General features: G+C 44.6%; 2 protein-coding genes and 1 pseudogene across 4 annotated transcripts; 2 read left to right on the top strand and 1 right to left on the bottom strand.

The window, feature by feature from the left end:
• Positions 1 to 10,024: 10,024 nt before the first annotated feature.
• Positions 10,025 to 16,500, top strand: LOC118591214 (annotated as a pseudogene).
• Positions 16,501 to 48,322: 31,822 nt separating this feature from the next.
• On the bottom strand, positions 48,323 to 91,181 carry LOC118591181 (DNA-directed RNA polymerase III subunit RPC1-like). The gene is given in 32 exon segments (XM_036199311.1): positions 48,323 to 48,806; positions 50,302 to 50,434; positions 52,556 to 52,687; positions 52,867 to 53,031; positions 53,560 to 53,724; positions 55,123 to 55,232; positions 55,411 to 55,490; positions 56,636 to 56,806; positions 57,782 to 57,864; positions 57,947 to 58,033; positions 59,282 to 59,395; positions 60,605 to 60,775; positions 62,367 to 62,504; positions 63,069 to 63,211; positions 67,281 to 67,348; positions 67,350 to 67,390; positions 68,929 to 69,101; positions 70,307 to 70,471; positions 71,778 to 71,916; positions 72,064 to 72,191; positions 73,108 to 73,177; positions 75,656 to 75,796; positions 78,054 to 78,195; positions 79,222 to 79,325; positions 81,092 to 81,228; positions 81,349 to 81,511; positions 81,629 to 81,868; positions 85,275 to 85,429; positions 85,867 to 86,038; positions 87,947 to 88,084; positions 88,305 to 88,440; positions 90,996 to 91,181. Coding segments are annotated over 32 exon segments (4,197 nt in total). The 5' UTR covers positions 91,040 to 91,181; the 3' UTR covers positions 48,323 to 48,657.
• Positions 91,182 to 93,592: 2,411 nt separating this feature from the next.
• On the top strand, positions 93,593 to 99,132 carry Rps24 (ribosomal protein S24). 3 transcript variants are annotated; one of them, XM_036200057.1, is made up of 7 exons: positions 93,593 to 93,675; positions 94,784 to 94,849; positions 94,944 to 95,153; positions 96,400 to 96,510; positions 97,075 to 97,092; positions 98,684 to 98,703; positions 99,043 to 99,132. In XM_036200057.1, exons 1-5 carry the CDS (start codon positions 93,673 to 93,675, stop codon positions 97,078 to 97,080), a joined length of 396 nt encoding a protein of 131 aa, XP_036055950.1. In that variant the 5' UTR covers positions 93,593 to 93,672; the 3' UTR covers positions 97,081 to 97,092; positions 98,684 to 98,703; positions 99,043 to 99,132. The 3 variants fall into 3 exon arrangements, with proteins under 3 accessions (XP_036055950.1, XP_036055949.1, XP_036055951.1); XM_036200056.1 differs by having other exon boundaries at positions 97,072 to 97,092; XM_036200058.1 differs by lacking the exon at positions 97,075 to 97,092.
• The last annotated feature ends 45,047 nt before the right edge of the window (positions 99,133 to 144,179 follow it).

Below are 144,179 nucleotides of genomic sequence, written 5' to 3'. Positions count from 1 at the left end.
TCTGAAAACCGTGGTCCCAAAATAGATCCTTCCCCTCTGAGAACAGGGCGCAGCTCATGCCTATGCTTAACTATTCATGGTATTGGGAAAACAACAGCAGGTAGAGGGCAAGCACTCTTAGAAGGAGGGCAGAAGCCCCAACCAGAATCAATTCTGTCTGTGACTGCCATGGAAACCAGCTCTGTGCAGCCCCAACCAGAGCCCCAGAGGCCCTGGGCTGCCAGACATCCCCTTCTTGGTGCAAACCAGTTTTCTGTCTAAGAGCTCCCGGGGCTGGCAGGACAATGATGGAGGGCCTCAGTGTTTTCCCACACTTAGCAAAACTGAGTAAAGAGGCATAAATCCAAGGGTCACAAAGCAGGATACTGGCTAAGAGGCAGACAGGCTAGAACCAGAATCCTCACTTTGGGTCAAGGACAAAGAAGGGCAGAAACAGTCTCTCCCATGCTAAATTGAGCACTTACCTGAAGGATTCAGTCTCCTCAATCAGCCCCTTGCACTTGTCCAAGGCATCACTGATCTCCATTGGCAATTTCTGCAGCTCGGAAATCATCTGATTATGCTGCATTTTGAGCATCTCAAGCTCAAAATTTAGCCTGTGGTAGAACATGGCCCCAAAAGAAAAGAACCTCATGAACACAGGCCACACAGATCACATGAATGAGGCTGTGTCATGGACTTCCCCAGCCCAGGGGATACCATAGCCCGGCAGTTGTACACTAGGAGCTTCTGGTACTTACTAAATTTCCTATCCTGTCCCCAGGCCAGCAGAGGTAGCAGGTCCAAAGGGAAGGAGCCAGGGCTGAATGAGCTCCCTCAGTGGGGCTAGAGCTATAGATTAGCTTTCTAAGATTTTCCCAGGAGTCTGTGCCAGGTGTCCAGATCCAACCAGAAACCTATGATGACGTTTCTCTTGTCTTCAAATAGGGAATCTCATTACTGGGTGCCTATTGCTACACAGAGGACCAGAGCACAATGAGAATTTCTAGGGAGGAGTCCCATCTTCAGGATGGCTTTATAAACTCCACAGGAGATTCCAAAGTTCCCCCAAGATGAGCACAGTGGCTAAGAGTTATGCTGCTCAAAGTAGGTTTCTCTGGCCTCAGCAGTGCCATCTCCTGGAAATTGTGTAAAATCCTCAGGCCATGCCACAGAGCCCAGACTCTCAGGAGCACACAGACCCCCCCCCACACACACACACACCATTCAATCAATAGTCCCAAGAAATGCAAGGAATGGCATTGTCTCAGAGTATAAGGAACAAGATGAAAGAGGAGCAGTGATGAGCTCCAGGCCTTCCAGCCACACACTGAGATGGATGAATGGGACCAGCCCACTTCCTCCCAGCTGCTGCTAGAAGCTTTCAGTACACAATCATCTGCTGGTCAAGTACAAGGACTCACCACAAACTCATAGGACCTACCATCTCCCACAAACCAATATTTGTCAAGGCCTCTTGAAATGCATGTTGAGAGCTCCCACACTACTGTCCCTATCACCAGACCACAGGCTCTGGTGTTCATTTGCAGGAAGCAGAACAACCTGTGTCCCCATCTCACTCCTACCCAGGTTCCAAGTTCTGCATCTTGAATGCACTCAGGAAATTTAGTATAGGCACCAGGACACCATGGAGTTTCAGATTCCTGTTCCTCAGGAAAACTGGGCTTGATACTGTAGAATCAAGATGGCCAGCAAAGAACTGGGCATAATGAATACCTGTTGTTCAAATCCTTGTCGGTATAATTTGCCAGGATTCCACGCAGCTCATTTCTCTCGCATGCCATACTATGTAACCAAATGGTGAGTTTCTCTTATTTTTTTTTCTCATCTGTAGCTCCTGCTCAGTGAAGATGGAGAGTTGGGATTGTGCCACCCCAGTAGTCCCTGCAGGTAGATAAAGTTAAGTGAACTTGTATACTTCAATGACACAGGGCCAGGAGAGTCCATCCAGAGTTCCAAGAAGAAGCTTGAGGAAGAAATGCTAGGGATCCAGTGAAGCTTCTGAACAGCATGGCAGCTGTCCTCTAACTGGGGCCCTTGAGCTCTGTCTCTGTCCTCACCCAGCATGGCCAGGCTTGTGCCTCCCTCCCTAATGCAGTCCCCTGGCCCTGGAAGGCATCAGCTAGCCCAGGCAAGTAGAATTGGAGGACAGTGTCAGCTCATATCTGATGTGATGTAGGTAAGTACTGTTGTCCCTGGAGCTTAGCAGCACCAAGTCCTGATCACATGTGCTCAGAAACAAAGCATCTGAATATGTGTTGTGTGGCCAAAGGGAGTTTCCCTCCATTCTTATTGGCATCAGATTCCCATGGAAACTGAAGGAATCCACTAGGATGAAGTGTAGCAACACCCTCCCAGAGAGGGACAGCTCAGTGGTCAATCTGTGCCTCCTGCCCCTCTTTGCCTCTAAGAATGAAATGACAAATTCCCAGAAAAGCAGCTGCAGCCTGGCTCTCCTAAACTAACCATCAGAAATTCTTAACTCTGGGTCTGCTCTTTAGAAACCTACAGAAATAGGATAAGCCCATTGCTTCCCAGAAACTCCCAGCTGCTGAGCTCTACTACAGAAAGGCCCAGCTCAAGTTCACCTCCTCCAGGAAGCTTCATTTCCCCTGCTCAGAGTTCACTGTGTCTTCCCCAGAACCATCTGTTTCTCCATGTTTTACATGGAGACCAAAATCCAGCTTCCTTCTGCCTGTCTCTTGTCTCTCCATGTTCTCCATTCTGTCTCCCAAGCAGCCAGCTCAGTCTTGCCAACATGTCTTCAGGCACTGAATTAATACTCCACAAGCATTTGGTGTTGCCACAACACTAGTGATATCATAGATACTACCAAGGGTTGTCCAGGATATAATAGAATTTCCAGAGAAGGGACTATTAGGATCACATTCAGCATCCCTCACCTACCTACTAACTAGCTCTTTTGCCATGTTGCCCTTCTGGGGATCCTTCCCGGAAATATAAAGAAAGTCCTTCAGTACCCTCTCCTTACAAAGCCAGGGATCTCTCTCTACTTCTTTAGAACATTTTCACTACTTTATGTATGGGAAGTTGAAGATTCTATTCCCAACACATCCGCAGAAATGGTTCATCCTTTCTTGAGATCTCTAATCAATAATATGGGAAATATTATTGCTAGGGAATTAGGTCAAGATGGTTGGGAGGAAAGATCAGTCCCCTGATGTGAAAAAGCACATTGTGGAGAATTCACATGACTGATAACAGTATGTGGGTTTGTGAAGATTGTGGGTATCCAGTCAGAACAAAGATAAGTCCCATCATTAATGGGGAAATTACCCTGAATCATCAGCAAAATGCATCATGATGTTAGCAATTTGTGATCAACTAGTGACATGTCAGACCAGATGCTAAGGAGCTCTCAGACAAGAGCAAACACTCCCAGAAAGAGTAATGGTTCATCCCTACACTACAGTTTGAGGAAAGATGAATAGCTAGTGAGAGGCCAGACACAGATATGCAAAGGCGTTTACAGAAAATCAAATGTGTCATAGTCATGGGAACAGTATGTAATGTGTCACTGCTGTGGTGCTTCACCTAGAGCTACACAAGAGCCAAATTCTTTGAACTGGAGCCATCTGTGACAATGCACATGCCCTTAGGAAAGGTGACACAGCCAGCTTAAATTACAACATCCAAGCATGAGAGAGGTGGGCAAAGGACACAAGAGGACGGATTATTGGGAGTCCTTTACCATAGACCTTTCCCAGAGCCCCACTTCACACTTGTGAATTTCCTGGCAGTCCTGAAATGAGGAGCTAGCACCAAGTTCAGCCTGGATTACAAATTCTCCAGAAGCCTGGACTGTGACTTCAGAAGTGTACTTGGTGGACCCCCAAACAAATGAGTGACATGAGGCAAACTATGTCTTTTCAGGTGCTAGACAAAGTTAGCTGTCTCAGTATTACCCAGTTCTAGAAGGGACAGTGCCTGCTCTCCACACTACTTCATCTCAGTCAAACCTGACACACTGAAGGATACACAGAAAGTGACTGACAGATGAGACTTTGTCCAGGCAGGTTCTGAAAACACAGACTTGAGTCACCCCTCTGTGGATGTCAGTTCTCTTATCTCTCTATAGGGAGATGGATGTCTCAGAAGTCAGCTAATTTCCTCTGTCTCCTTGAACAAGGGGACCCAGTGGACAGCCTCTTAAAGCTTAATCACAACAGAGCCCTCAGCCATGTGCTTTCAGAGTCTGGAGAAAATTGCTACTATCCACAATCACTCAGGTAGTATAGGGATGTCCAAGTCACTTACTTGATGCTTCAGAGTCTTGTGTAAATAGAGAAGCCATGCAGGGGCAGAACATAGTCACGAGATTCACAAAGTCATCCTCACTGACAGCCCAGGACACCCAGAGCTGCCAGAAAGGGGACAGTCTCAGTCCAGATCCACTGACTGTAACAGCTCTCAGGCTGTACTGGAGACCTGTGTGCCATACACAGCTGGGAACTCAGAAACAACAGGGGTCACTGAAAGACAGCAGCACTTGGTGAATCCTGCCCTGCTAGTGGCTTTGATGTCAAGTATGAGAACCTCAGACCTTGTCAGGTACTCTCTTTTCTATATTATTACTGGCACACAACCTAAAGGACTCCAGTTGGGGTAAAACACAGTTATGGTACAGAAATCTCATTAATTCTTCTGTGTCTCCTTCCTCACTCAGAGTTAAAGCAGAGGGTACCCAGCAAATCAGCTTCAGCCTTGTCAATTCCTGACTTTGCCAAACTAATCATCATTGATCCTTGATCTGGGTCTGCTTTCTAGAAATTCAGAGAAGCAGGATAGGCCTATTGCTTCCCAGAACCTCTCAGTTCCTGAGCCCTAGCCCTGGAGTGCTCAAGCCCAACACATCCAGAAAGCTACCCCGCCCCTTCCTAGAATTCACTGTGTCTTCCTCGGGACCATTTATTTCTCCATTCTTTCCAATGAGACCTAGGGTCTGCTTCCTTCTGCCTCACTCTGGTCTCTCCAGGCTGTCCATTCCTCCTCACAAATAGACCTCTCAATCTTGACAAAGCTTGTGGTCATCGGACAAATGTCCTAAAGGCAGTTGGTGTTGCTACAACACTAGGGATGTCACTGGGGATTCTATGTGCTGTCCAGGATACAATAGAATGCCCATCAAAGGGTCTGCTGATGTCATGGGGCACAGCCTTTGCCTCATTGCTAATTAGTTCTCCCTGAACTGACCAGAAGCTGTGGTTTCCTTTACAGGAGTTTCTCCTGTGACACAGGAGAAGCCATTCAGCAGCACCTCCTTCCAAAGCTGGGAATTTCTCTGCTTCATTAGAGTCTTTTCACTGCTTCACCTATGGGGAGTTCAAGGCTCATTTTATAAGCACTACCCAAGAATGTTCCTTCCCCTCCTTGGCATCCATACCCAGTAATAAATAAAGCATGCCAAGGAATTAGATCAGGATGATGTGGAGGAGGAGGGTTGAATTCACTGAAGTAAGCAAGCACCTGGGGAGGCTACGGTTAAGGGAAGGTGACTATTGGGAATTTGTAATTGAGCTGAGACTCTTATTAGATCCAAACTGCTCTAGAATTTCCTCTCTACATGTCTGGAAGGATGGTCAAAGGTGCTGTCAGCCAACAGTCCCTCCCCATGTCCACCCTGCAGCCTCCAGAAGGGACTTTTGTTTGTTTGTCTGAGACAGGGTTTCTCTGTATAGCTTTGCGCCTTTCCTGGAACTCACTTGATAGACCAGGCTGGTCTCGAACTCACAGAGATCCGCCTGGCTCTGCCTCCCGAGTGCTAGGATTAAAGGCATACACCACTACTGCCCAGCCAGAAGGGACTTTAAGAAGTCAAATTTACCAACTTTTCCTTTCTGGCTTGGGTTTATTATCACTCATTATTTGACTTATTTTTTCATTTCTGACATAAATCCTTTTAAATTATCCTTCCTACAGTGGAAATTTCACTTTGGACATAGAATCCTATTCATGGAGGGTCAATTTTCTTTGCAGTAAGCTGAGGTTTATGTTTTCCCCTTCTGGCTTGCTGTGATGGCTAATCTTGGCTGTCTACTTGACACATAGTTGAGGATTTGACTCCATCAAACTGGCTTGCAGGCATGCTTCTTCGGCATTTTCTTGTTGCTAATTGAAAGCTCAGCCCTCTGTGGGCAGTGCCATCCCTAGTTATGTTTGCCTGGGCCATAGAGGAAAGCAAGCTGAACAGAGCAGTAAACAGCATTCTCTGTGGTTTCAAGCCCTTGTCTTGGGATCTTGCCTTGTCTTCCCTTGATGATGGACTGCAACCTGTGAGGTGAATAAACCCTTCATTTTCCCAGATTGGCTCTTTGGATGTTTTTCACAACAATAGAAAGTTAACTAGGACACTTGCCATATTCTCAGGGCATGCTCTCATAGCCCATTCTTCTCCTCTCAGCCTGTAGCCTCTTTTTCAACAATTACAAAGTTTCTGGACACTGGAATCTATTGCAGTATCTACTCTACCAATCACACCTACTGCTGAAATATCTCTGTTAAAGTATTTTTATATTTTTATTTCATATGTCATGTTTCTCTCTAATATGGCATGCTTCCCTACTTTACCCTTTTAAAATTATCTCTGGATATTCCTGCCTGTTCATCTTTAAAAATTTATCCTTTGTGCAATAATAGAACATTTATGGTCACATTATGAAGTTCCACAGAAATGGGTGATGTATTGTATTCACATTTTCTAATTCAATATCTATTGCATTAGTATTATTAATTTATCAAAACTGACCTTTTCTATTACCTACTTATCCACAAAACTTTTAAAATTTCCTTTCATTTCAGTCTTTAGCATCTTTCAGAACATCAGCTTTGAAGGTCTTGCATGTATTTAGGATTGCTCTTGGGTACCTCATAGCTCTTTTTATTAATAGCATGTTTTTAAAGTGTGCTTATATAAAATGTCTTGTCATACATTTTTAAGCCATTTGTGAGTGGAATTGTTTCCCTGATTTCTTTGTCAGTATGTTTGTGATTGGTATACAGGAAGGCCACTGACTTTTGTATGTTAATTTTGCAATCTTTCACTTTTATGAATCTATTCATCAGGCTTAAGAGACTTCAGATAAATTTTTAGTTTTATTTGTTTAGAATGATATCATCTGCAAAAAGGATATTTTGACTTCTCCCTTTCCCATTTGTATCCTCTTTATCTCCTTTAGTTGTCTTATTGCTTTTTTTAGTCAGTATAATATTTCTATTTTTAAGTTTACAAAAATATTTCACAATATTTCTGATTTAACCTCTGAATGTACAACTGCTATCATATATAACAGAGTAGAAGAAGCTCTGGGAAGCTTTTGCTAAGAGTTCAAGTATTATATTGACTAAGAGTGGAAGAAGTGAATGTCCTTTTCTTGTTCCTGCTTTTTTGGAATTGCTTTGAGTTTTTCTCTATTTAGCATGCTGCTGCTGTGTGCTTATTGCACAATGACTTTATTAGGTTGAAATATATCCTCTGTACCCCTAGAGTCTCCAGAACATCTATCATTGATGAAAGTTGGATTTTTACAAAGGCCTTTTTTTCCCCTCATATACACAGATGTCATGTTGGTTTTTTTCTTTATTCTATTTATTTGGTGGAATAAATCCCTGTCTTGAAAAACCAAACTAGAATCGAGACACTGTTTTCTTTTCTGTTTGGGAACAATTTCATTGAAAAGGCAGTATAGAGTAGGGTACAATGGATCAAGCCTGTAACCCCAGCACATAGGAGGCAGAGACAAGAAGATGACTATAATGTTGAGTCCTAGGCCAGTTAGAGTCACATCGCAGACTGTGTCTTTTTTTTAAAGGGCAGGAACTCTTCTCCACAGTTTAGTAGAAGTTAGATGTTACCTGTGAAGTAGTCAGAGCCTGGAGCTTTCAGTGTGATGGGGTCAATTTCTATACAAGTTCCTTGTTTTGTATGGTTTCACCATGATCCCTGATAGAAACAGTTGGGAGAGGAAGGATTTATTAGGGCTCATTCCATCTCAGCAGAGAAGGCAGGTGCGGAAGCTCAGTCTGTGGAGTGGGAGGCAGAAGCTGTTTCTATGGCAGCAGACCTGGAAGCTTCCCATAGGCTCAAGGAGCTAAATCAGAAGTAGGCCTAGGCTAGGCTTTACTGCTCAGAGACACAGCTGAAGTAAGTGACTTACTTCTCCCAGGGAAGGCCCTCCTGAGAGTCCCCAACCTCCCGAGTTTGCACCTGCAGCTAGAGGACAATTGTTCAAAGTGTGAGCCAACCCTGTGGAGAGGTTTGTGTGACTCTCAGAAGCAGAGCCTAAGTGGAGGAAGTAGCTCTTAGGAAAGAGAGGTCATAACTTTCCTGTCTGGCCCTTTCCTGTCTCTGTGTCTCTGCTTCCTGTCAGCAATGAAGTAAACAGCTCCCACTCACCCTATGTTCCTGCTGTAGTGTTCTGCCCAAGTCAATAGTCTTGAGCAACCATGGATTGAACTCACCGGAAGTGCACAGCAGGATAAACACTTCTCTCCTTAAGCCACTGGTTCCAACCCTTTAACACAGTTCCTCATGTCATGGTGACACCTCAACCATAAAAATATTTTATTATTACTTCATAACTGTAATTTTGGTGTTGTTATGAATCATAATGTAAATATCTGATATGCAGGATACCTGGTATTCGACCCCTGTGAAAGTGTCCTTCCACCCTCCCAAAGGGTATGGGGCCCACAAATTGAAAAACACTGCCTAAGCCATGCTTTCTGGATTTACATTACAGTGTTATAAAATAGCATGAAATATTTTGGATATAACTCAAGTCAGGCAATTTACTATAGTAAACCAGTGTTACTCCTTAAGTCCTTATAGACAAGTTTAAATAATAGTTAATATCAAGTTTACACACAGTGGTAGCAGCTGCTATCTCAAAGCTAAAGCACATTTTGTTACATGGTGTAGTTTATAGGAAAGACAAGGTAGAGTGAAGTATTTGTTATGAGTGCATATTAAAGTCATGTTTTAACTTTATTTGAAAATGCCAGGTCAGTGAGATCAGAGTCAGTCAGGTACCTAGGCAAAATACATCCATGTCAAGAATAGCCTCAGATGGCAAACATAGTTTACAGTTTTCTATAAACAAGTCCAGTTCCCTATAGCACTCATTCCAAAAGTTATTATCAAATATCCATTCTTGAGTAGTTGTGAAACTATTAATAACAATTTCATATATTAGAGGAAACATTTGCTCATCTTAGTAAAGAGACTTGGATGACTTAGGGGCAATAATATGACAAGAGCCAGAATAAAGGATTCAAGTTATATTGTGTGATAAATGGCACTGAAAATATATACTTACAATCTGCCTTACTCATCTAAACAAAGGCTGAATGGCAGTACCACCCTTTCAGTTCACGAAGCATTTGGACTACCAACTTCCTAACATTCCCCTGTAAGTCCTGTTTGAAACAGTGTGGCCTCCTCTTGGACACTGATTCTGATTTTCATCTAGGATGAATCAAAGACGTTGGTGTGTATACTAACTTATTTCCGCATACACAATCTTATATCACTTTACTAACATAATATTAATTTCATTAGATACACAATACAGATTATTTATATTTTGCATTCTCTCTGCTACTATATGTGTATGTTATGTCTAAGGACTAAAAATATTTAAATATTGTGATTCTGTTATCGCTTGTATCCCTGAGCAGCAGGAATTTAAAATTCAACTATCAATATGAACACATGACATATTTTATCTTACTTATATATAGAAAATTCTCAAATGTAAAATCATTATAAACTGTTAATTTTACCAAAGAACAACTGTCACATATCAATTAAAGGTTTAAATATTTGAATGATTTTATTGTTGGTCTTGTGAATTTTGAATACGTTCACCAACTGCAATTATGGGGATGTCTCAGAAAACACAAAGCACCTACCCTATACCCTTGTTGGGGGTATGGGCTTGAGTTATACCAGCAATGTGATCCCTATCCCCCATTCAGCTGCCAGTGCTCAGGACATATGATGGACATGATAGACTTCATCATGAGCATGCAGTCACAAAATCCAAACCATGAAGAACTACACATGAAAGAGTTGGAGTTCTCCCACACCACAGATAAACTGTCAAGGAAAAAGGAGACAAGGTAAATCTGTGGGTTCTGAGGATTATGACAACAAAACAATAACCTGCAAGAGTAAGAAGGTGACTAGGGAAGTATAGTTGGGTGACAAAAAAGACAGACTTGAGGTTACTATAAGGCCAGTGCAGTGGTTGCTACTAGTGGGAGATAGAACATTGCCATTGGATGGAGTACCTGAGGGGCTTCTGAGGACCAGAAGATTCTCTATTCAATCTGCCTGTTGATTATAAGATATCTGTTTATCATGAGTCACCAAATCCTGCATTTGTTTTGGGTGTTTTAGCTATTTGCTTTTAAAACACAGTAAGGGCTGAGATATATGCCTCACACTGTACAAGTCTGATGAGTTCAACTCCCAGAACTCACCTAAAATCCAGACCAGTGGCACACATCTGTGATTCCTTTATACCTAGCAGAGATATGCCGAGATGAGACTGGAAATTGCCTGGAAGCTGCAGGGCCAGCTGGACATCTAGGAAAAAGAGAGACCCACTGCAACATGATAGAAGGGAAGACCCAACTCCTAAACATGCACAGTGTCCTAATTAGGGTTCTATTGCTTCGATGAAACACCATGACAAAAAGCAAGTTGGGGAGGAAAAGGTTTATGTGGTGATAATGTGTTTCCCAAAATATTGTGCACCCTAATAAACTTATCTGGGGTCAGAGAACAGAACAGCTACTAGATATAAAGGCCAGAAAATGGTGGCACACATGCCTTTAATCCTAGCATTCCAGAGGCAGAGATCTGGATCTCTGTGAGTTCAAAGCCACACTGTAAACAGCCAGGCGTGGTAACAAAGCCTTTAATCTCAGGAAGTGATGGCAGAAAGCATAAAGGTATATAAGGTGTGAGGACCAGGAACTAGAGCTGGTTAAGCTTTTAGGCTTTTGAGCAGCAGTTCAGCTGAGACCCATTTGCATGAGGATACAGAGGCTTCCAGTCTGAGGAAACAGGATCAGCTAAGGAATTGGCAAGGTGAGATGGCTGGGGCTTGTTCTGCTTCTCTGATCTTCTAGCATTCACCCCAATACCTGGCTTCAGGTTTGTTTTTATTAATAAGACCTTTTAAGATTTCTGCTACAGGTTTATTTGTCTTACACTTCCATATCACTGTTCATCACTGAAGGAAGTCAGGACCAGAACTCAAACAGGACAGGATCCTGGAGGCAGAAGCTAATGAAGAGACCATGGAGGATGCTGCTTACTGGTTCACTCTGCTAAGCTTGCTCAGCCTGCTTTCTTATAGAGCACAGGACCAACAGTCCAGAGGTGACCCCACTCACAATGGGCTGGGCCCTCCCATATCAACAAATAATTAGAAAAATGCCCTAAGGGCTTGCCTACATCCTGATCTTATGGAGATATTTTTCCAGTTGAGACTCCCTTCTCTCTGATGACTCTAGCTTGTGTCAAGTTGACATAAAATTAGCCAGCACAACAAGTAAGCTGTGGAATGTGTGTCAGTTTAAGGAATATTTTGAACATTTCTTAGAATGTGTCATGTTAGTAACTCATCCAACTTTAAAGAGAGAAAAAGAATGACCACATACTTTGCAGTCAGGCTCAGATGGGGCATGCTTTTCTATTTCCAGCTTTATAAACCAGCAAGAAAAAAAATGGTTGCTGAATTTACCAGTTCTACTGTGACATTGAGTGTAAAGATGTGTAGCAATAAAGGGGAAATTGTTTCAGTGCCATCACAGGGCCTGGATTTGCTTTAAATCTTGCTCAACCAAATTTTCATTAGTGCTTGAGAGAACTGGAATCTCAGATGGGTTTACCTGAATAAAAGGAAAGTATTTTTATCACTTTTTTTGTTGTTTATCCTTTCATATTATGGAGAGGTCATCTCTTAGTGCTGAAATGGTCTGTAGTATATGAGTACCCAAACTACCCAAAACTTGTAACATTTATTTTTCATTGTAAAAAGGGAGGAATGTCTCTAAGGCTTTACTGGATGGTGGGTCAATAAGCAGTTGTTTAGTTTGTACGTGGGTGCAGATGTGTGAACTCTTGGCTATTTTATCAGAAATAGGATTTGAATGTAACAAGATAAGCCAGCTTGAGTTTAACACTTTTTATGAAATCAGTTCACTACAAATTGTGACTGTAATCATTATAAGGTAAATGTTTGGTGGTTTTCCCCCAATAAAGTTTTTAGAAAAAAAAATGTTATCCAAATGATATATCAACACACCAAAATATCACTAATTGAAATGTAGATAGTAGACAACTATGTATGTATATACATTAAACCAAAAGGGCAGTGGTTTACACACTTTGTAAATGTGTATCATGATTCTGAAATAAAAGTTGCCCAAGTTTCTGCAGTTCAATGTGTCTAATATCATATCAATACAAGACTTAAAGTAGAAAGATGATAAAGGCAGTGTGCTAAGTATAAAATCATGACTAAGACAGACACTGTCCGTTCTTCTCCACTGAACTCTAACAAGGCATCAAATTATGTCTTCATTAAGAGTTATAGCCAGACAGGGAAGTTGACAATGACAGAGGAATATGATAAGAATGGTTCCTAACTTTGTAACTAGAAAAATTTCCCTTTTATTGGAGTAGCAAGTGTTCCTGGATTTTCCCCTGTCGATTTTATTCTGCTTACCAAAATCCCCTGGGTTATCTGTTCATGAAATTGTGTTGAAATGTAGATTTCTTTTCTGAGACATCCTTTTGTTATGTGTCCCTACTAGTCTGGAACCACTTGCTGTATAGACTAGGCTGTTATTTAATACACAACGTGTCTCCTGGCTCTGCCTTCCCAATGCTTAGATTAAAGGCATGCACCACCACACACTATGGTATGGATTGTTTTTGTTGTCTAAATAGGAGTTGAAGAAAATGTTTCTCAGTAATCTCCATTGTTTCTGTTTTTTCCTGGTGTATGTCATGGTAGAGGGAGATGCAAAAAGTGTTTTAAATGTAGGGGTTTCCTTTTATTGTCTTTAGATAAACTGTATAATGAGGAAACAATCAATGACAAGAACTATAAAAATGTATCTAAGGTTGACAAATCTCCCATCAAATTCATGTGTCCATAGTGGTTTAAGTTCATCTCTCACTAGAACATTTGATATCATTCAACACAGCTACTTTCAGTATTTTTAACAAGTATATACACTTCCACAGCTTTATTTTTAGGATTAATCTGCCTTAACATTTTTGCTTCATTACCACTCTAGGCTATACTATTTGGGTAGGTTTTAGATTTTTTTTTTTACTCCCTAGGTAGCATACAAAATGAGCAACTTGGTATTTGATGCCAAAATAGAATCCTAAATTCTAAGTTACACTGAGATGTCAAGCCTGACATTTATCTAGAGATATTATGTAAAAGTAAAGTGGACTAGGCTTCTCATCTTCAAAGTAGCATTGAGCACTTTGCAGAACTCTCACTTGATTTTTACTTTTGTGCGTGCTTGTGTATGAATGTTTTCCTTGTATGTACCTCTGTGCACCCTGTGCAAGCTTAGTACTCACTGAGGTTAGAAGAATGCACTGGATCCCCTAGGACTAGAGTTTCAGACAGATATGATACCCCTTGTGGGTGTCAGAAACTGAATGCCAGTATTCTTAACTTCCAAGCAATCTCTCCAAGGCCAGATCTAACACTTCAATTTAGCAGGTAGAATGGGTTTTGGGGTAACCTATGTGAGTCAGCCATGAGGACATTTTATCAACTGTTTTGTGACATAAATGGATGGGTTGCACCGTCTCTGAGCTTTGAATAAATTCTTGAGTCTTTGTTCACAATATTCCTATTCAAAGCAGATGATGTTGCTGGAGCAGGCCATTACTCTACATCTCACAGGTTTAACAGTCATGGGAAAGGATTGAGAAGCCAGATGGCATCTGCAGAATGCATACTTGCAGCTCAGCAGCTGGTGGCACACTTTGTTCATGCAATTTGAGTTCACCTTCACTCTTGCTATCCCAGGATCCCAATGGACAATTGTGAAAGGCTGTAGGGCAAGGATGAATGGAGTGCAGAGGGGAGAGGTTCCTTTCCTTCTAGAAGCATTTATTATCACATGTTTATCAATCTTATTTTTATAACACCAGGTTGTTCAGACTGGAGAGGACATGCTTTGTCCTTTTCTTGATATTTCTTCCAATAATACAGGAAATGAATGTGTTAGGTAACAAAGTGCAGATTTTTTAAAGCCAGGTGGTCATGTCCTTCTTTGAGATTTCTGAAAACCATGGGTCTTTTTCTCAAGCAGAAATGAAGCAGAGGTTACAAAATATCAGTGGTCTATAATGATAAAATAGAAATGAAAACACAGATATTTGTAGACTAAAATCAAGACCATGGCATTTACAAGTAATAAAATGAATGAAAGGATAACATTCCATTTTAATGAAAAATAACACATCTGAAATATTCCTTAAAGGCTCAAGAAGACAGTAAGTACCAACTCCAGGAACCAGAGGTCACACTAGAGAACTCTGATAACAAATATGCTTGAACTGTTGTTTCTGCCTCTGCTTACAATTCCACATCTGTTGCTGTTGCTCCTGCTTCTGCTGTTTCAGCTTCTAAAGTTTCTGCTTCCTCTCCAGAGTCTCCAGCCTCTGCTGCAGCTGTTTCTGCTGCATGGGTTTACAGCTGTTCTTACTACTGCTGTAGCACAAAGTAAATGAACCACTCTACAAAGGACCAGTGGGTGTCCTCACAGCTGGAATTCTGTTCTGTTATTAAGGAGAAAGAAGAAAAGGATAAGTGAGACTGTGTCATATGTTGAAAATAGATAACCATTTTTTACTTACAAAACAACTTCTCATTTTGGCTAACATCCATGATGAACACATGTTATTGTGCTGGGTTTATAGTCAAGGCAATAACCAGGCATTGCACACTGTCAGAAACATATAAATAATTTGATCCCATTTCCACTTATATGGAAAGCAGTGTTATATAAACATAATCATCATAGCTGGCAAATGTGAGGGAAGCACATTGCCTTGTCCTGTGTTGAGAGGAATTTATCCATACAGAAATCAGACTGCTGTTCCTTTCCCAGAACCCACCTGCTTCCAGTTTTACTCAGAATACCTGCCACAGAGTCTCCTGAGACAAATAGATCGGGTTCCTGTTTGATCTCTGACTTGAACTTTATTTTCTGCTGTTGTCACTACACCTCAGCCACACTGATCAATCAAACATATTATTTAAATTGCAGCTTTTCTATCCGGCAGCTACCTGCCATGTTTTTCTATTTCCTTTGCTCTTGCTTACAAGCCATGCTCTCAGCATCACCCATTTGGTCCTACTAATTAAAGTTCCTTCCATCTTATCCATACAGTAGAGAAAAGTTGTTTCTGTCTCTTCTAAAGGGCTGTTTATAGGGATACCAATGGGGTAGAGCAGAAGACGTTCCCCTAGCACAGCCAAGTGCAGACCCTTTCCTATCACCTGGTAACCACACACATGGTCAAGCAATCCTCTAATGCAGCCCACCAAAAAAATCAGTAGCCCTCCTATATATAAATGATAAAAGGGATGAGAAAAAAGTCAGAGAAACATCACCCTTTACAATAGCCATAAATAATATAAAATACCTTGGGGTAACACTAACTAAACAAGTGAAGGACCAGTATGACAAGAACTTTAAGTCTTTAAAGAAAGAAATTGAAGAAGATATTAGAGAATAGAAGGACCTCCCATGCTTATGGATAGATAGGATTAACATAGTAAAAGTGACAATCTTACCAAAAGCAATCTACAGATTCAATGCAATCCCCATTAAAATCCCAACACAATTCTTCACAGACTTGAACAATACTAAACTTCATATGGAAAAACAAAAGACCCAGGATAGATAAAAGAATCCGCTCTTTCCGTTCTGCTGCTGCCACGCTATCCAGACTGAGGAAGACCCGGAAACTCCGGGGCCACGTGAGCCACGGCCACGGCCGCATCGGTAAACACCGCAAGCACCAAGGAGGCCATGGAAATACTGGAGGCATGCATCACCACAGAATCAACTTCAACAAATATCATCCAGGTTACTTTGGGAAAGTTGGTATGAGACATTACCACTTAAAGAGGAACTAGAGCTTCTGTCCAACTGTCAAGCTGGATAAATTGTGGACACTGATCAGTGAGCAGACACGTGTCAATGCTGCAAAGAACAAGACTGGAGCTGCTTCCGTCATTGATGTTGTGCGATCAGGCTACTACAAAGTTCTGGGGAAGGGAAAGCTTCCTGAGCAGCCTGTCATTGTGAAAGCCAGATTTTTCAGCAGAAGAGCTGAAGAGAAGATAAAGGGTGTTGGAGGTGCCTGTGTCCTGGTGGCTTGAAGCCACCCAGGGAGGTTAATTAAATGCTAACATTTTCCAAGTGAAAAAAAAAAAGAATCCTGTATAATAAAGCAACATCTGGAAGCATCACCATCCCTGACATCAAGCTCTACCATAGAGCAATAGTAATAAAAACAGCTTGGGGGGTTGGAGATTTAGCTCAGTGGTAGAGCACTTGCCTAGCAATCGCAAGGCCCTGGGTTCGATCCTCAGCTCCCTCCCCCCCCCCCCCAAAAAAAATAAAAGCAACTTGGTACTAGCATAAAAACCAACATACAGACCAATGGAATTGAATTGAAGACCCTGACATTAATCCGCACACATATGAACACCTGATTTTGACAAAGAAGCCAAAACTATACAATGGAAAAAAGAAAGTATCTTCAACAAATAGTGCTGGCATAACTGGATGCCAATATGTAAAAGATTACAAATAGATACATATCTGTCACCATGTACAAAACTTAAGTCCAAGTGGATCAAAGACCTCAACATAAAACCAGTTACACAGAACCTGATAGAAGAGAAAGTAGGAAGTAGTCTTGAACATATTGGCACAGGAGATCACTTCCTAAATATAACAGCAGTAGCACAGACACTGAGAACAACAATGAATGGGACCTCTTGAAACTGAGAAGCTTTTGTAGGGCAAAAGACGTGGTCAATAAGACAAAACAACAACCTACAGAATGGGAAAAGACCTTCACCAACCCCACATCTGACAGAGGACTGTTCTCCAAAATATATAAAGAGCTCAAGAAATTAGACATCAAAATGCCCAAAAGTCCAATTAAAAAGTGGGCTTCAGAGCTAAACAGAGAATTGTCAACAGCAGGATCTCAAATGGCCAAAAGACATTTAAGGAATTGCTCAACAACCTTAGTCATCAGGGAAATGCAAATCAAAACAACTCTGTCAGAACACCTGTCAGAATGGCTAAGATCAAAAACACTGAAGACAGTTTATGTTGGAGAGGATGTGGAGAAAGGAGAACACTTCTCCACTGTTGGTGGGAGCACAAACTTGTACAGCCACTTTGGAAATCAGTGTGGCAGTTTCTCATAAAACTGGGAATCAATCTTCCTCAGGACCCAGCTATACTACTCTTGGGCATATACCCAAGAAATGTTTAATCATACCACAAGGACACATGCTCAACTATGTTCATAGCAGCATTATTCATAATAGCCAGAACCTGGAAACAACTTAGATGCCCCTCACCTGAAGAATGGATTAAGAAAATGTGGTACATATACACAATGGAGTACTACTCAGCAGAGAAAAACAATGACATCATGAAATTTGCAGGTAAATGGATGAAACTAGAAAATATCATCCTGAGTGAGGTAACCCAGACTCAGAAGGACAAACATGGTACTCACTCATAAGTGGATACTAGATCTAAAACGAAGAATAACCAGACTGCAACCCACAGCTCCAGGGAGGCTAGCTAGCAGAGAGGACCCTAGGAATGATGCATGGATTGCCCATAGAAGGAGAAATAGATGAGATCTACATGAGTAAACTGCGGGTGAGGAGGGCTGGTGGGGGGCCAGGGATGGGGTTGAGAGCATGGGGGTATGGGAGGTTTGAGCTGGAACAGGGACAGAGTGGGAGAGCAGGGAGGGAGATACCATGATCTATGAAGGCATCATGGGAATAGTGAGAAACTGAGTGCTGGGGGCGTTCCCAGGAATCCACAGGGATGACTCCATTAGTCGAGAGGGTGCCTGAACTGGCCTACTCTGGTGATCAGATGGCTGAGTACCCTCACTGTCATCATGGAGCCCACATCCAGTGACTGATGGAAGCAGATGCAGAGATCCACGAGTTCAGTTGAGAGAGAGGAGGGATTCTATGAGCAAGGGATATCAAGAACATTATACGAAAACATACATAGACAGCCAGCTAAACTAGTGGAAACACATGAACTGTGGACCAATGGCTGTGGAGCACCCATGGTGCTGGACTAGGTACTACTCTGAATAGGCAACACGGTCATTTGGTTCGAACTGTCTGAGGGGCCTCCAGACAGTGGGATCGGGATCCATCCTTCGTGCATGAGCCGCTTTTTGGAGCCCAGTGCCTCAGCTGAATGTGCTGGGTTCTACTGGCTCCCCATAGGAGGCCTTGCCTTGGAGGGGGTAGGGGAGGTGAGTTGGGGGGGGACTGGGAGTGAGGGGGAGAGGAGAGAGGGATCTATGGTTTGTATGTAGAATGAATAGAAAATTTATTGAAAAAAAGAGAAAGAGAGTGAGAAAAAGTTCCAATGATGAAGAATGTTATTTTACAAGTTAGTCCTGGTTGCAGCACCCATCTCCATGGTCCATCTCCACCCTCCTTTCTCTAGGTGGAAGAAATTCGCAAACAGAGAGGCTAAAATGGCAGCCACATAACAGAGCATTTCATGAGTGCCCTACTGTCTCCTCCTTGGACTTCTGGCTTTTGCACTCTTTTCCTCAGACCTGCCTTCTGTCCCAGTCGCTGTGGTTATTGCAGTTCCTGGGCCAAGACCTTAGTCTTCTTCTATAGCCCTTTGAAGTTGCTCACACGGGGCAGTCACATGTCCTAGGAGGAGAAGGACAAAATCAAAATGACTTTTCCCTTATAATTAGTTCTATTTATTTCTGAAGGAAGTTTGTCAAAGATCTATTTCCATAAATCTTGCTGAAAAAGCACAGAATTAGAGGGGGCAACCAAGGGGTCTTCACAGGGATGTGTGTGCACCAACCCTAAGGTTAATCTCTGGCCTAAGGTAATTAGTGCACATATTGCCACTCATTTCTAACACCCCCTATTCCTGGCAGTTAAGGTACTTCTCTGGTCTGAACTTTAAGGAGTTTCTCCTGACCTCCAAAGAAGGAAATAGCATAAGGTTGATATTCATCTCTAGGGCTGTGGTTTCAGATCCATTTCCCCACCTCTCCAAATTTTAAGTCAGGAAATCCATGGAAAAATACATTCCAGCCTTGTGGTGGTGGCACACACTTTTAATCCCAGCACTTTAGAGGCAGAGGCAGGCAGATCTCTCTGAGTTCAAGGCCAGCCTTATTGACCAAGAGAGTTCCAGGACAGCCAGGGCTGATACACAGAGAAATTCTCCTCAAAGAAAGAAAGAAAGAGAAAGAAAGAAAGAAAGAAAGAAAGAGAAAGAAAGAAAGAAAGAAAGAAAGAAGGAAGGAAGGAAGGAAGGAAGGAAGGAAGGAAAGAAAGAAAGAAAGAAGGAAGGAAAGAAAGATGTAAAAAAAGAAAGAAAAATACATTCCAATGAGGGGAAGCTTATTTTATTTAAGAAATTAGAAGAAATTAGGGTAGCACTTGATATGACAAGATACTACCTGGAGGCTTTTTTGACTTGGCAACATTGCATGGGAGTTTATGGGGTTTTATGTGTCCTTTTAAATCTGTGACAGGGAAACACAGGTTGGGTGTAGAGGGCTGCAGGATCTCCTGCTCTGGGACAGATAGGCTGCTGTTGAGCGTGTCATGAATTACTTTCATAGCTCACTGACTTGTGCAAACCCCTGTGTCACAGAGTGATTTCTTAGCATCACAAACTCTCTCATCTAGATTCATATTTCACATAGACCTCAAGAGAATCCTATAAAAGACTAGACTGGACAAAAGTATGGGCTCTTCTGCCCAGACCAAAGGAGGGATTGCTCTGGCCAACTCTGCTTCCTCCTTGACTCTTAGGAGGGCTTCCGGGGACAAACACCAATTCTTGTCACTGTGCAAAAGCCTGTGCAAGCTATGGTACTATGATAGCAGTCACCCTCCCTTCCCTAAATCCTTGTGTCCCCAACCGACAGAATAAAACTAGGACATCTGAACAGAGAGAGATCTTCAAATAGTGTGCCCCGCCATACTGGAATCCATGTTGGGTTATAGAAGCCTTAAGAAACTGACAAATCTATCAAGCCTAGCCCAGAAAACACACAATCACAATAATGCTGAGATTCTTATTTTTTAAATATTTTTATTTTATAATTAACTTAATTTCACATATCAGTCACAGATTCCCCCATCCTCCACCCCTCAGCCCTCCCCTCAACCCCCCCCCCCCACCTCCTCCAAGGCAAGGTCTCCCCTACGGAGTCAGCCCAGCCTGGTAGATTCAGCCAAGGCAGGTCCAGTCCCCTCCTCCCTACACCAAGGCTGAATGCTGAGACTATTTCAGCACTTCAGTGACCCTGTTGAACTCACTCATGAAGCCGCAGCTGAGAACCCTGGTCTGATGCTCTTCTCATTCCCTTTCTCCTGAGGAAGAACCAGAGGAGCAAAGGTAGTTGGTTCTCTTCCACCTTGAACATCATCCTGAGGCCCGGGCAACTGATGGGCCAAGCCTGGTACTCTTGTTCTAGTCACTAAACAGTTGGTTTCCCAGGAATAGACTTGTCTTTGGTCAAGGATTTAGGAAATTTAAAACACATCTGCCTTGGGTGGTAGTGCCATAGTAAGAGTTCTTGGCCAGTCTCAGCAAGTGAGTCAGTGGTTTCAATGCAGAAGTTTGCAGTCTTCCCCGGATGCAGATCCACACCAGGAGTGTGGGGCTGCTGAGGGCAATTGCTTTGGATTCAGTCCAGGGTAAGTAGTTATGCACAGAGGGCGGCAGAGAAGGTGGATGTTCACAGGCCTGAAGTCTGATTGAATGTCTTTGAAGTCATTAGGGGAAACAAGGTTAATTGTGTGGTTTTTTTTTTTTACAACTTGGGGAGAACAGAGCACTTTTCTTGCTAGAAAGCTCCAACAGCCCACAGTAAAAAGCTCTTTATCACACATGGCAGCTCCTGCAAACATCCAACTGCCTTTGACTCTGGAGCTCAGATACAGGGAGCATGATGCTATTAACTCTTAAGCAGTTTGAGGATTTTATTGGAAGATTTTGTTTGTGAGAAATTCTTGCAATGGGGTCTGATTCTTGAAAGGTCTTAAACTGGAGATATTTAAGTTTGGGGGTGGGGAGTTTCCATTGTACCTACAGTTTACTTTTGAATTCTCAGGAGACACTAGATTATGGTAAACAGGTGGTGGGGGCGTTTCTTCAAATACCTTGGGGCTGGCCTAACCCCTCTCCCATCACCTGCTCCCTCAACCAGGGAACTGAAGGGCCTGGGTCGGGGGGCTGAGGCTGGAGCAATACCCTTCCCCCTGAGCCTAATGCTTTAGGTTGTCTGACTTAGCCTCCAGCCAGAAAGCAGACCAAAAAACAGGCCTCCAGGGTGTGATAGCTGAGCCATTGAGCACTCAGGGCATTGTGTGGCCTGGTGGTGCAGATAAAGGCAGAAGAGGGTCTTGAGGTGCGCCCTGCTGCCATCTCCACCTCTGCCCACCTCTCCTCTTCCTTGATCTCGTCCTCCTCTTCTAGTCCTTCTGCCCGTGCAGATTCCCCACAGAGCCCCGGAAGCTGAGTGCTGCCCAACTGTTTTCCTCCCTGGAGCAAAGCCTAACGGCCTGGGGGGTGGGAAGGGCGGGGACCGTTTGGCAGGATAGGTCAGGGTGTAGCAGAGCGGCCTGTCAACCACTGCGCCTGGAGCGGCTCGCCCAGTGTCAGCAGAGCCTGGCCCAGGCCGTGACCAAGGTGGAGGCCTTGCTCGGGCAGCTAAAGGCCATGGAAACACTGAGCCTCAGAAAACGGGCGGCAGTTGGATGAGGCGACGGGAGGTGCCAAGAAGGGGCTGCTGCTCCAACAGCTCCTGACCAAGAAGCAGGACCACTTCCAGAACCCGCAAGCCATGCTGGAGAAGATGCAGCCTCACCTGTTGCCCATTCTGTGCTGAACAGCTTCATCGGGCAGCCTCAGTCTGCCTAGCCTGGATGAGAAGCAGTCCCTCCATGCCCTGCTAGCCACCCCTTTTGTATGCAGCTCACCAAAGTGAGCCAGGCTCTGGTCTCTGCCACTGCTCTACCTGTATGGTGCGGGTGAAACCTCTCTTAGCCTACCGGGGGAAGGCAGGGATGCCTGGGCCTGAATTCACACATAACCCCTCACTGAAAGCCTCGTCTTCCCTCTCTTGGTTGCCACTGCTGCAGAGTCCCCCGGAGGCCACCAGGTGTGGTGGCAGGGCTGAGGTCGGAGGACACCAGGAAGGATGTGGGTCAGCCCCTTTTCTAAGCTCCTCACCCTTCGGGAGCCAGAGGTTGCAATTAGCAGTAGGGAATATAGGCCAGGAGCAGGAAGCCTAAGTTTTGATCCCTGGCACCCCATTTTAGAACATCTCATACGTTTTCAGGTTTTGGGTTGAATGCAAAAGTTTTAAATTATTGTCTATTGCTTTATGTAACACATTCAGATACTGGAAGAATAAGTGTGTCTTGTGTAGGCTCTATGTTTATTTTAAGTGAATCAATCCAAACAATAAAGTCAAGAAAGACAATAGTGTAAAAGGAAAGAGAATGAAAATAGCTAGAGGAAAAACACACTCAAAAACGCATTTAGTGCCGGGCCGGTGGTGGCGCATGCCTTTAATCCCAGCACTCGAGAGGCAAAGGTAGGTGGATCTTTGTGAGTTCGAGGCCAGCCTGGACTACAAAGTGAATTCCAGGGAAGGTGCAAAGCTACACAGAGAAACCTTGTCCCAAAAAACAAATAAACAAACAAACAAAAAAAACAAACAAAAAACAACAACAAAAAAAACCAATGCATTTAGTAACTTGTGGGTCATAGGTTGAGGAGACCTGTTCATATGACTGTTAAAAGTCTCATGGGTGGGGATTTAGCTCAGTGGTAGAGCTCTTGCCTAGCAAGCACAAGGCCCTGGGTTCAGTTCTGAGCTTTCTGAGCTCTGGCAAAAAAAAAAAAGAAAGAAAAAGAAAAGGTCTCATTTTATAAGGTGTCCCTGGTAACAACTCTCATCTCCATTGGCCATCTCAACCCTATTATCTCTAGCTAGCAAAACTGACACACACAGACTTGAAACTGTCAGCCACATAACAAAGGATTGCATAGGTGCCCAGTTCCAGGTAATAGTCCATTTGGGGGAAGTCAAGGCAGGAACTCAGCTAGTCACATCCCTTGCACAGTCAAGAGCAGAGAGATACAAATGCAGCCATGCTGCCTGCTTGCTTCTGCATATGCTCCAGCTTCTTCACTGTTACACAGTTGAGGCCCCAGCAATGAAGTGGTTCTGCACACTTTAGGGTGAGACTTCTCATCTCAATTAACAATCTCTAAAATCCCACACAGACATGCTCAAAGCCAACATGATCTAAACAATTCCTCATTGAGGGTCCCTCTATCCAGGTGATTCCAGTATGAGTAAGTCTGATGATAAAAACTTAACAAGCACACTGCCCCAGCATCACTGCCAGGATTTTAGCAGTTTTCTGCCTTGCATCTGTGGTCTCCAGTGGGACCCTAGGCTGGATGCTCCTTAACATGAGAGGGCTTGCAAATAAATTTCCTGACTTTCTTTTGCCCATAAAGAAGCTCATGTTATGCGTGGCAGATTCCAGCTTTCTGACCACCTTAATATGCAGAAAGAGCAGACCACTTCAAACTACTCCATTCAGTAGACATTAGCCTTCTACATATCACATACTGACCACATAAAATTTAGTCATAGTTTGAGGCCCCCAGACCATCTCACTGCCCTATCAGTGCTTGTTCCTTAGGCTGATCAAGTGTCTCCATAGTCTTGGCTGTACTGAGTGGGTGAGGGAGGCATCTGCCTGCTCCAAGAAACCTATGCTGAACTATCAGACTGAACAAGCTTTCAGATCCCCAACTGCTACATCTTTGGGATCCAGGACCTGAGAGCACACAGGGCTAAGTCAAGCCATGTTTCCACAGATTGCTCTGTCAACTCTCTCTCTCTCCACCGTGAAGACAGATTCTTCTTCATTTTCATTTATATTATTGTCTGAGACAGGAGCTCACGTAGCCTCAAACTACTGATCCTTCTGCCACTACTTTCCTGGTGCTGGAATCAGTGGCATGTCAGCACAACCCCATGCATGGTATCTCATCTTATTCAGTGGTAACCCTTCTTGCCTGCTGACACTTTAGGAACCTCCCATAATTGTCAGCTGAATGAACCTGTTAAAGGTAGATGAAGACAATGTTAACAGCAAACAGTAATCCAAACCAAATGCAGGAAGTGCTAAATGGTAGTGGAATGTGCCACAGCCAGCAGGGAATGAAGGGGAAAGACAGTGTCTCCCCTCTACTGTCCCATCATTGTCAATGCTCCCTCCCTTTGGATCTCTGATCATTCAGAAGACATTAGATAGTGTGTATATGCCCATTCCCAGATCCAAGTCTCCTTCCTTCCTCTGTGAGCAAGAAACTTTCCAGAACTATCAAAGCCTTTGTGGTCCCCTCCCTAGCAGCATGCTGGCAGCCTCCCTTCGCTCATCCAACCTCTGTCCTGAATCTGGAGGGAAACTTGCTTCTCCTACACTGATTTGCCATGAATGTTACAGGCCTGCAGTCCTTCAGAGATTCACCAATTTGACCATTAATAAATCTTAACAAATAAGAGGCTTATATCCAGGCCCTGGAGCCAGATCTATACCAGGGACTCTGACAGGATTCCCAAAGAGAGCGTCCAGCCGCACCAGTGAGGGGTTTAGAAAGTCGAAGAGCATAGCATTGTTTATGTGCAGTCAGAAGGTTATCTTGAGCAAAACAAGTTTTGGTTTACAGAAGCAAAAACAGCTGTTAACCTTATGACATATTATCTTGCATAAACAACAGTCTTTATTAATTATACAAGACCATGCAATTACAAAAACCTTTATCAGTCTTTAAGAATTAGAAGTCCAATTATGCTTTATAGTTCTCTTAAGTACAGTAATTTTTCAATTTTAAACATAAAGTTAGCCATTAACATAACATTAGCTATCACATCTACCTCACTGACAACACAGTGTTTAGAGTGTCCTGGTTTTAAAATCTAGTTCCAATTTCTTATTACATTTGTGTGTGTATATACGTGGGTGGGCACACTTGTGCCATAGCATGTGTATGGAGGCCAGAGGACAACTTATAGGAGTTGGTTCTCTCCTCCCACCATGTTCATCCTGGAGTCAAACTCAGGCTGTCAAGCCTGGCAGCAAGTGCCTTTACACACCAAGTCCTCTCATCAGCTCCTGGTTCTGAAATGTCTATGCCTGTGCTTTTTCTTCTGTGATGTGATTTTGTGTGTGTGTAGCATGTTTGCTTTGGAGTTTTACCTGGTGTGGCTGCTTCTGGTGACCTGCTGCATGCTCCTTTCTATTGGACAAACACCTCAATTAACTAAGCAGCTCTGCTGATGGCCATTTGGACAGGACACCACCTTTCATGATGACTAACTGTGTTGCTCTTAGTGAAGGCGGGACACACATCTCTAGGCTGTTTTGAAGAAATCCCTGGGGTGAGGGCATTGCTAAGTTTCACTCTGCCAAATATCGCCTTACTGTTTTCTGAAGGGATCCACCATGCCCGCCTCTGGGCGCTCTCATCTGGAGTTTATCTCACCCTGTGGCACCAAAGCAGTCTGATTTAACAGGGCTGTGACAGCACCTAGACTCCCTTACCTTCATCAGGGTGAGTTTGAACAATGAGGGAGAAAAACTGGAGCAGAGAGGCTACAGTAGGGGTTCTGTTCCAAGTTCAGTAGCTATTGCAAGTGCTAAACCATGTGTTGTTTGAGTGACAGAATTCCAGAACAATGAACGACAAGTCGACGCTTTCCCTCTATGACTGAGGTCTAGAGGTCAGCTCTCCAGCCTGTCCACAGCACAGGTTCCCTTGGTCTTTACCTACTTTCCTCTGTGCACCAGCTGAGCAGCTTCATCTCCAGGCCACAGAGCTCCATTCTTACTCACAAGACGAGGCAACAGGCTGGGCCCGGTGGCACACACCTGTAATCCCAGCACTGAGGACAGTTGAGTAGGAGGATTGAGTCTAGGCTAGCCTAGGCTACAAGGGGAGACCCTGTATCAAAAGGAAGGGGAGAAAGACAAAGAATTTTTTAAAAGCATTTGTTGATGTGTGGGGCTGGAGAGCTTAACAGTTAAGATTATTCTTCCAGAGGATGTGTGTTAAGTCCCCAGCACCCATGTGGGAACTCACAACCCTCTATAACTCCAGTTCCAGTAGATACAACACCCTTTTCAGGCCTCTGTAGGCACCAGGCACACAAGGCATGCACACACATGCATGCACACAAAACACGCTGCACATGAGATAATAAACCTTGAAGTTTTGTCCTTTGTATGCATTTTCAAAAGATTAATGCAGGGTTATTTCTCCTCTGTCTCCTCTTACTCTCATCTCTCTCCTCTCACCCCTCTGCCTTTCTTTCTCCCCTCCTCTCCTCTCCCCTCCTCTCCCTCTCCTCCCTCTCCCTCTCTCTCCCCATCTCTCCTTTCACTTCTTTGTCCTCCTCTTCCTCTTCTTCATTTTCCTATTTGTTTATTGAAATAGTCTACTTATATAGCATAAGCCAATCTCAAACTCAAGATCCCCCTGCCTCAGTCTCCCAAGTACTGTGACTAGAGCTGCATGCCACACCTGGCTATCAAGACTTCTTATATCTTAATAGGCTGAATTTAATCTTACTGACATTGAAAAATAAAAACTACTGGAAAATGTTGTCTTTCCTGGTGGCCAAAACACACAATTAAAAGGTGGAACTTAAAGAGCTAGCCTGGTCTAGGAAATGAAAGCCTGTCAGTATGGAAGAAAAACATACTGTGTAATTGATTATTTTGTTTTGTCTTTATGAGACAAAGACTCATTATGTGCTCTCTTGGCCTGAAACTTGCTATGTAGACCAGGCTGGCATTGATCTCATAGAGATCTGTGTGCCTCTTCTTCCCATAGTATTAAAGGCATGTGTTACCACATCCCACTAGACTATTGTTTCTTGCAGAAATGGAGAGAAATAGGATCACCTGGGCTGTGACAGAAGCAAACCTGGGGTACACAGAACAAGAAAGTGGGATCAGATCCCTGCATCTTGTCATGTTATTATCCAGGACACATGGGGAACTAGAATCATCCATGTGGCCTTGGGGGGAAGGCTTTCAAGAATGTTCTCCAGAGAAAGAGCTGTGGCCATGGCCATTTTTCCTGGCCCTAAGCCAACCCCACTGAGTACATTCAGCACAAACCGGCACAATGTATCAGGAGCAAAACCTCCAAGACAACCACTTTCATTGCTCTCCTGTGCTGCATGGACCCCAGATCCAAAGGCAATAGGCAATCATTTTTTAGAAGCCTGAGGGGGCCATTGAACAATCAGTACTGGTCCTCAGCCAGCCCCTCACAGGCTATTTCCTACTGTCAGGGTGATTTACTCTTCCAAAAGTCGACTGTTGCCAGCTTGGGCAAATGCCTATAACTTCACATCCCTTCCACTTTGCAGCTGATGTCTGCCTGAAACTAGGCATGCTAACACTGTACATCCTTTGGCTCTGGATGGTGGGATAGACTGCTCACATCTTAGAGGAGTGTGGATGAGAGGGTAGGTGACCTGCAGCTGCTGTTCATCATTCAGGCCCTCTCATCCTCTTTATAGAAGGCTCTAAGCTCCATGAAGCATCAGCAGTTCACAGGGACTTGTTCGACTTCCATCACAGGGTTCAGGCTCCTCAAGGCAATCAGAGGTAGACAATAAAAAACAGTTAGCCAGGTATAGAAGACCTCCTTTCAGAGCATTTTGGGCCTCACAGTGGTCTCAGCTTGGTTACAAATTCCCAATGGCCATCTTCCCTTAACCTGTCTTTCAGGTGAGGCTCTGATGCTGGACTTCTTGGTTTCTAGAACATCTTGGCAACAAAAGTCAATTAACAAAAGCCCCAAATCCCTCCAATGAAACACACAGTGATATATTTACATGAGGGCATCAGATGGGGAGATTCTAGCATAAGTGAGGAAGGGCAAACAAGATGTCTGAGCTTTAGTAGGTGAAGACCTGGGCGGGGGGTGCTCTCTCCTTCAACCACGTGAGTCCCAGGGAAGGAACTCAGGTCTTTAGGCTTGGCAGCATAATTTTTACCTGCTGAGCCATCTCACCAGCTGATCACCTCAACCACAAAATTTAATAAGCTCCGTACCTAAACTTATTTTCTCTGTGTCTATCTATCCTTTGTTCACCAAGAGTGGATTCTTCTTGCCCTTGGTTTGACAGAGCCACTTTGGGGACCCACAGAATTACTTCCTCTACACATTAACTCTCTGACTCACTGTCAGTCTCAGGAGTCAGATCTGGTCCAGGGGGGGCTTCATCTGAAAGAAACTCTTCTTCAATACACTCTGAGATCTGCAGTCGTTAACAGCGGCATCAACCATTCTTCTCCCTTCCTAGCCTTGTGCAAACATACTCCCCATCAGAGGCACATGGCTTTTCCTCCCAATCTGCTTAGCTGGAGCATCAAGAGGGACTCCGTGCTCCACCTCTACCCGCAGGGCAGTCTTCTCAATCCTCATCAGATGCGCCTAATCTGTATTGTCATTATAGATAAGAGGTGACTTACCTGCTCCAACCTGACAATAGGAGATACTGGGGCATGATCCTAAATCCATGAACACCCTGCATGGATGCCTGGTAGCCTACAACAATTAGCATGCCTACATCACGTACCTATTATACAAGTAAGTCTCTAGAAACTTCTCTCTGTAGTTGGAGGTGATCCATTCAAACTAACATAGCACACACGGCCTAAAGGACAAAAGTCAAGCACAGGGACTTAGAGATGGCTTATCCATTAAAAGCATTTGTTACCCTCCCAAAAGACCCACAGTGCACATAGCAAGCCTGTGTAATTCCAGTTCCAAGTGGAATCAATGTCCTCTTCTGGCCTCTGCAGGAACTGCATGCATGTGTTGCAGACATACCACAGGCAAAAATCCATATATAAATCATTACCAAAAAGGGCACCAAATGCATAGTCAAAGTCAAAACCACCTTTAAAGAATGTCCCAACATGTCTTAGAGGTCATTATCTCTGCTGTGGGATTATTACTGATGCTATATTTCAAGGAAACCAGAGGCAGAGAGCTCTGGGTTCAAGATATTAGAGCAGCACAGGTATGTTTTTTCATAATTTGGTCCTCATGATCATTTCATAAATATGTGTAGACAGAGTACCATGTTTTAGGGATAGCTACATATATGACATCAGGTGTACAGTATGGATACTTTTTCCATCATGAATGGGTATACACAGAATAAACCCTGTAATCCACATCTAAGACTCTATACCCATGTGTGGTCCTGGCTCGTCAGAAACTCACTATGTAGCCAAAGTCACCTGGAACTTGCAGAAATTCATACCTGTCTATGAATTATGGCATTACAGGAGTATAGCACCACACCTGACTAAAGAAGCCGATTTAGGCCAGGCAGTGGTGGCACATGCCTTTAATCCCAGCACTCCAGAGGCAGAGGCAGGCAGATCTCTGTGGGTTCAAAGCCAGGCTGGTCTACAGAGCAAATTCCGGCATTTTTTTTTATTTCAAATGTTTTTTTATTCATAAAAATGTAGTAACTTTTCTCAAAAAGGGCTTTAAGAGGGAAGTTGCTTTAGGAAAATGTCAAAAACAATAACAAAGACAAAATGACAACAAAAGAATAAAACTAAAAACCCAAACCACAAACCAAGTAAAAGATAATGCTAAGCAGTATCCTCTTGCTGCAGATTTAGCAACATTGACCTGCAGCCTGTGACTAGCATTAGCACTTGACATCCATGGATTGTCAAGAGTGGAATCCCAAACACCTCCATGTGCAAACACACCTTAAAGGTCTACCTGGGCCAAGGCTTTTCCTCAGCTGCAATCTTTCCATGCCAGAGATAAATCTTCTGAAAGTTCATTTTCCTAATGTGCACCAATAATTTTGCAGCATACAAGTTTCTAGCAGCCTTAGTCTCCCTGGTGCTTTGTTCCTGAACACCACAGCTTTTTTTATTTTTCTAAAGCATCCTGCACATAGTCATGCATGTCTGGATATAGTGTTCCTTCCTCAGCTCTGAACTGGAGCCTCATGCATTTAATGCTTTGTCCATTCAGAAGTCTCTACATTTGGTTTATACTAACTCCTGATCCATGTATTGGAAACATACACTTTCAAAGATAGCACCAGGTCCCCTCTTTATGAAACAAGCTTATCTTGCACACTTCCTCATCCTCAAATTATATCATTTCTGGTCACCTTTGGGGTTAAGATAAACCTCCTAATCCATTATAATTCTCTCTGCTGGGAATCAGGGCTGCATGGTGAATAATTTGTAGGTCCTGGGGATCTGTCTTCATCAAATAATTCAAAAAGTGCAAATTGTCCCCAAAACTCAGGCATATGACAAATAAGGTTGAGATATATATAGTTCATCTGGGGTCATGCCTGGATCTCATCAGCTGCAGGCACAACACTGGCAGCACACTCAGGCCGTGCTCCCTGCATGTCATGGTGCTGTACTGTCCTGTTGTTCTACTGTCAGAGGATGCACAGGTGATTTCCATACATCTTTCCTTTATACTCAGAAGTTCTCATCCTAAAGCAGGTGCTGGAAGTCCACCTCCCTGAACTGGATATAGGGTGCCATTCGGTCTTTGGAATGGCACATTCTATACACATGGCAATTCAGCTGATGTTCATGTGATCCATAAACTCCTGACACAGCTCTTGAGCATCAGAACATTATCTGAGCTTTCTCAACCAAATGACTGCTAGGCCCTATCACTGATAAGCCCTTGGCTTATTCATAGAGCACTCTTTGAGACACTAAGGGATGTTTTCTGATAAATTACCGCCATCTGCTGGCATAATATACGCAGACTTGGCTAGCTGACTTGTGAAGATTAAGTCCCACAGCAGGATGACCCTACAATGTATTGGCCACTATGAGATTGTTTCAGTCAACATTTGCCTGTGTGATTATTCAAGACCCACAAATCATAAAGATCATTGAGTGTCTACAAAGGTCAAAGGTGACTCTGACACCTTCTACAGATCCTTTTCAGGTCTGATCCCTTCAGTCCAGATGAGAAACTGAGAATCCCCATTGGTCCTCCTAATGGAAGATCAAATAACTACAAAGAGGGACTGTTGTCACATCTGTGGGGACTATCTTCAGCAGTGCTTCTGCATGTCATGGAGTCGGTCTGATTCAGCACTGCACTGCAGAGAGAATACTATGCTTTTGAGTGTGGTCTGTGTGGATAACAGGATGACATCAATAAAGTCTTCCAAGATGATTTCCTGCCATAAGGGGAAGGCTGGGGACTCAGTCAGCTTGTTAAAGTCCTTGGCCATAAACTGACATAGTAAGTTTTGTATTCCAACATCTCCTCCCTCCATGGTGTTGTATTCCTCATTGGGGCCACTTGCTGGTGGATCTCAGGGTTCCGAGTAATTATTTTGTCAGGTTTTCTGTATCTCAGTCTTATTTTTGGTGCTTTCTTTTCTTCAGGAGTAATGAGCCAACAGACACATAGATCAGATTGGGGCTGGGTCACCTGGAGGTCAGTTGGTACTTGCCTCATGGTAAGTTCAGAGCTGCAGAGGGTGTCTTTTTCTGAGGAGGCCCTGATCCTAGGGTGAAAGTTGTCATGCTTTCAAGGTGTCTGTGGCTTCCTTTGGCTTCCTCAGGTTCTCAAGGGGTGTTGTCAAGAAGGAAAGAGAGTCAAGCCATGAGTTGATGGCTGGGCATAATCAAGGTCTATTCACACATAGGAAATAAAATTTGAGGAAGAAAATGCATCATCGGAATTCAGTATTTGCTGGAGATGGGGCTCAGTAGGTAGCTCCTGGTTTAGCAGCTCCTTCTGAAGCAGGCTCTCATCCTGGGCTGTGGCCTGTTCCAGCTCATATATCAGTTTCTCTGACCTATGAGAGAAAGGCAGTTAGGATACAATCCTGGTGGAGACCTGCCATTGTCAGCTATTAAACTGCTGCCTCCCACCACCTCAACTGTGCTGGAGAGTCAATATGGATCTTTTGACTGAAGTCATGGTTTGTACCCCCAAGGAATAAGAGTCACAGAATAGCTGGGCCTACATATGTCAGAATAAGACTGAGTAGTATATGTTCTCTGTTCTACTAGGAAGCACGGGTCTTTCTCTTTCAGTCTGGGGACACCATTTTCTAAAAGTAACAACATATTAATAATACATCCAACAGCACAGGAGTGATACACTCATTATTCATGATGAGTTACTCACCAATCACATCATTTTATAGATAGACATAATATAGCCTTGCAACCTGGGCATCTGAACAAGGTCATGAAGCTAGCTAGCTCAATCCCCTTGCCCAGGAGGCACCTTGAACATGAGAAACATGCAAGATAGAGCCTGTCATGCTAGAGCAGAATTTGCTGAGATGTGTGCCTGAGAACACTGGCCCTGCATGGGCCTGGGACCAAATGGAAACCTGGGATTTCCTTAAGACTACAGTTTTGAATCTTCATCCTGGCACTTTGGGAGTCTGTGACAGAATACTCCCAAGAAGGTTCTGATCTTCCCTGTAGCTGAAGCAGTTGCCTAGGTTCATCCCTGAAAGTCTTAACCTATTCTATCCAGAGAACACTTGTCCCAGGAAATGGGAAAATGCTGCACAGAGCAGTGTTCAAAGGTAGGAATCTCTTCTCTACAGGGGATGTTCCTAAGTGAAAATGTAATTTCATCAAGGCCTAGTGATTCACAACTTTGAATTCCATCATGGGGAAGCAGAAGCAGGCTTATCTCTGTGAGTATAAGGAAAGCCTGCTCAGGCCATACCAGCACTCAGAAGGGAGAAAGGACACAATTGCTCAGACACATTGAGTATTAAACATATTGATTCCTGGACAGAACTGTTTGTTAACTCAACCTGGACAGTACTCTGAAGTGTTCTTGCCCTGCTTGTAGCTGGGAGCCATGCATTTGAGCAGGAGCCCATAAATAACAGTGATCCCAGGTACAAGGGACCTACTTGGTTCCACCTGCTCCTCCCAGCCTGGGTTCCTAATTTATTTGGGAGATCTCAAAGTGATGCTGCAGCTTTTCTGCCAAGTCCTTTTCCTGGGTGATCTTCTCCTTCTGCTTCAGCAGGACCTGCAGGCTTCCCTCCAATCTTTCAAATTCCTGTTCATTAGAACATTGTGTTCTTAGTGGAGAGTTATATACAGACATGCACACAATGTCACACACATGAAGCACATACAAAGGATCCAAATAGCTTACTGGTAGGTGAAGCAAGCCAAAAGAGCTTATACTACATACATAGATAAAAGAAGTGAACAGAATTCAACATCATGCAAAATGAACAGATGAGTTAGACATTGCACACCAGCTCTTTCAGAAGAGTCTCACAACTCTGCCATCGTTCCTTGAGGATTAATACTGCTGTGGAGAGTGTGCTCTGTTTGGCCAGGCTCTGTTGAGATGGCTAGAGAAAAATTTCCCCTGAAGCTGCAAAGCTCCCACCCCTGGCCCCCATCTTGTCAAAAGCCCCCATCTGTTCAGCCAATCAAATCCAGATTATATTCTCCAGAATGGTAGAGCTCTCAAGGAGAATTCACAGAAAACAGGGCTCATAAGCTGCTAGTCGGCTTATGTCAGTGTGAACCAATACTCCATCAAAGGGAAGAGAATACATCGGGATTCATGAAGAAAGAAGAAGGCCACATGACACCCAAATCTATGACTAGGAGTAGGATTCGTTTGGCATTTACATGGGATACTGTTCCTTGTAGGCTGCTTCCCACCTGTGATCTCACATGACAGCTACACTCAGAAGGCCAAACGAGAGAATAGCTAATTAAAATAAATAAATAAATAAACAAACAAACAAACAAACAAACAAACTACTTCTGAAAATCTTAACACCAATAGGGATCCATGTCCTTTCAAAGGAAAGGAGACCCTCAACTGTCCTTAATTGTCTGTGGTAATGGGGAAACATCTGCAAGTAATGGGCAAACACCCTCTGAGGGAGGACTGGATACCCAAGGGGAGTTTATTCTACAGATTCCACAGAAACCAGATCTGTAAGCCTGGGCCTGAGCTCCAGATGCCCAGGGCTGACTGACACTCCCCTCATGGTGCAAATCACTTCCCCCCCCCCTTCTTTTCTATTCTTTTCTTTTCCTTCCTCTCTTCCTTCTTTCTTTTTGTTTGTTGCTTTTTTTGAGACAGGGTTTCTCTGTGTACCAGTCCTATCTGTCCTAGATCTCACTCTGTAGACCAGGCTGGCCTTGAAACCATAGAGATCTGCTACGCCCACAGCTATGACACCTGTGTAGCTGTAGCAAATATGCCGCAGCGCTGGGGCCCAGCAGCTAAAGGATTGAGGTTGGAGCTTCCCGCAGCGTGGCCTCAGGCGGTTCCCCCACAATCAACAATCGTCATACAGCCTGAGGATCCCAGGAAGCCCTGGCGAACGAAATGGCCTTGACGACAGTCCTTGTTGACACTAATCACGATCTTTCTCTGTATGTCTTATCTGTGTCTTCTCCAGTTAACAGCACAACCAGTACAGGTCGGCACCAACATGACTGACCCAGGTCACCTGTACCCGGAGCACCTCCATTTATCAGACCAATATATAAGGAAGCTCAAAAGACTTCCTCAAATACATCTCTGGGGTCATTCCTGTTTAGAATAGAGCAACGCGAGCTCTTGTCAGAAACAGCCAAAGAGCCCAAAAATAAAAGTAAAAGTAAAAATGTTACGAGAAAATAAACATAACATGCCAGCCCCTTCTAGAGAGAAAGAGTTAGAGAAAATTCCCCAACACACACTTCCTGGGGGATATACACAGTACTTCTTAAGAGGGAGCTGGTGGACAGCCCCTAGGTGGACCCCCGAAGGTGGAAGTTACCTAGAGCCGCTCCCATATACAGAAAGTTATGACGAAGTTGGGAACAGATGGGTAAATTATGAGGGGAAAAAACGGCTTGGAAAGCAAATGGGTATATGATAATAAAATATAACCCAGGCTGACAAGAGTTTGGCTCCCCACAGATATGGTCACTGGCGCGAGACAGATTTCACAAAATTCTGAGATCATGCCCTCAGAAAATAGCCATGGTGAACTCCCGCTGCGGAAGTGATACACAAAAATAGATATGGATGTCTCTTGTTATTATTTCTTGCTGATTCTGAGTAATTGTAAAAAATAATGGCCTGATGTAACCACCTGCCAAGTTCCTTGATTATAAAAATATATAAGCATTGCCTATACAGAAATAAAATTGCAGCAGCACATCAACACATATGTCTGTCTGTCATTCTCCTCGCCGATTCCTGACTTCTCCTTGAGCCTTCTCCCTGGTTCTCCTGCAATGATGGTCTCCCTCTGAATGGTCTGCGGCAGGTGGCGCCCGAACAGGGACTTGAAGGACAGATAATCTTTTCCCCCCTTTTTCTTTCCTCCTCAGAAGTCAGGTACGGTTCTTACCAGGGAGCTGCAGTCCCGCCGGTAAAGGATCACCGGTTAAATGTAAATAATCAAGGAGCCATGGGACACACATTAACTAAAAATGAAAAAATACTGGTAATTATGATACAGCATATGTTAACTAAATCAGGGTTTCAGACATCAGTTGCAGATGTGCAACAATTTATTGCCTTCTTAAAGAAGACCAGCCCTTGGTTCGTTGAGGAGGGATCATTGACTATGGATGAATGGAAGAGAGTGGGGACAGAGGATTACGCCACCCCACAATCACAGACAAAGATACCTAGAGATATCTTACAATTGATAACAACTAACGCTGTACAATCATGGCGAAAAATTCCCCCTCAGGGAACCAAGGGAGGAGCATTGGCTAGTATTAGACAAGATACTAAAAAATCCTACCAGGATTTTATAGCTCGGCTTGAGGAAACTGTCTCTAGAATGCTCCCCCCCTCAGAGGGGACGAGTATTCTATTGAAGCAGTTAGCATGGGAAAATGCCAATGCTCTATGTCAAGATCTAATTAGATCAATAAGAAAAACTGGAACCCTCCAGGACTACATAAAAACATGTCAGGATGCCTCACCGGTTATAATACAAGAAATGGCCTACGCCGCAGCCATGAAAGGACAAAAATTTAACGCCTATATTAAACAGACATATGGGAATGGCAGGAAAACTGCCCAATCTCCAACTTGCTTTCAATATGAAAAGAAAGGACATATACAAAAAAAATACAGACAAAAAAACAAGGCCAGACCTAAAATGGGGGCTCCTGGCCTATGCCCTTACTACAAGAGAGGGAAACATTGGAAAATCGAATGTAAATCAAAGTTCCATAAGGATGGAACGCCCCTAGGAAAAGGGGGCTCTGATGATGAGCAGGAAGAGACAAAAAACTAAGTCAGGGATGTTCTCCTAACCCCACACCAAAGGGAGAGGAGAGGAGACAACAAGCACCTCACTCAGGGCTAGACCCTGAAGCTCCAGAGTTCGCTGGCTTGGATCTTACTAGCACTAAGGACATGATACTGTCCAGATGGGATGGAATAGCTTTAATTCCTACCAATGTAAGGGGCACTCTGTTGCCACAAACTGTGGGACTAATCATTGGACGAAGTTCCAATTATCAAAAGAACTTTGAGGTTCTTCCAGATGTAATTGATACAGATACAAAAAATACTATTAAAATTATGATAAGGCCATCAGCAGAGACCATACAGATTCACAAAGGACAAAGGTTGGCTCAACTGATCCTCTTACCTTTTGTTAAATTACCCAATCCTGTCATGAAGGATGCCCGGGGGCAAGGACAATTTGGATCCACTGAAGAAATGTTCATGATACAGAATCTTGGAGAGAGACCCTTTAAATGCATCTTGATTAATGGACGGAAATTTCGGGGTCTAATGGACACAGGTGCAGACAGGACTTGTATAGCTGCTTCAGAATGGCCTAATAATTGGCCCATTCACAAAACAGGGTCCTCCTTGTTGGGACTTGGCTCTGCTTCAGGGGTTATGCAGAGCACTGCATTATTGAAATGGAAAAATAAAGATAAAGAAGGCTTAATACAGCCTTATATGCTCCCGTCTCTCCCATTCACTTTGTGGGGGAGAGACATGCTTGATTCCATGGATATTAAAATAATGACATCAGATCAAATTAGTTATCAAAATTTTTCATAGGGGCCACTACAGAACATCTGTATACAGACAAAATAGAATGGCTTACTCAGGAGCCTGTATGGATGAGTCAATGGCCCCTAACAACAGAAAAGATACAGGCTCTAAAACAACTAATAGAAGACCAATTACAAAAAGGACATATAATAAAATCTAACAGCCCATGGAATACCCCTGTCTTTGTTATCAAAAAAAAATCAGGAAAATAGAGACTGTTACAGGACCTTAGGGCCATCAATGCAGTGATGAAGGATATGGGGCCATTACAACTTGGCCTGCCCTCTCCGATGGCTGTGCCTCAAGGATGACATATAATTGTCATAGACTTACAAGACTATTTTTTTACCATCAAACTTAACCCCTCAGACAATGAATATTTTGCCTTTAATGTTCCCTCAGAGAATTTTAAACAGCCTTTTAAAAGATATCAATAGATAACATTGCCTCAAGAAATAAAAAATTCTCCTACATTATGCCAAAAATTTATAGATCTAGCTTTGCAGAAAATAAGACAAAAATATCCTGATTTATATCTCATTCACTATATGGATGACATACTTCTGGCCCATAAAGATAAAACTCAATTGGAACACATATTAGAAGAGACCATAGAGGCACTAACCCTGTATGGATTAATGATAGCCCCTGACAAGATACAAAAAGACAGGCCTCTAAATTATTTAGGACAAATAATTTAAAAAGATTATATTACCTCTCAAAAGGTCTCCATCAAAAGGGATAAATTAAAGACTTTAAATAATTTTCAGAAATTATTAGATGATATTAACTGGCTTAGACCTTATTTAAAAATTACCACTGATATGTTGAGCCCTCTATATTCAACTTTACATGGTGATTCTAATCCAAAATCCAAACATGAGTTGACAAAAGAAACTATTAAGGCCTTACAATTGGTAAAACAGGCTTTAACTACAGCTAAGGTTAAACAAGTAAATTATACAGAGCCATGGTCTTTGATACTTTTTACAACATCTTATACACCCACTGCTTGCCTATGGCAAGATGGAATGATGAAATGGTTACATTTACCACATACTCAAGTTAAGATGCTGGCCGATTATCCTTATTTATGCTCCATATTAATATGTAAAGGCCACAATCGGTCAAAAAAATTGTTTAAAAAGGAACCACATAAGCTTATTATTCCATATAATAAAACACAATTGAAACATTTATATCAATTCAATGAAGATTGGATTTTGACACTACAGAATTTTACAGGTCAGATATTGTTTCATTACCCTAGACACCCTATAATAGAATTTACAAGACATATAAAATTTATATTTCCTGTCTGATTCTCTCATAGCCCCTTAGATCATGCTGTAAATATTTTTACAGACGGTTCCTCTTCAGGAAGAGCTATGGTTTTTACCCAGACACATGGCCTATAGATAGAAAAAGGAGAAAAGACTTCTACACAACAAACAAAAATTAGAACAACTATTTTGGCCTTTAAAAAGTTCTCTCAAGAATTTAACCTTTTTACAGATTCTAAATATATAGCTAACTTGTTCCCAACGTTGAAAACTGCCCTTTTGTCAAAAAAGTCCCCCATTTTACCATTTTTACAGAGATTACAAAATTTAGTCCAAAAAAGGTCACAAAAATTTTATATAAGACATATTAGAGGACATAACAAATTACCTGGTCCACTGGCTCAAGATAATGCTATGACGGATTTATTGACCCAAAATTCTTTGGGAATGTTTTCTGTACATGAGGCTCAAAAAAGTCATGCCATACATCATCAAAATACATCTGCTCTAAGAAAGATATTCTCTATAACAAGGGAACAGGCCAGACATATAGTAAAAAAATACACTCATTGCCCCCCAATACATCACCCACAAAAGATGGATGTAAACCCTAGAGGTTTAAAGCCTAATGTTATCTGACAAATGGATGTGACTCACATCTCTTCTTTTAGAAGAATGGGTTATGTACATGTCACAGTAGACACGTACTCCCATTTCACTTGTGCCTCAGCTAGGACTGGGGAAACAGTCAAAGATATGGTTCAACATCTTATACAATGTTTTCAAATCATGGGTCTTCCCTCACAAATAAAAACAGATAATGGACCTGCTTACACTTCTAAAGCTTTTAAACAATTTTATGGCCAATGGGGAATCTCCCATATTACAGGGATACCCTACAATCCTCAAAGACAGGCCATTATAAAAAAAACTCATCAAAATTTAAAATTACAAATAGAGAGGCTACAAGCCTCTAATGGGTATTTTACTCCTCATCATGTCTTATCCCATGCCCTGTTTGTGCTTAATCATCTAAATACAAATGACAAGGGACTCACTACAGCCCTGATTCATTGGGATCATAAATTCCATAAGACTCCTTAGCCACTAATATATTGAAAGGATTTGTTGTCCGGTACATGGAAGGGACCGGATGTTCTTATAACCGCGGGGCGAGGGTACGCTTATGTTTTCCCACAGGATGCCGACTCCCCCATCTGGATCCCAGATCACCTTATCCGACCTGCAAAGGGAAAAGAGAAGGCGCAAGCACCGCTAGAAAAAACAACAGAGGAAACTAATAACAGACATAAAAAAAATGAAGCTCAACGGCGAAAAACCAAAAATAACTTGGTCACAGATTCGGCTTCTAACTCAAAACACAAAGAAACTTTTAATTAAACAGGGGAAACCCCTTACAGCTTCTTTTTATTTCCTTGCCTTTCTAGCTTTAATTTCCACCCCACTGCCGGTCACTCAGGGAATTTCCTACTGGGCATATGTTCCTAATCTCCCGATTATTCAGCCTGTAGGATGGTTAGATCGGGAGCCTATCAAGGTGTTAACCAATGACTCAGTCAGATTGGGTGGAGCACAGGATTCTAACGCTCGAAGCAACTCCTCCTCCTTAATAAATTTTGAGGGCAGAGCAGATTCGCTCCCAATCTGCCTGACGCTGCAGGGGAAGGTGCCTTACGGCTGCTTTCCGACATCTTACAGGACCTTCCTGACTAACAGCCCAGACAGGACAAGCGCTGATAAGAGATGGGTATGGGAACTCCAGATACAGACTTTAGGAAATCAATTGTATAAGGATAAATTTTCTCAAGTCAATCTCATTCCTATCACTCCCTGTATTCAAAAGTACCGGGATAAAGATCAATTTTGGGATTCTTCTCTGTCCAAATTCCCAACATGGTTGACTTGCGGTTTTCCAAATGCAGCTACAAGATATAAACCACAGGGGTCGTCAGGATCCCTCAGGATATGGGATTACTCTAATTCTAATGATAAGGAGGACACTTATAAGGGTTATCTAAATACTCATAAAAAAATTTCATAATTATGTTTTTGAAGGACATGGAGAGGCTCTTAGAAGATGGTTCTCTCCAGGCTTTATAAAACCTACATGGTTTACAAAACAGGACAACATTACTAGAAAACATTCTGATTTGTTTAGGCTTGTTACAACTTCCAACATGATGCTAAAAAAAAACCCTAACCATACTCAATCAGAGGCCGTTGGCCTTAGAGCCTGCATGTCTTACCCTAATGCTCTGCTCTTAACACAATCTTCCTTTATTAATATTACCCAGGATGGTAATTCTTTTCAGATAATATATAATTCTTATAAATTGACTAATTATATCACTTTCACAGAGCCAAAAGATCTAGGGACAGTTCTCATAGTCCAGCGACCTCCGTTTGTCATATTGCCTATAGAATTGGGCCCTAAACCTTAATATGACAATTCGGCCTTGCAAGTTTTAAATACTTTAAAAAATTTGATTCGTCCAAAACGGTTTGTTGCTGCTTTGATTCTAGATATTACTGCTCTAATTTCAATTATTACTACCTTTGCTGTTGCAACAACCACATTAGTTCAGAAAATTCATACAACACATTATGTCAATACTCTTAATAAGAATATTACTATGGCTTTACTTGAACAAAAAACTATAGATAAAAAATTAGAGTCTAAGATCAATGTTTTAAAAAAAATGGTTTTGGCCCTAGGACAGGACATTTCCAACCTCAAAACCACAATGTCTGCTCACTGCCATAATAACTTCAAATCCATCTATGTTACCCCGTTGCCTTATAATGCTTCCCAGCCTTGGGAAAAGATTAAGGCTCATTTACAGGGAATCTGGCACAATACAGATATTACCCATGATCTGGCCTCTTTACAGAAAGATATTTCGGCTATGAGTCAGGCTCATTTGCAAATAGGCGGATTACAAGATCTAGCTACAGAAATAAGAAAAGGAATTAAGGATATAAACCCCAGAGATTGGCTACAATATTTCATTTTTATTAAAATGCTCATTTTACTAATAATGCTTATTGTTTTTCTTTTTCCTTATTTTATTAAATATCTCTATACTTCTATAAAGACAATACAACAAGACATGTTTAAGCTTCATTTTAAAAACAAAAAAGGAAAAACTGCTACGCCCACAGCTATGACACCTATATAGCTATAACAAATATGCCGCTGCGCTGGGGCCCAACAGCTAAAAAATTAAAATTAGAGCTTCCCGAAACATGGACTCAGGCGGTTCCCCCACAATCAACAATCATCATACAGCCTGAGGATCCCAAAAAGCCCTAAAAAACAAAATGGCCTTGACAACAGTCCTTGTTGACACTAATCACGATCTTTCTCTATATGTCTTATCTATGTCTTCTCCAATTAACAACACAACCAATACAGGTCGACACCAACATGACTGACCCAGGTCACCTATACCCAGAACACCTCCATTTATCAGACCAATATATAAGAAAGCTCAAAAGACTTCCTCAAATACATCTCTAAAGTCGTTCCTATTTAGAATAGAACAACACAAGCTCTTGTCAAAAACAGCCAAAGAACCCAAAAATAAAAATAAAAATAAAAATATTACAAAAAAATAAACATAACATGCCAAACCCTTCTAAAAAAAAAAAATTAAAAAAAATTCCCCAACACACACTTCCCGGGGGATATACACAATACTTCTTAAAAGGGAGCTGATGGACAGCCCCTAAATAAACCCCCAAAAATAAAAGTTACCTAAAACTACTCCCATATACAAAAAATTATAATAAAATTAAAAACAGATAGATAAATTATGAGGGAAAAAACGGCTTAAAAAACAAATGGATATATGATAATAAAATATAACCCAGACTAACAAAAATTTGGCTCCCCACAGATGTGGTCGCTGGCGTGAGACAGATTTCACAAAATTCTGAGATCATGCCCTCAGACAATAGCCACGGTGAACTCCCGCTGCGGAAATGATACACAAAAATAGATATGGATGTCTCTTGTTATTGTTTCTTGCTGATTCTGAATAATTGTAAAAAATAATGGCCTGATGTAACCCCCTGCCAAGTTCCTTGATTATAAAAATATATAAGCATTGCCTATACAGAAATAAAATTATAGCAGCACATCAACACATGTGTCTGTCTGTCATTCTCCTCGCCGATTCCTGACTTCTCCTTGAGCCTTCTCCCTGGTTCTCCCGCAATGATGGTCTCCCTCTGAATGGTCTGCGGCAGAGATCCACCTACCTCTGCCTCCAGAATGCTGGGATGGCAACACCACTGCCCAGCTTGTTTTTCTCCTGAGGTTCCAGTGTTGGAGCCCACAGAGGTTTCCTAGTGAGATCTGAGCTTGCTTTACCAGCAGGGCTGCATCAGAAGATGATTGGACCACAGGCGTGGGTACCAGGTGTTTGGTAGGGTCTATACTTGGTTGTATCTAGCAAGGGGGAGGTCTTTTGCCTTCCCCTTGGCATTGTTATAAAAAGCCCTTAGGAATAAAGTTCTAGGCTGGTGGTTAGGATCCAGGCTCTCTTAGGCTATCTTGTGTTTCTATCTGTCTCTTTTCCCTCTATATTTCTATCTAAATCTCCTATCCCTCACTCAAGAGTACCCTGGAGGAAAAGGTGGTGGCGCCAGGAACAGGATCATGTCCTGGTTTACCACAAAACAGTGGAGGGCACAATCTGACTACTATGTACTGGGACTTCCTGGCTTGTCATCCTGGCCCCAGGGCAGCAGAAGCCGAGTGTTCAGATGGAAGGTGTCCTTGCTGCATGAGCCCACTCAGTAGGCCTGGAGAGGCAGTCTAGCTCTCTGTTCCCAGGAGTCTATGCTACATATCTTGGCCCACAAGAAACCTGCAATGATGTTTCTCTTGTTTCAGGACAAGGATTCTTGATCCTGGGTCATTACTACTGCACAGATGGACAGAGTACATAATTCTGGAGATGAGACCCAACATCAGGACAGCTATAACGTCTCCCCAAGGGATTCCTATTTGGCATCAAGGTGAACACAAAGGACAAGAGCAGAGCTGCTTAAAGTGAGCTTACAGATCTCATATCAGCACTAGCATCACCTGGAAGTGTGAGACAGGCAAATAATCAGGCCCACCATAGACGCCTGGCTCCCAGAGTCTGGAGGGACACACAAACCTGAAAATGCATATAAGCATGCGCGCACACACACACACACACACACACACACACACACACACACACACACACACAAAGAGAGAGAGAAGGAGAGAGAGAGAGAGAGAGAGAGAGAGAGAGAGAGAGAGAGAGAGAGAGAGGAGCACACAATGGGATGCTGAAGAAATGCATGGAGCAGAGCAGAACTGTCTAAGAGTACAGGGCATAAACTAGAGAGAAACAGTGATGAGTCCCAGTCACTCACGGAAATTGACAAAGTGGGACCAGGATCTTCCAGCACACAATTACCTGCCAGGCAAGTTCAAAGACTCACCACAGACTCACAGCAGCTAGTATCTCATACAAGCCAACATCTGTTAGGAATCCCTGAGTTGTGGGACTCAGACTACAGGCTCTGGTTTTTATTTGGAGAATGCAGAATTGTTAGAGTCCCCATCTCACTCCCTCCAAAGCTTCAGGTCTGCCTCTCCTCTGAGAAGAATTTAAGACATGAGGTCATTCTAGAGGTGTGGCCTTCTAGAACCCAAGACCTTTTTTTAAATCAGAATTAATTTTTTTATTTTATTTAAATAGCACTTTTTCTATTTATTTTACACACTGACCACCGTTTTCCCCTCCCTCCTACCCTCCCAGTCCCTCTCCCATCCTGTCCACCCTCCTCCCCTGCTACTCCTCCTTCTCCATTCAGAAAGGGGCAGGCCTCCCATGGGCTTAAACAAAGCATGGCACATCAAATTGAGGCAGGACCGAGTTCCTCCCCTGCGTCAAGGGTAGGCATGGTAATTCAGCATGGGGAACAGGTTCCCAAAAGCCAGCTAAGCTCCAGGGACAAGTCCTGACCTCACTGCAAGGAGCCTTACAAAGAGACCAAGCTACACAATGCACATTGCAGAGGGCCTAGGTCGGTCCCATGGAGGCTCCCTAACTGATGCTGCAGAGTCCATAAGTTCCCACAAGGAACAGCTGTCTCTGTGGAACCCAAGACCTTAAAATGAAGAAGGTGAGGGTGACAATGCCAACAGTCCTGTGCAGTCTGAAACAATGGATACCTATTGTGCACAGGTCCTTTCCTGATGAAGAACAGGTGATCTCACAGCTCATTTCTGTCCCTTGTCATCAGCTGCAGCTCCATGTTCAGCCTCTGCATCTCCTTCCTCATCCCTTTCTTGGTGAGGAGGGTTTGGTGGGATGATGGCTCCACAGCAGCCTCTGTGGGTAGATGAACACAAGTGAACTTGCACAGTGACAAGGCATAGAAGATGGACAGACCACCCTGAGATCCAAACAGATGTCTGAAACCAGTGACAACCCAAATTTTTGGGTCAGGTTGAGATGCCCCTCTGTGGATCTCAGCTCTCCGATCACTCTGTAGAAATGTAGCTATGTAAGTAGTCAGGGGTTTCCTCTGTCTCCCTACACGTTCGTCAGGTAAACACAGAGACCACCTCTTCAGGCTTATTCACAGCAGCACAGGATGCAACATGGTCCAGAGCCCTGAAGTATGCCTGTGGTTTCAGAAGCCAGTAGAAAAATGACATCATGCCCAAGTACTCAGGTGTTGTGAGGAGTCCAGATCTCACTCCAGTCACTCCAGGCCCATAGCTGGGATTAAAGTTATGCAGAGACACAACATGCTTAATAGACTCACCAAGTCACCCCATTGAGAGTCCAGCACATAGAAACTAGCACAAAGCAGTCAATCTCTGGCCTGGTCCCATGCCTCTGACTACTTTTTTCTCTAGAGTAGTTGTTTGACTACTCTAGAGAACTGCCTGCCATTCTCAACTGCTCATCAGAACCCAGGGGGGGGGGGGGGCGGGAAGGGCGCTGTCAGGGAGAGGTGGTCAGAGGAGTCTCCTGGACAGTCTGAGGACATAATGACTTGACCAGAAGCACTTTTCTCTCCAGGTGACTAGTGTCGACAGCCACTGCACATAAAGGAAACTACTGGGCATGAAACACATTAGTCTCTCTGCCTCCTGCTTGTCTCCTTCTGTCCCCACATTATATTTCAAATCTCAGTAAAGGTAAAAGCTAGGCACTCGCAGCACAATAGCCTTAGCCTTAGCCTTGCCAGCTCCTGATTTAGAGGATGAACAAACTCATGTTCTGGAATCCTTGACTTTTAGGAAAGTAAGGAAGTCCATTTGCTTTCAGAGGCTCCAGCTCCTCTGCCCTATTACCGGAAGATCCAGCTTAAGCACACCTCCTCCAGGAAGCTCCCCATCTCCTGCCCAGCACTCACTGTGCCTTCACCAGAACCACTTATGTTCCCGTTTTCCTGAGCCTGGACGGCAGCTTCCTTCTGCCTCTCTCTGGACTCTGGATGTTCTCCATTCTCTCTCCCAAGGAGACTCCTCAGTCTTGACAACATGTCTATGGAGTACCCTATAGGCACTGAAGGAATGCCCTAAGTGATGTTGGTGTCTCTACAACACTGGTGACATCACAGGGGATGCCAAGAGCTCTCCAGGATACAATAGAATTTCCAGAGAAGGGACTGCTGATGTCATGGAGAACAGCCCTTACCACCCTGCTAATTAGTTTTCCCTTTCCAGAAGCCTATTAGAACTTAGGGGAAATCAGTCAGCACCTCCTCCTTCCAAAGCCAGAGTTCCCTTAGCTTGACTGGAAGGCCCATATTATTTCCCATGTTGAGAACTGAGCTACACTTTCCAAACATTGACTGCCCTGGAATGTCTCATTTCTTACTCAAAATCCCTTTATTCATCAAAATGAATAATTAAATATCGAGGAGCCACGTTAGGGTGAATGTAGACAAGGAAAGATCACCTTCCTCAAGTACAAGTGATTGAAAGCACATTCAGGAAGAACCTGCAGGGCTGGTTACAGTGTGGGGTTTGGGTTAATGATACAGTCATGGAAGCCAAGTGCTGAGCTTTAGGGAATTGCCCCGGGAGTCCTTAGCAGACAGAGAATACAGCCATCAGTGAGCTGATAAAAGTGTGATGATCATAGGGTTGGGGATTTAGCTCAGTGGTAAAGCACTTGCCTAGCAAGCGCAAAGCCCTGTGTTCGTTCCTCAGCTCTGAAAAAAAAAAAGTGTGATGATCAATTGGCAGAGGAAACTGATATAGTGGATCCACCATGAGAAAAAGCCTCAGGCTGAGTGTGGTGTTCTCCACTCTGCACCAGAGACACCAAAGCAGGATCAGTTACAGGTCTCTGAGTTACATGGAGATTCTGCCTCTTGGGGAAAAGGGATAGTGGGAAAATAAGGACAACACCTCAGTTGGGAGAGTGACTGCCTAGCACGCAGCAAGTCCTGGGTCAATGCCTAGTGCTGTCTCCACCAGCTAGGTGGCCCCACCTGTATCTCAGCACTTGTGAAGTGGAAGCAGAATGAGCTAAGCTCAAGGTGAACCTGAAAAGCCAGTGTGAGGACAGCTTGGGGCACATGAAACCCTGACTCAACAAATAATGCAGAAACATTCCCTACTCCAAGGCCTCACCTACCAATCCTTTCTAATGAAAAGAACTTACCATTCTCCCTACCAGTCTTTTATCTTAGGGAGATGGAGGGAAAGGTGAAGTGATGTTTTATATCTGAGGACCTTGCTCTTGCCTTTCCTTGGTCCACATAGAGACCAAATGAAAGTGGGTATGAGCATGTGAACTACTGAGTAATATCCACTGCTGCTATCATAGAACTGTGCCTATGACAAACTCTGCCTTTCCCTGAAGGATGCTGCCCCAGAAGGAAGTGTCAGGGTCTGAGACCAGAACGCACTGATCCCTTCAAGGGACTAGACAGAAGCCATCAGAGACACTCCACTTCCTTCACCAGATTAAATCAACCTGATCCATTCCAAACCTGGTTGTCTATTCAATCACAAAGGATATCTCCATCCAATCATTTACATTCCTCATAAGTGCCTTTGTATACTGCCCAAGGCCCAGATCTGTAGACAAGCAAAGTGGTTCTGTCACTAAGAGGTACCTTTGTCTAGGACCTCTGTCCATAAGAGACTTTAGAGAAGCCACCCCTCTTCTTCCTCAGGTCTGATGATTTTGTAGTTTTCACTTGGGAGCCACAGGCTACAGAGCCCTTCAAAAGTGACGCACATTACTAAGAAAGTAGAAGTTTCCATTTCCTTTGCTTTTAAGGCACTTAAATTCAAATAGTCAGTGCCTAGCCAGGGACTAGCCATCTCATCCTGGACCTCACATCCTAGGTACTTTTCCAGGAATGCTTTGAAGCTGGTTTTCTTGGTTTACAGCTTCTGGTTTCAAAGTAAAATAACAACAAACACTGTATATCTCTCAGCCAGAACAAATAAACAACAGTAATGTATTTACATAAGTACATCAGTGGCAAATCCAGGCTGAAGAGTGGGAAACCAGGACTGTGACCTGGCCTCTGTGGGCCTAGACCTGGCTCACAGGCACGAGTGGGCACACCTTAGGGTCCTCTGCAGGGACACAGCGAGGTGAAATGGGCACTGAGAAGACTGAACAGCCACCCCAAGGCCCCACAAGTTAGGTTACAAGCTGATTCCCAGTTCCCCTTCTAAGGAGTTCCTCTTAAGGCCATGGTCTGTCTAACCCTGTACTCCATTCAAGGTCAACCAGGAATACAAAGTTCTTCCATTCAGCAACAGGACAAGGAGCCAAGATCAGGAATGATGACCTCCTGTCATAAACTATGTGACAAGAGGGATGTGGAATACATTAGTGTGGAAGATCAAGGGCCTCCTGGGTGGTTTTGGGTACTTTTTTGCCTTGTGCAACTGCTTGAAGAGTCCAGTTCCGATATTGATTGGGATTCCCATGATGATGCATTCAGACACACCTGGAATCAATCAGAACCAAGGTCAGAGAGATGGATTCACAGAGTGGAAAGAACATGACTGAATCAGGATTGCAGAGTTGGGATCTGAGGTCCAGCTCTACCACATATCACCTGGCTGAACTTGGTTCACATTTTCCTTCCCATGTGTATACCCTAGGGGGATGGCCAAGAAGCACTGTCTCTGGAATGACAGTGCCTGCCTCAGACCAGTAGGTCACCAGAAGCCAATTCAGCTCAAGCCAGTTCTCTGCAACAGGAGTAAAGAGCAGAGACAGCCTTTGAGAGGCTGCTTAGGCAGCAGGAACCTGCACATAATCAGGAGATGGTGAGTGTGCCACCTACCTTCCTTAGCTTAGTGTCCAGAAGAGAAGACGCCAATGGGGCTGGAAGTGCAGGGCCAAGGGCAGCAGTGTCCTTATCAGAACCCTGGAAGGCAGGCTGCCACTGACTTCCAGAAGGGTAGGGATTACTTCCTCTCCTGGCTCCACTTTTTTTTTTTTTAAATGGTTTTTGGAGACAGGGTTTCTCTATGTAGCCCTGGCTGCCCCAGAACTCCTTCTGTAGACCATGCTTGCTTGGAACTCAGAGATCTGTCTGCCTATACCTCCAGAGTGCTGGGACTAAAGGCATGTGCAACCACTACCCAGGTGCAGATCAAGAGTCTACTAGGACTCTTGATTTTACAGGAAGGAAACAGGGAGTAGATGCATTCTATATTGATGCCAAAGACAACTCCAGAACAGAGAGGCAAAGAGACAAACTAACGCCAACACAGTGAGATCTAACACTGGGCTAGTTTTCCTAGCATAGGACATTTCCTGTATGGGGGGAGGAGGGGAGGCTGTGCCCAGGCTACAAAGGTGTTGGTGGTGGGTGCTGGGTTTCAGTCCTGGTGTCTTGACTCTGGCTTGTGCATGGGCTTCTCCCATTCTAACTCTCCTCACTTTTCTTTCACGTCATCTTGATGTTGTTTTGAAGACAGAGTCTCACTGCATAGACTTGACTGACCTGGAACTTGCTATGAGGAAGACACTGGCCTTGAACTCAACAGACATCTGCTTGCCTCAGCCTCCTGAGTCCTGGGATGAAAGGTGTGCATGCCCATGCAAGGATTTCCCATCACCTTCTCTCTCTCTCCATCTTCAACCTGTGTCTCCCCATTTTCTGGCCTATGTGGCTCTTAAGATGATCAGTGCATCACAAGGAGACAGGACCACAGACTACCCTATTGCTACACCTGGAGGCTCTTCCACTGTCTACCTTCTGTCAATCCTGGATAATGTAGGCTATTAGTCAATGTGGCCAAGTACAGCTTCAAGGACTAAAAGGACTCCTCTGGCTCAGGGTCCATAATTTCTTTTTGCAACTCAAAACCTGTCTGCACTGAAAGGAGCTCCCAGAATGGGGAGAGGGGGGCAGGGTGCCTTAGGTGGGCTCTGGAGACAAATAATACATTCTTTCTGTAAGCAATAGGCCTTTGATACTGCAAACCTACCACATACGGAGTCTTTCTGCCCAAAGTAAGCAGCATCAAAGAGATGGTCAGCTGTCTTCTCAAAGGAGGCCAGCATCAACACACTCTCCTTCATCTTGGCCAGGCCAAACCTGGTAATACCCAGGACTTCACCCTGTGCCAGGGAAGATGGTCAGATGAATCTCAAGCCACTCCAGGAAGTTCAAAACCAAAGCCGAAGACATTATCCCAACACCAGAACCAACAGGAACAGCCAAGCAGCTGTTCATGGCACCACTAAAGGAAGATGGTTTTCAGTGCAGCTTCACAACCACTGGGGCTTGATGATCCCATGGACAAGGAGCCTGTCGCTTGTCAATTGTACCCAGACACTGTGCCACACAGAATTAGGAATCTGAGTTTTAAAAAGGGGGTTGCTTCTCATTTCCTATGATCATTAAGCTGATACTAGAAACAATTTAGCTAATTCCAGTCTAGGAAATGAGTCAAACATACAAGAGATCCACACAGGACCAGCACTGTCAATATCTTCTCATGTGAGGGAGGACTTCATTCATGAAGCCTCCCCCCTTGTTAGGGACCAAGATGTCAGGAACCAAACATGAACCATGGAAAGTAGTAGCTAAGCCAGAGAACAAGTCATAAGCCCACCGCCCTTCCCCAGAGCAATAACACCTATTTACTAACGGGAGGCTCTCCAAGATAAGACATTCCACAGTCAGGTGCCATGACAACTGAATGTAAAGAGCATTCCATGGTCAGGTAGCCTAGCAACAGAACAAATGGCCCCTGACCAGTGACCTTAGCCGACTTCTTGCAGTTGCACGACCTGCACGTCTCCCACGTTCTGCATGCCTTCCACGTCCCTTCCCCTTCCCTCCTTCCTGCCCCTTCCCCTCTTATGCTATATAAGCCATGCGGAGAAAAATAAAGATTGGCGGCTTGATCAGAATTCTGTCTTGCTGTCCATCTCTTGTGTCCTCTGTCTCTCATTCACTCCCACAGGTGGGTCACCCCTGTTGAAAGCCCGCTCGCTGGGGCATCCCCTGAGGATTTATAGCCAGGTAGTGGTTGCTGGGGATGGAGACAGACATATTCTTCAATGGTGTAAACACTGGTGAGGTGCCCATGGTCCAGTAAACAACCTGTCCCTCACCCCGTCCTTGTAAGCAGCCCTTACAATGTCATTAAAAATGGCATGAAAATAGAAGGACTAGGAGGAAGAGGAAGGGGACAAGGGGGCACAAGAGAGGGTAACAGGGGGTGAATATGACTAAAGTATATCAGGATATACATACACAAAAAGGTCATAATGAAATCCATGTTATACATAATTAATATATGCTAATAAAAGCACTTGAGAAAACAAAATCAATGGCTCATGAGAAAGAGTACCTAAAGTTGACCTCTGGCCTCCACATACATGGAGGGGCACCCACATGATTATGCACCCACATGTACATACAATAAATAGATATTACAGACCCAGTGAAATACCATAATCATTAAAAAATCAAAGCAGAAGGCTTGCAGATACCGTCTCTTTCAGGGATATCATGGTTACACTTGGTGTAGTTTATTTTTTAGTGCTGGAGGTGAGCCCAGGGACTCAGGGATATTTACCATGGTAAATACTTACCTTGCTCTACATTTGAGCTACACCTCTGGTTTCATAATGTCCTCTACTGCAAGATAGACTTATCAGGAAAGTTTCATGTAAATACAATGCACTACTGTATGGGGAGGAAGCAAACACCCATAGCAGCTTCCCCCTACACTCCCACCTGAGAACAAGGTAATTTACTCTGTGTGTGTGTGTGTGTGTGTGTGTGTGTGTGTGCATGTGTGTGTGTGTGTGTAGATCAAGCACAGGGCCATGCATGCTAGACAAGCACTCTTCCACTGAGCTACACCCCCAGCCCTACTCTCTGGAAATGGCTACAGAAGCAGCACTGGAATGGGTTAAGGAACCATCACCCCAAGTCCCCTGGGCGTCCTAGTTTTGGTAAGGGCCAATTTGGCTGTAGATTAAGACTAAAGACAGGGACAAAAGCCATGTCTTTCAAGCTTTTCTCCTCCAACGACTGGTTGTGTTGAAATTAACGGAAACACCTGATTCCATCAGCACATATGAGCCTTTTGGTGGTGACACCTACTTCCTGTCCAGGTCAGTTCTCACAGAAGTGTGCTTCCTATGCTGTATACACCCTCTGACTGTTTGCCAGACAGTGGGTTTCACAACCTCTGACAACCTGGAGCCTCCCTTCTCTCACACCTTGTAGGTCATCAGGTCTGAGAGCAGCATCACATGCCTCCTGTCGATGCTCATGCCATGGTTGACCATCGTGTACTGGATCTCGTTGATGATGGTTGTCCGGGCAGCCTCAATGCCCAGAGTTTTCTCCACCTAGGGAGAGCTAGGAGTGAGTGGAGGCAGTCCCTTCTGGGAGCTACCTCACTCCTTCCCATTTGACAAGCACAAAGCAAACACTGCCTTATTTCCCCAAACAGATTGCTGTTTAGTTGCTGGGGAAGAGAGGTCAAGAAACTGTTGGGTACTGGGTGAGGGTCCAGATGAAATGGTACCTCATAGGTGTTATTGGAAGTCGTCCGGGTTCCTTTCACTCCATGGGTGGCCATGACTGCCCGAAGGTTGTCACCTTCTACCAGAAGCTTGAACTTCTCCTTCCCACTCTGCTCGTCGATATGGATGACAGCTCTGGACACCTCTGGGATGCCCTGTACCACCACCTACATTCAACACAGAATGTTCTAGATGCTGCAACCTCTAGGTCCCTACTGAGAGGCTCAGAAACAGGGCTGAAGAATGGGCTGGTAACTAGTACATGCCATTCTCAGCTCCATTATCACCAGCAGTGTGTGTACTCCAGGAGTGCCTAGGTACTGCTTAGGGTTAGGGGAAAAAATGGTTCAGAGGACTGTGCCTCAGCCTACAATCAGCTTGAAGCGAGAGCAGAAAGAAGACAGAGTTGCAGTCTCAGAGCTAAGGATAAAATTTAGCTGAGGGCACAGTGGATAAAAGAGCCAGCCACCTAAACTAACAACCTGAGTTTGATCCTTGGGACCCATGAGGTAGAGAGAAGGATCCAACTCCCACAAGCACACCACCCACTCCCACAACCCCAAATAAATTAAGAGCCAGGCTGAGCCCATGGGTATATGGCCATGAATACTGGGGTACCATCCTGGGTCTCTGTAGTGACCTGGTCCTGAGGCCTACTCTTGGCTGTCTATCCCTGAAAGGACTCTTGGCCTCACCTTGGGTAGATCCTCTTTCAGAAAAGGCAGCACAAAATACATGGAGCTCTTGCTGTTTTCCCTGGGTGTCACACACACCACGGCCTCACCATGAACAGCCACATCACCAGGCTTCACTCGGAGCTTGGATGTGCAGATGGAGTACCGCACTGTCTCAGCATTCACCTGCAAAGTGCCAGGGCCCATTACCAACAGACATCTGCAGACTTCTGTGTCAATGGCTTTCATCCTTGATGTCATGGTGGCTTTTTTTTTTTTTTCTTTCTCTTTTTCAACAAAAGGGTTTCTCTGTGCACCACTGACTATCCTAGAACTCACTGTATAGACCAGAGATTTGCCTGCCTCTGCCTGGCTCATGAGGGCTCTTGAAGAAGTCTTATAGTCATGTTTGTGCTGCCTGGTCTACCACAAATTTTACTTTTATTTTGATTCATGTGTATGTGTGTCTGTCTGTGTGAATGTATGTCACCTGTGTGTAGGTACACACGAAGACAGGAAGACGGGGTCAGATGCCCTGGAGCTGGAGTTATAGGAGGTTGTGATCTACTCTGTGGGTGCTGGAACAGAACTTTTATCTCTTGAAAGAACAGTTAACTCTTAACTGCTCAGTCAACTCTCCAACAAATTTTGATATATTACATATTTTTGATGTCTGTGCTTAATTCACAAATAGCAGATTCTTTTCACTCCAAGTATGAACATTTCCTCATTGAAAATTCATGCCCAACCTATGTCAACAAACAGAACCTATGAAGAAAGTTCTAGACTGTCTGGAGAATGGAGGCCAAAGGACTGTAAAGGTTGCTGTTTGTGTGCTACACTCAACTGTAACTGGATTCTTCATTTTTCCATTTTTTCCAGTTCCTAGATAAAACCCAAGACCTCGTACATGCTAAGCAATTACTCTACTAACAAGATACATCAATGTCTATAAATCAACTGTATTACTAGATTCAAAAGGCCCACAGAAAGAGAGACTTGACTGTCATGTTGGAACCACAGACTGTAGTAGCACTTGAGAATGGCTTCCAGAAGTTCTTCAAGGCTAAGACTGGCTTAACTATTAGAGGGCAAGGGGAATGTGGCAGTTCTCAGTCTGCAAGCCCAACTGACGTCAGTTGCCCCCCAAATACATGGCTATTGGTCAACTGTTCTCCATCTCCACAAACATAAGTATGAGGGGTCAGATTAACGCACCAATTAAAAAATACTACAAACCAGCCAAGTGCTGTGCTGAGTACCCACAGGTGAGTAAGGCAAAGCTGGCCTAGGCTCCTTCCACAGCACATGAAGATGGACACAGAAATCAAATATCCTAACCTGCGGTGATGATAAATGACAAATGTAGAACACACCCATACCAAGTCAAATAGTTTCTAATGATGGCCATGTCTCCTCTGCATTAGGGTCAACTCAGAAGGACATGACAGTTAATGGGGTGCCCAAACAACAAAGACCAACCAGAATCTTTACAGTGATTCTGCTGAACGTTAACCCTGGTTTGGTAGCACCTGTCTCAGGACCATGGGATCACATCCTCCACATTTTACCTCTCTGACTCACCTCCAGTCTCAGAAGTCGGATCCATTCCAGGGAAAGCTTGACAAGAAAAAAGTAGTCATCAGGAAGAAACACTTCTTCAATGTACTCTGAGATCTGCCATGGCAAAAGAGCAAAGCATTAGTCTCCACTCTTATGTCCACTCTGCCACCCTAGGCCTGCACAGACACACTCTCCGCCAAGGCACACGGCCTCTGCTGCAGCCGCATCCACAGTCCATACATTGCTTAAAGGAAGTTTGACAACATTTTCTTGTTATCAAGAGGGATTCCTTACCTATCCTAGGAGGTTTTTTTTCAATTCTGCCTTTCACTGGGCATACGTAATCTGCATCGTCATCCTTGTTTAGCTGTGCTATGATAATTGGAGTGCTGAAAGAAGGAGAAAGGATCAGCATGCAAGGAAGGGACCAAGACTGTGTTCAGTGAGCTGCTACAAAATCTGAGTGCTACTCTTCAACAATGAGTACTTAATTAGAACTCACTTTGGGGAGGGCTGCAAGAAAGGACTCCACAGACCTCTCACTGAGGCTAACTAATTTCAGGAGACCTCAGGTGCCCATTCCATCCAGGAGAAGGTTTAAGAAAATTTCCTGATGGAGGGAATTTCTTAGCTCTTGATTTTCTGCTCCCCAAAGAACCAACTCCTCATGCATTTCACCTTCCTCGGGTCCTCTCCAGCAATACCCCTGCTCCTATGACCACCACTATCATCTTCTGTCTTCACAGGAGACAGTATCCCATCAACACAGGACCTAGGCACAGATTTGACCAGCATGCAGGAGGAAGGCTGACCTCCAATCACCCTGGATAGCCATAGTACCTGGTCTACAACCAGGAACAGCTATTTCCTATTTGATGCTATTCTTCTGCAAAACTTAGAGAATAGGTAAAATTATTTTTATCCGTAAAAATGTGATGTATCTCTAGTTCTTCTAGTCTTGGGTCTCTGACTGAATCACTAGGGGCTTACAGATAATGGCTACAAATTGACTAGGAGAAAAATCAATCAGGGCTATTTAGGTGAAGTAATGGCATCAAAGGTATAAAATGTCCACTGACCTAGTACTCAATACTGCTAGCTCATTTAATATTTTCGCTTTCATACAACTAGTAGCCATTAAAAAAAAAAAAAAATAGGGGGCGGGAGAGTTGGTTCAGCAGTTGAAAGCACTGACTGCTCTTTCAGAGGTCCTGAGTTCAATGCTAAGCAACTACAAGGTGGCTGGCAACCATCTCTAGTGGGATCTGATGCCCTCTTCTGGTATAAATGCCTGCATGTAGACAGAGTACTCATATATACATAACACAAACAAATCTTAAAAACAAAAAACAAAACCACAGATTCCATTTTGACTATATCCAGTTTTGACTTGAGTGACTTTCTAAAAATCCAAACACCCATCAACACAGCAAACCTGCCCTCTGAATACCAGACACTGCCCTATTAATAAATCACAGGCATTCATGAGCACAAGGACCACTGGTCCTCAAGAAACAAGCCAGTGAGCAGCTACCTGATGGCTTTGGAAGCATTGATGATCTCTTTGATCCGTGGCACACCCAGAGTGATGTTCATGGAGGCTACCCCTGCAAAGTGGAAAGTCTTCAGTGTCATCTGGGTGCCTGGCTCACCAATGCTCTGTGCACAGAGCGCACCCACTGCAGAGCCTGGCTCCATCTGTGCCCTACAAGAAGATATGATGCAACAGTGAAAAGGACAGCAAAATTTATGGGCACAGGCTTCTGGTCACTGCTCTTAAAGAAAACATATAGATTCTGTTGGGTTTACGATGGAAACAGCAATTGGCCAGGCAGTGATTATGCCAGGGGAACAGGCTGGCATGGACTAGAAACAAGCAAGGCAAGCAAGATGGTCAGACAACATGACTAGATTCAGTGTCCTCAGTATGTGATATATGGAGCTGATGTGCAGTGTGTGGAGTAGTAGTTTGCAGTGGTCTGCTCTTACTGGGTACTGAGGTGTTCAGAGAGCTGCAATCTGCCACAAAGAATATGAGTTTCCTTATGTGCAAAAGCCATTCAGAAAATTCTTTTGTAAGTCTTTTCATGTTAAGGAGCATCCAGCCAATGGTCCCACTGGAGACCATAGATGCCAGGCACAAATATGCCCAATCCTGGCAGTGATGCTGGGACAGTGGGCTTGTTACTTTTTATTATCAGCCTGACCTGACATAGAGTCACCTGGGAAAAGGGACTCTCAATGAGGAATTATCTAGATCCGTTGACTTTGGGCCTATCTGTGGGCGATTTAGATTGTTAATTATTGAGATGAGAAGACTCCCCCCTAAAATTGGCAGAATCATTTCTCTGGCTGGGGCCTGAACTGTGTACAGTAAAGAAAGCTAGAGCATAAACAGAGGAAAGCAGGAAGCATGGGTATGTTCCTTTCTCTATGGTCTTAAATGTCAATGTGATGTGACTAGATGAGTTCTTGCCTTGACTCCACTAAACAGACTCTAATTTGGAACTGAGAACTAAAAATCAATTCTTTCCTCCCTAAGTCAATTTTGGTCAGAGTATTTTTATCATATCAACAAAGATGAAACCAGGCCAGCCAGGATGCTGAACCCAGTGAGAATATCCCAGGCATGGGAGTCCTGCATGGATGCTTGGCAGTCTAGAATAATTAGCATCCCTACCTCATGTACTTGTCCTTACAGGTCTTCAGAAACTTTTCTATTTGCGTTGGGGTGATACGGTCCAACTGGTACAGCACACGAGGCTGGAAGGACAAAGCCAAGTACACAGTCAAGACTAGCTGCATCTGTGAAACACTGTGTCCCACCAGTCTGGAAAGGCCATACCTCTGCTGTGCCATTATCATTGATGCCATATTTATCTCTGGTTTTCTTGATCTTCTCAGACACCCCTTTAATCAATGTTTTTATTTTCTGAAAAGATTATAGAAAACACATCAACTGTACGATTCTCAATGATTTAGACAGCACAATCATTTTGTAATCCCCAACAATGGACACAGTGTATTATATCTTAGCAACTGCTAAACACACAGCATCAAGGATGCAATGTGGGTCTTGGTTCTCTTACACAGTGCTATAAGGAGCCTTCCACTCAGGGAAACTGACCCTCTAAAGATGTGACTAGGTCTCATTACCCAACCTTTTCCCATGAGTTATGTTGGGCCCTTATCTCAGCCACATGGCTATGGGAAGAAGCTCAGCATAGCTCTGGGGACTTTATGAGGCTTACATTTCCAGGCTCAGAGTATTCATCCCCTGTGAAGGCCTCTTTGGGAGCATTATCAATCACTCTGAACATCACTGTCTCTGACCTATTGTTACAACTTCTCATAGTTGCTTGGACTAGTCAACTCTTTTTCTTTTCTTTTTTTCAAGACAGGGTTTCTCTGTGTTGTCCTGGAACTCACTTTGTAGACCAGGCTGGCCTAGAACACAGAGATTCATCTACCTCTACCTCCCAGTGCTGGGACTTAAGGCATAGGCCACCAAGCCTTACTCATCTCTTTCTTTATATTGAGAAGGTATGAGACATGGAGGGTAACCCTGCAGTTCAGACATCTTTCTAGATAGAAATGATTTTATTAAAGAAAGAGCTTTTTTAGGCGCAAAGCTACACAGAGAAACCCTATCTCAAAAAAACCAAAAAAAGAAAAAATTAAAAAAGAGCTTATTTTAAATTTTAAGAATTAAAGTCTCAGAAAGGGCTGGAGAGATGGCTCAGCAGTTAAGAACACAGGTTACTCTTCCAGAGGATCCAGGTTCAATTCCCAGCACAGTCAAAAATAAAAGGTAAATCAAGAAAACCCTCAAGGCACACCAGGATGAAGACCCTCAAGAGGAATGGGAAGACAACACAATGGGTTTCTGACCAGTGATGGAAAGACTCTGCACACTGAGACACATGGCAGTCACTAGTGACAGATGTTCAGAATGGCTGCAGAAGGAGTAAGAGAGTGGACATGGGGCTGGTGACAGGGCTCACACAGACCAGCTCTCTAGGGTCTTCCTCCCAACAGGAAGACAAGATATTAATTGCTCACGGTGGCTAATGAGATACTGTCCAGGACACAACAAAAACCACACTAAGACCATGGCTTACATAATGCAATGGGAGTCACTTGACAGACCACTTTCTCACCACCACAGGGCAGAGCCTACCTGCAGGAAGCTGTCTTGGCAGCAGAGGAACTCATTCTTCTTCATGATTGCCTCAGTAGTCAAGGTGAGCTCATTCTTACTGAGAGCAGGTTCGCTCTGACATGGAAATACTGCCTGAGTACAGAAAGGATATGGCTTTACATATGCCTGGGGAGGGGGAGGGAGACTATAAGGTAGAGGAATTTACCAGACATAAAACTACTCAGTGAGCTTTTAGCAACCTGTGGTTTTCTTTGCTAACAAACTCTAGCCTCCACTTTTCACGTGAAAATGAAAACCAGTTAAACCAATACTCTGCCTTTTGTTTGTTTGTCTGAGACAGTCTCGTGTGGCTCAGGCTAGCCTCAAGCTCACTATGCAGTGAAGCTGACCCTTAACTCCTGATCCTCTTCCCTCTCAAGCCACAGGATTATAGGCATGCACTATCATCCCAGTCAGCAATCCCCATTTTATTTAAAGAGTTCCACTCTAACTGGTTAGTATGGATCTACTATTCCAAACTCAACTCCAGCCCAGAATTGCATTAAAAAGGTACATTGCTGGATCCAGGCCGCATGGCACACCCTGTAATCTCAGCTATCTGGATGGCCCAGGCACATACAACACAAGTTCAAAGCTTGCCTGCTGCAGAACATATTCAAGGCCAGTTTGGGCAGCTGAGCAAGACCTTGCCTGGAAATAAAAAGTAAAAGTGTAACGAAGGCTCAACAAAGAGGTGTTGGTCACAGCAGAGCCTTTGCCCAGCATACCCTAGGTCCAGGCCTCAACTTCTGCACTACAAAAACCATCCAGCCAACTACACATCTCCAGAGGGGAAGTGTGTCAACACTCCTCAAGCTCATGAAGTTTGCTCAAAGTTTTAGTGGTTTCTGACCCATTCTCAACTGGTAGCTTCCAACTAATAGAAACAACTGAAAAAACACCTCAGTGGAACTACCTTCTATTGCTAGAAGATCTGGGTCAAAAGGCACTAAACTGAAATCCAGATGAATATTGTCCAATTACTATTCAAAAAGAGTGGTTCCAACTCTGACTCCTTGGCTACAGACTATGAAATGAGCCTCTGTCCAACACCCATTCTTTATAATGCTTGTCTCTAGTCCACTCCACTAGAAGAGAGGAGCCAGAGTCTCTTCCATTGGCACCTCATCTGGACTAACACAGGCTCACAAATGAAAACAGAGTAACTAATAGTAACAAGATACTAATCTAGTACTGAGACAGAGAAGATTAAGTGGGAAGTGTGGTACTATAAACAGTATCAATACCGATGTCAAAGCCCCCCAAAAGACTGTACCCCTCAATAGAGTGCTGCCATCTCACTTTGATGTTGTCCAGAACCCTTTTAAACTCTAGAGGCTCATCTTTGCCCTCCATGGCAGCAGGATCTAAGCCATCTCCTCCGTAGATGAACTGGATGATGTCACCAGTGGAGCTCCGCACTGTCAGATCATACTGGGAGCAGAGGTCTTCTAGGGATTTGACCAGCCTTCTCTACAGAAAGAGGAGGCTCAGCTGCTTCATAACACACAATCAGACTTGTCATTCCATTTCAAGGTTATAGGTCATTTTATTAGTTTGTTTTTCGTGGTGCTAGAGATGAATGAACCCAGGGCCTTATGTGCAGTAGGTAAGCACTCTTTTACCAAGCCACATCCCCAGAATGAGGTTACAGGTACTGAAATTACATCAACAGCACTTATTAGAAATTCCTGAAGAGTCCCTCCTTTGCCTGAGAACAGCAGGGCCACAAATGCCTCACTAGCCTGTGCAGGGAGAGGCAGCTTATGCTCCGACCTCCAGTCTTAACCTGTGTCAAGTCTCCCTGCAAGAGAAACCTCACCAGTCCCAAGGACTCTGCCCACTGCTTTCCTTGGCTGCTTAGCCTTCCCACTCAGCTCCCTATGGTGCAAACTGGCTTTTATACACATTCAAGACGGAGCCCATGCAGACTTCAGTACAGAGCAGCAGATGCAAGCTGTCTTTTGGGACAGAGGACAAGGAAACAGGGCTACAGTCTATGAATCAAGGGCAGCAACCACTTCTCAACTATGCTTGGGAAAAACTTCCCCCACCAGCTAGCAGTTTGGCCTATGCAATGAGAGAAATCCTAGAAAACAACCTTGCTCTTCCCAGAACCCACTGCTTCTGGATTATCGTGGTACTCTTAGAAATTCATACTGTACATGTCAACACCCTAAGTCACAGCTCCCCACACCATGAGTGGAAAAGGCATTCATAGTTCCTTCTGAAAAATATATCACACCTCAAAACCAAAGAGCAATTCCCTGCAGATACCTACAACATCAGGTGATAACAAACAAGGTATAGATGGGGCACTGTCTACAACAAGTCTCTCTACAGCCACTATCTTACCCTCTTCACTTTTATCTATCTCACTGGCTCATCAAATCCTGTTTTCCAGTCTACAAGGTCCTCACTTCCACAGGGGGACAAACAGGACAAAAAGAATAAAGCTTATGGCCCAACAATGTGGCCTGTCACCTTTAACTGGGGTCATAAACAGTAAAAAAACATGAACAATCCTCTGCTATGACCTTAAGAGGGTCAAGTTTTACACTCATTTGTAAGTGCAGCAAAGTACCCCTCACACTCAGCATTGTTACCTTGAAGCTATAATTCCTGAGAGCCATGGAAAGGATGAATAATGAGAGCTAACCAGTGGTACAGTGAGAGTCAGACACTTCTCAGCAACTAGCAGGCAGTTATCACCCCCATGCCCCAGTCATGCTAGGAAACAGCTCAGGGAGGCTGAATGGTAAGTCCAGTATACAAGCTCAGCATCCCCCTCTAGGGGACTTAGCCACTTGGGATTCTGACCTCATCTCTACCTGTAGGAGTACACAGGATAATCTGAGCTGGGTAATTATCTTGTTTCTTTAGTTCCAGAGCACCAACATGTCCAAATGTTCCCCTCAATACCAAGAAGGGGGGTAAGTCTCAGCTCTTATACAAAACACATGCACACTCGCGCACACACACAAACAAATATATGCACAGAACAGGCATGGCTTACACTCACACAGGCTGTTGCTCTGCTGCTAATGACACTTCTTCAAGTTACCTGCATGTATACTGTTCCAGAGGTCTTTACAGCAGTGTCTACAAGATCCTCTCCACCAGCCACTGTGTGGAAGAAAAACTCAGTAGGTGTTAAGCCAGAGTTAAAGCTATTGACCACAGAGCCTAGGGCAGCAGGAAGCTAAAGAAAGGTTGGAAAAAGAAAATCAAACAAGGTTCCAGGTAAAAAATTCTAAAATCCATCCACAGAAGAAAATGTATGCTACACACATACCCAGCCAGTGACCCAAGAACTGGCAGGTGCCCTACGCCCTTGCCTTCAGGAGAAATAATTTGGACACACCATTTTTGCTGGGGTGCCAATGCAGGCTAATAGCTCAGAAGAGGAAAATATGAGTTGGAGCTGCTATCCCAGAAGTGTCAAGGACCTCAGAGGGCACCCAAGCCATTCCCTGGGAAGCCACTGTCTTCAAGAAATCCTTATTGTAGCCCAGTTCTGCCCACCTCCAAACCAGACACAACTGGAGCTAGAGCTACTGAAAAGGTAAAACAGACTGTAATGATGCTGGTGCAACTCTGCCATACCAACAGTCACCAAAGTGGCACTTCACAGGGGTGAAGATTGACATGGAGTGCAACTCGATGCCACAGCCACACATTCTATGTAAACACCCAGTGAAAATAGCCAATGGCTTTAGATCCTGGTAAGTCTGTGTTCCTCGGGGGACAATCTAGACAAACAGACCTTCAAGCTTCCACTGCCAGTTATCTTTGAATGCTTCTCAAAGTGAGGCAAAGATCTGTTTTCAAAGCCATCTGGAACCCAGGAGCCACTGATGGCTTGCTGTCCGACACAGGCGATCATCTGTGATATGTTAATGAAGGATCCTGGGAACAGGTCAGAAATGGAAAACTGTCCTGGAAACAATAACAGAAGCCAGGCAGACCCAGGTGGATAAAATAGAATGTGACACAGCACAACCCTTACTCTCACAGCCTAGGAGTCCAAGGGACTGAAGGACAGAGCTACAATAACAGAAATGGATCCAAACGAAGGGCTCCGGGGCATATGCAGTGCAGAGTGCAGGGAAGGGCCACTGGAGTCTTTCCTATGACCGTCAGATTGGCCTCTGGACATGGGGTTTGCAGAGAGAGGAGGATGGGGAGAAGGAATCTGAATGTGTGTGGAAGAGTGCGGGAGAAGCAAAGATGGAAGAGGGGAGACCCCAGGTGTGCACAGGAGCAGGAAGCAGAACAATGGGGGGAAAGTAGCCAACTCAGAGAGATAAAACTTTTTTCATAATGAACAAAATCACAGCAACAGAGGCCCTGAGGCTCTGAGTAAATAAGAAGTTAAAGAAGTTTGCCACATCTAAGCTAGGGCTATAGTGGTAGAGCACTTGCCTGAAATGCATGAGGTCCCGGGTTTGATCCTCACGTGGAGGCCAAAATTACTCAGAGTCAGAGAATGTGAGCTTGCTTTAACCAGCAGGGATGCATAAGGGGATGATGTGACCATGGGCGTGGTTACCAGGTGTTTGAAAGGGTCTACACTTGGCTGTGCAGTGTGCTTTGATCTAGCAAAGGGGAGGTCTTTTGCCCCGCCCCTTGGCATTGTTATAAAAAGCCCTTTTGAATAAACAGAAAAGGCTGTTGGGTATTAACCCAGGTCCTCCCAAAGCTATTCTATGTTTTTGTCTTTCTTCTCATCAGCTAGGCCTACCTAATATTCTACCTAATATTTTCTTATCTCTCTCTCCTCCTCATAGGAACCCTGGAAAAAGTGGGAACTGGCCTCCCACAGATGGTGCCTCAACAGGGACTTGGGTGCAGAAGAAATAAGTGAGAGTAGGGAGCAGCACTGAAGCAGTTGGGCATGTCCAGTTACAAATTAAGGTTAGCTTTGCTTTTGTTTGTTTATTTTTCCAAGACAGGGTTTTTCTGTGTAGCTTTGGTGCCTGTCCTGGATATCACTCTGTAAACCAGACTGGCCTTAAACTCACAGAGATCTGCCTGGCTATGAATTAAGGTTAAGGTGGTGGTATTTTAATCATCGGGAGCAAAACCTGTATATAGAAAAAACAAATAAAGTTAAACTGCAGCAAGTATCTCTGTCTATGTCTATGTTTCTCTGTTTCTCTCTCAAGTTGTAAAAAAAAGTTTGGTGAAGTTTAGTTTGAGAAGAATAGGCATAGGTATATTAGGGTAGACTAAGCTTTAGGTTTAGGAATATGGTGAAGGTTTAATATAAAGTAATTTAGGGTAGAGTAGTTTCTGCCCCAGTACAGATGGGACCTGGGTCAGACAAAGCAGCATCCAGGACCTAGCAGCCACTGCAAACAGTCTGAGTGGCTTCAGAAGGTTCAAGCTCTGCTGAGTGTGAGCCTCTGCTCCAGCCAGACATCAGCAGCTGAGAACCGTGGGGCATCATAGCTTCCCAGGCAGCAGATGCTGAGAAAGCAGAGCGAACAGCAGAGGTCTGCATACTTTCTGCCATGGTGGGGTTGTGGTGAGGACAGCACAGCCAGCCAGAGTGCTTGTGAGAGCGGACTGACAAGCTGACAACCTTGGCAAGCCGAGCAGCAGAGACGAGACGGCAGACCACAAGAGAGAATGGCAGGCTTGCAGAGCAGCATCCCCAAGGGTGAGACTGTGACGGAGGTACTGCTTTAGACCCCGGGAAAACTGCTAGCTGACAGAACACCCAAGTGGGACATACCCAGGGATGTGGAGAAAGCAGTAGAGGTTTTTGAATCCTCCCTGCAATGAAATGTACAGGGTCTGAGCCCCTAGCAGCAGTGTGTAACAGCAGTGCTCCAGGCTGAATGGTGAAGACATTGAAACTCAGGCCAGCCTGAGCTCCCAGCAGCACAGAAAGGTGGAGCTGCCCTAAGGGCAACAATCGGCTCTGCAAGATGGGCAGCCTCCAGAGGCTTCCTGGACCCTGAATGCTGTATCCAAAGACTACTGGCAAAGCAAGTAATGCTGCTGGGGTGCAGTGGCAGCTACTGGCCGAGGCTGGGTTTCCTCTCAAACCAGGTTGCTGAATGAGAGCTGTAGCTCATAGCTGCAGGGAGGAACCTTGAGCCCCTGGGGTAAGAGGCAGTTGAGAGCCCTCAGTCCGGGACTGGAACTGTAAAAAAGTCACACAGCTTCTGTTTGCTAGCTGTGCATATAACTTTTTCCAAAGGACTCTGCAGCTGCTCAGCTATGGTGATGGTGATGCAACCTCCATCCTGAGGCAGAGTTCCTAGGGTAAGACTGCCATAAAATGCTACTGTAACTGAAAGCAAAGTTTCAGAGACTGTTTGAACTGAATTGTTGCATTTAGGGGAACTGAAAAGTTTTTGGTTGTGGGTTTCTTCATATTTGGAACTTTAAGGCTGGTATCAGAAAGCTTTCAGTGGAACATTAAGACTGGAACCAGAACTGTCATTTTGAACTTTTCAGACTTAAGAAATGGAATAGACAGGAGTGATTCAATTACAATGGGACAATTTTGAATTTACTTATGCATATAAACTCTATTAACTGTGATGACTTATAAACGATTTTGTGTATGCATATGTGCTTTACTAACTCTGGTGATTCATGAATTGTTTTGTGTTAAAAATGGAACTGTTTAAATGGAGAAGTCTGGGTTTTTTCTATACAGGCTCAAGATGCAGCTTAAAAATTATAAAGAAAAGGGGAGTTAATATTCCTCAGTCGATTTAATTTTTTAAAAAATATTTTCTTGTCTTGTGAATGGATTAATGTTAACTTGTGTTAATGTACCCTATGTTTTGTTAGCAAGAAATGCAAAATGTTTTAATAGACCATTTTTGAATGTTTGCTAAAGTTTGAAAAGTGTAAATAATCCTATTGGGAGTTTGCTTTTGGATGTAAGCTTGTAAGAATTGTAATTGTGTATAGTAATATTCATGCTAGAATTATGTTAAGTTGACATTAATGAACCATGGTTTGGTGAAGCTAAGGGAGTCTTTAGTTTTGATACAGTTGCATCAGGAGTCTACTGATTTATTTGGGGTGGTTGCATCAAGAGTTTACTGATTTTAAAAAGAGGCTTTGTGTATCTGAGGCTGCTACAGACATCTTAGACCCATTCAAAAAGGTCATTCTATCTTTATCATCCTCTACTCCTTTACTAGGAGGTCTAGCAGTCATAAGGAGCAGGAGTATTGCTATAATTATTCCAGCTATTTGCAAGCTCTTAGTGGAAAAATGATTTAGAGCTGCACAGAGTTAAGCTCTGTACTCCCACTTGAGATTTATATTATTAAGAAGGGGGAATTTATGAAGGCCCAAATTACTCAGAGTCCAAGAATCTGAGCTTGCTTTAACCAGCAGGGCTACATCAAAGGGATGATGTGACCAAGGACATGGTTACCAGGTGTTTGGAAGGGTCTACACTTGGCTGTGCGGTGTGCTTTGATCTAGCAAAGGGGAGGTCTTTTGTCCTGCCCCTTGGCATTGTTATAAAAAGCCCTTTTGAATAAACAGAAAAGGCTGTTAGGTATACCCAGGTCCTCCCAAAATGTTTCTGTCTCTCTTCACTATCTTTCTATCTAGTATTTTCTTATCCCTCTTTCCACCTACCTCATAGAAACCCTTGAAAAGTGGGAAGCTGGCCTCCCAGATCCTCAGCGCCACAAGAAAAGAAAAAGATTGCTACACTGCTAAATCTACTACTAAAAATTCTCAGTTTACTTATTTTTAACACTAAAGTTGGTCAAAGCAACTTCAAACTCAGGAACTCAGCCAAATGACCCACCATTTTCTCCAAAAGATTTAAACTGCCCCACACAAATCAAACCAAAGCTCAGTCTTCCATGATTTAGAGACAGGCACTTAAAAAAATGAAGACCCTCTATAAAGTTATGACCACCAAAGACATTTTCTAGAGTCAAGCCCCTGGCAGGGCACACAGACAGCCAACTGTGAGGGCTTAGCTCACTTGTGGAACCTCACAGGGCCGTGGTGAGGGGGCTGTTTCTCTTGTCCATCTCTCACAGGTAGGCACTGGGGGTGGTCCTGGATCACTGACAGCACCTTCAGGATCAGGGCCTGGGGGAGGGCCAGAGAGGGAAGAAAATATAGTCTGTGAGGAGCCAGGCTCTGGTTCTGCAGATCACAAACCTTTAATCTGACATTTATAGAAAACCTGACAACATTTCACAGGATGTCAGATTTCTAATCAATGAAGTTTCCTGAACTCAGACAACCAAAAAGTGCAAGCTGCACAAAGGCAAGGGTCTGGAAGAGTGTGAATAGCAAATTATAACAAAATCCTACATCCAGTCGTGTGTGCACATGCCCCTGTAAATGCACAATGCTCATGTGAAGGAGAACTGTTCGCTCCGTTTGTACAGTCTATCTCTATCTGTTCTCAAGCATGCTTTCAATCTGCATGAGCAAAGAATATGACAAGATGACTCGAGGACACCCTGACCTGTGAGCACAGTCACAATTCACAATCTGAGGCGCTGAGCCCTCTAGAAGTCGTGGTCCTATTGAGGCCTCAATTAATTTTCTAGGTAGGTACAGTGAGAAGCCTCCTCTCTGTCTAAAACTCAGGAAGACTGAAAAGGAGCAGAGTTCTAGGGGATTGGTATACTCCTGTGAGCCCAGCACTCAGGACTCTGGCAGGATTGTGAATTAGTGGGTATAGGTTACTTAGAGAAAGCCTGTCTCAAAAAACCCTCACAGAAAGAATTCTTCATCTTCTCACCTCTCTTTTAGTCACTGTATTGCTAAACTTGCTTGACCTGGTTTTGAACCCTCTTTAGCAAACTATTTATATGATCTAAACAGAAAACAAAACACTGGCTCTGAACTCTGCATCTTTCTGCTTCATCCTCCAGGTGGTTGAAATTATATGTGTGCCACCACACCCAGATGGGAAGACTTGATGCTTCAAGAGCCTGTCTTCCACACTCAAGTGAGAAAAAAGTGCAAGACACAGGCCATGGAGAAGGCAGAAGATAGCCAGGTATCGTAACATGTACTTGCAAATCCCAGGACTCAAGGCTGAGGTCAGAAGACATTAAATTTGTGGCCATCCTGAGCTACAGAGTGAGACTGTCATGAAACAGAACAAACAAAGCCCAGTTCCCCATCTCCTGGTCCATTTGCTTTTGAACTTCAGGCTCCTAGAGGAAAAGAACAGATTCTGATGTGGCCAGCTCAGCGCTCAGCCAAGTGGCTTCAAACATGAGGAGGCTGTGAGCTGGGTGAGATAATCCAACATGAATATTTCCTATCCTGTATCCAAGTCATGGTAATGATCAACGCACTAAGCTTTGGTGTGGTGTCTGTGAAAGGACGCTGCAAAGAGGGAGGGCTCTGAGGGACAGTCAGAGCAGCCCCAGTGAAGCACAGCCCCATGCTGTCAAATGAACAGATACCCATGTTTATATGCCAGAGTATGAAAGCTAAAAGAGCAAAGGTCCAACATTGCCAAACAAACAAGAACACACTGCAGGAATGGGACAAGAACGCATCCCTTCTTGCTTCTTGGCCACCTTCTCTTCATGGCTTTTGGCCCATCCCAAACACACTGTAAGCAGGACAACTCATCACGCCGATCTGGAGGGCAGTCTCACCTCTAGTGTCTCCTCAGCAGTGCAGCCTGGCTGCTGCTGCAGCTTGCCTGTGTTCAGGGCTTCTATGTATTCATCACATTTCTTGTAGCCAGCATTTAGTAGCTCATACTTGGCTTTCAGCAGTCCCTGGCCAGGTGTGACATCACCAATTCCAATGGAGAACCCACGGTTAGCTGAGGAAGAATTGGTAGGCAGAGCAAAAGAGCCATAACCATTAGTGTCAAGCTGTCAGGAAGAGCTCATCCCTGCTGCCTTCCCTCCTCCTCTCAGAAATCACTCTCAAAGAGAGAAAAGAAGAAGGCTGGGGTGTAACTCAGTGGAGAGTGAGAGCACTATGTGAAACTGTTTTTTTTTTCCAAACAGGAATAAAAAAGGCAAATATAAACGTCATCTCTGGTAGACTTGGACTAAGCTGTGAAGAAGTGGGTGGGTGACTGAGTGTTCAGTCTTAGTTGCACAGGAAAGGAGAGGCTCTTTCAATGTCTTCATGTGGAGAACCAACAAGTCTGGAGAGGCTTAGAAGTGAGACCACTAGTTCCTGCAGACACAGAGATGAATGTATTGGAGACAAGGAGAATGGGTGGAGAGTCTGTGTAAGGAACTGGCTCTGGGCTTTGCTCGGAAGGAAGATGGCAGTTCACGTCCTCAGAAAAGGACCCAAGGCTCTGGATCTGAGAATACCAGTCATAGACGAATAGGATGACAAGAGACTGGAGAACCATCTATGCAATATATGATGGGAACCCTAAGCTCCTACCTTGGCCAGTATCTCACACCCCAAGGATGAGTGGATAACCAATGAACAATATGGATTTTATTAATTTTAGGGCAGTTCTGTTTTTGTTTTTAAAGATTTTATTTATTATATATACAGTGTTCTGCATGTATGCTTGCATGCCAGAAGAGGGCACCAGATCTCATTACAGATGGTTGTGAGCCACCATGTATGTGGTTATGTGGTTGCTGGGAATTGAACTAAGGACTTCTGAGCTCTTAACTTCTTAGCCATCTCTCTAGCCCTTTAGGACAGTTTTTAACATGAAATATGAGACCACAAATACAAAAGGAAAGGACATGGAAAATTCAGGGAGCAAATATAAAAATACTCAGTAAAACTCCTGCAGAGCAGTCAAAGTCAAATCCAGAGATCAGAGGCAGCTCCAGCCTGGTGTGGCAGTGCCATCCCAGTGCATGGGAGGCAGAGACAGGCAGATGCCCATGAGCTTGAGGCCAGCCTGGTCTACATATTATTTTCCAGGGCAGTGGGGGCTACATAGTAGATCTTGTCTTGAAATCAATCATAAACAAATAAAACAAGGCACTAAAACTTTGCCTACTGCAGCATTAACATGAAATAGGAAGCTGCTGAGATACTCACATAGGTAGACAGGAGCCAGCCTGGCAAGCCGAGACATGGCATCGGCAGCCTCATTCTGCCCCCAGTCTCGTAGCAAGATGTAGAAAATGTTGTTCTTGGATCCCGACCCCAGAGTTCCTTTGTCCATGCTGCCACTCATCAGCTCACTGTTCTGGATTGTAACATCTGGAATGGTAATACTGACAATGCATTTAAATGAACAATTATCTGGTTGAGAAAAACAAAAATTCCAAGTACACCCAAAGAATTTCTCCTTAAAACTTTGTTTTCTGTTAAGGCAACAACTATGAGGAAAACCAGTGCCATTCTTAATGCTAGAACTCAGTAGTTCTGACACATTCTGAGAACTCAGTAGCACATCCTGGAGATTCATGGCTAGTCCCAAGGTCCTACTAGCCAGTGATCTGGGGAGACCTATGGAGCTTGTGCTAGACAGTAGCCACTTGATGCTGGCTGTGAACCTCACTGGGGCACTGTTTTAAAGAGATTCAGATGACTCATATAATCCTCATAGTCTACTGAATCTTCATATTAGCAAGACTTCTTCTTTCTGACCAAGTAAAATCAGTTAGAAGAATCAGTCTTGGGGTGAGGTGTAGCTCTGTGACAGGATCACTCAATCCTCACCACCAAAGTAGCATCAAGTAGGACTGTTCACCATTGAAGTCCCAGCACTTCTGAAGGTGAGGCAGAGGAAGCACTGTCAGTTCCAGGCTAGCCTGGGCTACAGTGTGAGACCTTATCTCCATTAAAAAACAACATACCTATTAGTTGTGTTGTTAGACAATGAACAAACTGTCTAAAAGGCATATAATAAAAATAATGATAATAAATTATAAACCTTAAGCTGGGCAGTGGTGGCGCATGCCTTTAATCCCAGCACACGGGAGGAAGAGCCAGGCAGATCTCTGTGAGTTCAAGGTCAGCCTGGTCTACAGAGCGAATTCCAGGACAGGTTCCAAAACTACACAGAGAAACCCTGCCTCGAAAAACCAAAAGTTAAACAACCTTTGATGCCCACCTGCCCCCTCTCCCCTAGAAAAAAGACAAATTGCATTAACTGACAAAAACCGTTAAAAAGGGCCATTCTGAGCACTGCAACTCTGTCCAAATGATCTAGAGACTGACAATGAGACAGCTATACTTTCCTGAATAAAACTTCCTTCCGAGCCCTTGCAGGAGCAGTGAAGTTGCTCTTAGTCCATGAAACTCACTCTAGGCCACCTGCTTGTTCCTCCCACCCTGTCCCATCCCTTCCACTCACAAGAATCCCTCCTTGTCCCATCCCTTCCACTCACAGGAATCCTTCCCTATTCCATCCCTTCCACTCATAGGACTCCCACCCCTTCCCATCCCTTCCACTTACAGGAATCCCTCCCCGTCCCATCCCTTCCACTCACAGGAATCCCTCCCTGTCCCATCCCTTCCACTTACAGGAATCCTCCCACCCCATCCCCTCCCTTCCACTCACAGGAATCATTGACACAGAGGTCTTCCCCCTTGCCACAGTACTGCTTGCCCTTGGTCCGGAGGTTGGCCCTCACTGGATTGTCATCGCTAGGTCTGAGGATGATACTGAAGATCTGCTTTCCGGTCCACAGGGTGACAGGCTGGAGGAAAGGAGGCAGCAAATGAGGGCTGGGCTGGTCTCAGCATGGTCCACTTCAGTAAGGTAAGAGGGTGTGGTGACTACCTGCAAGCCCAGCACTAGCACAGTCCCTCCATTCCACCAGCCACCCACAAGGACCCCAACACACCTTTAGTATTGTAGGGGGTGGAAGGCGCACTTTAATTTTCTCATCCTTGCCAACAAGTATTGAAGCAATGATTTGGCAAGCCTTGGCTCGATCAAAGAAAGTGTCCTTCAGGGTGAGAAGGTAGGCACCTAATGTAAAGAATCAGCACAAAAAATGTGAATTTAACAAGAAGTTGTAGATTTTCAACACTGTACACCAACTCCTTTGCTACAAATAAATATTTATGCTTCTTAAAAAAGAACCAGCACAAAAAAGAAAAGGAACCACATGGGGGTCAAGTCAGACAGTTCCCAGAGAGGAATAAAAACAGAGGTGCTGACTGTGCCCCCAACTTGACAAAATAAGTCATCCACTGCCTCATTTCAGAGCTGTGGCAGAGTCTAGGCCAGATACTAGGCCTAGAAAACCCCCAGTTTCAGGAAGATCAGCCTTGGCTGCATCAAAAGCTCAGGACCAGCCCACTGAATCCCTACTGAATGTCCCCTACATGCTCAGCCTACAGGAAGCCCTACCAAACTGCCCCCCAACTTAGCCTGTATGAAGGCCCACTGAATCCCCTGATTCAGTCTACAAGAAGCCCCCTTGCCCCCACACAGACTACATGAAGCCCCCTGTACCCCCAATCAGACTAACGATGTCCCTTGTACCCCCATACAGACTACATGAAGCCCTACCCTACCACGGTTCCTCCCTCAGCCTCCATCACAAAGGAAACAACAGACAAACACCTGCCAAGTCTGTGAAGCTCAGTGAGCACACACAGAATTAAATGAAGAAACAACCAGTAAAAATACCTCCAGCAAGCTCAAGGGTCAACAACCAACCTAAATACAGGACAGGACATAGTGATGCTCACCTATAACCCTGGCACCTGAGAGTGCGGGCCAGGACTCTGAGTGACAGACCAGACAAATTGAGCCACCCAGGGGCACCTTGTGTCAAATTAAATGTAGGAGGGCTCCTAAGTACAGATAATAGCATTGAGGCCATCCTCTGAATCATTGTGCCTGGGAAGCCAAAGCCTCCTTTCAAGGTAACACTCACCTGTTAGGAAGCCCTGAATGGCAGCAACGAGTGGCTCCCCATTTTTCAGGGTCACAAAGTCTGCTTTAGTCTGAAGGAGAAACAAGCACAAGTCAGCCACTCTGGCTGGAGAGTGCAGCCTGAAGGTCTGCATCACGTGACTGTAGGCATCATGTGACTGTTGAGCTGGGAGGTCTCCACTCCAGCATTCCTACTATCTTGTAGTTGCCTTACTGATCAAGGGAAAAGAAAAGTCCTTAGAAGCGGCTCACTCTGCAGCCCAGGTTGGCCTAGAACTCACTATGTAGTCTATGCTGGCCTGGAACTCAAGGTAATCCTCTTGCCTCAACTTCTTGAGCACTGGTGTTAACAAGTGTGTAGATAAGCCTAGCTAAGATCATTCCCTTCTGTGAGAGCTATATAAGCTCTGAAATCAATGAATTCCATGTTTCTCCACAATGACAGAACTGAGCAACTTCTCTTGTTAAGTCCTAACAGCAATTGAGAGCAAGCAGAAGTTCCTCATCAGAGTGGGAATCTTCTAATGTTCATGAGAGGCTGTGGAGGTGCTCCTGTGAGTCTTTGGGTTTTCTTTGCCTCCTTACCATGTCCAAGGTCCTGTCAGGCAAAGACCTTTTACTTCCCATTTGTGAGCCCTTACAGGATAATGAACCTACATCTGGAGTGGCCACAACACACTCAGTTTAGAGACCCTCGCAGAGGGAAGACGGCGGATGGTCTTATGTTAGTAAGGACATGGGGTAGAGTTTCATGATTTTGTAAATCTTTGTCCGCTGGGCCCACATCCATGCTGGGCCCTACAGACCTTACTGGGAACTGTTGAATCAAAATGTCTTCAGTGACACTCAAAGAGATGTGTTCAGATGGAGCAAGGGACGCTTCCACCCCAAGTGTCCAAGCCTGTAGTTTACGGTTGTTATTTTACTCAATAAGTTCTTATAACAAAATGACAGTGGTATGACTCCTGACAGCCACAGTTTAACTGGTTGAATCCAAGTGGTGGCTGTTATTCCTGATAACATTTTAATATTATTTCTAATTACAAAAACAGCTTGTGCTTTTTGCTTTGAAAAACAAAAAAACAAAAAACCTAACTACAAATATAGACAATCCAAAACCCACAACAAATTCATGGACTAAGGCCTCCATCAATGAAAGGCTAAAGTACCACATCAGTGATGGAGGCCGTGGCTGAGCGTGGTGTCTCATGTCTGTTATCCTAGTGCTAGGAGTAGAAGCAGGAGGATCACAGTGAGTAGTAGGCTAGCCTGGGATATAGACCAAACCCATCTCAACAAGCAACTGTGGAGGTCAGGAATGTGGTTTAGTAGTCAAGAGTAACTGGATTTATTTACTCATTTACTTTCAGTGGGGCTGGGAATGAAGTAAGGATTACAGCCACACTCTGTCCCTACAAGTGGTTTTTGTGGGTAGTAATAGGGGATACTTACAACCATACATGGGTGAGCTTATAATGTAGGAATGTAGGCCATGGGGGAAATACTCAAGCTAGATGTGGTATAACGTGTGTACTCTTGACCACTAGGGAGACTGAGGCAGAAGGATCACTTGAGCTCTGAGTTCAAGGCCAACATGAGCAACACACCCACGTCCCAGTTAAAATCCACAAGTCCAAAGCTGTACTTGTCAATAGTCAGGGATTACTAGAGCCCTACCCAGTAGACCCCAACAGTGCCATGTGCAGCAGGATGTGGGGGCAGTGTGGATAGAACAATAGGTAGAGACCAACTCCTAAGAGCAGGCATGAACCCCCCTATCACAGAACCTCTGCAGCCACAGCAGTCTCAAAAATATTTAGTTTGGTGCCCTTTAAGAGGCCAAAGCGGCATGTAATACACTTTGGGAAGTATCATTTACAACATACTGGGCAATCCACTTAGTAGGCATCTTCCCCCACAACACCCATACTGGCACTGGTGTACAACTTTATTTCTTTTTTGAGACAGGATCATGTGGCCCATGCTGGCTTTGAACTCATAATGTTCTTGTCTCTGCCTCTAGTGGGCTGGGCCTCACTCTGCAACTCAGGTTCTCAAGAGCTAGGATTATAGGCATGCAATACACAACCATTCAGACTATTTGGTTTAGTTTCTTTTTTTGTTGGGTTGTTTGTTTTGAGACAGAGTTTCTCAGTGTAGCTTTGGCTGTACAGGAACTCACTTTGTAGACCAGATTGACCTTAAACACAGAGATCCGCCTACCTCTGCCTCAGAGTGCTGGGATTAAAAGTGTGTACCACCACCTCTCAGCTAGTTCATAGCTGTTACTTATCGACATATATTCTTCCAAGAATCCAGTGTAAAAACCAGAAAATGTCATCCCACCCTAAAAAGCACTTGTGAATAACTCACTTATATGCTATTATTTTCAAGACTGTTCAAAGGCTCAAAGGGAACCAATGAGAAAACAATACAGAACACAAGCCTTATAGCATGTGTGAGAACAAGAAGGCTCAGCTTCTCTGGCATTGGTACCTGCATGGCTCTTCCATGTGGGCCCTTTTCATAGGCAATACCCCAGTACCTACCCCCATGAGAACAAGAGCCTCTGCTTTGGCCTCCTCTGTCTGGGGAAGATGAAGGTTCATTTCATCCCCATCGAAGTCTGCATTGTAGGGGGTGCAGACACATTCATTGAATCTGAAAGTCCGATGGGGCTTGACCCTGGCCTGGAGAACACCAAAACAAAATATGAGGACCCAAAAGCTTCCTTGCTTCAAGTCATGAGGAAAAAACAAACAATGCCTAGAAAACTAGGCACTTTAAGAAAGTAAACTTCTATTTCGTCCATTGTGATTAACACAAATCACTGGTAGTTAAGCAAGCCAAATTTAATATGAGGCAACACAGGAGACAATGTGTATAGTCCATACTCCTCACGTATTAATAAAGTTTCATACTGAGTCTGTAACAGGGGAAGCCACAAAACAGGAAACCTAAGCCTATCAAGTAAGGAACTCGGAAGTCAGTGAATCTCAACACCCCAGACTGATAACGAAGGGAAAAGAACCAGCCGTGTGTGCTGCCTTTCCTTTGTGAACTGTTCTTCAAGGTGAGCCACTGCCCTAACAGCAGAGGAAATTAAAAGAAGTATAGATGGGGCTGGAGAGATGGCTCAGCGGTTAAGAGCACTAACTGCTCTTCCAGAGGACCTGGGTTCAAATCCCAGCACCCACACCACAACTCACACCTGTCTGTAACTCCTGTTTCAGGGGAACCATAGCAAAACACCAATGCACTTAATTTTTAAATAATTTTTTAATTTTTTAAAAAAGGAAGCCTGAATAATGCATGAGAACAGAAAGAAATTAGAGATTGGGGACCCCTGTATACTCCCAAGTACTTCAATCTTCTCAGGATCAGCAAGAGTGGGGTGGCTAGATCATATGACCATCCCCAAACAAGCCAAGAGCAATAACGAGCACCATCTATGCATCAGCCCTGCCAAAAGATGAGCCTGAATCTGGTGAGCCTTTAGACTCATTTCAAGCTCACAAAGATGAAAAGCAGTAGCAGCAGGGAAGCCACATCTGCAGGGGGCCACAGCCCTCAGTGTTCTTCAAAGTCAACACTCTTCAAGAGATCCACTGTGCAAGTCTCTTCAGCATTTTAAGTGTCAAGTTTCTTTTCTGAGTCAGGGTTTCTCTGTTTAACAGTCTTAGCTGTCCTGGAACTTACACCATAGACCAGGCCGGCCTCAAACTCACAGAAATCCACCTGCCTCTGCCTCCTGAGTGCTGGGATTAAAGTCATGTGCCACAGCCACCTGATATTAGTTGCTAAATTAACAGGCAAAAGCAAACCAAATTTTTTGCCTATTTTATAAAAAGCTGTGTACACAACACTGCTATGGGATGTCCTGTATGTTGTGAAAAAAACGCTGATTGGCCAGTAGCCAGGCAGGAAGTATAGGACAGGCAGAACAAAAAGAGAGGAGAAGTCTGGGAAGTGAAACACTGAGGAGAGAAGATGCCAGCCTGCTATCCAGGGAGTAGCATGTAAAGGCAGCAGGTAAAGAAAGCCACAGAACATGTGGCAACATACAGATTAACAGAAATGGGCTAAGTCAAGTGTAAGAGCTAGTCAGTGGTAGGCCTGAGCTAATGGGCCAGCAGTTTAATTAATATAAGCATCTGTGTATTTATTTTATAAGTGGGCTACGGGACTGCTGGGGCTGGGTGGGACCCAGAGAGAAACACTCCAGCTATACAAGATACATATTTTCCTTCGCAAAATGAAACCATTCCAAGGATTTTCACTCTACTCTCAATTAGATCTGTGCCACAGTATGTTGTGTCTGAACCTTATACCTCACATCTTAAAAACACTGAAGGGAGGGGCTGGAGATGGTTCTGAGGTTAGAAGCACTTGCTACTCCACAGCACTTCCAGTTTGCTTCTCAGCACCCATTTTAGACCTCTCACAACTGCTTACAATTCCAGTCCAGGGGATCCCATGCCCTCTTCAGGTCTCTACACTTTCTTGCACACATGTGGCATACATCGGACACACCCACCCACCCATATGTATATATTAAGTGAAGATGAAATCAAGTCAAAATCCAAGTTTTACTCCTGACAACCTGACTTTGATCTCTGGGAGGCACTTGGGAGAAGAAGAGAATCAATTTCTGCAACTTGTTCTCTAACTGCACATGCGCATCATGGCATGAATGCAAACACACACTGAACTGAAAGGTTATGTTTTGGTTGTGAGCCTAGCCTTTAATGGCTGAGCCATCTCTCCAGCCCATAAACTGAAAGGTTAAAACAAGTTTTATCTAAACAGAAAGAGAAATAGAAAGTTCAAAATTACAAAGCTTTGAGAGTTCCAGCAATTTTAACTTTACTCCTTCGGAATTCAACTCTGAGTAGACCCTGTAAGTTCCCACTCAGCAGGAACTAAGAGTAGCAAACTCACACTCACCAGATGGGCCATGATGCTCAGTTTGTGCAGCGACGGTTGCCGGTTGAACAACACCACATCTCCATCTATCAGGTGTCTCTCTACGATGTCGCCGAACTTGAGCTCCTGAGCCATCTTTTCCCGGTTTCCATACTTCAGAAACCTCAGTGTGCAGGATACAAACATATGGTCTCTGAACCAAGTTCTCTTGACACATTTCTCCCACTCAGATCAGAAACCGAAGTCTATGACACTTAAACTAATCTAAGACACTACAAACTTACTGACTTATTTGAGACAAGATCTTCCCATGTAGTCCAGGCTGACCTGGAGCCTCCTGCATTAGCCTTCCAAATGCTGGTACAACAGACATGTGCCTCCATACATGGCTCCATTTTCTTTTCTTTCTTTCTTTCTTTCTTCCTTTCTTTCTTCCTTTCTTTCTTCCTTCCTTCCTTCCTTCCTTCCTTTCTTTCTTTTTTCTTTTCTTTCTTTCTTTCTTTTTTCTTTTTTTTTTTTTTTTTTTGAGACAGGGTTTCTTTGTGTAGTCCTGGCTGTCCTGGAACTCACTCTGTAGACCAGGCTGGCCTTAAGCTCACAGAGATCCACCTGCCTCTGCCTCCTGAGGGCTGGGATTAAAGGTGTGGGCTACCACCACCCGGTGAGACCCTATTTTTAATAAGAAGGTGCTGAGAACTGGAGGTACAGTTCAGCAGTACACAAGTGTTTGATCAGCATCCTCAAAGCCCTGAATTCAGTCTCCAGATCCAAGAGAGATGGATGTTAAAATATGAAAGTATTTCGTTTTAGAATCATAGAAATATAGTAATATTCCTTCTTCTATAGGATCCTTAAAGCCTTCATTATAAGCCACTGGTAGTCACCTCACCTGGCTATGCAAGCCAAACTTGGTGAAATGGGCACCAATGATCCTCAAGAGCCCAGTGACATAGAAAACAAGCTGTTTATATCAAGGGAGTCTGTATCTAGGTCTAATAATGTCACATGTAAAAGAACAACACTTCATGCATATGCAGTGATCAGAGACAATGACAGACCAGGACTACTTAATTTAAACATCTACATTCTACACGCCAAAATACCCATCAGTGTATCTAGAATGCATTCCACGGTTCTGGTGAACAGTACCATCAGGCAGGTTAATCCCACACAACTGGGAAAGCATTACCTTTTCATCTGCATGTGTCTCTGCTGGATGAAATTGGCTCCTGGGTGAACATCAGGACCATTTCGAACCAGTTTCCTCAAAAAATTGATGTTTGCTTTGTTCACCTACAGGACCGTGATAAAAACACAGTAAGATAGTTTCTTGTCTATAAGCAAGCCAACAGTACTCAGATGTTCACTACATAGGTTCTAATGAAAGAGAGCGACCATAGGGCAGCTATGACCGCCAAACATGACTGAAGTTGCAAGAACAGCAAACTGGCAGGCAGAAGCCTAGATCTAAAGAGGCTTGGCTAAGTCTTTCTCAGTCTTTGGTCTCCCCATGTGTACTGTACTGCACAGTAATATGAATGCATTCTGTGGCAACTTCACCTGCCAATTTTCACCAGACTCTAAGGCTTAAAAGATATGGCAGCAGTACCATGGGCTGTTGTCTGCTCCAGCCATACTCCGTAACTTCTTGGTCAATGGTTTAATGGGAAAGAATTAGATCATTCTTCATTCATATGAGGACACTTGGAACAGGTTTATGACAAGTATTAATCATCCAGATTGTCTATAAACCTCAAGCATGCAGCTTGTTAACAAGCTTTAATTACCAGGCCCTATAGTGGTCTAAGTCTCTATATGGAGCTTAGGGTTTGGGGGCACTGTATCCACCATCTATACTCAGAGTATGAACTGAATGCAGACTGCTGCAGGCTTTCTCACTGTACCCACCATATTATACTCAGTATGAACTGAATGCAGACTGGTGCAGGCTTTCTGGGTGAACAGGAACTCAAATGATCAGACTCTGACTCACTCATTTTACAGTTTAAAAACTAACAACCATACAGAGAAAACTAACTAGGAAGAACTGATTATTTTTATTATTTTGACAATGTTGTGACCAGAAGTTTTTGGATGGCTAGACTACAAAATGTACAAACAAATCAGAGCACTGCCTTTTTTTAAAAAATAGCACTGGTTAGGAAAATTATTTCAGTGAAATACTTTAGAATGTGAGAATTAAACTAACAAAGATGTTGAAAGTGTTGTCAGTAGGAAAAAAAGCTGCAGCAAAGAATGTGGAATGGATGCATTCATAAACACCAAGCATGATACAAAAGTCACTTCAAAGACAACACCCCAAAAACTGTCACTCATCTCAAATGCTCCCATCACCAAACTGTGAAAACCAGAATGGCTAGGTGACACTGGCTGAACCGATAAAGGACTGAGTGGGTTTTGGTGTTTGGGGAAAGCCTGAGGTAGATAGATGGGCGTGCCCTTCTGTTTTAAAACACTGCTGAATGGGCTTAGGATGAGGTCAGTTGGCCTCCCAGCTATGAGGCCCCAGTTTCATCTCTAGCACTGGGGAAAATAGAAAATTAAAGTGCATAAAAACAAACAGCAAATTCTTTTGCAGATATAAAAATGCTTTCTTTTTTCTTTTGCACACGTGGTCCCAGGCTGAATCTCTACCTCTGCAATAAACAAAGAAAATCCAACAACCACCAGCTACAGCTATGATTGTACCAGTGTAGATGTTACAGAGGTTGTGTGTGTTTAACAAAGTGGAATGAATTGGAAAAATTGCTCAGCAGTTGCTGGCTGATCTTCCTGAGTTCAATTCCCAGGAACCACAGTAAGGCTCACAACTGTCTATAATAGGATCTGATGCCCTCTTCTGGCATGCAGATGTATATGCAGACAGAGCACTATTTTTAAATGAATAAATAAATAAATAAACAAACAAACAAAATGGAATGAGATATTTTCACAAAGCTGTGTGGGTTTCTAGGGACTTGCTTCTATATGTAGCATGAACTATCAAAATGGAAACGCTGGACTGGAAACAAAGAACTGGGAAGCTGAATGGTATTTACCTTCTCAGGAAAAGTAAGAATTTTGGCCACATGAACTGGCACAGCTACTTCATCAATCCGGAGGTTGGGGTCAGGGGAGATGACTGTTCGGCCAGAAAAATCCACCCTCTTCCCTGACAGATTACCTCTAAATCGACCTAAATAAATCAAAAACACCACAGGTCCCATTACATGCCTCGGGCTATTTCTGAGGATCTGAACAGACATATACTCCCTCAGTGGGTAACAATGGTAGATCTTGTCAGGAACCTACTTACCCTGCTTCCCCTTCAGGCGCTGGACAAAGCCTCGAGTCCACTTCTTGGGGGCCATGTTGAGGGGGATGCCAGAGAGCTCACTGTTGATGTAGAGGGCACACTGCAGCTGCAGGAAATCCCAGTCCTCCATGATCATCTGCGTCTTGGCTCCTGAGATCCGGTGCTACCAATACAGAAAGATCAGAAACAAACCTGCTCTCTGAGTTTTCTTGCATTCTAGTGAGCTACCATCTCTAGATGCATGTGGTGCAGAATGCACAAGTTAACGGGAAACACTGACCTTTTTAATAACATCATTTAGGAAAATGATCTCTGTCAGTTTCATTGTCAGGTCATCTTCGTTGGTTCCAGACTTCAAATCACTCACGACAGAGGGTCTGATACACAAGGGAGGCACCAAAAGTCGGGTGAGAATCAAATCAGAGGGCTTTCCAGCTTCTGGGTTCATCAGAAGTAAAGGGACATCTTCAGCGGGGATGCGCTTAAACAAATTCAGAACAACTAAGGGATTTAAGTTCTCCTATAGGAAGTAGGAAGGAAGGAAGGGAGATAGGTTAGTTTCCTATAGGTTAGTAATATTATACTTCCCTATGTTTGCTTTTCTTGAAGACAGGATCCTATGCAGCCTCAAACTTGCTATGTGGTGGAGACTTGCCTAGGGCTAGCTAGCCAGCAAGCCCTATAGTTCTTCCCATCTCCACTTCCCCAGAGCTGGGATTATAAGCATACACCACCACACTGACTCCCCCACTTCATGTGGGTTCTGGATAGTCAACTGAAATCCTTTTGCATGAACCTAAATACTGGTTTTGTTTTCTTTTTATTATAATCAATTTTTTTCTTTAATAAGATTATATTACCTTTGAATTAAGTTAATTAGTGTAAGTGTTATGTTTTGGAGGAGGAGAAGGGTTCTCAACACTATACCCTAGCTAAGGAGCCATTGCTAGTTTATGGCTTTTAGGAAAGAGAGAGACAGTTCTCTTTAAGGGTGTGGCTCCAGGTGGGTTAACCATATTCCAGCTGAAGAAACCATACCATTGAGATATGGGGCAGCATAAATTTGACTTGGTGTTTTATTTCAAAGAGAGAGAGATCATGAAGTTGGGAAAGGATAGGCAGTGGATCTGAGGAGATTTAGAGAGGAAGAGTAGGGTGTGAATGTAATGAAAATATATTGTGTCTATATATGAAATTCTTAAAGAATTGACAAATATATTTAAAATGTTGAGCTCTGAATTACTAACTTACTAAGAATTCTGCAAATTACTAGAGACCTAAAAATGGAGCTGGGCATGGTGTCACACACCTTTAATCCCTGCTTTTCAAGGCAGAGGCAGGCCGGCCTGGTCTACATAGTAAGCTCCAGGACAGGCAGGACTACATAGTTCTCAATATTCTTGATGCTGAGACCCTTTAATACAGTTCCTCATGTTGTGGTGGCCCCTAACCATTCAATTATTTTTGTTGTGACTTCATAACTGCAATTATGCTATTGTTATGAATTGTAATGTAAATATCTGTGTTTTTCCCATGGTCTCAGGTTACCCTTGTGAAAGGGTTGTTCGACCCCTGGGGGTCAAGACCCACAATTTGGGAACCACAGACATAGAAAGACCCTCCCTCAAAATCAAATGCACAAAAAATGGTCATTAGCCGGGTGGTGGTGGCGCACGCCTGTAATCCCAGCACTCAGGAGGCAGAGGCAGATGGATCTCTGTGAGTTCGAGGCCAGCCTCCAGGACAGGCTCCAAAGCTACAGAGAAACCCTGTCTTGGAAAACCAAAAAAAAAAAAAAAAAAAAAAAAAGGTCATTATGCGTCTTGTTTTCTACTTACTAAATTTTTCTGGGGATTTTATTAACTGAATCTTACATTTCAATAATGAAATGTTATAAACACCTCCCTACCATTGAAGAAAATAGGGTAGGAAATCTTGAAGTGCACTGAGAAATGGTAGGAAGAAAACAGAGGCCAGACCGCAGCTGAGGATGTCAGAGCTGGACAGGACACTGGCATTTCAGGAAACTGAAAGACCAGAGGACTGCAAAGTCTAGAAACCACTTACTAGCAAGGGCAGTTCTCCAAGAGTGACACAACAGCCTGCCAAGGGGCACTGGGAAGAGGAGGCTAGCAACTGCGCTCTACAGAAGGATGTAGACCAGAGACCGCAGATGAGAGAACACAGTGAGCAGGGCACAAAGATGCATAGGCATGACTGCTGACTGCCACCCAGGGACTCTTCCCTAACCTCAGGACTTGTGCTCACTAGTCTTCTGGGGACAGACTATAATTTCTGCCCAATTCCTGAAGGACCTGTACTTCAGTGTTGCCCACAAAGGCACGGACTGGCATAGACTGGGCTGGACTAAGCAGCTCCACCCATGACCTGGGTATGGCAGCAGAAGCCTGTAATTCCAGGACTCAGGAGACTGAGGAGTTTTGGGAATGGAAGATCCTGGGCTACACACTGGGACCCTGTCTATTCCCCCACGCCCACAAGGAAAGAAAACCACTAAAGGGAAGCAAACAAATGGACTTACACCCAGACTCAGAAGGACAAACATGGTATGTTCTCACTCATAAGTAGATATTAGATATAAAGCAAAGGACAATCAGACTGCAACCCACAGATCCAGGGAGGTTACCTAGCAGGGGGTCCCTAGGGTGACTGTGGTTTATAATAAGTTTTGGTCTTATCCAATCACTAGGCAAGCTTTAATGAAACATTTCACTATTAGGATAAGAATCTGTACTGTATCAAGCTGATGAACGAAAATTCTGGCTGTACTTTCAGGAGAGGAGGCTAAAATCGTTTTAGAATATGGACTAGCCTATAGAAAAATGTCTACCATAAATCAAACAGTGAAGAGGAAGATGAATAGGAATCTCACTTACACAACTTAAGTAAAACACAGCTCTCAGAATAGATGAATATAGGTTTCTTCTGAATCCCAGAATCTAATGAATATTTATATGTATAATTCAGCTATCATTTGGCTTAAAGGGGCTTACTGGAAAATGTTATCATTTATATACTATTTTCTAAAGAGAAAATATTTTACTGTTTAAAATAACCTGGACTTTTACATTATAACCTGTTTTTATGTTCAGGCTATCTGTGTATTATTTCTCCTGCAGTTGTACATAATTGTTTTTACATTCAAAAAAAGGGGACAAATACTATAGAACTGTATTACATGAAATATATAGAATACATAAATTCATAAAGACAGAAAGATTAGACATTATCTCAAGATGGAGAAGAAAGGAATATAGAGCAATGATTTACAGTACAGAATCTCTGTTTTGTGTGATGGAAAAAACCCACAAATGGACAGTAGTATCAGGACATAATATCATGAATGTACTAAATCAATACAATTAATGTAATTAATGAATATCATAAATATAATTATTGAATGAATACTGCGAATATAACCAATGAATACCACAAATGTAATTAATATCATGAGTGTAATTAAAAAATTAATTTGCCGGGCAGTGTTGGCACATGCCTTTAATCCAGCATTTGGGATGCAGAGAGCCAGGTGGATTGCTGTGAGTTTGAGGCCAGCCTGGGCTACCAAATGAGTTCCAGGAAAGGCTCAAAGCTACACAGGGAAACCCTGTCTCGAAAAAAAATTAAAAAAATAAAAAAATAATAATAATAATTAAAATTTTAATTAAATAAATAAATCGAGGGGTGGGAGGAAGGATGGAGTTACAAAGCCAATCCCAATAAACTTACTGCCAGACGCACACCTACCACAGTTCCATGAAGTACTATGGGGAGCTGACAACATAACTGAGGATGGAGCATGGAGGAGAGAAAGAATGTGTACAAATGTATGTGTATGCACATGTGTGTCCCTGCATGATATCTGAGAGGTGCAGGCAAAGGGAAGGCATGTGTTTTCAGCTCACCTGAGCCCTTCCCAGCAGTGGCTCAACCTCTTTGTTATGCTCAATGGCTGTCTCAAAGGACTGCAGGAAATTTGATACAATGGGATCCACGACTTTTTTGTTGGTCTTGTATTTTTCATGAATTATCTTCAGCAAACCACATTTCTTTACAGTACCTACAAGATTGAATTCATTTACCAAGGATTAAAAAAGTCAGGTCTCAGCTATGCTGACTAAAGATACAGTCTAATGAAACTGCTACAGCAATCAACGGAGAGAAAATATTTTCTAGGAACACACCAGCTGCTGGGCCCATAAGCCTAATTCACAGGGAAAAGGCTGATTCTAAAACATCCTACATGGGCTGGAGAGATGGCTCAGAGGATAAGATGACTGGCTGTTCTTCCAGAGGTCCTGAGTTCAATTCCCAGCAAACACATGGTGGCTCACAACCATCTACAATGAGATCTGGCACCTTCTTCTGGCCTGTAGGCATACATGCAGGCAGAACACTGTACACATAATAAATATTTAAAAAAAAACCTACAGAAACCATTCATGAAACAAGGAGTGGGCAGAAGGGCTGTCGCTGAGCCTCTGGGCATCCCCTCACCGTTAAAGGCGCCACAGTAGTGACAAGTGCTCTTCTTCCGGCACTTATCTGAGATTCTTTTCTTCAGGCCCCGCTTCTGCAGGTAGGTCAGGCCAGGCCTCTTCAGGAAATCTAAAAACTGCTGCTTTTCCTCCTGAGACAGCAGAATGTGGCAGCAGGTTTTGCAGATCATCTTTTAAAGGTTAAGCAGAAAGGAGACCATGGTAAGAGACAAAAAAAATTCCGCCCTTTTAAAACTGCCACCTCAACTGGGCCGGTGGTGGTGCACGCCTTTAATCCCAGCACTCGGGAGGCAGAGCCAGGCGGATCTCTGTGAGTTCGAGGCCAGCCTGGGCTACCAAGTAAGTTCCAGGAAAAAGGTGCAAAGCTACACAGAGAAACCCTGTCTCGAAACCCCCACCACCACCACCAAAAAAAAACCTGCCACCTCTGGGCAGTGGTGGTGCACGCCTTTAATCCCAGCACTCATGAGGCAGAGGCAAGCGGATCTGCCTGTTCTACAGAGTGAGTTCCAGGACAGCTGCACAGAGAAACCCTGTCATGAAAAAAATCATACAAACAAACAAAACAAAAAGCCACTCTGGAGCTACTAAAATGCATTACTGGGAAAGGTGCCTTGCTGCTAAACTGGATCATCTGAGCCCAATCCCTGGGAACCACAAGTTAGGAGAAAACTGACCCCCACTGAGTACACACACACACACACACACACACACACACACGAAATAAATAAATGTAATAATACTGCTAACTGTCACCTCTTTGTTGTGTACACAGTGAATTATCATGAATTAGAACCTGCACATAGAGCCAACCTGTGTTTTCAGAATGCTGGCGGTACTCAAGGCCAGTTTGGCAAGATTTTGTTGCTATCTTTTTCTTTCTGCTTTCTGTATTGTCTCAACTAATTATTTTGGAGCAGTGCTGGGTAATTGAACGTAGGGCCTTATGCATGCTAAGCAAGTGTTTATTAATGAACTATATCCACAGCCCTTCGTTTTAGAGACAGTCTTGTTATTTAGTTCAGGCTGACCTTGAACTTACCTGGTCTCTCAGGCTAGCTTCAAATTTTCAATTTTCCTGCTTCTGCCTCTCTAGCTCTGTGATTATAGGTGCACATCACCAGTACAGAGTTTTTAACAATTGGAATCTGAATTTTTGAGCCCTTAAGACAAGGTCTCATTATACAGCCCCAGCTGGCCTTGGATCTGGGAATTCTCCTTTTCTGCTTGAGTGCTAAGATTACAGTGCATTTTAAACCTAGCTTAACATTATTTGCAATGAATAAACTACTACTTTCATTTGTTTGTTTTTAACATTTACTTATTCTAGTGTGATAGTGTGTGTATCTGCACACATGCTATAGCTTACATGTGGAGTACAGAGGGCAGAAGGAGTCAGTTCTCTTCTAGACACCATGGGACCTGGCCATTGAACTCAGGTAGTCAGACTTGGCATCAAGTATACCCACTAAGCCATCTCCTCTGTCAGCTATTACTTCTCAAGGGAAATAAAACATTACAGAATCTGTAAGGAATTTAACATAATGCAAGAGTATGATTGTGGTAGTTTGAATGTAATTGGCACCCATAATTTCATAAGGAGTGGCACTATTAGGAGGTGTGGCTTTGTTGGAGTGGGTGTGGCCTTGCTGGAGGAACTGTGTCACTGTGGGGATGGGCTTTGAGGTTACGCTCAGGATTCCACCCAGTGTCTCAGTCAACTTCCTGTTGTCTGCAAGCTAAGATGTAGTCAACATCAAGTCTGCCTGCACACTACCATGCTCCCTACCATGATGATAATGTACTGAACCTCTAAAACTCTAAGAGAGTCTCCACAATTAAATATTTTCTTTATAAGAGTTGCAGTGGCCATGGTCTCTTCAAAGCAATAGAAACCCTAAGACAATGATACCATGTATTTAGTATAAAAACTTCCCCCAGCTACACAGAGAAACTGTCTCAGAAAAATAAAAATAAAAAAACAAAAAACTTCCCCCGACACACCCCTCCTCACTCACAGTGCCTGGGTTTACTCCAGTGGCCCTAACTAAGCATTGCTGAATTTCTCCCCTGCTCACCTGTAAGATGCCAATGACAGCTCTGAAGTACCCCACATGGAAGCACGGCAGCTCTAGATCGATGTACCCATAGTGGCCCAGACAGTCTGCCAAGTTTTTCCCACAGGTTTCACAAGGGCGGTCCTTTTCACTTGTGCCCTTTGGAGGAATGTATACCCAACCATTAGTGGAAAGCATGAGAAAGGAGCCCAAACCTCACACCTCACAAACAGAGGGGCTGACAGACAAAGGCTAGAGTTCCTAATTCAGACTCAGACATGCAGGGGAGGGGAGGGAGAGAAACTCTGGCTCCTTCCCATATGGCAAGCCACCTGATTCAGTGGTCAACTGTCAGACACTGAGTAGGACAGGGCCTTACCATCCTATGGTCAAGTACTCCATACAACAAAGGGGCATGGTTGTTGTCTTGACTGTACAGGTTCTTACTGACAACCTGGATATGTGCCTGCTGGCGCATCTCCTCAGGGGACTTCATTCCAAAACAGATATGGCTTCTGCAATGGAAACAGGGAGAAAAGGTACATCAAAGCCCATGGGTCCAGACACATACATGGAATGCTGCCCTTCTGACTCTCTGGACAGGCTAGTTCTACCAGACCCCAATATAATTTAACTTCTCTAGGTCTTCCTTCAAAACAACCCCTTATCTTATGGGAAACAGTTTCTATTTCCCTTATGAAATGTTATTGCTCTCCAAGGTCACTGGTGACTGGCCTAATGATGAAGAGAATAACTTTCTCATTTTACTGTTCTGCAGGCACTGGAATTCCTTCCCCCTCTCTGCTCTCATGGTACTCTAGACACTGAGGAGTCCTCCTTTAGCTGTACATTCCTTCTTCAGTGTCATTTGTTTATTTACTTATTCCTTTAGTGTCTTCTGAAGTTTCTTCTTCTACTGCTATCATATAATATTGGAACCCCACCTTATCCTGGGTCACAACCCTCCTCGTTTTTGTTGTTGTTGTTGTTGTTGTTGTTGTTGTTTTCATTGCATGAGCCTCTGACTAGTTCCTTTGTACAAATGGCTATCTGCCAAATCTCTTTAGATTAGCCACTTCTAGTCAACTGGGCACAGGCATCTTCAACAGAGTGTATCTGAAATATTATGTCTATATTGAATATGTATAGGCTTTCTCCCTTTCGTTATTTTCTAAGAAACCAACCAACAAGCAGACAAAAATACAGTAAAGCAACAATTTACAAGGCCAAATAGATTATCTAGAGGTACCATGCCACTTTGCATAAAGGACTTAATATCTTCTTAGTTTAGTATCTGTTTGAGTGCTGGGGGGTTGGAACCAATGTCCCATGGAGTGATGACTGTTCATAAAAAATGTAGAGAATCAAAATGACATGGAATGGTGTAGTCTAGGGGTACAATAGGGTCTCCGCGGAAAGCTTTTCTGCAAAACTGACCTTCCAGCTGAATTCCAAGTAGGAAAGGAGCCCATACGTAAGGCAATTACAAGAATGAACATTGGAAGCAGAAGACAAATCCCTGGGCCCACACACTGTGGGCACTGTCAAACAATCATACGCAAGCAGCACAATGGGACACAGACAGCTAGCTAAGGGTGCATGATGGCTCTAGTGAGGCCTGCAGGGGAGCCAAGGCTTGGGAATCAGGAGAGCGTGAAGTGTCAGTATAATAGAGAGCTACTGGAGGATCCAAGTGACATAGGTCTAGTTTTCTTTTGAAATGAATGCTCTTGCTATGTGGCTCCAACTAGCCTCAAACATGATCCTCCTGCCTTGGCCTGAGTGCTGGGATTATGGGCCTGTGTCATCACAACTGACCTCATCTGCATTCTAATAGTATCCTGGGGCTGTTGTGAGAGAAAGTATTTTAAATGGATAGGGTGGGTGTGAAGTACTGGGAGGGGTGATACTTAGAACAGGTGGGGGTCACCCAGGTTAACCACACACTTAACAATGTCCATCTCATTTCTCTCTTACCTCCATCTCTACTCTTTTTTTTTTTCGACTTTACACACTAAGCCTCGTTGAATCCACTTCTCTCCATGCCCCTACACCCATCCTCAGGCCCCCACCCCCAGTTCAAGCCATCATCATTCCCAGTCTGGATCCCTGCCATGGCCTCCCAGAACGAGGAATCTCATTCAAACTCTGTCCTGGTCAAACACTTCAAAAGTCTGACCCTCCTTTCAAGACTCTCATAGAGTAAGTCCCCTGCTTCACTTCTATCAGCCTACCCTGTCCCTCCAATACTGTTTTGAAAAAGGCCTGGTGTGTGGAGAGCCCGGACTTATTATTACGTGTGCTCCCATGATCCCCTCTGTGTGCATTTGCCGTAACCATGGCAGATTTGACTACTCTCCACTGGACCAAGCAACAAATGCTGCATTCATGCGGAATCTTTAGTGCTCAACACTGGCCTCAGGACTCTCTTGCGTTTGTTGAAATATAAATGAATCTGCCTTAAAGCAGAACAAAACGCCGGGCATGGTGGTGCACGCCTTTAATCTAAGTACTGGGAAAGCAGAGGCAGGTGGATCTCTGCGAGTTTGAGGCCAGCATGGACTACAGTGTAAGTTCCGGGATAGGCACCAGAGCTACACAGAGAAACGCTGTCTCAGGGGAAAAAAATAAAATTAAATTAAAATTAAATAAAATAAACCACACACGAAACAAAACAAAGCCCTGAAAACTCGTAAGGAGGTTCTACTGTTTAAGAATTAAGCTGTGAAGCCGAGGGCCCAGAACAGCAGCTTGGCTCTCAGCCTGCCACCTAGCTGCTGTGAACCCACTTTCCAGCTGACAACCTTGGGTCAGCACACACTGTCTCCTCGAGCCAGGGGAAGTTCCCGAGAGGAGTCAGCGCGGGGCTTCGGGAGGTGGCACCTTGGCTCAGGATGCTGGTTCTGACTCTGCTCGGCCCATCTCACTTTCTCCGCCGCAGTTCAGGGACCCCTTAAGATCTGAAATCCCATCCTGAAGCTTCTTCTCTCTTCGCTCTCTTCCCAACTGTCCCTCATGTGGAACCCTCTGGAACCCGGGACCCCAGTCTCCACCCCCAGCCGTGTCTTACATTTTCTTAGCCACATCCGTCTCCCGGAACTGCTCCTTCACCATGGTGCCGGCTGCCGGGCTCCCTTCTCCGGGATCCGACTACAGAAACCACTCTCGCAGCAGCTTCCCCGCGCTTCTGGATTTAGAGCTCAGAGAGCAACAGCTGTCCCTCGGCCACCGTAGAGCGCCGCACGTGCCGCTTCCTCTTCCGCCGCGGGAGTCTGTCAAGAGAGGCTCTGCACAGGCTGCTTTGCGACATCCCGCTACACCGCCACCTAGCGGCTCCTGCGTAAAATGCATCTAGGCCACGGTCAAAAAAAATCCCCTTTCCGGTGGATTTCTCAAAACCTCAGAGAAGTACCCTGCGCTTTTCTTTATTTCAAGGCAAAATAATAATAATAAAAATAGAAGAAAAATCAATATTTTGTGAATGAAGAGCATCTAATTGTTTGAGACGTTGGAAGTCAAAAGGAAGAGAAGAGCACCATGTGGGCAATCAAAAGAAGAAATAAGTAGCTGAAGACAAAGCTGCATCCAGTCTATAAAGTTATTTGGGGGAAAATTGTAATTTATACAAGTGCAAACTAGGACGTGTGTGTATGTGTGTGTGTGTGTGTGTGTGTGTGTGTGTGTATTTTGTTTCCTGAGAAAGGATCTCATTATATAGTCCCTAATAATCTTGAACTTACCATCTTTCTGCCGCCATAGTCTCAGTGCTTAGATAGCATGTCTAGCATAAATAAATATATACATGATTCATTTTTAATTATGTGTTTTGTAGAGTTGGGCAGTGGCAGCACACGCCTTTAATCCCAGCACTTGGTAGGCAGAGGCAGGCAGATCTCTCTGAGTTCAAGGCCAGCCTGGACTACAGAGTGAGTTCCAGGGAAGGCGCAAAGCTACACGAGAAACCCTGTCTCGAAAAACAAAAACAAAAAAACAAAACAAAACAAACAAACAAACAAACAAAAAAACCTGCCTGGCTACTGTAGAGGCCAGTACCCAGCTGCCAAAGCTTGTTAGGTTTAATAGGGTTATAGGCTGCAGTGGGGCAGCTCAGAAATGCCAGTGGTTAGCTATGGGGCAGAGGAGACTCTGACAGATGCCATCAGGAGCCTTCAGCCAGTTGTTAAGAGCTTCTGAGAAATGCTTTAGGTTTTTGTTTCTAGCAAAACCAAGCTCAGGTGGGACCCAGACCATCACCCTAAAATATTGCCATACTGGGACCTAACATGTATGTGTGGGCAGATGCCAGAGGTATAGCCTGATTTCCTGTGCACACTAGCCCCGGAATTCCCCTGGGAATAATGCAGGATTACATTCCTTTTTACATACTACTTCACTTTATGAAAAGCATAACTTTTGGATCAGGAAACATTATACACTAATTTTGTGTAAGGACAAAGATTTGAAAAAACAGACAAAATATTTTTGAGATAGGTTCTATTCTGTGTAACCCTAGTCAGTGTGTAGGTACTTGCTTTATAGCCCAGCATGGCCTCAAGTTCTTGGCTACTGTTGTTCAACTTTGCCGAGTGATGAGATCATAGGTGTGTGACACCACACCAGGCTCAAATAGATGACTTCATCCCCTCCCCTCCTCACCTAGTGCTGGGGACTGAATCAGAGCCTTTGCATACTGGACAAAGTTCTACCACTGAGTGAACTACATCCTCAGTTCTTTTATAATTTTAGCTGGAGCCAGGATATAGCCGGGCTGGTCTGCATGTTGCTATGTAACCCAAGGCAAGTCTCAAACTTTGATCCTCTTGTCCGACCATGCCGGGATCAGCACATTTTTAGAGACACTCAGTCCTATAACCAAATCATAACAATCCCAATCCCCTCCCAATCCAATATATTGGTACAAGTGGTGCTACACTTGGGAGGTGCCAACAAGAGGATCAGGAATTCAGACTATTCTTAGTAATACAATGAATTCTTCCGGGCCTTCATGGTCATCACCACAAGGCCCTGTTTCAACGAATCCAAAACAACACACATGAAAAATCATTACGAAAAAGTAAGCAACAATGTGCCTTGTTGCATACGTGAAATGGAAGGACTGAGTTAAGGTTTCTGCTCTTTCCCTTGGTGTAAAATGGAGATGCTGACCGAAAGGCCTTCTTTAATGGTCTTCAAGATTAACCCATCTAGAGGCAATCTTTATTTCATTTTATTTTTTGAGTCAAGGTCTCACTAAGTAGCCCTGACTGACCTAAAACTATCTATGTAGACCCGCGCTGACCGTGAGCTACATAGGGAGATCCTGTCTCAAATAAATAAACAAACAAACAAACAAATAAATAAATAAATAAAATAGGGGTTGGGGATTTAGCTCAGTGGTAGAGCGCTTGCCTAGCAAGCTGAAGGCCCTGGGTTCGGTCCTCATCTCTAAAAATAAAATAAAATAATAATAACAATAATAACACAAAAAACAGGAGAGAAAAGAAGTGGATCGGAATGTAACGTGGAGCTGCGAAACCATAAATCCGGCAGGCTAGTCCTGGGGGGAGTGTCTAAAGGCCAGAGAGGCGGGACTTTATGCATTTTCGGTCAGGCATTGGCGTGGTCTGCCCCGAGGCTTTGGCCACGCCCCCGCGGCGGGACTCGGGTCCTTCCGTGAGCGTTGATATGATTGGCCGGCAGAAGGCGGTCCTCTTTTCCTCCTGTGCAACTCGAGCACCGTATCCACCATGGTGAGTCTCTTCGGCCTGTCGTCTCTATCCGTCGCGTATCCGCACCATCCCTGCCACCTCAGGCCCGTCACTGGAGCCGCAGCCGTCCAGGGCCCATCCACTCTGCTCGGGCCATGTCGCACAGAGGCCAGTCGCCCGGGCCGCTGAGCCGGGGCTCGGGCCGCCCTGCCCAACACGCCGGGCGCTTCGGGTTGCAGGGCCTCGGGGCCGCGGAAGCTCCGGCAGGGCATGCGGGGTAGGGGTGAGGCAGGCGCTGGCGGGCCGAGGTGAAGAAGGTGCCTCCGGCTCCTGGGCCAGCGGACCTTCGAGTAAGCTAGCAAACGTAGCGACCCAGTAGAGTTGGGATGTCTTGGGAGCTTTAAAATGGTTGGAGGGGAGGCTGCCAAAACGTGGCCATGACCAATCTCTTTCCCTCTCTCAGAGGCAGGGGACTGTGCCTGCCATTTGCAGGCTGCTTTTCTTTTTTACTCAAGGACTAGGCACCATCGAGAGGACTTGAACGAGAGTCTTCAAGTCAAGGTCGAAAGGCTAGCAAACATTTGCAAGCTTCTGCAGATTTTAGTTTATCTCTGATAAAATTCTAGTGTGGTTAAGCTAGCTGAATGCTAGCTACTGTGGTTCTTCGTCCTTTACTGAGGGTAAAAGCTGGCAAAGTCATGTGTATGTGGTTATTGACTGAGGTCAGAAGAGGGTGTCAGATCCCTTGGAACGTTTATGGGGGGTTCTGAGCAACCAGACATTGGGTTCTGGGACCACTAAGACTTGTTTCCAAGCACTGGAAGCATTGGTTGCAGTAACTAGGGCGGTGTTGTCTAATGACTGTAGGTCAGGGATCTTCAAGAAGTCCATACAACTTCAGAGATCCGAAAATCCAGTAGAGCCGAGCTTGAGGAACCCAAATGATAACCATAATTAAAAGTAAGCTGATGATAGAAGTCAGTGGTTCGGGGTAATTTTATGTGGTGTCTGAGGTTGCCACATGCCTTTTGGACTGAGGTCCTCCCTTATTTAACAGTTTGCCACCAACTCTTAGTGTCTTTTGGCCATATTGCATGACAAAGGCAAGAAATGGTTAACATAATTTTACTAACTTGTGTGTTATCCGCAGAATGACACAGTAACGATCCGGACCAGAAAGTTCATGACTAACCGCCTGCTTCAGAGGAAACAGATGGTAAGGGTGAGCCTGTCAAAGTTTGGTGTGCTGTGTTTGAATTTTGAAGAAGTAGTTGATTGTAACGAATACTAAACTTTATACCTCTTTTCAGGTTATTGATGTCCTTCACCCTGGGAAGGCAACAGTACCAAAGACTGAAATTCGGGAGAAGCTAGCCAAAATGTACAAAACCACACCAGATGTCATCTTTGTGTTCGGATTCAGGACTCACTTTGGTGGCGGCAAAACAACTGGTTTCGGCATGATCTATGATTCTCTAGATTATGCTAAGAAGAATGAGCCCAAACACAGACTGGCAAGAGTAGGTATCTGTTTGTGCAACAGCTGTTGAAGATTTGGTTCTCTGTATACATGCTTATAATTTCAGCCTGGGTTGAGACAGGATGGCCAGCTAGAAGATTTTGTTTCCCAGCGTCACTGTTGTGAGTAGCAATACCAAACAGTTTGGGAACAGTAAGCATATGTACTAGAAATTCTAAGAGTTAATCGAGGGTTCTTTGCTTAATGCAAAGGTTCCTGGTCATCTATGGGATTAAGTCTAAACTTAAACGTTTTGACTTTAAAAGATGTCCCAGTAGTGGTATTAGGGTACTTTTCCAAACTTAACCTCCCACCCCTAGGCATGTAGTTTACGTGTCCTGAACTGGAACTCGGCAGCAGTCTTCCCCCCAGCCTCTGGAGTGGATAGTGTTACAGATGTGCTGCCACATCTGGCTGGGCAGCCTGCAGTGTGTTAAGATGCAGACAGTGGCTTTAAAACTTTAGGGCCAAATTCCATATAGTCCAAAACTGGTAACAAACTTAATACTGAGTTGATGAGGTGAACCACAAACTTCTGAGCTTAAGTGTTAGCTACCATGCTCAGTTGTCTTTTTTTTCTCTTAATCTGTTTACTTGCTATGATGAATCCTCTAGTATAACAGTTTCATCAGAAGATTTACTAGATGCCATATTTGTTGAGACAGGGTGTTGCCCTGGCTGACTTTAAGTCACAGATCAACCTGCCTCTGCCTCCAAGTTCTGGGATTAGAGGAGTGTGCTACTACACCTGGCTAGACAGATTGATTAAAGAGTTGCTCTGGGAATTATTGCTGAAGAGTTGGCTGAGAAGGTAGGGAAGATTCTGCCAGGAATAACCAAGAGCAGATTAATGGGTTAGGGTCTCCACGGTGGGAAGGGTAGAGCTTTTAGTGTCATCCACCCCTTTACTAGAAAAATAGGAATTGAAAGGGAAGTCTGTTGGACAGTGTTATGGCAGCTTAAAAGGTATGTTAGGCTGGGTGGTTGTGAGACACACGCCTTTAATCCCAGCACTGAGGCAGAGTGTAGGCGAATCTCTTGAGTTCAAGGATAGCTGTACCTAAACAGAAACCCTGTCTTGAAAAAACAAACAAAAGGTATGTTTGTAAAAACTGAATGTTTGTTTTGGTTTTTCAAGACAGGGTTTCTCTGTAGCCCAGGCTGGCCTTGAACTCAGAGATCTGCCTGCCTCTGCCTCCTGAGTGCGTATAGGGTGGTGAGGGATATATATATATACTTTCTCGTAGCACGGCCTCTATGAGAAGAAGAAGACCTCCCGGAAACAGCGGAAGGAGCGCAAGAACAGAATGAAGAAGGTCAGGGGTACAGCAAAGGCCAACGTTGGTGCTGGCAAAAAGGTATGGTTCCGGGAGACACAGAAGCTTCAGTGGTTATTGAGCTTACTATTGTCTGTGAAGAGGGTTTCTTTTCTAAATAATCTTTCTCGGTGTTTTTTTCATTCCCCTCTTCTGGATTGCAGAAGGTAACGTTTTGAGAAGCTATGCAGCATAGTAGTGTCCTAGAGTAGATTGGCCCACCTCTTCTAGACTACAACAATCCAACAGAAGGCCACATTGACTCAGCCATCCTAGTAGGTGCTTTCAGTAAGAATTTCCTTCTCATGCTAATTGGCATAGACACCTCAAGGGAAAACGGATCTTGTTCCTAGGATTTCATTTTATTTTTTAACATGAGTGGTGGTTTTTGAAGCAGCTGGATCAATGTGGCCCATGCTTTCCAAATGTCAACCTGCTTTCCTCTCCAGTTAGCTGAGATCACAGTGATTTGAGCAATAGCTTTATACCAACTTTGCTAGCTAGTTGTGAATAGTGGGATGGAATTAAGGTGTTGGACTGCTGAATAATCAAGTGTTCTGTGAATTTTTTCCCCTCTTCTACTGTCTTGGATTTCTTGTTCAGCAGAAATGAAATATCTAGCAGGTACTGAGATTGAGCACGGTGTGGGGATATGTCACCTTCACTGAGCTGGCTTTGATGCTTTGCATGTTGGCGTTTGAACAATGATTTTTGTAGTGTAGCCTATTAAAATGCTAGTCACCGGTCTTTAGTAGCTTACTACCAGAAAAAAAGACTTAAGATTTATTTTGAAAACTCAAAAATGCATGTTAAATGGGGGCTGGTGACTCACTGAAGGAGGTAGGTGCCTTGGTCTCCTGAATTTGGAGTTTGAGACTGGTGTTCGGGAACTGGCTTCAGTGACCCACCTTCTCTGGGGTGCTACAAGAACAGTAGATTCTCTCGGGAGCAGCATCTGCTCCAATGTCAGCATTCTGTCTCCTGCTCTTAATAGAAAACTTTGAGGTAACATACTCAGTTACCACATGCATTTTATTTATTTATTTATTCATTTATTTATTTATTTGGTTTTTCAAGACAGGGTTTCTCTGTGTAGCTTTGCACCTTTCCTGGAACTCACTTGGTAGTCCAGGCTGGCCTCGAACTCACAAAGATCCGCCTGGCTCTGCCTCCCGAGTGCTGGGATTAAAGGTGTGCGCTACCACTGCCCAGCACCACCACATGCATTTTAAACAGAATGGGTTGCCTACATTTGTAATGTACAGTGGAATTAAATTAGTAGCATTTTAGAAATGTGCCCACAACCCTTGATGCCTAGCTTTCAAGCTGCCTGCCTGAGACCAAGATCAAATGGCTTCTCCATCACTATGGAATTAATGAACACTGCCCATAGAACTGCATAGGTGTTGCAGGTTATACATTTTTATTGATAGTTTCGAAGACACAGTCAGATTTGTCCCTTGAGCCAGACCTGAAGGCCACACAGATTCTTTGCTGAGCCACTAGGTTCAGCCTCAGTCCCTCTGGAAGGTGTTCTAGGGGCAGACACTGGGGCTGGTGATCTCACTAGCACCACCTTGGAAAGTAACCAGCTCAAAAATGTTACCAGCTCAGTAGTAATGGCCTCTGGACTGTTTTGCTTGATGTTGGAATGTGGTGTTCCTTTATATGCTGTGGAGCTTAAACCAAGGCACCAGTAGTAATTTTTTTAATATATTTAGTTTATTAAATTTTTTCCCATTACCAGTAGTAATTTTTTGTTACAAATCTGTATACTTCATGGTATCCAAGATTTGGTGTGCTTTAAAGATTTAACAGATTTTACAAGACTTGCCTAATCATTTAGAGCTCTCCCATTGGAGTCTAAAGCGTCTCAGGTCTGGGTCCTCTGGCATAAGGCTAAGCAGAGCCAAGGGGCCTCAGCCTGGGGGATGTGTCTTCCATCTACATGCTAGAACTTGACAGTGTAGGTTTGGTACCATTCTGGCATTAATGCAGTTGTGTGCTGCCTTGTTAACATTGGAGCTGTAGTAATCAGGCAGGGTGCTGTCACAATTGGGTGGTGTGAGGAATGTTCATGTACAACCACAGAACAGAAACCAAGGTTCCTGATTGCATGTACTTCAGTGCAGCTAATTTTGGTGTTTGAAAAGGGACTGCTTATTAACTGTCTGTTTTCCTCCTTCCCATTCCCCCTTTCCTGCCACTGATTCAGTGAGTGGAGATTGGATACAGGTATAATTCAAGCTCTTACGTAGATCACTAGACTCATTACTGACGTAGTTTGAGCAAGTGTGTGAATATTTATATGTAGATTTACAAGTGTACCGTTTGTAACAGTACTAACAGTGACTGTCTATAATTCAGAGGTGTTGACTTGTTTTTGTTTCATTTCTAATATGAATGTTAGTTTAATTTCTGGATGTTTGCATCATTTTCTTACAGTTTCTGTTTTAGGTTATTAATACCTGTTTTGCATGAGTTTTGGGTTTTTTTTTTTTTTAAGTTCCTCTGTCTTTGAGCTCTAAAGATCCTTTCAAGGTTGTTGCTGACTAAATTTATTTTTATTCACAGCCAAAGGAATAGATCTGCGGTGATTTGACCTGCGGTGCTGTGCAGACAATTTCGGAGAGAACAAATAAACTAAAAGCTTATGTGTCTGGAGTCTGTTGTTTATTGGTTATTCTTTCAGTCCACCTTTCAATCCACTGAGCTTTAGATGAAAGCTTGCTGTAGGGGGCTTGTTCACATTCTTCCTAGCAGAGGGTGGTGAGTGTAGAGTAACTGCGTGGGCAAAGTCTAGGACCATTGTCATGTACCCTGTTGGCATTTGCCTTGGCTGAACCGCTTTTCTGTGTCCCTTGACTCAAACTTTGATTTTTTTTTTAATTTATTTATTATGTATACAGAAGGTGCCAGATCTCATTTTAGATGGTTGTGAGCCACCATGTTGTTGCTGGGAATTGAACTAAGAACCTCTGAGCAATCTCCCCAGCCCTCAAACTTAGTTCTTTTGGCTTTTCAAGACAGGGTTTCTCTGTGTCGCCTTGGAGCCTGTCCTGGAGCTCACTCTGTAAACCAGGATGTCCTGGAACTCAGAGATGGCCTGCCTCCCAAGTGCTGGGATTGAAAGGTGATTTCCCTTCCTCTCTACTAGTGTATTCTCCCCCCCCCCCTTTTTTTTTTTTCAAAGATCTATATTTCTGACTGGTCTGGAACTCTTTATGTAGACCAGGCTAGCCTGAACATCCATCTCCCTGCTTCTACTTTGCTTCAAGCTAGGGTTAAAGGTATGCGCTCCACCACCACCCCATGCCTGGCACCTGGCTCTTTTTTTTTTTAAACAAATGGGGAGACCCTTAAGACAATACAGTAAGACAACCTTACAAGGTCTCTTTGTCTAATTCTAATGCAAATTCTGTCTTGTCTTTGCCTGATTTTGGGAGGGGTCAAACTCAATGGCCTGAACTGTGGATTAATCAAATTAGGTGTTTGGGCAATTTGGGTAGGAGTCTGCATGAGAGGCATTACAGTTTGTGGCTAGACATCTTTGGAATGAGACATCTTGAAGCAATGGACAGCCACTGGGTGGCCGGGTACGTAGGACAGGTGAAATTAAGACAGCATCACAGGTCACATGGAGAGGCTGTGATACCAGGTGTGCAGCTTTGTGGGCTATTTTAGAGGATCTTCCCTTGCTGGTAGCAAATGGCCAGTTAGAAAATACCATAGCCTGAACTGGTTATCAGTGATTACAGGGTTGTGTGGAGTAGGATCAGGTGTGTAAGATAACTAAGTCAAGGCTAGAATGGGAGATTGATTTTTGGGCATGCAAGCAAAGTAGCCTGTGGTACAGGATGGACTGATGTTGGGCAAACTGGTCCACAGCTAGAGTGGAAGATGAAGGTAGCAGCTGTGAGCAGGGCTATTGAAAGCAGTAAAACAGACTGGTTTTCTTAGAAAGCAAGTAGGAAGGCATGGATTACATACAGGAGGTGCATGGGTCTTCCTGCCTTAATGTGGGCAGGGTCAACTGTACAGGCATGCTGCCAGGGCTCCATAAGGTGGACCAGGCTTCAGAAAACCAGCTGAAATCAAGCTTTGATAGTGATGGTTGAAGGCAGCCAAATGGGCATTTCTCTGTAAACAGCCTGTGTGCTCCAGTCAGTCATCACCCTCACTAGCTTGTTCCTAATCCTCCCCTCTGCTACTTTTAGTCTGGATATTTGGGTTATTGTCAAACTAAGGGCTTTGAAGGGGACGTGTTCTGCCACTCTGAATCACAAGCTATTTTGAGACTCGGGATGACAGAACCATGGAGGCTGAAGCTTGAGCAGCAGACAGGAAGTGAGGGCTTGGGAAAACTAGGTTGTGTGCAATTGTACTATTGAACTTGGAGGCTGGAGCACAGCCTGACAATAACTAGACTGACACTGCTCTCTGCAGGTTTGGGACAAGTCTTGATAAGAATGCAAAATCGATTTTACTGAGGAATTCAAGAATGCAGCCCGTCCAGCTTGGCACTAACTGCATACTTGGTTTAATGAGCTTCCCTGCTAGAAACCATCAAGGGATGGGAAAGGCTAGAGATGGTTCCGCTAGTATATTGTTTCCATTGTGTTGTAGCTGTGTGTGCCTAAGCAATCAGGCAGCTTTCAGTTGTCCTTTACTGCATCCTTTCTTTGGTAAGTTTGTTTTGTTTTTTTGAGACAGTTTCTCCTTGTATCACTGGCCATCCTGGGACTCAATCTATAGACCAGGCTAGCCTCAGACTCAGAGATTCACCTGCCTCTGCCTCTCAAGTATTGGGATTAAAGGTGGGTGCCGTCACTGCCAGCTGACATGTTTATTTTGGTTTGCCTTAAAAGCATCTTACTCTCATTGAGCTGAAGCAGGGAGGGTTGTAAACTGTCTATTATGTAGACAGTGGTCTGCAGTTAATGTCAGGAGGAAGGGGTCTTTTCCAGGTTAGAGAGAGTGGACAATATAGTTCTTGGTTACTAAGTGGTGGTGAGATGAGGGTGGGGTTAGCATGCAGTTGTGTGACCCCAAGACATCACTGTATAGAGTCATATAGTTGCTTTATTTGGGGCATACCGTTGCTCAGGGAGGTGCCATTTGCCACAGGGATAGTGAACATAGATAGCTAGCCACATTTCCCATTTACCAAGTTAATGATGTGCACCACCAGTCCCTGATCTGGCACCTGGGGTGGAAAGATAAGCCAATAGGAGAGTAAACTTAAGGTCTTATGGTCTGGCTCCTGGAGTGGCTAGCAGTACATGGTACATGATGACAATCCACAGCCAAAATTGGTGGAAGAAGCTGGATCCTGAAGGCTTCTGGGGGAGGCAACACCAGGGCAAGTGACATGATCTAGTTCGAATGCACAAAGGCAATCTTATTTGAGGCCATAAAAGATGGGACTATGGTGCACCAGGGAGTGGCACTTCTGTGGTGGAGCAGGGGATGGAGAGATGGGACTGATGGACATCCTCCTGAAGCTCCATGCAATTGGTGGCTTCAGATAGAGTTGCTCTTTACACCTTTTCTCACGGAGAAATTCCACTCCAAACGACCTCAAGTTGACTAATCAGACAGCATGACTCTGGGTTATCAGTGTTATCAGGGCAAGTTTCCTGAGTCCCAGAGCTCGACACATCCATTCATTTGTCCTTTAGACTTCCTCCTCAGCCAGACCACAGGCCCTGCCTCCCGGTGTCTTCAGGCTGGAAGTGAGTTAGGGTACAAGGTGTGTTCTAGTGGAAGGGGCTTGGAAAGGTCAGCAGGGAACAATCCAAGGAAGACCTTGTGTGCCAGGCTAAGGACTTTTCTCACCCAGTATTTGGGTTGCGTGAAAGAAAATGTGAATTAGAGTTGAACAGTAGATCAAGTGTCCTTGTCACATGCTGAGTTTTTCCTCACAAAATACTTGAACCGTTTGACTGCTCATCAGGCATGGTGGAAAGATTTGTACAGCAGGATAGGGATGATGAACTGGCAGCCGAGCCATGTACTGGGGAAGAAAGCCAGGCTGGGAACCCAGACCGGTTCCTGTTCTCAGCCTCCATGCAGCAGGCACCATGAGGAAACAGAGGGCCACTTCTCTCTCTCTATCAGGTACAAGGATTAGCTTAAGTTGTGGGGGTTTGTTAAAAATACTCAGCTGCTTACCCCAGAGTTCGCTTTACAGGTTGGAGGGGCAGGGGCACTCATACATGTGAAATTTTAACAACTTCGAGGTTTAGGCTAAAAGTCCACAAGGGTTCATTCTGCCTGTGTCTCCTGTGACAGGCCTTGTCCAAAAGAAGCTTGCAAATGAATGCTAATACTACGACTACTACTAATAAAAATTATGAGCATAGAGCTAGGGAGATGCCTCAGTCAGTAATATGATTGCAGTGCAAGCATGAGACCTGAGTTTAGTTCCCTAGCACCCACATAAAGGCTGGGCTGAAGAGGAAACCTGTAACCCTAGTGCTGGGGAAGCCACAGGCAGCTTCCTGGGGGGCTTGCCACCCTGTCCTAAATGATGAGGTATAGATTTCATGAGAGACCCTGTCTCAAAAAGTAAGAGAGATTAATAGAGGAAGAGGTCTGAGGCCTGCCTCTGGCTTCTACATGTACATGCACAGGTGAGCACACACGGGCACCCACATATGTGAATATGCACATGTGATACACACACAGGAACACATTAAGGATATACTGGTGAGCTAAGTCTAGGAGGGAGGCGCTTTCTCCCTGCTTTGCGGATGGATGAAGAAGTTGAGGTTCGCAGGGAGTTAAGGTTGCACAGTCAGTCTGATGAGCCTGGGAACTAGCTAAGGCAGGTTTTCCTTGTTTTCACTCTAATCTCAGCACCACCTTGGAGCTTGTTAGGATTGCAAATGTCAGGACCCCACCCAGCCAACTCTACCAGAAATTGAGAGTAGGGCCCAGTAACTCGGGTTTTAACAAGCCTGGCAGGTGAGTCTGGTGTGGACTAAAGTTAAGGGTATTGGGGAGTAGATACTGCAACGGGGACAACTGTGGGGGCCAGCAAAGAACACTGATAGAGCCCCGTTCAGAATCTTCCTAGATGGGATAAAGGCGGTCCCTCCGGCTGTCTTCCACGAGGGGGCACTGTGGACACAGCCTTGGACTCTCACGCTTTGTTGTCAAGGCCGCTGCTCTCGGGAAAGCCTGCTGCTAGATTAACAGAGGGGTCAGCCTTTCTTCTTCCGGGAAGGTCCGCCGGGGTGGTAATCTTGTTTACAGGATTCAGCCCTTGTAGGGAAGCTGAACCTGGAGGGCTTGCTGCTGTTCACATGTGCATGGCGATGTCTACCCATCCGTGGGGCAAGGTCTCTGCAGATCCTCTGCAAACAGAATTCCCCTTTTGTAGCTGCCCAGTCAGGCAGCTTACAGTTTCTTTAGAGGGCAGAGCACTAGAACCCCAGTAGCTGATTATAGCTCAGCCTTCAGCATGCTACAGTGTCATACTGCTGTCTTATTGAATGGGAGCCAGAAGCTATCTTCAAGTCTTTGCTTTGTGATCTGGGGGCATTTTTCTTTGCCTCTGGGCCTCAGTTTTCCAGCTAGGTTGAGGAAGTAGCTTTGATTAGGTGGCTGTCAGCTGCTCTTTCTGTGTCTAAAATTCTGTCATAAGGAAGAAAGGTGGAAGCCTTTCTCTGTCTCCTAGACCACTATGATGTAAAGCACCATTCAAATATGTCCTCCCCTCCTACAGTAGAAGCTCCTGAGATGTAGAACCTCTCCTCTCAAAAATAAGTGTAAATGCATACATGTAAATAGATATATACAAATTCTGTGCCCAGGAGCTAAGGAAGAGCCATACTTGTGCTTTGAAAGACATGTGATGCAAAGGGGCTGCAGGAGCTGTGACATGACATCCATCTCCCGTGTCCATTTAAGTAAGCCTTCCCAGGGACTTGCAAGGCAGTAAGGTGGAACCTACCAAATTGGATTTTTTTTTTTCCAGGTCCTTAGACACCCAGGATTTCTATTCTGTGTTTGGAAGGAAGGAGGAAAGATTTACATCATGATCTCTCTCAGCTGCACTGTGTATTTCTTCAGAAAATAGATTGCCTCAGAGTGACTTCAGCGTGTCCGTCCTTAATATAAGGATTGGTGTCTTACGTTTATACTGGTTGGCCACTCAGCTGAATGCTAAGCTGTGCAATAGGCCTCTGGCATTGCCCATTCTGATACACAATATTTGTGTATTTGGGGATGGTGGTCCTCAGCTCTTCCCACTGTTTCTGGTAATATGCAGAGAGTTTGGTTAGAAATTGCCCATCCCACCGGGCAGTGGTGGCACATATCTTTAATCCCAGCACTTGAGAGGCAGAGGTAGGCAGTTCTCTGTGAGTTTGAGGCCAGCCTGGTCTACAGAGCAAGATCCAGGACATGATTCAAAGCTACACAGAGCTTTGTCTCAAAAAACTGAAAAAAGAAAAAGAAAAAAAAAAAAAGAAATTGCCCATCCCACTAGCAAGACCATTGAGGCACAAGCCTCCACAGTAAATGATACATGTGAAGCAAGACATGTATTTTTCTATCTGCTTCCCCAGAGAAGCAAAGGGAAGTTTTTTGGCTCATCTTCTACCTTCACAGTAGTACAGAGTGTCAGTGACTTGTGAGGTCTCTAAATTTGTAAATGGTGAGGAGAGAACTGACAGTGGTCATTTGAAGAAGCTCAGGAACATTTATACATATATAAACATCTACACCCCCATATACACACACCCCAACACACATGAGCCTGTGATGTGGGGATGGAACAACTCAAGGCCTTGCACACTCAGGGAGGGAGAATGCTTTACCTGAGCTGCACCTCAGCCTCTTTCCTTACATCTTTGAGTTAATGAAGCCCTGTGGTACCTTACCCAGGCTGTCCGGCTCATTGTCCTATGTCATCCTGCACAGTCTGTCACTAGCACATCAGTGACCCCTGGGAGGCTGAGGTTTGACATGGCAATCCTGATCCTCCCTATGCCATCGTCCAGCACACTGCCGTAACTTTGAATCAACATAAAGAGCCTTGACTAGGCAGGACACGACACTCATGAGAAAAGGCCTCTGGGTTTGGGGGATACAGCTGTTCCCTAGTGCCAGCAATGGTGCAGATAGTTTCTCAGTGTTGCTCTCTCCTGTGGGTGTTTGTTCTGTGGGATGTGCCAATCACAGGTGGGCACAGAACGAGGCAAGGAAGTGCTCAGTGTAAGGAAGGTCTGAGGAGAGCTTCATTCCAGCTGATTCGGTGAAAGCTCACTCCCTGCCAACCCCCAGGAAGTCTGGGAGAGGTCACACCGTCAACACATAGGCCAGTAAAGAACAGATTGGGGACCACTACCAGTCTTTGCTGTGGCAGGAGGAAAACAATGGGTGCTGTGTAGGGTCCCTCTGACCAGAGGCCTCTGGAGCATGAGGGGTATTTATTAGAAAACTGGCAGGTATTTAACAGAACCAAAAAGCAGACAGTGCTGGAGGCTTCTTTGGGATTGGCTCAAGAAAATCATTCCAGAACATGGAGCTCTATGCTCCAATTTCTCTATATCTTCTCTAACACTTGTTAGTATCTGTTGTGTTGATTCAGCTTACCCCAACAGTGTAGGGTAACCTAATTTTGGTTTTGGTGTTTTTGAGATAGAATTTTATGATGTCATCCAGGCTGGCCTCTAACTGAATATGTAGCTAAAGGTAACCTTGAACTTCCAACCTTCCTGCCTCTGCTTCCCAAGTGCTGAGATTGTAACCCTCCACTACCATGCCTGGTTTTATGTGGTACTGGCTCCATATATGCTAGGAAAGCACTCTACCAAGTAAACTATGTCTCTAGCCCTGGTTGTTGTTGTTGTTTGTTTTTGTTGTTTTTGTTGTTGTTGTTGTTGTTGTTCTCCTCCTCCTCCTCCTCCTCCTCCTCCTCCTCCTCTTCCTTCTTAAATAAGTCTCATTGTGTGATTCAAGTCTTGATCTTGAACTCACTATGTAGCTTTCTTACTTGCTGTTTTATTGATGTGAAGAGACACCATGATCAAGACAACTCTTATAAAAGAAAGCATTTAATTGGGGTTTGCTTACAGGCTTAGAGGGTGAGTCCATGTTCATATGGCAGGAAAAAGACAGGCATTGTGCTGGAGCAGTAGCTGAGAGCTTTTAATCCTGATTCACTGCTAGTAGGCAGAAAGAAAGAGACGATGGGCCTGGTGTGGGCTTTTGAAACCTCAAAGCCTACTCCCCATGACACACCTACTCCAACAAGGCCACACCTCCTACTCCTTCCCAAACAGTTCCACTAACTGGGGACCAAACATCAAAATTTATGAGCTAATGGGGTCATTCTCATTCAAATCACTACAGTAACCCAACTGGCATTGGACTTGAGATCTTCCTGCCTTAGCCTTCCTAGTGCTGGGTGTCTGCTACCACCCTTGGTTTATGAATGTCTTTGTGTTTGTGTATGTATATTCTGGAGATAAAACCTAGAGTCTTGTACATACTAGGCAAATGTTGGGTCATTGAACTGAACCTCCAGCCTTCACTATAGTTTCTATTTATATTTCATAATAACTAATGTTTTTGTAGGGCATGGTGGCACACACCATTAATTCCAGGACTCTGGAGGCATAGGCAAGTATATATCTGTGAGTTTGAGTCCAGCCTGGTCTACATAGCAAGTTCCAGGACAGCCAGAGCTATATAGAGAGACCCTATCTCAAAAAAACAAAACAGGCAAACAACCCAACTAATGGTTTTGGCCTTTTTCATGTGTTTGTGTTTATATATTCTATTGTCATTTCTGTTGCTATGGAAAAAATACCCTGACAAAACAGCATTAGAAGAGAAAGGGTTTATTTGAGCTGATCCTTCGAGGATTTAGTGCATTACTTCAGGGAAGCCACAGCAGTAGGAGCTGGAGACAGCTAGTTATATCACATCTACAGTCAAGAGCAAGGAGAAATGAATATATACAAGCTCAATTGCTGGCTTGCTCTTATTGAGCTTTCTTCTCTCATATTGTTCAGGATCCCCTGTCTAGGGAATGATGCCACCTACAAACGGTCGTCTTCCTACATCAATTAACTGTCAAGATAATCCCCCACAGATATGTCCACAGGCCAACCTGATCTAGATAATTCCCCATTAAGATTCTCTTTCCAAGTGATTCTTGGTTGTCACAAAGACAGGTAAAACTAACCAGAAGATAAAATCTTTAGAAAAATATCTTTTTGTGTGTGTGTGTGTGTGTGTGTGTGTGTGTGTGTGTGTGTTTTGTGGGGGGCATTGCAGGTATGTGAACATGAGTGTAGAAGCCAGATGACAGCCTTGGGTGTCAATCCTCAGACATAGTCCACCTAGGTTTTTTGAGACAGGGTCTTATTGGCTTGGACCTTGATAAGTAGGCTGGTCAGTGAGCCTCAGGGACCTCTGCCTCACCAGCACTGGGATCACAGGTGTATGTCATGTAAAAAAAAAAAAAAAAAAGGTCTGCCCTTAAAAACATAAACAGAAACATGTGAACTGGAGTCCTTGTGCAGAATACCCACTTTGCTGACTGAACTGTCTCCCCAGCCCTGATTTGTGCTTTTATTGTTGAATTGTAAGGGTCCCTTTGTGTGTGTGTGTGTGTGTGTGTGTGTGTGTGTGTGTGTGTGTGTTGGCTAAATTCTCTACTAGTGAGCTACAATCCTAGTAGGATGGGAATCTTCCCTTTTTTTTTTGAAACAGTGTCTTGCTAAGTTGGGTCGACCTCAAGCTTACTGTATAGCCCAGACTGGCCTAAAATTCTCAATTTCTCTATCTCAGCCCCCTGACTGTGATTACATGCCACCAAACATGACAGTGTTCCCAGCTGAGGGAAAAGCAAACTAAAATTTAGAATTTAAGCCACTGTCTAAGAGTCACTTAAGTGTCTATTGGAGTGGGCCAAATGGCTGGGCTCCTTCCTCTGTGCTCTGGTTCTCTGCTCCATGAAGTCCAGTCACTGGGTTGTCATCCTGGGGATGTTTAGGATTATGATTATCTAGATCCAACCAACGCAGGATTGGGGTCCCAAATCTAAGTGTAGTAATGTAACGTCCTACAGTGATTTCATGTGAGCTGAATGTCTAACTGCCTGCCTTAGGATAATATGGGCTCCTGGAGTAGGGGCAAGGTTATACTGCTCTGCCATGTCTTATGGGCTTCCCTGGGAATTATGGCAGTTTTTTAAGCTATGAGGAGAACCCATGCATAGTAGAGTGTCAAGGTGAGCTTGCCTTCTGATTGTGGCTGGTTCGAATGTTATGAGGGGCTGTTTACTTGGGAGTGAAAAGGCAGTGGTGTAGCTTTGGTACCTGTCCTGGATCTCTGTCTGTAGAGGCTGGCCTTAAACTCACAGAGATCCACCTGGCTCTGCCTCATGAGTGCTGGGATTAAAGGTGTGCACCACCACTGCCCGGCTCTTAATCTTTCTTTTTGAGAAGGGGTCTGTCTCATGGAGCCCAGGCTGGCCTAACACTTGCTATCTAGTGAGGAGGATGATCTTGAATTTCTTATCCTTCTACCTCTACCTCCCAAGTGCTTGGCTTACAGTTACGTGCCACCACACCCCAAAGCCAGGGCTTTGTGCAGGGTAGGCAAGCATTCTACCAACTGAACTGCAGCCCCCAACCCAGGAGCAAGTTTTTAAAACTCAGAGATAATAGAAGATAGGAGGTTCTTGAGGACAATGAGTTTCCTGTCCCTGCTTGGGGATAAGCAGAAGCTGGCTACTTCTGTGGTGGGACTCCCTTAGAGACTCTTCCAGCCTTTGGTGAAATTTAGACTTGAAGTGGGGGCCATTTAGGGTTTCTTTTAGCCCCCAACGCCTGCACATCATGGATCCTGATTTTATAGGGACTTCCTGTCCAAGCAGCTGAGATTGCTCCCGGCCCAGATTTGTCATGTCTCACTGGTCCCGAGGGCTAAATTTGGAATTTAATAATAACACTTTGGATTTATGTAGCCTGTTTCCTTGGAGGCGCTTCATCTGTTATCCCATTAATTCTCATAACGTCCCTGGGTGGAAGGTGAGTGAGCAGAGAGATGAGAAGGGATCTCTCTCTGGCTTCTACACATCCTGAAGGTGAGAGGCGATGGCTGCTGTGGGAGCAAGCTAGGGACTGCTGCATGACCTGCATCATTGCCTCCTGGGCTGGCCCTCATGGGAACAGGCTGCCGTTGGGTAAATTGAACATCTCTCAGAATAATTCTCATATCTCAGGCAGTGTGTTGGTAGTTTAGTTCTGCACAAAAGAAATTTAAGACCTACCCATGGTGCATAGTTTTCTAGGTAGAAGCTGTAATAGTAGGGGAGGGTGAGTGTGAGACCATGTAAGAATATGAAGCCTGAACCTCAAGGTACATTGGGAAGGCCATTGTGTCAACTGTACCAGAGGAGACAAGTCACAGGACTCCAGATGGTTTCTGTGGAGAGGTGGGGGGGCATGCTAGAGCAGACCCTAGCCTTGCAGTCTGGTGCAGAGAGTTCTTGTTGGTTTTTGTGCCTCCTGATGGGATGCAGGTGACACCACTTTCTCCAGAATGGGGTGCTGTAGGACTCTTAGCCATGATTAAAATGCTTCTGGATGCAACGATAGGGAGGCAGATTATTTCCAGGAGGGATGGCAGATTCTGCTGGTAGGGAGCTGCCGGAAGTGGCTGGGGGAGTTGAGCAGGAAGGTGGAGTGCTGTGTCAGTTCCTCTTCTCATCACTGTGATGAAATAGTTGGCAAGAGCCACTTGAGGGAGAAAGAGTTTATTTTGGCTTACAGTTTGAGGGGATACAGTCCATCATGGTGGAGATGGTGAGATGGATGGTTGCGTGCTGTCTCCCTTGGAGAGGGTGAGGTAGATTGTTTGTTCTCTCTCCAGTCAGGAAGCAGAGAGAGAGATGAATGCTGGTTCTTTGCCTATTTTCTCCTTTTTATTCATCCTGGGACCCTAGCCCATGGAATAGCCAGTCAGATCTTAGGGCGAATCTTCCCACTTCAGTTAAGTCAGTCCAGAAGCTTTCTCCTAAACACACCCAGAGGCTTGTTTCCTAGATGATTTCAGAGCTTGCCAAGTTGACATCCATATTAGCCATCTCACCACTCTTGCTAGACAAACAGAATGACTTTGGGGTTCATGTATGCTTCAGACCATAATGCCAGTACTTCCTTTATGCAGACTGTCAAGGCACCTGACTTTTATAACCCTCTCAGCTTTGTGACTTCAAACCTGGGCATTTGGAATCCGGGCTGGCCTGGACATTCATTCCAGCCTGCAGTGGGGAACCTCTTAGTTGCGCTTCAGAAATGCATGGCAGCAGACTGCAACCAGAGACATCAGGCAGATGCTTTGAAAATTACCTAGCAACACACAACTCTTTCCTTTTCCCCTTTGAAGGCAAAGGAAGTGGACCTGGAGGCTGCAGATGTGACACAGACTCCTTCAGGCAGAGAAAGAAGTATACACACAAACCTGGAACTATACAAGATGTGCTAGATGGGCTTAAGACTGTATGGGAAAGAGGCTGGGGATGTGGGCGGGGCTGACTGTGCAGGGACAGTAGCAGGTCTTTACAGGAGGGACCATGTGAGTCAGGGTGTGTGCATCATATAAGGGCCTTGGTCAGATGTGGAGCCTCTGGGGTTCTGTCCTCATCTGCTTCCCACTTCCCTACCCTATGGAGGGCAACTTGAGTCTTCACCCAGCTGGCCTGAAAGCCTCATTTCTCTGCAGCCGGGACTCTTCCTCTTATGTGACACAACTTGTTCATTGACAAACCATTTGTCTCTTCTTTCAAGTCTGGAGTCTAGCTGCTTATCACCCTGTCACTCAATTCTTGTCTAAGCCATCAACATATCTTCTTAACCGTGTCATGTCCATGCCACATCACTGTGCTTCTGGCACCTTTGTATTTTCCGTTACCTTTTCTTGGACACTCATACAGCTCAGGCTGACCCTAGACTTGTTTGTATCTGAGGATGACCTTGTTTTTTTGTTTTTTTCCTGAGACAGAGTCTTACTCTGTAGCCTGGGCTAGCCTGAACTGCCTATTGAACTCATAGAGATCTGTTTTGCTGGTGCCTGCCTCTTCCTCCTGAGTACAGGGATTAAAGGTATGCTCCACCAGGCCCAGTGACCTTGAATTTTTAAATCCTCCTGCCTCTACCTTCCAAATTCTGGGATTATTGGTATATACCCCCATACTCAGTTCGCACAGTCCTGGAGATTGAATCCAGTGCCTCGCATGTGGCTAGGCAAGTACTTTACCAGCTGAAGGGCACCACTAGCTGTCCCCCAGCCCCAGTTACTTTCACACTCAGCAGAGTGTGTGAAAATGTGCATCCTCGCTTGTCTCTGTCCTAAGCCCTCCAGGGCTTTATGTCTGCTCCTTTGCTCCAGCCGTTTCTGTGTTAGTGTTTCTGTGGCTTTTGTTTGTTCTCCTCAGCATTCTCCTTCAGTATCTTCTTGGCCACTAACTGAGCCTCGGCCAGAAGGGAAACACATGAAGACAGAGGCATCTGTGCTACATGTATGTCATTCCTCGACACCCCCCCAACCCACCCCCCTACCTGACCCTGTGCTTCAAACATTGTCTGGCACACAGTTAATAAACTTCTGTTGACTGACTGACTGAGCAGTGGCTGTGTGAAGGACTGGGCTGGGACTGAGGCAGAGAGAGCAGCCAAGAGGCTGGGGCAGGGGTTCTAACAAAAGGTCATGGTAGTAATAGTAATTCATGAGTTTCTAGGAACCAAGATTCAGGACCCTTCCCCACTGTCGATGTCAACGCTAAGTAAGAGCATTTAGGTTACACTTTCTAAACCATAATTTCCAATTTTAAAAGATTTATTTATGCTGGGCGGTGGTGGCGCACACCTTTATCCCAGCACTTGAGAGGCAGAGCCAGGCGGATCTCTGTGAGTTTGAGGCCAGACTGGTCTACAGAGTGAGATCCAGGACAGGCACCAAAACTACATAGAGTAACCCTGTCTCAAAAAACAAAAAGTAACAATAATAATAATTACAAAAACAAAAAAAGATTTATTTACTATATCATTTTATGTGTGTGGATGCTTTATCTGCATGTTTGTGTGTGCTGGTGCCTGAGGAGGCCAGAAGAGGGCATTGGGACTGGAGTTACAGGTAATTGTGAGAAGCCACGTGGGTGCTGGGATTTGAACCTGGGTCTTCTGCAGGAGCAGCCAGTGCTCTTTGCTGCTGAGCTGTCTCTTCAGTTACCTGCCCCATCCATTTCTAATTTGGAGGAACTTCAGCTTCAGCACATAGAAGGATTTTTCCTTTAAGCCTGGGACAGATAAGGACAGCCTCTTATCTCCCAATGAACTCCCTCTGTGTCTCTGCAGCAGGCTGAGTTCTTGCCATTATGCCAGGGACACATAGCAAGGATTTGCTCAATGGTCACTTGGCATTTGGTCAACAGGGGTCACAAGGTGTCTCTTGCCCCGAGCACTATCAAGTTGGACAAAGTGATGTTGGCTCAGTGATTTGTGGGAAAACCGATCTTGCAGGATCTTCTGGTTACTTCTCTAGGGTCTATTTTGTATCCTTACTGGTCCCGCTATTTGCATATCTTGGGGGTGGGTCTAGATGGACCTCAGCCAATAAAAGCACAGTGTCTATAGTTTAGGACTGAGCAGTGGCTCAGCCAATCAGGAAATGGAAGCATCCTTGCCCTACTTGACTGGCTGAAGTTGGCCCAATCAGAATTGGCGATAGCACCACAGACATTTTTTTTTTTTTTTTTTCCTGACACAAAGAAAGGCTGCTGAGACTGAAGAGGAGAGCAAACTAGGGAAGTAACTGGATCCTTGAAAAGCTGTGTGAAGGCTCCACCACCCCTGCGCTCCAGTTGTAGAGGCTAATCAATATTAGTTAAGGTTAAAAAAATCATTAAGGCCGGGTGGTGATGGCACACACCTTTAATCCCAGCATCTGGGAGGCAGAGGTAGGCTCATCTCTGAGTTTGAGGCCAGCCTGGTCTACAGAGTGAGTTCCAGGACAGCCAGGGCTACACAGAGAAATCCTGCCTCAGGAAACAAACAAACAAACAAAAGTCATTAAAAATATGCTTAAGGTGGCTTAAATTGGTTTATCTGTAGCCAGACATGGTGGCACATGCCTTTAATCTTAGCACTTGGGAGGCAGAAGAAGGTGGATATCTGAGTTTGAGGACAGCCTTGTCTACAATGTTGAAGTGTCCTTCACATAGTGAGACCCTGTCTTGGAAAAAAAGACAAAAAAAAAATGGTTTATCTGTTATGTGTTATTGAAAACAATTATTTTGCAGGGCATGGTAGTACAATTTGTAATCCCAGCACTGGAGAGTGAAGCTATGGAACTGAGAGTTCGAGGTCAGCCTTAGGTACATATTGAATTTGAGGCCAGTCTGAGCTACATAATACCCTATTTCAAACAACAATAAAAAAATTTAATACAAATTATACTATAGTGTGTGTGTGTGTGTGTGTGTGTGTGTGTGTGTGTGTGTGTGTGTTGAATATATGTTATCTGTATCATGTACTTGCAGGTGCCTGCAGAGGTTAGAAGAGGGCACCAGATCCTATGGAACTGGATGTTATAGCTGGTTTTGAATCCCCAAGGTGGATACTAGGAATGAAACCTGGGTGCTCTGCAAGAACAGGAAGTGCTGTTGGCACTGAGCCATCTGTACAGCCTCGTACATAGTCAGAAAGCAGGAGAGAAGAAACATATGTACTTATATCACATGTAAGCAACTAGAGACAGACAACAGGCAGTGATGGAAATTGGGGCAGAGCCTGACATAACTTTGATTGAAAAGCTGTCAAGGTCTTGTCTAATCTCTTGTTTTGTATCAGCCTGCAGAGTAGTAAGGGCCAAGAAACACTCTAAACAGCTTCTTTCTGAAAGGGGCCAGTGTGGTTCTGGCCATGGGAGAAACATGTCACCTCACAATGTCACAGTAGTTAGTATCTTACAGGAGCCCCCAGGATGAAGGTGACATTTGGAACAGGGAAGAGCTAGTTTTTATTCCCTTCTGTTTTCACTGTAGGCATGAGCAACATGGGAGGGTCCTGGAACCACAGCTGCCTTTTCTGCCAAGGGTCCTTGTGCATACGTGCTTAGACATAGTGAGCCAGTACCTGCTGTGGCCACATTGCCTGATACCATTGTGGGAGTGGCCCAAAGCCTCCTTTATGTACACACAAGGTACATGTGGTGGCAAGCACCTTTAAACCTAGCACCTGGGAGGCTGAGGCAGGAGGAGCATGAGTTTTTAAAGCCATGGAGGGCAACATTTCAAAATCCTGTGTCAAAACAACAACAAAATAAAGATAGAAACATGAATTTACAAAGAAAACCATGTTTGCTCAAGGTCATATATAGTACAATGCCTATATACTGAAGATGAGAACCCATAGATGCTTTTCTTTTTCTTTCAAAATTTTGTCTTTTTGTTTTTGTTTTTGTTTTTTCGAGACAGGGTTTCTCTGTGTAGTTTTGGTGCCTGTCTTGGATCGCTCTGTAGACCAGGCTGGTCTTAAACTCACAGAGATCCGCCTGGCTCTGCCTCCCAAATGCTGGGATTGAAGGCGTGCACCGCTGCCACCACCACACTGCAAAATTTTGTCTTTTTAAAGGCTGGATTTCATGTAGCCCAGGCTGGCCTTGAATTTGCTATGTAACTGAGGGTGCTTTTGAACTCCTGATCTTCCTGTGTTGAAACTTCTATTGAGTGTTGAAATTACAAGAATGCACACTTCACCACACCTGGCACAAATGCTTCATGCTTGTGTGTGTGTGTGTGTGTGTGTGTGTGTGTGTGTGTACATGTGCACACACCTGTGTATACATGCTTGTGGGGCCTGAGGTCTACTGCTGTTGCCTCATTTTCTTGCTCTCCAGGTGGCAGTCATCACTTTGGCTATGCTGGCTGCCCAATGCACTTCAAGGATCTACCTGTCTTGACTGCTCCCACCAGGGTTGCAGAGATGCATCACTACACCCAGTAGTGTATTTGAACTTGGGTCCTCATGCTTGTACAGCAGGCACTTTACTGACTGAGCCATCTCCCTATCTCCTGCCCCAGGTGCTTCTTTATTGATATATTTGCATTCCTGGACACTCTGACATTCTATCCATGCCTCCCATGAGGAGGTACCTGTGGGCCCTGAGTTAAGAATCCTTTAGTGTCAGGCAGCTAAAGAGCATTCCCTCACATGTGTGTATGAAACTAGGTAGCTACTGTACCTCTGTTCCTACATATCAGACTCCTTTTACTCACATGCGTAGTTGCAAAGGCCAGCCTCTACACCTGCTGTGTGCGAATACACACAGCCACAGCTGCGTCCAAAGAGACATTTGTACACTTGTTGGATCTATCACAAGGGCCATTGTACCTACCATCTGAAATGAGTCCACAACTGATACCCATGTCCACCTAGAAAGCTGCAGGGACATGTGCTGATATGTACAGTGTGGGGACATACATACCTGGGCTCAACCCAGAGCTTTCTGTACACATGTAAACACAGTCAGGCCCCAGACCACTGGGCAGCAGTGGGCATACAGAAGTAGAGGTCAGACTTATGCCACACAGACACTGCCTCTAGATACCAAGAGGCCTCAGTCCAGAAGAACAAAAATACCACCCAAACTGCTCTCAAGGCATGAACTAAGGAGACACCAAAGCTTGAATCTGTGTCCCCATGGGGACAGGGATTTATCTGACATAGCTGCCCCACAAGTGGGCCACCAGGGAGCCCTCAATGGAGACTTGTCTGACCCTCAGGGGCAGCAGGCCTATGGGCCCAGTACAATGCTGAGATGCCCTCGAAGGAAAGCATTCTTCATTGGTAATGAACATTATGTCTGCAGAAACTAATGGCCCCACCTCCTATTCAGTTTATGTAAAATAAAACAGGCCATATGTTGCTGCTTCCAGAGTTTGGGTGTTTAAATTAAATGTTGTTTAATGAATATTCAAATCCATTTGCTCCAAAGTTGTGTTCAATGAGGTGGCGGCTTTCATCCTCCCCCTTCTCCAAAGCCCCCTCCCCACTTCAGTATCCAGGGTATTGAACCATTACAAGGGGGTGTGAACAACCAGGCATCTGTCTTCCAACAGGAAGTTGGATATTAAAATGCCAGAGCAGATGACAATATAAAAACATATAGTGAGAGGGGCTGACGAGGTTGTTGTTGCTGTTGTTGTTTGGTAATTAAGACTGAGAGGCTTTTGACTTGAGTTCTATGTGTGTAGAAAGCAGAGGTGGGAAGCTGAGAGGTGTCCCCTCTTTGCCCTTTGCTTTGCCTCAGCCCAGAGTGGGGCTCCATGGTGGACTCTGTGTAACAGTTTATTGATGAGTGTCAACTTGGTGGTGTAGAGAAATGAAATAGTTTCATTTTCCCCCAGCCACTTCTTATTGCTGAACTCTGTCAAATTACCCTTAACACTGGCTAGAGTGGAGTCCATAGCTTGACAGCTGTGGAGGTCAAAACTACAGGTTTAAGGCTGGGGGATGGAGCTCAGTTGGTAGAGTGCTTGCCTAACATGCACAAAGATCTGGCTTCAATCCCCAGTACTACATAAACCTGGTGTGGTATAGACCCACAATACAAGCACTTTGAAAGTACAGGCAGGAGGATCAGAAGTTCAAGGTCATCTTTGGTTATATCATGAATTCCAAGCCAGCCTGGGCTACATAGAACCCTGTGTCAAATACACACATGCACACACACACACACACACACACACACACACACACACACACACAAACAAAACAAAACACTATGGGTTCATGGAGGCCTGAAATTTCTTCTTGCCCCATTTAGGGTCACACCTGGATTAGGAGGCTAGGAGCTTCAGTGACAGCATATGTTCTTAGGTCAGCCCTGGGGTTGGAGACAGGACTTCCTGAGGGTTATGGGAGAAGTAATTCCCATGGAATGTCAAAGGAGATGGATCCTGTTTTCTCAATGGCTTTCTTCCCTAGCTTGTATGGCGGTCTCCACATAGACTGAGGGGCTGCTGTCAGAGGCTGAGTTCAGTTCAGGCTGGCACAAAGCACTGGGAACTCCTTCAGCCCTAGAATATTGCACATCCCTAGACTCCTTTCTGGGAGGGCCACTGTTTCTCTAGGACTATTCTGGGGTTCTGGCCCATTCTCTAACCTCTGTACCTTCAGGTGGTCACATAGGAAATTCTGTGGGACCAGGAATGCAGAGGTTCCCCCAATGTTTTCTTTCTAGGCCTTGTCTTGGGGTATGGCTTCCATCAAGCCTTCTAGCTTTGGTGAACTCTGGGAGAATGGGAGTACTGTGCACTATGCTCCAGAGGGCTGGGGCATCATCACCCCCACTTCCCCTCCCAGCTCCATCATCTTCTGTCCCAACCACATCAGGCTGGCTCTGCAGATGCTGTAGCTTGGTAGGCACCCGCCAGGAAAGAAAACACTACCTTCTCATACCTCTGGCACCCTCTTTCAAAGTGTGATTCTCTTGAGCCCCTCTTTTCCCTTCCCACCTCGTGTGTGTGTGTGTGTGTGTGTGTGTGTGTGTGTGTGTGTGTGTGTGTGTGTGTGTGTGTGTTGGCTTGGCTTGGGGATGGGGCCCATACTGGAGAGTCTGGGTCAGGTTCTTGTTGAAACCCTTGGGGATACATCTGTTGCTAGTGTCTCTCTTTTATTTTTTCTCTTCACCTTGACTTATCCCCACTGCCCAACCTCCAGCAACAGTAAAATTCCTGACTGCCAGGGTTGCCTATGCTGAGATTGATTTTAGGAACATACTAAATTTAGGATGGGTGATTTTAGGAAGGGTGTCATTCTCTCTTTCTAAGTCATCTCCTAACTAAAAGAGCTCATGTTGCTCCCAGGCTTCTAGTTATCAGCCTAGTATAGGATAGCCCTCTAGCCCTGTCGCCATCCCTGAACACTGTGTGGCTCTGTCTGCATGGGGACATCACACCAAATTTCAACTTGTTCATATCCAACTTTGTGATCTGTCCTTAGCTTCTCTCTCATACAGTCCAAGCTACTTTTTCCTCCACAAATTAGAACTGGCCCCACTAGCATTAATTAAACAACTTCACACCACATCCTGTGATAGGTGTTGGGGCTCCAAAGATAATAACCAAGAAGGATCTTGGTCCAGGGCCAGCCAAGGAAACATAGCAAGACTCTAGGAAGAGGTGAGAGATATGAAGCACAGGTGATGCACACTTGAACTCACCTGGTTTGGTGGTCTCTGAGCTTAGTCTTGGGTTATAACAATCAGCAAAGCAAGACATGGAGAAAGGGCTTCTGGGGAAAGAGAACAAGAATAAAGGTGGAGAGGCATTGGATAACAGAGTGTGCTGAGGAGCCAGGGAGCCTGCGGTCCTGGGGTCTAGAGACCAGTGGGGAGTAGTAAGATGCCTCCTCTTAGCTTTTCTGTTAGGTCATCTGAAGATAGAGGTAAGCTGTGGGGAGGCAGCTTCCTACCATTAGCTCAAGAGACCTGACCCTCCTTCTTGGCTCAGTTCTTGAATTCTGAATCTCTTTCATCTTTGACTTCTGTTTCTTTCCTGGGTCCATGACTTCACATCAGAGTCTAGCTGCCTGATTCCACATGGTCCCTTGAATAGGCAGCATGTTTATCTGGTGGTATTAATATTTTGCACATGGCAGGATATGCCTCAGGATAATGGAACTCCCTGTGGACTCCTGGTATCACCAGAGCTCAGCTCTCCACAATTCATGGCTTCCAGTCAACTGTCTGGGAGGTTGAGTTGGTAACTTTCTTCCCTGACCTGGTTGTATACATGTATCTGCATGTGCACACACACATATGTGTTTTACGAGAGATTGGACTGGGTGTAGTGACAAACTTCTATAATCTTAGTATCTGGAAGGCTGAGGTAGGGGCTCCCATGTTTGAGGTCAGCCTGGGCTATAGTAAGACCCTGTCTAAACAAACAAAATGTTGATGAGGAACCAAAGTCCCATCTCCAAATTTGTTCCTGTGATTACAGGAAGGGGAATCTCTCCCCACTGACCTGGTCCCTAGTCACCTACCTCACTGTGCATTGTTCATAGCGGGTATGGTCTAGCCCAGTTTGGTGAACAGCCTGGTGCCAAGACTGTTTGATGCCCATACTCTCTCAGGTGACAATGGAGATCTATAGAATGCATGTCCCTGAACAACAGAACCTGGCAATTCAGGAACTGGACATTTCAGAAGGAAACCATTAACTTATTTCCTCATTCTTCCAACCAACTTCAGAACCAGGACAAGGCTGGGGGAAAGCAGGATGAGTAGGTGGTAGTGCCTGAGAGGAAGCAACTCCAGGGTTTGTGGTCTGTATGTTTTGACAGCATTGGCATAACCACCAGTCACCTGCTTGGGATGAGACCTGATGCTTGCCCAGCCCTTGCTGTAGTCCCCACTGGGGGCTTATTTGCCTCACTAATCCTCACTTCATTCCATCAATCCTGCTCCACCTGTCTTTCTTTCTTTCTTTCTTCCTTTCTTTCTTTCTTTCTTTCTTTCTTTCTTTCTTTCTCTCTCTCTCTCTCTCTCTCTCTCTCTCTCTCTCTTTCTCTCCCTTCCTTCCTTCCTTTCTTTCTTTCTTTCTTTTTCTGAAACAGGGTTTCTCTGTGTGGCTTTGTGCCTTTCCTGGATCTCGCTCTGTAGACCAGGCTGGCCTCGAACTTACAAGATCCTCCTGAGTGCTGGGATTAAAGGCGTGCACCACTACCACCTGGCCATCTTCTACTTTCATTTCCCCTTCCTGTCTTCCTTCTCCTCTTCTTCCTCTTTTCTTCTTCTTTTTATTTTGGTGACCCAATAAGTTTAATTAAGGTTACTTACAGGAGCATGGATAATGTACCAGTGGCTACATAACTGAATAAAAATGTGTCTCTACATTTTGTTAAATATTTTCTAAACCATACTAGTCAGCTTCTATTTCCATGGGAAGGGAGAAAAAAATTCTTGTGTAGGAGACTCAGTCTAAAATCTCTGGTTTTCAGCACACATTTTCTCCCACTGAGCTACATATTCCCAGCCTGAAATGAGAAATTTGAGCAACAAAGAAGTTAGAAAAATTTCCTGATGTCATAGAGTTAGTCAGTAGTAGAGCCATCATTTAAACCCAAGTCTTTTGACTCCAAGCAGCCTGCTTGCTAACAATGAAATGGCCTGGCAGGGTTATAACTTTGTCAGTTCCAGGCAGTCAAAAACGAGCAATCCTTCATGTTATGGCTGGATGTGACGTGAAGGTCAGTAATTGTGGGAATATTTCAGGCTTTTTCTCTCGTCTTCAAACATAACAAGGCTGTTTGTAGGAGCCTAACCTGCAGGTTTACCCAGAAGATTTGAGGGAATCTCTGCAGACATGTGGATCTTGGGCTCTTAAAAAGGGTATTCAGACACCATGGGGTCATGTCCCTTGTAATAGAACCAAGAGGCCTTAAATGATGGCCCTGCCTCCAGGTGGGTGCCCCATGGAAGACACTAGTCCATTGCTGCTGGTGGAGTCATTAGCTTGCATGGAATATTGTCTGCTGGAGTGAGCTCGTGCACCCGGGATTGAGAAGTATGATGTATTAGAGGAGGAGGACAAGGATATTCAGTTGGAAAGCACAGCTGGCAGGACTCATGGAAACAGGATCTGGGAGGCCAACAGAAAGCAAGATGGCTTCTTTCTCTGTCTCTGTCTCCAGTGTCCAACTCTCTTGGGGTAGGTGTCTAGATATTTGTGTCTCCATGACTAAAATATCTGACAGAAGCAATGTGAGGGAGAAAGATTTATTTTGGCTTATTATTTTAGGGCATTTCAGTTCAAAGAAGGCATGGCAGAGTGGCTCTAACCCATGGTACTGGGAACATGAGGCTGTGGCTACTTACAACTTGGTGGACCCATAAGTAGAGAGAGCAAGGCTAAAACAAGAGGTGGGGATTACCCATTCTAGTGACCTGCTTCTGCCAGTGATGCCCCACCTCCTGAAGGCTACAGAACTACCCCAAATGGTACCACTAACTGGGAACAAATACTCCAAACATGAACCTGTGTGAAACATTTCAGATTTCAACAATAATATTGATTTTTCCCCTCTTTGTCTCTGTCTTGGCTTGCTTTCCATTGATGGGATAAACACAATGACCAAAATTGGGGAGGAAAAGGCTTACTTTACCTTATAGGTTATAGTTTATCATGAAGGGGAGTCAGAGCAGAAACTCAAGAATCTGGAGGCAGAAACTGGAATAGAGACTATGGAGGAGTATTGTTTATTGCCTTGTTCTCCCTGGCTTGATCAGCCTGCTTTTCTATACCATGAAGGACTACCTGCCCAGGGATGGCACTGCCTACAAGGGGCTGAACCCTCCCATATTAACCCGTAGGAAAAAAAAAAAAAAGCCACATAGACTTGCCTACAAGCCAATCTGATATAGGTGTTTTATCAACTGAGGTCCCCTCTTTCCAGATGACTCTGCTTTGTGTCAAGTTGGCATAAACCTAACCAAGACAGTCCCTTTCTGAGCCTGTCTTCTGTGTCTTTCTCTGCAGGCAGGCTTGCACCACCAAAAGTCTATCACCATCTAACTTAGTTCAACTCCTCTCCTCTCCTCTCCTTTCTTCTCTTCTCTTTTTTCTCTTTCTCCATCCTTCCCCCCTTCCTCATCTTTCCCTCTTTCTTTTCTTCTTTCCTTTCCTTTTTTAGACAGGGTCCTGTGTATCCGAGACTAGCTTGAATTCACCATGTAGCTGAGCATGACTTTATGTGCTAGGATTGCAGGTGTGCACTATGCCTGGTTTTATGTGGTTCTGGGGATTGAATGTAGGACTTCATGTATGCCAGGCAAGCACTCTATCAACTATCAACTGATAGTTATATAACTTTCAGTTTTGATAAAGGCTACAAGAATGAGGAGGTGGAACCTCATGCTCCTTGCATTTTTCCTTTAGTTCCTTTTGAAGCTGCTAGAGTGGCATGGGATGGGTAGGGGATTCCTTGTAAACATTAGGACTTTGGTTAAATTATGCTTGAGTTAGAGGGCTGGGGAAATGGCTCAGCAGTTAAGAACATGCACTGCTCTTACAGAGGACCCTAGTTTGGTCCCAAGCACCCACATTGGGTGGTTCATAACTACCTGTAACTCTAGCTCCAGAGAATATGACTCCCTCTTCTAGACATCACGAGGAACCTGCACTCACATGTTCATATACCCCCCCCCCAATACACAATTAAAACTAAAACTAAAGTAAAATACTTAAAAAAGAATTAAGCTGATGAAAGCCTGAGGTCCTTGGCTGGAGAAATGAATGCTCCTCCAGATATAAGCTTGGAACATATGTTCCCCTTTCTGACCTAAAATAGGACAATGGCTAAGAACCAGATGAGATACCCAGTGATATAGGGTGCCAGGTCCATTTCTGGCAACCTGGACAGGATCAGAATTGGAAGGCCTGAGACTAGCTCTCTCCCTGCTGGAACTGGGGGAGGAGACAGGAGTTCCAGGAACAGACAGAGAAAAGAAGGAAGAGTGGTTGGGGCCAGTGGGGAGGTGATCTTGCCCATCTTCCTCAGGGGCTGGAGGAGCAGAGTCAATGGCATCTTGTTTTGTAGGCCCCATGCTTCTTAGCAGAAGACACAGCCCTTCGTCTGGTCTTTTGTTGTTGCTTTGAAATAAGGTATCACTCTATAGATCATACTTGTCCAGAACTCATTTTCCTTTTGTGTCAGCTTCCTGAGTGCTAGGATCATAGGCTCCTGGCTAACTATAAGCTGCCCATTCTGCTCTTAGAGTGAGTGGCAGTGAAGATGGAGAGCATGTGGGCATCTTTGGTGTCCTGGAGCTTACCAGGTCTTCCATCTCACCCAGGATGCAGCTGAAGGCCTTGCAGTAATTTCTGGTCATTCTGTCTACATAGTAAATTTGATGTTGTCCTGGGCTACATGAGACCCTGTCTCAAAAAAAAACAAACAACAGTCTCAAAGTTCTGAATGAAAACACATCTTTTTCTCCCTCCCTCCCTCCCTCCCTCCCTCCCTTCCTTCCTTCCTTCCTTCCTCCATTCCTTCCTTCTTCCCTTCCTTCTCTTCCATAGGATCTTGCTACATTGTCTAGGCTGGCCTCTAACTCCCAGGTTCAAACAATTCTTCTTCCTCAGCTTCTGGAGTAGCTGGGACTACAGGTGTGTGTCGGTGCATCTTCAGTGAACAAAGGATGACCTGGGAAGTAATGTTTTCATTTCCCTTGGCTCAGATGGTGGGGAGAAGGGTCCTGGAGTTCCTTTGCCATCCTCCTTCATCCGTAAGCTGTCATTTCTGCCTTCCATCCTCAGCACTGTTCTTGCCCCCTTGGTGTGACCCACTTGATGGTTATGAGACTCCTGGTTTCCACGTTGACAATGTTTGTGTCTGGGAGCTCACTGCCCAGCTGGGGCACAGCCACATTTGTCTGCACCTTTCTGTGCCAGACATTTCTCCTGAACTCCTGTGGATCACCCCAGTATGTCTGTGTTCACATCTCTGCAGAAAAGTGTGTGTGTGTGTGTGTGTGTGTGTGTGTGTGTGTGTGTATAGTCACTTTTATCCTTCACCTTTACAAGAGTTCTAGGAATCAAACTCAGGCTACCAGGTTTGCATGGCAAGTACCATTACCCACTAAGCCATCTCAGCCAACCCTTGGCATGAGCATTTTTAATGGGCCAAATGACAAGATGACCACAAGTAATTGGCTAACACAACAGCCACTTGTGTTCAGCTGCATGTATGCAAGCCTCCTGTTTCCTTAGAGGGCATGTCTTGGGGGCTGCTGGGAACATCTCTCAGTGCAGAGGAATCAGGCACCTGGAAAGCAACAGTCAACTCCCTCCCCCCCCCCACCCCTTCCCAACCTCCCCATCCTCCAAGGCCAGAGACTTGAACTGACTGACTGACAGTCATTGACTGGGAAGTTTTGGTCTGGATGAAAACAGCTCTCTCCACCCAGTGACTTTCATCCTTGCTCAGAACAGGGACTTCAGCTGCTTATGAATAGTTCACAGGTCTCTGTGACAAATGCTTGGTGTTTGGGCTAATCCAGAAGAGAAGCACCCAGTGAGCATACTGGTGAGGCCATCAGTGCTATTTAGGATGAGCTGAGAGAGTGAGAAAAACCCTGGGGTGCTTGTGGACTGGGAAGGAAGGCAGAGTAGTGCCCGAGCACTAACTGAGCAGAGGGAGGTGGTTCTGATGTTATGAAAAGAGCATGACTATGGGAGTCAGAGGATTCTTATAGGAAAAACCAAGGAGCCAAGTTCAAACAAGATAGTAGCTAATAAAATATAGCCCTTAGAATGGGCCATGCAGTCCTCTAGGTACTTTATAGGTCTGAAGCCATTTAATGTACTCAATAGCCCTGTAAAAGATTTACATTATTTCCTTGAGCTTAGAGTTGATTCAGTGGAGGCACAGAGAAGGTGGTCAGGGTTCAAGGTCACAGAGCCACCTGACTGCACACAGTCCTGCTATGTGATCTGGGACAAGCCTCTGGGTTTTTTGACTACTGAGTAGCAGGTCTCTTTTCTCCCGTTTGGGCCCTGCAGTCAGGTTGTGAGCTTCTCTGGAGCATATGAGCCAGCCAGGGGTGACTTCTCTTTCCCAGGGACAAAGGAGCTGCCCTAGCCAGCCTTTCTCTCTCCATCACTCCAGTCATCAATCTCTGTGTGAGGCACAGCTTGGGACTGGGCTGGAGATCTGGTGGTTCACTGCCATGTTTTCACAAGCCTGATAAACGAGTCTGCTGCAGAGGCTTGAAGGGTATCTGTGGAAAGTGGTACTGAGCAAGATTCTAGAAGACCTTTTTACACATCTCATCAATCCTTGCTGACCGAGGACCAGAGGATGCTGGCAGCTTCAGGAAGCTGGTCTTTGGTTGGAGTGAGAGGAAGGTCTTTTCCCAAGGAGTCAAAAGAGGGAGAGCCTCAAACAGTAACTAGTCTTTTTTTTTTTTTCTTTCTCCCTTCTTTTTTTAACTGGACACTGTCTCATTGGACAGGAAGGCAGCTCAAGCCTTGGTCTGAGCACTGAGATTTTTAGACCAAGCCCAGCATTTTGAAACCATGTTACAGAGCACCACATGAGTTACTCATTTGAATCTCCACCTGATTCCAGAGAGGTGGGTGTTATTATTCCCAATTTACAGATGGGAAAATTGAGGCCAAAGTGTCAGGACATGGATTTGGCCCCAGATGCTTCTTTTTCTATTATCTCCTGTACTTTCTTTCATCTATTTAAATTGATTTGTGTGTGTGTGTGTGTGTGTGTGTGTGTGTGTGTATACGTTTGCAGATGCACATGTATGTGTAGGAATGCATATAGAGGTCAGAGGTGCTGTCCAACTTTTTGTTTTGTTTTAAGACAGGATCTATCACTGGCCTGGAACTCACCAAGCAAGCTAGGCTGACTGGCCAGGGAGCCTTGGGATGCCCCTGTCTCTGTCCCCCACCTCCTCCCCCGGTGTGCCCCACCAAGCCTATCTTTCCAAGCCTGCTGCACTTAGTGCCTCATGCTCACAATTCAAGCGCTTTGCCAACTGTACTACCTTCTGGTTATTTGAGTTTTATTTTTTTAGTCTTTGCCTTGCTGGGGCTCAAACCCAGGGCACCTAAGGCATGGGCTCTTCCACTGAGTCCACTCCCAGTCTCTTTCTGCTTCATTTTAACACTTGAGACCAATTTCATATCTTCTAGAGTACCCCCCCTTTCCATGCATAGAGTGTTTTTCTGGTGGCAATACTTGCTGAGTCTGTGATTCTTCATTAGATGCCCAGTTTAACCAAAGATGGCTCAGGTTCAAATCCAGCATTTACTGGCTGCCCTTGAAAGGTTAGGCAAGGGCTGGAGAGATGGCTCAGAGGTTAAGAGCACTGACTGCTCTTCCAGAGGTCCTGAGTTCAAGTCCCAGCAACCACATGGTGGCTCACAACCATCTGTAATGAGATCTGGTGTCCTCTTCTGGCCTGCAGTCATACATGCAGACAGAACACTGTATGTATAATAAATAAATAAATCTTAAAAAAAAAAAAAAGGTTAGGCAAAAGGGAGAGCCTCACTTTCCACTTTGAGTATTGGGAGTAATAGAGTCTAAGTAGGGGGTTTTGTTGGTGGTGGTGGTTTTTTGTTTGTTTGCTGTTGTTTTAGTCCTGAGCACTGAGACCATGTCGTTGGATAAGCTAGGAAAATGATCTACCATTGAGTCATACCCCAGCCCTCACAAGAAAAAAATTTTAAATAGAAGAATTTGTTTTATGTGTATAGATGTTTGCCTGCATATATGTTGTATACTACATGTGTGCCTGGTGTTCACAGAGGCCAGAAGAGGGCATTGGATCCACTGACCTGGAGTTTTAGATGATTGTCAGCCAACATATAGGTGATGGGAATTGAACCCCCATCTTTTGAGGAAGTAAGTGCTCTTAACCACTGAGCCATCTTTCCAGCCTTCTGAAAGAAATTTTTTTGAAACAGTCCTACCATGTAGCCCAGGCTGTTTTCAAACACCCAACCCTCTTGCCTTGGCTTCTGAGTCCTGGGATCGCAGGCTATGCACCTTGCAGGGCACTTTTTTTTTTTTTTTTTTTTTTTTTTTTTTCTGAGATGAAACCTCATGTAGCACAGGCTGGCTTCAAGTTCTCTATGTAGCTGAGTATGACCTTGAACTCCTGATCCTCCTGCCTCTACCTCTTGAATGTTGGGTTTATAGATGTACACCATAATGCCTTTTTATTTTATTTTTTTGTGGTGCTGGGGATTGAACTTGGGGGGCTCACACATACTAGGCAAGCACTTTCCCAACTAAACTACTACCTCTGCCTTATAGAGACACTTTTTAAAGATAAAATGACACAATTCCTGGAAGAAACTTAAGATATCATGCATGTAAATAGTAATGGCTAGGTGATTACTATTATTATTGGTAGAATGCTACTTTTGGATAGTGAGACGATTGCTAAGACATTCAGAAATTAAGTTTGTTCTAACTAAAGAGGGCAAGGCTATTATGACTTCATTTGTTAAGTAAGTCCTGTGGCTCCCCAAAATATCCTAGCCTGAATTTTTGTGTTGCCTTCTCTATCAAAAGGACTTTGCTGATGTGGGTGTATGTTCGATATGGTCTTACTATGTGTCCCAAGCTAGCTTCCAATTCAGGATGATCTTCCTGCCTCAGCTTCCTAAGTGCTTGATTGTGGCTGTGAGTCATCACGCTCAGCCTGATGTGGTTTAGTGAAGACTACTGCTGTGAGATTTTCTGAGATTATGCAGGGTTTGAATGCAAGAAAGAAGCTGAGGCATCAGAGTTAGAGCAGGATATGCAGAGAGAGAGAGAGAGAGAGAGAGAGAGAGAGAGAGAGAGAGAGAGAATATGAACCCTAATGTATTCGAAGGCAGCTTCCTGCTGGCTTTGAAAACAAGAGGCCAGAATCCAGAGAATCTGGAAGAGGTAAGGAACAGATTATTTATTCACCCACTCCCCATGCTGCCACAAGGTATGAAGTCTTGCTAATCCTTTTTGGACTACTCACTCTTAGAGCTGGAAGACTAATAGATCTGTGGGGTGTGTGTGTGTGTGTGTGTGTGTGTGTGTGTGTGTGTGTGTGCTGGAGGTTGGTGTTAAGTTTCTCCCTTGCTCGATCTCCATCTTATCTTTGAGACAGGGTCTCTCACTGAGCCTGGAGATCCTCGATTCTGCTAGACTGGCTTGTCAATAAGCTCCAAGGATCTACCTGTTTCTGCTCCTTCTCCATGCCTGGCTTTTAGACGGATGCTGGGCATCCAGACTCAGGGACTATGCTCACACAGTGAGCACTTGTCTACCCACTGGGCCACCCCTCCCCCACTGTGTGATGTTCTAGTGCACTAGATGTGTCATCGTTGCTTTTTGTTTTCTGTTACTGCAGCAGTGGGACATTAGCATGCAATCCTTCCCAGTATTTCCCACGAAGATTCCAGAGGATTTATCCCTGTGCTAGGCTCCACTACCTCAGGGTGCTCCCACCGGCACAGCGATGAGAGGACTCAGAGAGTGGGAGCTTTAATGCCGAATACCCCCGAACAGGAATCCAGCTTCAGTGCTATTGCCTCCTAGCAATGTGATCTTGGACCAGTCATCTCAGATCTCTGAGCCTCGGTTTCCTTTTTTTTTTTTTTTTTTCTAAAGTGGGCTGTAGAATACTCGGAAGGAAGTTGAGCATCTCAGTGCTGAGGAGATTCCAATCCAGTTGAAGGTGTGGCCTGCCTCCCCTGTAATAATCCTTGCCTCTCTTGCTAGAAGAGCCCTTCTGCTTGGAAAAAAACAGACTCTTGGGGTCACATTCATGGGCCCCTGAGCTGTGGATATCGCTCTGTGTAAATAAAGTTCTGATTGGCCAGTGGCCAGGCAGGAAGTATAGGCGGGACAAGAGAGAAGAGAATTCTGGGAAGTAGAAGGCTGGGGAGAGACACCACCAGCCGCCGCCATGAGAAGCAACATGTAAAGACACTGGTAAGCCACGAGCCATGTGGCAAAGTATAGACTAACAGAAATGGGTTAATTTAAGATAGAAGAAGTAGATAACAAGAAGCCTGCCACAGCCATACAGTTTCTAAACAATGTAAGTCTCTGTGTGCTTTCTTGGTTGGGTCTGAGCGATTGTGGGACTGGTGGGTAAGAGAGATTTGTCCTGACTGGGCCAGGCAGGAAAACTACAAATGGCGCCCAACGTGGGGCAAGAGTTTCCACCTAAAACCTGAGAAAAAAGATTCTAAAAGCTAAAAACAGCTTCCTAGTTGTCTCCCTCAAGTTAGCGGCAGCCTGCCGGTTTGAGCTACTATGGCGGGTTCCTGGCATGTGCATCTGACCTGCAGTGTGGCGGAAATGAGGAGTCTACAAGCAGCACTTTGCTCTGCTGCATGGTGGATTTAGCCTTTGCCAGTTAAAAAAAAAGATTTCTAGGCTATGTGCTGCTTTGATAGAACTGCTTCTGATACTTGATGATACACATGGCTTCAGACCCAGAGCTGGCAGTAAACTGTACCGCCGCCATGTTGGGAAGCAGGGGTGGGCGGAGCCAGCAGCCACAGCAGCATTTCAGTCTTACAAAGATGGATATTACACAGAGAATCTGGTTTGTCTTGTCTTTGGGATTTTTAACTACAGAAAAAGATTTGATCGTAAAAGCTGTTGAGTTAAACAAGTATATAAATTTTAAAGGTACCTTAACTTCAAAATTTGGATATAAGGATATGTTGCTTTGGAAAGGAGTCTCTGCTTTTGTTTCCACAGAAAACCAGAGGCTGTGGATTTGTTCCAGATTAAGATACATCAGGTTTGATCAGCCAAGACCACCTGAAAGGTCTCCAATGACACCATGGCCCAGATGATCCGACAACCAGAATGGTTTCAAGGCAACTGGCTCAGAGGTTCACCCTAATGGACTACTCCATAATCCTAAAACTTTCTTTGTGTCCCCATAAGATACAGCGCCCCCCTCCAGCAGGAAGTAGTAAGAGAAACTACGCCCACATTCCCAAAATTATCAAGCTGGCTTTGGAGATGGAATTGGCTCACTCCTTCTCTAAACCCAGACATATTTTTAAAAGAAAAGGTTAAGAGATTCTTGTGTCCCAAATCAGAAGAGCCCTCTGGTGTGGGACAGAGAAAAACCAATATTTTTCTTTAAAGCAGGTTGATTATAAATGCGATCTCTTTCTAAAGAAGAAAAGGGGATATGATATAGATATAATAGGATGAAAGGGTAGATTAAGGAAGGAACTTATTTCTAAAGAGCAACAACTTGTTTAAAATGTTTTACATTGGTATAGATTTTAGTCTATTGATACAAAGTTAAAGTTAATTTTGTTATACTATGTATATATTTCTACTCGTGTTTAAGGTATTGTGTTTGTATAGCTCATTTAAAATTGTAATGGATAATTAAAAATAGATTAATAATTAATCAGCTGTGATAATCATACTCATAGCCGTGTTAGTTAAGTCTTCTAGGTATACATAGAGATATTTCAGATAGATAGGTAATCTTCAAATACTTCAAAGACCTTCAGAATATGGCATTTAAAATATTTTTAAAATTTAGACTTTCTGGACAGTGAGACATGTCTGCTCCTGGCAACACCGATTTACTTCAGAGACAACGATGGGCATTGAAGACACTTCATATCTTATCTTCACCTTGGCAAAAATAGCCATTTGGGCAAGAAACTGTTCTTGCCTGGACTGCTTGATTAACTGGACATGCAGGACCCATAGAAAGGTGACCACTGAACTTTGCTTGAAAAAATGGTCCTTCAGGTTCCTGCTTCACAGAGGAAACTGCCAGACATTCTACAGGATACTGAGAAAAATAACCAAGAGACTCTAGCCCTGTGGGCTAAAGACAGATGCCCCAACTTTACAAAGGAACATTAGGTGACTGTCCAGGCTGCCAGCTGTCTCTGTCTACCCTGCAAGACTCCTGAAAAATGTTTACATCCTTCTCCTGGTTCTCAGGTAATATTATATCCTTCTGAGGTCTTTGATGTGGTTGAAGACTAGATAGTTATAATTTCCTCAGTTATGATAAAAGATAAGTTAGATATAAAAACCTTAGACTCACAAATATAAGATAGATAGGATATCTTCTTTAATATTGTAACTGTAATTCTTGCTTGATAATTGTTTTGTTATATGTAATTGTACTATGTAAAAGTTAAAACCTCCCTTAAAAAAAAAAGAAAAGGGGAAGTGCTGTGGATATTGCTCTGTGTAAATAAAGTTCTGATTGGCCAGTGGCCAGGCAGGAAGTATAGTCAGGACAAGAGAAAAGAGAATTCTGGGAAGTAGAAGGCTGGGGAGAGACACCGCCAGCCGCCGCCATGAGAAGCAACATGTAAAGACACTGGTAAGCCACGAGCCATGTGGCAAAGTATAGACTAACAGAAATGGGTTAATTTAAGATAGAAGAAGTAGATAACAAGAAGCCTGCCACAGCCATACAGTTTCTAAACAATGTAAGTCTCTGTGTGCTTTCTTGGTTGGGTCTGAGCGATTGTGGGACTGGCGGGTAAGAGAGATTTGTCCTGACTGGGCCAGGCAGGAAAACTCTAACTACACCCCTGTCTCTGGAGTTCTTCATCCAGCCAGCTTGTCTTGGGGTGGCCGGGACAGAAGGCAGATGGAGCAGTGGAAAGACTCTTCATTTGGCCTGACCTTCAGGAGTTGGAATGAACTCTTTAGACCTCTTTGCTGTGAAAGACTCTGTCTTGACTGTCCCCACTCTATGCCCAAGGGTCATTTGAGCAGGCACTTAACAAGCCTCACGAGGCAGAGGGCTTCCAACTTGTGGTTTTTATTTGAGTTACTTGAGGTAGACAGTTAAAACAATATTTTGGCGACTGCAGAGTGAAAACTTTATTTATTTATTTATTTTTTTGTTATTGTTTCTATTTTGTAGCAGGAATCCTAACAGGTCTTATTAATAAAATCAAACCTGAGGCCAGTTGTTGGGGTGAATGTTGGAAGATCAGAGAAGCAAAACAAGCCACAGCTTCCTCACCTCTCCAATTCCTCAGCTGGTCTTGTTTCCTCAGACTGGAAACCTCTGTGTTCTCATCCAGAATGAATCTCAGCTGAACTGTGCTGCTCCAAAGCCTAAAAGCTTAACCAGCCAAATGCTAAACCAGCCAAATGCGGGTAGGGGATTTAGCTCAGTGGTAGAGCGCTTGCCTAGCAAGCACACGGCCCTGGGTTCGGTCCTCAGCTAAAAAAACAAAAACAAAAAAACAGCTAAATGCTTCTAGTTTCTGGTCTCCACACCTTATATATCTTTCTGTTTTTGCCATCACTCCCTGGGATTAAAGGCTTACTTCTTGGGATTAAAGGCACGTGTTACCCTGCCTGGCTGTTTCCAATGTGGCCTTGAACTCACAGAAATCCAGAGGGATTTCTGTCTCTGAAATGCTAGCATTAAAGGCGTGAGTGCCACCATTTTCTAGTCTCTCTATCTAGTGGCTGTCTGTTCTCTGACCCCAGATATTTATTAGGGTGCACAATATTTTGGGGAACACAATACCACCACACTATTTGCCTACTTAGAGCTTGTAAGTAGCCAGAGTTGACTTTTTAAAAAAATTTTAATGTGTATGTGCACATGTGCACATAGAAGCTAGAGAGCAAATTCAGGGGTGTCTTTCCTCCCTGACCTGGATCTTGCTGGATTAGGCTAGGCTGACCACCACCACAGGCTTTTAAAGAATGTGCGTGGGTTTTGGTCTATAACTCAGGCCTTGTACTTGAAAGGCAAGTTGCACTAGTGACCGAGCTCTGTCCAACCACGGAGCTGATCTTCATCTTAGGAAGGCTTTGCCTCCAGACTTCATTTTTCTCCAAATCTCACCACTCCCTCACTCTCCTGTTCCTCCACCCCAATGCTGAGCCCCTGTCACAGTTATCAGCTCATGGAAAGTGCCCAGCAGGCTTCTGAGGGAGGCACTATTATTCTGACTCCAGAAAATTCAAGGATGAGAGGAGGCTTACCGCCCACATACAATCTGACTGGTCAGGACCAGTTCTGAGGGCTAATAGTTTGATTAATACTTCCGGTTCGCACCATTGTACAGGTGGGAAACATAGGTGGACAAAGGCCATGTACAAAGTCCCCTGACTCCGAGAACCAGTGAGCTTTACTCTGCCCAGGCTGCCTCTCTTAATGCCAAATTAAATCACACTGGCTTGAAAAACCTCATTACAATACTTTGGTTTCTTCTTCTTCTTCTTCTTCTTCTTCTTCTTCTTCTTCTTCTTCTTCTTCTTCTTCTTCTTCTTCTTCTTCTTCTCTCTCTCTCTCTCTCTCTCTCTCTCTCTCTCTCTCTCTCTCTCTCCTCTCTTTTTTAACCACCTCAGAAGAGGCTGTAAAAATATTAAAACCAATTGCCATCATCTTTCAGATGGCTGCATTATGAGATGTAGCTTTCAAATGAATGGAAATAATCGGAAACTCCCTCCCGGTTCCATTCTATGAGGGTGTTTCAGATTCATACACTCTTTCTATGAGGGTGTTTCAGATTCATACACTCTTTCTGAAAGCTCTCATAATGGGGCATGTGCACTTAGGGCATTAATGAACTCAGCTCAGTGCTTGCTGGTCTCATTTCACGGAGCTAATTGTTAAGTGTTTTGCATACTTACAATTGAACTAAATTATTCCAAGCTAGCTGGCTTCAGGAAGTGTTAATTATATTTCAGTACAGGAAAATCCAGGCTAAAAAATCATCCACTTAAAGCTTATCTATTTATGAACATCTCATTCTGGAGATTTCAAACATATATTTTAATGCAATGTGAATATTATGGTTAATATCTCTTTACCAAAAGAACCTTTATTCTTTCTTTGAATAGCCCCCACCCACCCTGGCAACCCCTTCCTCATCTTTCTAGTTTGTTCAACAGTCTAGTCTGGAAGTTGAAACAAGCCTTCCTTTGTAGTTCTGGTGCCCTGAATCTTTCAGTTTGATGCCAAGAACAGCATTAGCCCTATTCACCCCAAGACCGACTGGCCTTCTGTAAATGATATTAAGCAATTAACTTATGGGGTCCTGTACAGGCTACTTAGGACTAAGGGATCTCCTGCTTCTGGGGAAGATCCCCAGATCTGGGGAAGTAGTTTGGACTGGGACTCAGGTTGGTCATGTGGCAAAGGATTATCACTCACTGCACAGGTGGGGTTGGGGAGCTGACATCCCAGTGGGTAACCCCACCCCTGCATTGTTCTTTCCCCTCTCTCCTCTTCTTCATTGCCCTGGAGTCCAAAGGAAATCATGACAACCTCTCTCAATTTCTTTCAGATCCAGGGCACAATTTCTCCTTTCCTTGTTAGGTTTCTTCATTCTTGTACTTGTACTCATGGGCTCATTCAGTACATATGTATGGAGCTGTAAGCTCCTACTATACCACCGTTCTGGACTAGGGCTGGGCACACAGAGCGGAAAGATAGCAGGGCCCCAGCCTGCAGGGGCTTTCATAGTCCATCAATACAATTGAACTTCTCTGTCCTGGGAGAACTGGTCCCATGAACTTCCTTGGATGCTAAAACCCGAGGATTCTCAGCTTTATTGTGGAAGATGGTATGATGATTTTGGTGAGCTGTACTCCTCCCAGACACCTAATACAGGGCAGATGCCAAGTGTGTCCTAGTTCTCTTAGGGATAATGACTTGGGAGAAGCCTGTCTCCTGTTAGAACAGGTACCATTTCCTTTAAAATATTTTCTGTCTAAGGTTGGGTGACTCTTTGGTATGGGGTGTTTGGATATGGTAGGCTAACTGCAGACTGGACCATCAGAACCACAGGACACTAGGTCTGGGGAAGACTCAACAGGTAAAGGCATTTGATGTACAAGCCTTACAACCTGAGTTTGATTCCTGAAACTCACCCAAAGGTAGAAGGAGAGACCCAACACTATAAATATGTCTTCTGTCATCTACATGTATGCCATGGCATCACACACACACACACACGCACACACACACACACACACACACACACACACACACACACACACACACACAGAGGATGGGGTATAATTTAAAACATGGCTAGTGGTTCCAGAATTTTCTGGTTGAGCTCTGGAGGAGACCTGTTTATTGATCTGTCTGAGAAGTTCTCAAGGTCTCAGGGTCCCGATGCTCTGGTCTAGGGGCATCAACCTTTGAGAGCTCATGCAGTTGACTACTGGGATATAGGAGGTTTCATGCTGGCACTGTTCTGGCTTATTTGAATCTGTGTGGATCAATATACCAGGGCTCTTTTTGGCTGGCACAAGATGATCCCCTCACACACAAAGTTTCTTTCTCCATTGGAAAAGCCTTTTTTTTTTGTTATAAATAATGGCTAAAGAATAATGCATGTGTGTGTGAGGAAGATGCAGATGTTGAATAGCTGGCTAGCTCAGGACTCAAGAGTGATGTCACCCTTGACCCTCCTTCCAGGAGGGTCACATCCACACTTCTGCAAAATGATTAGGATTGTCCTTTCTGGAGACCTCCAGGGATGCTTACTCTTGGAGATGCTGTGGGTTCCTGTGCATCACCACATAGAACAGTGGTTCTCAACCTTCCTAATGCTATGGCCCTTCAATATAGTTCCTTATGTTATGGTGATCCCTGGCCATAAAATCACATTGTTGTTACTTCATAACTGCACTTTCTCTACTGTTAGAATCATGCTGTAAATATTTGATATGCAGGATATCTGACATAGGACTCTTGTGGGGGTTGTGACCCACAGGTTGAGAACCATTGATATAGATTATGAATGTCAGCCTAGTGTTAAGTCTCACAGGCCCAGGCCTGCCCTTTACAGGTTTAGACTCAGAATCTGGTGATTGCATAGCCAAATGGCAGAGAGAAGAAGGGACTTAGAGAAGGTCACGGGGTAGTAAGGTGACAGAGGTTAATGCATGGTACTTATACGGAATGAAGCCCAAATGGCTCGGTCTGCCAGATTTGGGAAATGCAGCTTCATGTCCCTCCATCTCTCCTTCTGTCCCTCCCTCACACAGCATCTTTCCACTCCATGAACACCCCCTGATTTTTCTCACTCTTCCAACTGTTGAAGACAGTCTGTTGCAGTTGTTTTCCATCTCACACTCACTCTCATGCCTAGATGAACTGAATTCTCCCACCTTTCCAGCAGCACACCTCCATACCCAGCTTTTTAACATGGGTTCTGGGGACTGAATTTGGGTCCTCATGCCTGCACAACATGTGATTTACTAACCAAGTTCTCTCCACAGTCTACTTCATTTTTGAGACAGGCTGTGTTAGGTAGGCATCCTAGGATTAGGTAGTCTAGGTTGTCTCAAATTTATGATCCTCCTGCCTCTGGAGTGCTAGGATTAGAGACTTACAGCCAGCTTGCTTGACATTTTATAGCAAGAGAGAATGACTCAAGAATTGTTGATGGACCAGAGAGATGGATCAGCTGATAAGAGCACTGGCTGCTCTTGAGAGGACCCAGGTTCAATCCCCAGTCCCCACATGTTGGATCATAACCATCTGTGACTCCAATCTTAGGGAATTCCATGTCTTTCTGGCCTCTAAGGGCATTACAAACATGTGGTGCAAGATATACATGCAAGCAAAAACATCTATATGCAAGAAATAATAAAGTTAAAGAAATGTTAAAGGAACTGTGGTTGAGGTCTGGTGAGATGGCTCCATGGGTAAAGGAGCTTGCTTCCAAGTCTCATGACTTGAGTTAAATCCTAGGAATCCACATGGTAGAAGACAGAACTGATACTTGCAAGATGTTCTCTGACAGGCACACACACAAATAAGTAAGTGTAATAAAATTTTTCAAAACTTGCTGTTGATGAGGGTAGGATAACAGAGGAAGTCTGGTAGGGCTGAGAGACCAGGAGGGAAAGTGTTAAAAGAAATGGCCAGTTCTTCAAGGAAGGCAGCCACATTTCAAGGGGTCCGCTGACACAAATAGTAGCTGCTACCACTGGGTGGCGCAATACAGACCTTTGCCATCACCGCGGAAAGTTCAAGAGAAGTCGCCTGTGGCTCGCGGATTCTTCATCTAGGAAAGGTGTGTGGCAGAGGAGGACCAGAGTGGAGCCCTTGGCTCCCGGACTAGCTGTGGGTGGAGCTGAACTACAAGCTTATCAGCAGCAGAGGCCACCGGCTACAGAAGCTTCATACATCTGTCTACGAAGAGGGAGGGCTACAAAGCCTGTGTGTTCTGCGACAGAAGCAGAGAGGACTGGGCCTCCGTCACTATGAAGCCCCCCTTCCGCTTCCGCTCCCGTGCCTTCACAGCAATGCTGCCTCTGCTTGTATACGGATTACTTGAGTGGGTGTCTGTATCCTGTGTTGCAGCTATCTCATGCACAGACTCCTGCCTCCCAGCTCCTGCCGCAGTGCTGACACACACCAAGTGCCCTCTCATAGCTTGTGGAGTTGCCCAGTTAATGGGGGACTGGAATCCTGGGAGGAGGGACAGGGGAAAGAGGCTCAGGTTCCAGAGGGTGCCTTCTATTCTCTTCCTCCTGCTTCCTCCATGGTGATTGGAACCGGAAGTCCGTGCTCTTCACTCACCCCTTGACATCTGTAATAGCTTCTCCCCCTTTTCTAGAAGTTATACCCATGCGTGTGTGCGGCTTGAGCCGTTTCTGGCGTCCCTACACTTTCACATCAATTCAGGTGGCAGTTTAGAGCCAATTAAAATTTATAAGCCACAGGTAGTGAGCGGGATCCCAAGGATTAATTTGCTCTGTGGAGTATTAATCTGTGTAATGTCATAGATGCTTCTTTATTATAGCAACCTGCAAGATGGAGCTGAGGAAGCACACCCCTCCAGTGTTTGGCTGTAAACGCTCTAATTGGTCCCACTGGGCTGCATGTGGGCGTGGCTTCACCTCCTCCCAGCTCTGGGAAAAGGCAGAGTCAGCAGTTTGGGACCAAGGCTGAGCCAGCCTCAGAACCAAGCCCTTCTCCTGGCTCCTCCCCTCTCTCCCTCACCCTGCAGAGACTGCCCTTCTCTCTATTCAGCGTCTCTCTTCTTTGCACAGCCTTCAGGGCAATACAAGGAGGGTCAGGTCAAGCCAACCCCGAGGACTTGCTTCTGGGGCTTTGTAATTAGAACCCTGCTCAGTTAGGGTTAAGTGATTCTGTATTCAAGTTAAACGATGTCATAGTTCATCTTTTCCCCTCCACCTCTGTCAGCCAGCCAGCCACCCTCCTTGCCTCTGAGACAGCCCAAAGAACAGAAGTTAGGACTTGCCACTGAGGAAGTTCAAGTCAGGGTTCCATGTTGGACAGAACATGACCGTCCAATCGGCCTTGGTGCCGGAGACCTTTGCCCTTCTTCATTTCCTTTTCCCCATGAAAGCTGGGTTTGGGAGAACCTTCTGGAAGGATATCAGTCTCTGTGGCCTGGAGGATCTCTACTGTAGTAATCCAGGTCCAAAGCAGTGACCTTGGAGACTGGAGGGCTTATGAGATGACTGTAGAGGGTGAGGCCCTGGCCACCAGTAGGGGGCCCTTTAATATGAGGGCTGGGAATTCTAGGTTTGGAGCCAGATAGAACTGGATTCAGGTTTCCTTTCAGAACTTGTTTTCTTATGAGTGGAGATCAAAGCATGTACACCAAGGTGCTGTATGCCGTATACAAAGTGTTAGTGCAGTGTGTGTAGGTAGCCTGGGCCCAGCAATGCTGGGTTTTAATAGCACTGTTAATAGCAATAATACAATTGTCCTGGAGGGCCCCCAATTTGTCACGCTTTCCTCTCTCTTGGTGACTGCCCACTTTACCTGCTAACAACAATTATGGGTCCTGCTTACCTCATCTGAGGCGGGATAGTATGTAACACAGCTTTGAAAAATGGGTAGTTGGTGGTTAAGTGTCACCCATAAGCTGACTTAGAGGACCCCCAAATCCTCTGGGAACAGTGTTTTAGTCCTTTTCTGTTGCTATAATAGAATACTCTAGGATAGGAAATTAATATATAGAGAAAAGAGGTTTACTTGGGTTTATAGTGTGGGAAGCCAGCACTGACATCTGCTCATGATGAGGGCTGGTGAGGGCTCCATGCTTAGAGGAAGAGCATGAAGGAAACAGATGAACAGAGAAGACAGGAAAGGACAAAGGAGCTGACTTAATTGATAAAAATCCACTCTTCAGGAATCCCTTCTTTATTAGAATGGAGTCTCAAGGCCTCAACCACCTCTTCAATGCATCAATACCTCTCAACACATTTTGTTGGGAACCAAGTCTCTACATGGGAGTTGGAGAAAAGTCATATCCAAAATGTAGCAGAAGGCTTCCCCACCTGCTTCCACTTTAGAGGACTCTGTGACAGTGGGATGAAGTATAATCTAAGTTCATTGTTACCAGCAATAGAAATTGGCTGTGGGTGATATGCATAGTAAAGACATTTGCTCACCAGGTATAAGGGTACATGCCTGTAAGCCCAGCTACTTGATATTCAAGGCCAGCCTGAGCAAGATCCTATGCAATAAAAAGAAAATGGTTGAGAGTGTAGCTAAGAAAGAGAGTATTTGCCTAGAATCTGCAAGGCAGCATTGAAACACTAGGGATTAGATAGGCAGGGAAAAGTCTCCAGTAGAGTCAGGTAAGGGGGGTGTCCTGAAAGAGGAGGAGAGGGAGTGAGACACACCCATGGCATCTTCACAAAAGGCCTGGCCTTTCATGCCCCTCTCTCTACCTTGAAAGGTATGGGAAGATGTGGAGTTGCAGAGAGACCCAACCGAGCTAAGGAAGTTCTGGGGGCAAAGCTGTGCTTATCTGGCCATGGGACTTCAGTTGAGTAGAGCCCTGTGGGGTTCTTTGGGGGTGGAAAGAGAGACAGAGTCACGGTGTGGTGGTTAATTTTGACAACTTGACTAGATTCGGAGTCACCAGGGAAAACACACCTCTGCTAACTCTATAACGGTAGTCCCACCCTGATTGTGGGCAGCAGGGTTCCTCGGGCTGGGGTCCTGAACTGAGGAAGGACAGTGCAGGTTGAGGTCTCTCCAGTTCCTGACTGCTGACCCACGTGATCAGCCACCTCCCACTCAAGCCATCCGTCTTACCTCCCTTGCCACGGTGGGCTGGATCCTTCTTAAACTGCCAGCCCAGATAAACCTCTTCTCTCCTTAAACTGTTTATTGTCAATCATTTGGTTACAGCAATGAGAAAAGTTATACCCATGCCAAGTGCACTTTGGGGCTTCCATCCCAATCCCTTCTCTCTACCTGACCCATAGCATTCCTGTGGGGGGAGGGGCACTATGTTAATTCCTATCTGCACATGAAGAAATGGGGACTAATTTCTCCTAGGATCTTTCCAAGCGAAGAAGCCAGGATTATAGGGCCCAGTGTGCTGGCTGTCAACCCTGTGGACAGTGTTAGGACATGGTTGATTGCTAATTGCCTGTGCAGGGGAAGGGCCTTCTCCTCTTAGGGCTCAGAGAGCTTTCCTTGCTTTGCTCAGCTGGCAGAGCTTGAGGTTGAGGATTTAAGATGGGAGTGGGGTGGGGGGTTGGGGAGGTGGGGGGTTTTCAGAACTGATGATTCTTAGGAGCTCTAAGGAGGTTACTACCTTCTTGTAAGGAAAGAGGGAAATGCTTCTGGAATCCTGGGAGATACTCTTCCCCATCTGGTCTCAATACCCTCTTCTCATTACCAAATGCCAATCAGGTCAAACAAATGACTGTACTGATATCCCTTGCCTTTGAGATCAGCCCCACCTCCCAATTGCATTTAGACTGGTTCACATGTTCCTCCTTTCAAATACAGATATTAGGTTAGGCCCAGTGGGCTGAATCTCTTTGTTCTTGCCCAGCTTGAACCACAGGCAGAGAGAAACACAGATTCCTCCCTCTAGAGAGCAGGAGTCAGGACTCTTAGACATCACACTTTCAAGGCAATTGATAGCAGAAGGCCAATATTGGGGAAGGCTGAGAGGAGATCTCTGGCCCTTATTTCTCATTGTAGAAAGAAGGGCTTTATGGAGTCAGAGCAGCAAGTGGCCCATGACTGGACAATGCTCAGAATTGGGGCTGGTTAAAGGAAACTTCCCCCCGCAGGAGTCCTGGGCAGCCTCATCCAGGTGTGTTATGAAGTGGTCTCTCCGGCAGCGGTCAGCTGGGAAGCCTGGGCTGCAGGTATAGCCTGCATGGGGACATCCAGGAGATACAGAAGGCTTAGGGATGCTTGATGAGGCTGGATAAGGCCCCTGTGAGTTTGGGGCAGTTAAATCTAGTCTGGAGTCATCACTAGAAGTCAGAGGGGATTGCTAGAAAGCTAGAAAAGGGGGGATAAGAGGACAGGAAGAAGCCCTGGAGACGTTTTTTGGAGGCCTCTGACAGGCCAGTTAGTGAGGAATACCAAATTGCAATAGAAAAGGGGAGAAGTCAGAAGATGCCTAGGAACCTGGATGTGCCCATTAAAAAGAGGATATTCCTGGCCCACTTCCCAGGTCTCAGGTAGGCTGGTCTGAGGGCTCAAGGGAGTGACCAGAGTCACAGTCACGAGGCAGCTTGGCTCAAATGTTGTTTGGAGCGTGTGGGTTCTGAAGACCGAAAGCAGTATGAGGCAGTCCGTACAAGTGTGATGGGCTGGAGAGTGGGGACCTAGCACATCCCTGGGTACTTCACTGACTGTTTCTCTCAAAGCTCAAATGGCCTCAAATGCAAACAGTACTGCCTGGAATTGCTAATTAGCCACAAGATCACTTCTTGCAAGGGGCATCTTAGTCTGTTTGAGTCACTGCTGAAATACCTGTGCAAGAGACAGATGGGGCCAGCCACTGTCCATGGACACTTTGACTCACACTTTTCTTAGAAATGTCCCCAAATAATCACCTAGTTCCTGCTCCCTGGATCCCACCTTTCCAAAGCGACAATGCTTAGATCTGAACTAATTTGTATAATGGAAAAGTCACGGAGAGAGAATGTGGTGTCAATGTTAATCATTTTTTTAACTTCACATTACGTGATCTGTTAACATTAATATTTAATTTAATGCAGTCAAAAGATTAATGCTAGTGTTTATTTCTTTAAAAAGGCAAGGATGCTTCAGGCTGCTTCTCAGCTTGGTTGAGCTTTGGGGAAAAAAAAAAAAAAAAAAAAAAACAGAGACAACAAACCATCCAGCATGGAAGAAATGTATTCATGCCGTAATAATACAAATATCCGCTCCCTCACCTACTCTCCCTCCTCAGCTCCTAAAAATAAGCCACAGGGTTCTAATGGGGACACTGATTAAATATTCGTCTCTGTAATTTATGCCCAAGTGAATCCCAACAGGAACCAGAGGCCCTGGAAATCTGTTGTGAAATAATTATCCTGAATGACATTGTGGAGATGGTCTGCAAGAGTGCTGTCAATAATGCATTAGCCCAAATCTGTTTGAAATACGGCAAGGAAATTACACAATCTTCATGGGAACCTGAAAGAATTATCAGTAAACAAATTTAATCAACTTGATGTTATGCATACCACTCAACCTCTTATTATCTGATCATCTGGGTTTAGAACACTCAGGGGAATTGAATGACGTGGGATGCAAGGCTGCAGTGGCCTTTCTGTCTGCATTCAAGCTCGAGTGTGTGTGTGTGTGTGTGTGTGTGTGTGTGTGTGTGTGTGCGTGCGCGCGCGCGCGCGCGCGCGCGCGTGCGTGCGTGCGTGCGTGCTGGATGGAATCAGCCTTGGGTCTTTGCATTTTTCTTTCTGTCTGATGGTTGGCTCTTACCCTGTTCTGGCCTGGCCCTGGGACTCTCATTTCTTTTCCTCCTAGCACCTTGTAATGTCAAAGCCCTGCTTTAAAAAGTCTGCTGACTGCTTGTATTTCCTCATGCTTCTTCTGAGTGCCTCTTCTTTTCCTTCTACCTTCAGAGATGGGTGTCACCTTGCCTCAAAGCTCAGAAGCAAAGAGTTAGAATGCACTGGGCAGTGGTGGTAGAGGCAGAGGCAGAAGCAGGTGGATCTCAGTGAGTTCAAGGTCAGCTTGGTCTACAGAGTTAGTTCTAGGACAGCCAGGGCTACACAGAGAAACTCTGTATCAAAGAATGAGAGAGAGAGAGAGAGAGAGAGAGAGAGAGAGAGAGAGAGAGAGAGAGAGAGAGAGAGAGAGAGAGAATGCACAGAAAGTGGACATTGTGACCCCAGAAGATGTTTCATGCCATGGATGAAAGGGCCCCCTAACTTTGGGTTCTGAGTGAGAATCTGACACCAATTTGCTAGGTGATCCTGTCACATCTCTGCACCTTAGTTTTCCCACCTGCAAATGGAGGCCTTAAGTGACCTTAAGGCTGTTAGTATCTCATTTGTGTGGCATATTAGTTACTACCCTCATTGCTGTGACCAAATATCTCATAGGAGGAAGAACGCATTTGGGCTCATGGTTTGACAGGATGTGGTCTATCATGATAGGGAAGGCCCAGAGCTCATGGTTTGACAGGATGTCGTCATCATGACAGGGAAGGCCCGGAACTCATGGTTTGATTGGATGTGGTCCATCATAATGGTGAAGGCCCAGAAAAAGGAATATGCTAATCTGATTGTATCCATAGCCAGGGAGCAGAGATAGATCAATACTGGCACTCATTAGGCCTATTCTTTTCTTCCTTTTTTGGCTCTCCAGCCCATGAAATGTTCTTATGTTTAGGAAGGATCTTCCTTCATCAATTAATCCCCTGTAAATATCCTCAGAGACTTACCCACAGGTGTGTCTCCTAGGTGATTCTAACTCTAGTCAGGCTGTTGATGAAGATTAGCTGTCATAAATGCATCCCTTTTCAACTTGACATCCAAATATTTTGCTTTAAGGTGAGATATTTCACATTATGGGCCCTAAAGTCTCATGCTCATTTCATAATGCAAAACTCAATTAGTCCATCTCTAAGATCCTCCAAAGTCTAAACAGTTCAAATATGGCTCAAAAGTCAAAGTACAAAGTCTGTTTTGAAACCTAAGGTAATCTCTTCACCTTGAACCCCTGTAAAAAACAAAAGCAAACAAAACCACCACCAGCAGTACCACCAGCATCAGCACCATCAATACCACCACCACCAGCACCACTAGCACCAGCACCACCAGCACCACCACCACCACCAGCATCAGCAGCAGCACCAGTACCAGCTCCAGCACCACGAAAACATGACTTACACTTGCAATATA

This window comes from Onychomys torridus, chromosome 9 (assembly GCF_903995425.1).
Source record: "Onychomys torridus chromosome 9, mOncTor1.1, whole genome shotgun sequence".
In the NCBI taxonomy this organism is placed as follows: Eukaryota; Metazoa; Chordata; class Mammalia; order Rodentia; family Cricetidae; genus Onychomys; species Onychomys torridus.
The sequence above is the reverse complement of the archived record's forward strand: the minus strand, read 5'-3'. Positions and strand labels throughout refer to the sequence as shown.

Coding starts and splice junctions, on each gene's coding strand:
- Rps24 (XM_036200056.1), top strand. Junction 94,850..94,943: donor TGCTTCAGAGGAAACAGATG/GTAAGGGTGAGC, acceptor ACCTCTTTTCAG/GTTATTGATGTCCTTCACCC. Junction 95,154..96,399: donor CCAAACACAGACTGGCAAGA/GTAGGTATCTGT, acceptor ACTTTCTCGTAG/CACGGCCTCTATGAGAAGAA.